Genomic DNA, 121896 nt, shown 5'->3' with positions numbered 1-121896 from the left:
GGGAACAGGCAGGGAGCCAGGGTGTAGCGTCTTGGGGTGCAGCGTGTGGGCTGTGCAGGGGCTGTGGGGCGCAGTGGATATAGGGGTGCGAAGGGCATAGGGGTGCAAGGGGCGTACGGTGCAACTGATGTAGGGCTGGCAGGATGCAAAGGGCACAGGGGTGCAAGGGGTGCAGGAAGTGCAGGTGGAGGGGTACGGGGGACAGGGGGTGCAGGGGGCAGGGGGTGCAGGGGTGCAGGATGCAAGGGGTGCGGGGCCCCGCCCCGGGAGCCCCTGCAGGGCTGTGCCCCGGGCGGCTGCCTCCAGCTGCGGGCGGGGCCGCACATCTGGGCGGGGCGGCCGGGCAGTGACTCCGGCGGGGCCGACGCGGAGCACCCCACAGCCCGTGCGAGCCGCGCCGAGCGAGCTGAGCCGCGCCCAGCCGAGCCGAGCCCAGCCGAGCCGAGCCCAGCCGACACCATGCCCAAGTGCCCCCGCTGCCAGAAGGAGGTCTACTTCGGTAAGGGGTTCCCGCTACCTCCCGGCCGCCTCCACCCCCCGGGACCGCAGGGCTGTCGGGCTGTTTCAGCCGGGGTGCCTCGATGCTGCACCCCGCCGGGCTTCAGGTCTCCGGGCATCCCGGCGCTGCGGGTCTCCGGGGCACCCTAGTGCTTACAGGTCCCTGTGCACCCCGGCGCCGCGGGTCCTGGGAGCCCCGATGTCGTGCGCCCCAGCAATACAAATTCTTGGGGTGCCCCAAAGATGTGCACCCCTGCGCTGTGGGTCCCCGGGGTGCCCCGGGTGAGTGGCCCTGTAAATCCACCCAAGGAGGTGCCTCGCTGTGCGGTGCGAGCAGCGGTGGGTACTCCCAGGCTGCAGACGTGGGAGCTCAGCCCCATTTCCTTCGCAGCATCGGGCGCAGCCCTGCGCCAGCCTGGAGCCCAGAGGCCCGGCCGCTGCAGCCCACTGCTCTGAAAGCCTGGGCAGGTGAGCAAGCACCTTCCCAAGGGCAAATCCCGCCCTCGGGCACATTCCTGTGTCAGTGAGTTGCCCACAGTTGTCTTGTGTGTTTTAGCACAGCGAGGTGACAGCCCTGGGGTGTTATTTTTAAGCCACCGTTGCCACAAGTCTTCTCGGACTGCTGTCTACTGCTGGGCTTCAGGTAGATGTCCTCCCTCTGAGCTGGGGTGCCGGAGCTCCAGGTTCCTGCCCCTTCTGGTGCCATGGTCCTGCTGTCCTGCCCGAGGATATCCGGGGGGTTTCAAGGCTATTGCCCTTCTGGCAGGAGCTGCTGGCACTGGCAGACTCTGGCCCCCCACTTCCCCAGTTTAGCTGAACTTGAGGGAGTTTGCTGGAAGCAGCTTATACACAGTCGCTGCTTTTTAATCTACTAGAGATGAGGGATCCAGGACCTGAGTGTCATCACTGACTTCTGTTGTCTCTGCCTTCTTTCTGCTCTGCTTGTGTATATGCCCCAACTTCTACTTCTGCTCTGCCAAAGAAATCGGAGGCTCAAATACAGGGGCTGCTCTCCCTGCCAAACAGCTGTGTCCGTTAGTGATGCCCACACTGGGGAGGTGTGTTTGGGCTGGTGTGGGTGCTGCCTGGAGGGCTGCTTGGCACGTGGCTCTTGCCATTGGGGAACATCTGCCTAAACTTGAACCCTCTGCTTGCAGCCAGGCTTTGAGGTGGGGTTGACACAACACAGTTCATGGCTCCCCCCTGCAACCAAGGGTCCTGGGCCACCTCATTTACCGATGTGACTTGATACCAGGGGCTTCCAAGGTGCTGGCTCCAGCATCTGCCTTTCCCATGTCCCTGCAGGTCTGTTTTGATGCCAGTCAGGAAGAGCTGGGTTTGCTGTGCCCGCAGGTGTGGCTGCAAGGTGCCAGACAGGGCTGTTTGACCAAGGAGGGGTTTGGCCCTGCACTTATCAGGCTGCTCTTATGAAACAGTCTCTGTTGATGCAAGGGCTGAGGTGGGTTCAAATGCTGCTGGAGGACTGAGCTTGCTGCCTGATTTCTGTCCCTGGTGATAAGCAGTGCTGGCAGAGGAGGCAGAGCAAGCCCCACTTTTGGGGCACCCTGGGGCTCTCAGAGCCTGGCAGTCCCACTTGGGCATGCCTCGGGCTGCTTTCAGCCAAACTGTGTCCGTAGAGAGCAGGGGTGAGGAGGAGATGATGCCAAGAGGAATAGGGATGGGGTTTGCATGGCCACCACCAGATTTCCAGGGAAATCTCCCCTGTGTGGTGGAGAGCTGGGGAGGAACTGCTGCAGCAAGCCTTGGCAGAGCTCTGGCCCAACTGTTGGTGTAAATGTTTGTGAGAGGTGGGAAGACTTAGCTTCTTCCAGAAACCCTGTGATGGGACTGCTCAGCTGAGGGCCAGGCTCAGGCTCCTGGGGCTGCCTAGGGGGAGGACACTGTGGCCCCCACTGGTCTGCAGGCACAGGAGGCTCTTTGTGCTGCTGGGGGATGGCAGAAGGGCTGCCTCATGGCATTTGGGCACTGCCCCCGCTCCCACCTCTGCAGCCGCCAGCTTGCTCCTTGCATAAACTGTTGTGGGCATATTTGGACTCCAAAGAAGAGGTGCTTCAGGCTGCCAAGGACCCCCCCTGGGGCACATGCTGCCAGCAACAGCTCCATCCCATTGCTTGACCTCCTTTTGCAGGCATGGGGAGAGTGCTCAGACCTGGCTCTGACAGGGTTCGTGTGGAAAGCTCTGCTTTATCACTTAATAAATCCCCAGGAGTGCAGCTGCAACTATGAAGAGCACGTGTCTGCAGAAAATACCCTCCTCCCCCACTGTGCCACAATTAAAAGCCACCATGTTCCCCTCTCTCTCTATAACACATCCTGGCTCCAGCAAACAGCAAACAGCATGTTGTGTCCCCCCGCGCAGCCGCCTGAACCCTGGCCAAGCTCCAGCCCCACTCTGGCTTGCCATGGTGTGTGCAGAATCAGAGCTGTGGCCAGGGTGCTGATGGCAGGAGGGGATTGGTTTGTGTTGGCTTTGCCTCCCTGGTCCTCTCCAGCATCCCCCCATTCATCCCTGCCAACTCCAGTGATCGCCTGGGCTCCAGCTGGCTGGGGAGAAATTCCCCCCCTTGCAGGCTGATGTTGGAAGAGGGGAGGTCCCCAAATCTTCGGAAGTTGGTCCGTCTGCATTTATGCAGCGATGTTCACCCTGGGCATGGCACTGTTGTTTGGGATCCAGGTGCCTGGATATGCAGAGCGATGTGTGTGCACCATGAGCGCTTGGGTTTGAAACACGGTGCCCTCAGTCCTGGACAAATAAATAGACTTCAGAAAATTCCCAGAAATGTCCTCCCTAGAGTTGATGACAGGGAGGCCAACCTGCCAAAACCAACTTGTTGTGCCTGTTCAGTGCCTCAACTAACCCATCTCCTTTCCGTGGCAGCCGAGAAGGTGTCTTCTCTGGGGAAGGACTGGCACCGGCCCTGCTTGAGATGTGAGAAGTGTAACAAGACCCTGACATCTGGAGGCCATGCAGAGGTGAGGTTTGCTGCCCAGGAGGTGCCTGTCGACTGCAGCTAGGGCCTGCAGGTGTGGGATGGGCAGACATGGGGCTGAAGGGTGGTCGGGGCTGATGCTATTTCTCTCTCCCTGCAGCATGATGGCAAGCCGTACTGCAACCACCCCTGCTATGCTGCCTTGTTTGGGCCCAAAGGTAAAGTGCTGAGGCTGGGGTTGTGGGAGGGAGGGGAAGGGGGCTCATGGTGCCTGTCTTTGGGCGAGGTGCATCCCTCGGTGTGCTCACCTTCCCACCGCGATGCTGACCCCACTCTCTCTCTTTCAGGGTTTGGCCGGGGAGGAGCCGAGAGCCACACGTTCAAGTAAACCTCAGGTTGGTGCCTGCCCTCAGAGCTCTCCTCCTGCCTGCGGTTCTGTGGGCTGGCTGGGGCTGTCCCCACTAGGCACGCAGGGAAGGCAGGGGCATGGTGGCATGTCTCTGGGCTGGTTGTGACTCCCAGCCCTCATGCCAGTGCTCAGGAGCAACCTGCTGGGTGCCACTCCTCTCCGCCAGCCCCAAGCAACCAGCAGCACCCACTTAGCTCCAGCAGCAGACACCAAAGGCTTTTGCTTTGTAGCCTGTCGACAAAGACAGGGTCTGTCCTGGAGCACCGTTGTCCTTGGGATGTCTCTGCTACCAGCCCAGCCTGATTTCATCCGCCCCTCTCTTCCATCCCTCTCCAGGTCTGACGGCCAGGAGCACAACCTGAAGACAGCACAAACGCACTGCAACAGACATGCATTTTTATTTTTAATTCACTCTATACTAGACTAGCACATTAAGAGCAATAAGTAACCGAGGCTGGTGTGGAGAGGGGCTCCACTCCAGATGGGGCACTGCTGGGGTGGGGGCGTTGGGATGCCCTGCTGGATAGGAAATTTGGCTGGTATTGCTGAAGGCCACCTGGAGAGGAGACCGCACCCTTCCAGCTAAAACTCAGCCCTGCTTCTTGCACCCAGCTCTTGTGGCTGGGCCCACAGTTGTATTCTCAGTCTTTAATAAACCCAGACCAAAAGATGCTTCCCCCATGTAGCAGCTGTGCTCTCTGTAATGGGGGTCATGCGGGACTCGCTTGTGAAGTGTTTGCCACTTGCTTAAGGACCCCACATGGCCTCTGGATTGATCCCCACACTGTATGATGGCTCCGTGTGCTTTTGCTCATGGTGTGGCATGGGGTCCTGCCCTTGGCTGCCCAACCCAGGGGCTGCCTGAGCCTTGCAGGGTGAGAGCAGACCCTGGGTGCTGTGGGCACCGGGGCTGAGCACGCCCCAAGGGAAGGGGTGGTGGGTGTCATGCCAGTGCTTGTCTGGGACTGGGGTCTCCCTGAGCTCGGGAGGAAGGTCCTACCCCACCCATGGCCTCACTGGGCCTGTGCCGTGACATTTGCAGAAGTCTACAGCGTGGTGGTTCCTGCGGTGAGTCATGTCTTGTTGTTTGTGGCTGTCATGGGGTTAAAGCAGAGGCATGCAGTCCTGCTGGACGAGGGTCTGAGGCTGCTGACCTGAGGTCTCAGTAACACTTAGCAGCCTCCTGGCCATGCCCCAGCCCCTGGCAGTGCCTGCTGGAAAGCCATGCCTGTGGCCAGCCCCCAGCTCACTGTTTCTGGATCTGAGATGGACCTCTAGATGAACAGCACTGACAGATGTAAAAGATGTTGACTTGAGGGATGTTTCTAAAAGGGTTTCTTAACCACGTCTTTTCCTAACCTGAACCACCCCATTTACATATCCAGAGATATTTCATAACACACTGGGGTATTTTTGTCTACAGTTTATGAATGCATTTCCTTAGAGACTACTCTGCATCTTACTGTCACGCCAGCCTGCCTGGGACTTGGCCAAACCCCTTAGGGGTCAGAGGTACATGTCCAATGTCAAAATCTTTGGTGTCAAAAGCAGCCCGATCTGATAAGCATCTAAAGACTTCCCATGTGTTTGATGTCAAAAGGCTCTGCACTCACTAGGCACGCTTCAGTGGGACAAACTTGACCAGCCAGCGCTGCCTGGCCTCCCACCCAGTTAGCACAACAAACACGGGTGTCTGTGTCAAAGGCAAACCCTGGCTATCGCTGTCTGGCCACCACCACATCTCCCAGACAGCCAGGGCGCAATCGTAAGGCCCCTTGCCCTCCCACTCCCACCGCTGCCATTGCCAGCAGCCTCCTGGGGGTGCCAGCACCCATGGATCCTGGCCAGCAAGACACGGTCCTGCTCTGCACTGCTGCTGGCACCCAGCCCACCCCTAGGGCACTGGGACATGGCTTTCCTCTTCCAAACCAGCTTCAAAGCAAACTAGTGATATAATCTCGGCAGCCTTGAGCATGCCACTGAGATAGTGTTTACCTTCAGCATTAAAAATAATGGCAACCACAAGCCTTGTCATCCTCTGTATTTGCATAAGAGTGTGCAGCTGGGAAAGGGATCTGTGAATTGGGATCCTGTTTTTTCCCAACAGGGCCCTGCACCAAAACTTTTCAGGAGCAGCTAAACCCAGGTGCAAGGGGCCAGGCCAACAGGGATGAGCAAGGAACCAGTGAGATGTATGGAAAAGCAGGTGCTGCACAGGGAGAGGCTCGAGTGGTCCAGCCCTTAGGATGAAAAACCTTTCTGTGGGCAGTGGCCACAGCTGGGGCAGGAAGCAGCATGTTGCTGTTTGTAGAGTGCTGCCCAGGGCTGCTGTTCGCTTTGGACTAAAGGGAGGGCAGGGTCAAGTGACATTCTAGTGGAGGTCTTTACAGGCCACCTGATCAGGGAGACTGAGTGGATGAGGCCCTCATGAAATTCAACAAGGCCAAGTGCAAGGTCCTGCATGTGGGTCAAGGCAATCCCAAGCACAAATACAGGGTGGGCGAGGAGTGGATTGAGAGCAGCCCTGTGGAGAAGGACTTGGGGGTATCAGTGAATGCAAAACTGACTGAGCCAGCAATGTGCACTCATAGCCCAGAAAGTCAACCGTGTCCTGGGCTGCATCAAGAGAAGTGTGGCCAGCAGGTCAAGGGAGGTCATTCTCCCCCTCTACTTCACTCTCGTGAGATACCCCCTGCAGTGCTGTGTCCAGCTCTGGGGCCCCCAAAATAAGGAGGTCATGGACCTGCTCAAGCAAGTCCAGAGGAGGCCCCAAAGATGATCAGGGGGCTGGAGCACCTCCTTTATGAGAGAGTTCGGGATGTTCAGCCCGGAGAAGCCTCTGGGGCGACCTTATAGCGGCCTTCCAGTGCTTGAAGGGGGCTACAGGAAAGCTGGGGAGGGACTCTTGATCAGGGAGTGTAGGGATAGGATGAGGAATAATGGTTTTAAACTGAAAGAGGGTAGATTTAGATTAGATATGAGGAAGAAATTCTCTTCTCTGGGGGTGGTGAGACACTGGCACAGGCTGACCAGAGCAGCTGTGGCTGCCCCCTCCCTGGCAGTGTTCAAGGCCAGGTTGGACGGGGCTTTGAGCAACCTGGGCTAGTGGAAGGTGTCCCTGCCCGTGGCAGGGGGGGTGGAACTGGATGACCTTTAAGGTCCCTTCCAACCCAAACCATTCTATGATTCTATGATTTGCACTGTAGGTGTGGTGGCTGGTGGGGGGGCTCTTCCTGCCCTGGGTGCGCAGAGGGATGTAGGAACTGAGCTGTGTGAGGTCTGTGCAGCCTCAGGAAACCTGCAAAGAAGCTAAACCTGATACTGCAGCTGCCTTGCTTTACGTTGCATGCGGGGGTGGGTAAAAACTGGGGATCCCTCACACAAGTTCTGGGGATAAGCCCTTGCGTATTGATTCCCAAAAGGCTCCTTCTGGCTGTCCTATTTCTCTGCCGGCCCTGGAACAGGCACTCCTGTTTAGCCCCAGGGCTTGCTGTCAGGACACTCCCCTCCCAGTGCTGTGCTTGTACAAGCAACACTCTGCCTGTTCCAGCCTTGATGCTGTGAGTTTGGGCAGTTCAAGCACAGGTCACATCCACAAGGAGCCTTGGTTAAAGAAAATACATGATAAATTGATTTTTTAAAACTTGCTTCGGTCTTTGGAGAGGAAACAGAAACAGCTGTATTGCATTTGGATAGGAAATCTGCGCCTGAGCCAGGCACTTCCCTCTGATGCGCAGCAAGGCTCAGCAGTGGCCAGCATGCTGGGGACGTGGGCTGTCCGCAGGCACAACCTTTTCTCCATTGAACACTAAATCTTCACAGCCTGGAGTGTGAGCTGCACAGAGAGGCAGCAGTGCAGCTTCCAGCACAGCTCATCTGCGATGGTCTCGGCTCTGAGCCCCGATGGGAGCTGGGGACAGACAGGGACAGCCCCTTCCCTCCCAGTGCAGCGATGCCCTGGCTGTGCTGCTCCTGCAACATGGGAGCTGGTGAGAGCAGGATGCTCAGGGCAAATCCCAGCTTTCTGGGGGAGCAGCCCCAGGATGCTGGTTCGGTGTGCTCTAGCAGCTGCTCCCACCCTCGGGAGGTGGCTGGCAGCCCCCCCCATCCCACCTGGTCACCAGCCCGTAGCCATGGGGATATCGCTGCCATTGCAGATGGGGTCAGGGCATGACCCCAGCCTGGAGGTGCCCATGTGGGACCGCAAAAAGGTGTCGGGTGATCTCCAGCATGGTGATGCCCAGCACAAAGGCCTGCCACTTTGGTGACCTGAAACACCACTGTTGCTGACCCCAGAGGAAGGAGCTATGCTTTTTCTGCTGTTATTTCAGAATCTTGGGCTGAGATCAATGGAGTTTGTAGATTGCAGAGTGATGGTTGCTATAAACACTTGATCACTGTGGCAAAAAAAACAAACATCACCTGTTCCTCTGGCAGCTGGGTGTGGGTGGGCCCTAATGCCCTGGGTAGGGAAGCAGAAGAGGTTTTGGCAAAGGACAGGAAGCAGGATGGGTTCAGAAACTCAACTGCTGCTGTCCCCCGCCCTGGCTCTGCAGCTTTTTGTGCAGAAGAAAAAAGGAAAGTGCAGCAGAAAGGGGGCTGGGAAGTCCTTTAGCCGATCTATAAGAGGTGGGGGTGTTGATTCAGCCCCCAGTGAAGACAGTGTGCAGGCAGGAGGGGACAGTGTGTGTTGCCAGGCCCTGCGTCTTCCTTCCAGCACAGATGGGACAGACCTTAATCCGAAGCAGAGGACAGATGTGTCCCTGAGCCCACAGCTGGCAAGGGGGATGGCTTAGGCTGGAAGCCTCACAGCTCAGGTGCATCACTCCTGAGGGCTGTCCTTAATGAAAGCAGCAACCATGGCATGGGGACAGGGCGGTGTCCTGCCAGCATGGCTGCAGGAGCTGGTGGCAGCTCACATCTGGGCTAACACATGCTGGGGAACCAGGGGGTCTGGTTCAACACTGCCTCACTGAGACACTGGTGGGGCCACTGACTCCCCTTGCCAGCTCTGATGGGGACACTGATGTGACACCTCCTGTGTAGTGATTCTGTGTCTCGTCCTGTGCAGGCTGGCAGCCCCTCAGGGCCATGGCAGCCCTTGTGGCACAGGTGGGGACAGGCATCTGCAATGGGGTGGTGAGCAGTTTGTTTCCCTGCTGGTGTTTCTGCAAGTACAGCTGTGTCCCCTTCAGGGACAGGCAGGGTGCAGGCAGGGCTGGGGGAGTGTGGTACAGGTGCTGTGGCTGCAGTGGTTCCTGCTTTTTGCTGTGCGGGCCTCATGGGGATGAAGCTGGTCTGTAACCGGGTGGTACCCTGCTCACCACTGCTTTGAGTATTTTTAAGGCTGATTTGTATTAAGGTCAAAGAGTTCTGCTATCTTTTAAGTTGAAAAAGTGTCTGCCCATCTCCTAACACCTCACAAATCTTATCTCTTATCCAGGCAGTGGCAAGAGGGACTGTGCAGCTGATGGTGGGCAGCAGGAGCTCTGCAAGCTCCTGTGGTGAGATGGGACTTCCTGGCCCAGCTCTGCAAAGCGGCAAGCTGGGGAAGTCCCGGCCCACCTGCGGAAGCAGCTTTGCAGAGGTGGCAAAGAGGAGGTCAAACCCTGTTCCTGATGGAGAACAACATCCCCAGAAAATACTTGAGGCAGGTGAAGATAGCAAAGGCAGAGGGGCTCTGGGTAAAGGAGACAGCCAGGGCCATATCAAGAAGCAGACAAGACCATGAATCATGGTACTGTAGACTGAGGAGGTCTAATCAGGGAGGAGGAAGGGGAGGGGATGGGCTGTTTCACCATCACACCGTCGCCAGTGCTGATGATCCAATGTTGGAGAGGAGCTGGGTGCAAAGAGTCCCGGGGATGTTCAACAGGCCCTGGGTGGCTTTCTCCAGCAGGGAGCCTGAGAAGAAAAGTTGGCATGAGGCACTAGAGCTGCATTTTACTTTCATGCCTCTTGTGTTATTTCCAAGGAAACAGGGAGAGTTTTGGGGGGTAGGGTGTAAGAGCTTCCTACCAAAGCCTCTTTCTTTGGTGAGTCTTGTGTTAAAGGCCCAGGAGGGAAGAGGGCAGAGGGAGTTTCCCTTCGTGCAGAGGAAGGTCAACTTGGGTATTTAAGTAAAAAGGAAAGGGTGAAACTCCTAAGTTAGAACAGAGAATTGCAAGGTCTCAGATTTTCTTTTTCTAATCCTTCCCAACTCAGTTATCATACTGAAAATGCAGCCCCTGCATCAGAGGTCCTGAAATGCCAACAGCTATCTTAAGCATCCAACTGCCAGGACCTGACCTATGAATTTTGGTGCTACAGCCCACACACAGGCACGTTGCAGACTAATTCACTGTGTCTGGGAAAACCTGCACAAGAGCATTTGTGTGGCTGTTACGGTCCCTATCAAGGACACAGTGATCTGTAACTGTTACATGATATGACTTAGCATGTTAAATGTGTGCTGGTCATGCCAACAGTATCAGCACCCCTTGCACCCACTGGTGAGGACGGTGCCAGGAGGCAGCTCATTGCTCTCTGGCAAGGAGATGCCTGTTTGCAACCTGATGTGGTGGCTCTGAGTGTGCTGATGGCTGGACTTCATCAGCAGAGATCCCAGGGTGGCTGGTCTGGAAGGCATCATCCTCTCCACAGCCAGAGAAGGCTGCTCTGCTCATGGAGACATGAGCCCACAGCTGATCATCATCAGATGCCAGGGCTGCTCCATGCCCGGTGGGAGCTGTGATTGCTGACCCTTGCCCAGGCGGTGGGGGGCTGAGCATCGTTGCAGGCCTGCCCCACTGTGCAGCCCCTGTGCTGCCCTGCTCCTTCCTGCTGGCATGATGTCTGACTTGCTGCCAGGCTGTATCTTTTCCCACCTGGGTTAACCCAGTGTCCCAGTGAGGGGAGAGAGTGCGTGTATAAAAGAGCCAGGAGGGTGTTGGGAAGCAGCTGGAAACGTCTGCAGTAGAAGTGGTGCAGCCTGTCTGATCCGCTCAGTGTGAAATGCTATGGTCACCAGAAGCCTCCCTTGCACAGGTGGGGAGAGCAGTTGCTCTCTGCTCTGATGTCTGCTGTGGGGAGTAGCATGGAGAGGAGCTCTGGCTGCCCCCAGAGTGTGGGAAGCACTGATGCACAGCCTGGGGACCTGGCCAGGAGACAGGCTGGTTCCTGCCCACACCTTCATGGTGATAAAAGGATTAAAAAAAAAAGCGAAGGATTTGTTTTCCTGGGAGGACAACTCACACCTTCCCCTTGGCAGGGCTGGGCTGAGGTGACATCAGGAAGCTGTGCTGCTGCTGGAGCGAGCAGAGATCGCTGTTATCGCATACAATCGGCATGAGGCAATGGGACGTGGCCGTCATCTCTGGCAACGGCCGCAAACAGTGGGGCTGTCTGCGGCGGCGGGTTGCCATGGCGCGGGTGCAAACAGGCGCCCTGGGCCCGGCTGAGTCACCCAGGGCGGAAATGACCCCAGCTGACACACGAGCCGGTAACGGCCGGCTGCGTGGCATCACGAGAGCCCCGGGGCCCCAGAGAGGGCGAAGCCTGGAGACCTCTCTCCCGGAGCAACATCCCTGGCCTCTCAGTACCTGCTTGGACCATCCCTCCACGTCGTGGTCCCCACCTCCATGCTCGCTGCTGGGACAACCCGCGGCTCGGCTCCTCCTGAAACTGACTCGGTGCTGGGCATAGCTGGGGGGCCCAGAGGAGCGGCTGGGCAGGTCGAGTGGATGAGCAAGCTCCTTCCTGCTTCCCCCTGCCATACAGAGGATCCCAGAGGCTTCCGCTGGTCTCCTGTGGCCTCCCACACATGGTGACATCAGAGTGGTGTGCTGATGCCATTGCTTGTCTGCCAGTGCCTGCAGGGCCAGGGCTTTGGGACAGGGGAGGTGAGGGCAGCCTGGATGGAGCGGAGCAGGGGCTCTGCTCCCATGGGGTGGCATCACCATTCCTCCTGGGACAGCACGCCAGGGGCTGTTACACCGTCACCTCCGTCTGTCCACAGCCCAGAGTCCATCTCTGCAGCAGGAAACCATCGCCTTCTCCCACCCTGGGAAAACCGCCCAGGCAGCTGGAGGAGCAGATAAGTGGGGCCTCACATGCTGGGACTGAGCCTCAGCTGCACTGTGCCGTGACAGAGAGGCTGGGATTTGCCGCCTGGCATCCGACTGTGGCTAGGTGCCAACCCTCCACAGCACCAGGCATCTCATGTCAGCTGCGCCCACGGGGCTGCGTGCCGGGGGAGCCATGGTGCCAGGGACCAGGGGCCACTGACTGGGAGGATGGCCAGCCCGGCTTCAGGGTGCCACAGGGCTGGTCCAGCCAGTGGGATGGAGAGGCAGCACAGGGTCTCTCGGTGTGATGGGATGGCGTGCATCCCAGCTGCTGCTCCCGTGATGGGTGATGGTGCTCTGGCCAGGGTCTGGCACCTTGGCTGGCGTACAGGAGCCCAGCGTGGGGGTGACGGGCAGGACCACCCACTGCTGCATGCACGGTGCTGTGGGAGAGCCCTTGTCTCGGCAGCGGCAAAGCAGGCAGCTGCCCTGGGAAGGAAAGGCCTAGACAGAAGAATGTGTGTGGGGACAGGGATGGCTTTGAGCAGGGTTTATGGAATGGTCAGGAAAACACAGGAAATTGGCTCCATCTGAAGGTCCTCCTGCCCAGAGACTGCAGCAGGGACAGGAAAATAGACAAGCGATGTGTCACGGAGGGACCAGACAGAGCCCAATAGCAGCAAGGTATGGAAAACTGAGAAGGATGCCAAAGACAGCAGAGAGTTATCCAGGTCCGATAAGGCTCTGGGCAATAAAGAAGGACATCATGGGCTCTTGGGAACCAAAGGCAAGGAAGCGTATGGAGATGCCAAACCTGTTAGATAGGACAGCAAAGAATTGATAGAGATTGCTGAGCTAGAGCTGAACAAGGGATAAGGAAAATGCTTTCCAGGCCATTAGGAACAAAGGAGGATGTGAGACAACAGCTGCTAGAGAAGATATTTTAAAAATCCTTAAGCTTGGATAACTCACACCCGGGGTGCTTTCAGGGCTGGCTGGAGCAGCAGCCAGGATCCGTGGGACTGGGAGAGCACTAGTGCAGCACTCGGCGTCGGGAAGGGCTGTGCTCCCCGGCACAGGGCTGGGAGGCAGGAGAGGCAGCAATCAGAGGGAAAGAGTGCAAATGCAGTTCATGTTAGGAAGCGAGGCTTTGCTGAAGATCTCATTGGACTGATGTGATTTCTCTTCATTGAGAAACCTTTTGGCTGCAAGAGGTTGTTTCGTAGCTGGAAGGAATTTCACGTATTGTTTCATAGAGTTCAGATGTTGGGAAAAAAAGGCAAAAGCATCATTCTAGATCCATAGATAGCACGTTAAATGAGTTATGAAGTGGGTAATTGGCCAAGAAATCATCAGTGGAGGTTTCAAGCAGATCTTGTATATAGGCACAGGCAGGATCCCTGCTGTGTTGGTGGAGCAGACCAGTTGTGGTCCCTCCCTGGCACACACTGGTTGTGGTCCCTCTATACTGCCCACAGCAGGCATCCATCTCAGGGCCAGGTTTCGGCCATGTAAATCCCAACTAAGAGGTGTGGACTTTCAGTGACTCAGGCTATCTCCCAAGTGGCGGAACCACTTCTCCCCTCCTGCCCCCCCTAAGGATTAATACCTGGGATTGCTCCCATCACGAGCTTGTACGCCCAGGGACCCAAGCTGCCCTGAACCGAGAGGAAAGTGGGAAGCTGGGGACTGGAGCCGATCCACTGCTGCCAAAACTGTGTGCTCTCCCTTCAGCTGAGAAACGATTTCTTGGTCTGACAGCAGCAGAGCTGTATTTTTAGAAAAGCTGAAGTGGGGTTTTGTGGTAACTCAGCCAGGAAGGGTGGGGGAAGCTTGCAGAGCTCGCTCGGGGTTTTTGGCTGGGTGGAAGACGCGGCCGTGGCTCGGGGTGAGCCTGCCTTGCCTCGCGTGGCCGGCAGGAGGTGACCTGCACGGGTACGGCCCCCCGGCCGCTCCCCACTCGGGTCACTTCCCACGGGAGGCAAGCAGGGAGCTCTCTGCCCTCAGGCACAGGGAAGCTCAGTGAGCTCTGAGAGGCCAGGAAACAAGGCCGGGGCCGCTGCCCACGCGTGCTCCCGCCCGCCGCGGCGCAGCCATCCCTCCCGGCCGCCAGGGGGCGCCGCCGCGAGCGGGCTCAGCGGAAGGGCGGCGCGGGCCGTCCCGCCGCACTGCGCCTGCGCGCGCCGCGCCCGGCGGAGGGCGGGAAGCGGTGGCGGCGCGCGATGCGGCGGCGCCGCGAGCGGGAGCCGCAGCGGGGCCGCGCGCTGCCGGGCGCCGTCGGGGCTCTGTGCCGGGCCCTGCCGCCCCGCTCCAGGCCCGCCCCCGACACCCTCCGCCGCGCCAGGTTCGACCGGCCGCAGGCGGTGAGCGCGGCCGCCGCGGGACACCCCGTTGCTTAGCGGCACACACCCCCCTCTTCTGCCGCGGCCCCCCGTCGGGGGCCCAGGGACAGGGGCGACCGCTCGGGAAGGGTCCGGGTGGGGGGACATCTCTGGGTGGGCAGGGGTCCCCGTGCGGGGCCGGGTCCCGGGTGGAGGGGGACAGGGACACTCAAGTGGGACTGGGCCTAGGGACAGGGGCAGCTGTGGGGGGACTCTCTGCTCTTGAAAGGGCTTTATCTTACTGCGGTTTTAACTTAAAGCTTGATACTTCACAGTGGTCAGCAACACCATTCTGGTGTCACCTGAGGTTTGCTTCCCTTTACTGTACACTGGCTTGGGTCTTTCTGCTTTACAGGGTGATGCTCGTGAGGCCTCCAGTTCACGCAGGGTGCCCCACTTGCTCCCTTACTCCCTTAGCTATTTTTAAGCATTTTATGAGTGTTGACTGAAATTCCAACTGTAGGAATCACTGTTTGAGTTTGTTAGCATGCTGTCCTTGTGTGGCCAAGAAATGATTTCCAGTTTCAACTCACTGTGTGCTGCCTCTTGTTTGTGAGTTTTTGATGCTATCATGGTCAGATCTTTTCAGTGTCTTCAAGTGCTTGTTTGGTTGCGGGTGAGTTGTACCATATGTGGTTATATCAGAGCAGTTATTTTGGAAGCCATGCTCCTGTATGCATGTGCTTCAGAGTACAAGTGCTGGGTCTTGCTGTACAGGCATCATTAGTGGCCCTTCTCTTTCTGAGTGCACCTTACTATAAGTAGCGTTCGTAAGACGGCTAGTACGTGAACCTGCCTGATTCAACAGTGTTGGCAGGATTTAGGTGTGCACTTACATGTAACAACTGATGCTCAGATATGGGTTTAATTGCATAATTAAGACAAAATACACAGCACATATTTTGCCTGCTGATCTACCCCCATCCCTCTCTTTTGCAGAGCCTCGATTTCTGGAGGCTGCTCTACGCTCTTCTGAAACAAATCCATGGAGGCAAGTGGACACAGTCTGATGCCATAGGTAACCTAGTCAGTCTGGCTGACTCTGTGATTTCCATCTGTCCCAGGGAAGTACCAGGACTGTTTTTGTAGCACCTTTTCTTTGGTTCCTTGCTCCCTGTCAGGAAAGCTCCATTTTTATTACCCCTGCCACCAAATTACTGTTGCATCATAGCTGTGCAGGCAGGTTTACTCCTCTTTAGATTGCTTTGCCCAGAAAACTGGGATGTTCTTGCGTCTGCTAGGGGTTCTTGCTTCCTTGTGACATACTGCAGGTAAAGCTCTGCAATGATCTTATGCATTCTCAGCATGTGCAGAGTTAATTACAGAAATAGATTTGGTTTTCCTTTTATTCCTTCTGTCACAGTTCTGTACGATGTGTGATTCTGTGGTTAATTTTTTATTGTCATATGTCAGAGCCATGGATTATAGCATACGAACCATAATAAGTGTTTTGGATTGAAGTTTTAGACAAAACAAAAAGTGTGTGTGATTATTTTAGAAGGACCATGAATATCTCCGGACAGAGCCACTAATCCAGAGAGAAGCTGAGTGCAGGCTGGCTTCTCCCAGTGACAGAGCACTATTTACTACTTAAATGTATGTTATTCCAGTACCACTCCACAGACTTCTTTCTTGAGAGATACTTGTCTAGACCCCTTTCATTGTCAGAGGAAGTTTTGAGAATGGGATTGTCTGTGATGGATAAAGGTCTTCTCAGATCAAAACTACTTAAATTCTCCTTTTGCCTTTGAAAGCAAAAAAAAAGCCTAAACAACAGGGTTTAAGCCCCTAAATAGGTGGGAATCTGATGGCTCTATAAATGGAGTTAGAAAAGGCTAAGTGTTGTACAGTGTGGAGAAGAACCCGCATAGTTTTGCTGGTAGCTCAGCGGGAAGTCAGCATGGTCCTGTGTTACTCACAGGACTGCTATTTTTCATTTGGCTATTTTTGCTTTTCCACTCATCCACAATCTGCTGCGTATGGTAAGTCAATTTATTGGCCATCCCCTACAACTTTGTGGAGGTGGTCCTGCACAAGTGCAGCCTCATTGAATCCAGGCTGCTCCTGTGAAAATTGCCTGTAGCATTTGGAGACAGGATTTCCATCTGCATGTGGCAGGTTGCTGACTCTAGAGAGAGCAAACCCAGCCTCTGCTGGTAGATTGAGGTAGGAATGTGTGGTTCTGCTCAGAACTGCTGATCTGATTTTTAAAAAAACTTCTTTAGTCACAGCTAGATGATTAAAGCTGAAATTCAGGTTGGAGAGCTGTACTGCTTTTCAAATTACACTAATTACCTTTGCTTGGCCAAGCGTATGAGTTGTCTGCTGCAAACACTCAATATTTTACTGCCTTTCTTCTCTGTTCCTTCTCTGGAGCACTTGTGGTCTTTCATGTATTTCTTTCATGGAAATGAAGTGGAAGCCTTGGGCATAGGGATTAAATAATTCTCAGGTTTGTACAGGATCCTGTTGCACAACAAAGAATTGAAACAAATTCCTCTAATCCAAGTGTAGTGCTTTAGTGCATGGGTCAGGCTTTCCTTTCTTTGCTGTTTTTTTGCCACCTCTTAATTATCTTAGCTGAAACAAGAAGAGCAGCAGTTACCAAATCCCAGAGGAAGGCTGTGAGGACTTCTTTGGAATAAGCATTACTGTGTGCATAGGAACAGCTTTCTGGAGAAGAGAAGGCATACTCAAATGGTCTTGTACCCTTTCTTTTTGAACTTTGGCCTGTAGTCTCTGTGTGTTGTTGGGGTTACAGTGGTTCTCACTACTCTGTAGAGTCAGACCTACATTTCAGGGACTGCGTGCCAGATGTTGGCCATTTGCAGCTCTGTGCTGCTAGGAGAAAGCAGTGTGTTGCAAGGACAGAATGCTCTTACAGATTTTGCCCATGGAAAAGGACAGATTTTTCCCAGCAGTTTTTCCTCAGTCTGGGAAGTCCTTTTTAAGTTGCACCCCAGTGTGTATTTCTGTTGTGAGTTAGTAGTTTTCACTAGTCAGTTTTTGATCTGATCTTGTTGTATGGGTGAATTTTAGAGGAGATTAAAGTTTGCTTTGAATAGAACAGCTACTAGTCATTCCCTTGTTACGGTCCTGGTGTGATATTGTTTAGAAAAACTTTGGGTCATGTTTTTAAAAGGTTGATGTATTTTATTACCTAGCTAGCAGGAAATAAAATATTTGAAAAATAACATATAAAAAAATCGACACAGTTTGATATTTTAAAATGCAGGAACTATTGCATTCTTGCCAAAAGAAAACAGAAACCCCATTGAAGTCTGCCAGTCAGTGGTTATAAAGTTCTGCAAATGGCTTTTGTTTTCTCATTTTGGGAGAATTTTTTCTTCACACAGTCAAAAGCACTTACTAAACTTTGGTTTACGCTCCAGCACCTTAAACATGTCAGGACAATGGGAGTCTCATGCGTGGAGTGCGCGTCAAAGTAACCTGTGTAATAGTACTCCAGGCATAACCATAGTGATGAAATCATGATCAGTGGTTTTCTTGCCGCTCTTTGCAAAGGCTGAGAGACGATGGTTAACAACTGAACAGCCACACCAGGTAGCGGTGCCATATGCATTTAGATAGTCAGAGGAAATGTTTCTTTTCTGGAGTTGCAATTCAATTTTTGGAGCTGCAATATATTTTTGTTTGTTTGACAAATGAAGCAGAAAATATTCTTCTGCAAAAGTAGTTTCCCGTAATACCACTACCTATGCAGGTGTTTCTTGCCTGAGTGCATGAAGTAATGTATCTGTGTCTGTTCTTGTACTTGATTTAGTTCCATCTTAGCCTGCCAGGCTAATGCATAACCCTTATTTGAATATCATGTTGTAATTCACTGAAAATATTCTTCAGGATACATAAAGCAGAAGAGCACAGTTTGCATATAGTCTTAAGAGAGCTGAACCCTGAGGTTCATCCACAGCTTGCTCTTACTTGCTGAACGTACTTTTATAAATAATGTGCATGCAGAAGGGGATTAATTAGGAGGACTCTGTGGGTCTTTCTCTATAAATTACCTAATCCTAATAAAATGCTGTAAGAACATGTCAAAGAGGAGGTGTTTGAGTGACTGGTATTATCTGCTGTGTGATGGTTTTTCTCTCTCTTGGCTGCACATTTTGAAGGAATGCATCTTGGTCTTGGATACTTATGTAGCCTCTACTGCCATTCATCTGAGCACTGTTTCCTTGTAAGCAGAGCACTGCAGAAATGGGGAAAACTAAGTGACTTCTCTAAGGTCATGGAAAGGCTCTTTTGATCCGCAGTTTTAGATCCATGCTTTGACCACTCGCCTACAGTTCCTTCCTGATACACTAATCACACCTTCTCACGTGAGGGCAATTTGTTGCACAGGGAGAGATGAAATAGGGAGAGAGAAAGAAACAGAGCAACACAGAAATACAGGTGGCGAATTGCCTTGGTGGATTTGGTCTCAAGTGGTATATCAGAGCAGGAAAATGGTGATAGAGGGAAAAACCACCTGGCTTGCTCTCTATTCTTTTTCTTTGATATGTGATTTCTTGGGGAGCTCCCTGAACTGCAGATGGCAGCATGTGATGCTTGTTTGCTTTGAAAAAGGGGGAAAGTATGTACTGATCTTCCCTTTTGGAGTATTTCTGCCATTTACTTGTTATGGCAGTTCCTTTCTTGACAAATGCACAAAGAAAAGGAAAGGGCAACATGAAAACCTAGCTCATGTGAGAATGTTCAAGAGTGATCAAAATAAAATATGAGTGCTCCCCCTGTGTATGAGGGATTGGATTGCATATCTACAAGATTTTTAGCAAACTGTAGGCATTTTGTTGCCCTAGTATCGTGAAGGGAAGCTGCTTGTTTTTACATTCGTAGGTTCTACAGAAAGAGCAAACAAAGTGATTTAGGTGTTTGGGTTTCCTTTTTGTGTCTGTAATGCAGAAACAAGCTAGGTTTAAACCTGTTGTCCAACTGTCATGTGTCTCTTCAGAAGCTCTGCTATGCAAAACACTAGTCCTGCAAAAAATTAGTAACTCTGCATTGTTGTGTCACCTGCTTAATTATGCTCCTGATCTTTTGTTCTTCAGTCATGGTTATTGTCTTTGTCAGAAATTCATTTGCAGCTTTCACATGGCCAATTATGTATTCCTCCTCCTACTGCTGAAGATATGTAGTAATTGTTTAAGTTTCAGCTGTGTATTTGGACTGAGGAACACTCTGAAAGTAGGCATCCCCTTAGGAATCTGCACTCATGTTTCCCTAAATCCTGAAGCTGGTCAAACAGCGCAAGCAATATACCTTTCTTTGGTTTGTCAAGGCGCAGAAAGCTTAGTGACTCTTTTTGGGTACCAGCTGCTTCCAGCCTCAGCAGAGCTGTAGCAGCTACTGCTCCTATAGGGCTACTAGCATAGGTCAGCTTGTAGCTCCTCCTTGTGTCTTGGCTATGTGTTACTTTTGGTGGGATAAAACTTCAACATTTTGCAGATCAAGTTCACTGTGAAAATCTCTTGTAATTAACAAATTCTGTTTGAGAGAAACAGGATTTTTATCTTGTTTCTTGTTTTGAAGTTGGTCATTATGTGGCTTCTGAGATACAGCAGTTAATGCCAGACAAAGAAAGGTTATGGTATGTGTCAATGCTAAGGGAGGTTTTTGCCACAAGTGGGAAGGAGTAGGCAAATGAGTATGTAATGTCATTAATTGTTATGTTAATTAAGGACAGCAGTGATAATCCCTGATTGTGCAAGGTTTGTACTTTCTGTTAGTTTTGTGTACCTTTCTTACAAAACCCTATGGAGATCCTAAAGTATTACACTGGAAAAGGGAAGCTGCTTTCCTTCTTACTTTGTGAGAATGCCTAAACTGGATCAAACGAAAAGTTCCTGTAGCTCCATCCAGCCGTAGCAGCTGTCAAAAATGAATGCCCAGGGGAAAGGACAGAGCAAGTATAGAAGGAAGCTTTCAGGGGGGTGTTCTTTCAGCCTCCATCAATTTACATCTCAGACTTCCCAAACCAGAGAGGATATCTTTATATTTCTTAAGCTTCCATGAAGTCCTGTTCCAAAAATCCAGCTCCTCCTTGAGCCTGTATAACTCTCAGCATCCATTGTGTTCCATGGCTAGAAATTTCAGTTTTGCTCTGTGTGTGAAAAACATTCCTTTGACTTGTTTTGACTCACATGCTAACTTTGGTGGCTCACAGTGCTTGTAGTGAATGTCATGCAAACAAGTTGTTCCCTATTCACCCATTCCACAGCACTCATGGTTTTAAAGTTTTGTTGTATCTATTCTCAGTCATCTTCTTGGCCTACATTGTCAGTTCTTACAATGAAGCTGTCCTGTACTTGTGATTGTACTACTTCTCTTTTTTTCCTGGTCTTCTGTGGCCTTTTTGGTACCGAGGAAATAAAATAACACTGTGAATTTGAGATGTGGGGTCACAGTGGATATAGACAACAGTATAGTGTTATTCCCTGTGTTCTGTTTAGTTTCCTTTCTAGGTTTCTCACATTCAGTTTGCTTTTGGATGCATACGAGAACCAAGTGTGGTACTGTCATGAAAAATCTTACCATCTATGATTGTGTTCCTGAGTCCAGGAGTCATCTCCAAGCCTGTTGCTCTTGTCAGTAAAGTTAGAATTGTTTTTTTCCCTTGTGTGCATCTTTTTTCATTCTTTCTAAAATGAATTTTCTGTCATTTTAAAGCTTGAGCTCATTGGGTTCTGCAGTCCTTCACAATCTGCCTGCATTCCTTACTACTGAGTAAAATCACATCTGCACCAAATTTTCTGTCACTATCGCGTTGTCTGTGTGTCATCTTGAGTTGGTTGGACAGGAACTGTTTAGCACAGAGCCCTCATGTGAAACCACCATTAGTTCCTACCCTCTGGTTCTTGTCTGCTAGACACTTGTCATTGATTCAAGGGCCTTCCCTCTCCCTGCACTGCAGTGCCTTAATTTCTTTATGCTAGTTGAATCCCACTGGGAAGTCTAAAAGCCCTGCACTCATTGAATCTTCCTTAATCTGTTGCTTGTTGCATTTGGAGAACTCCAGTAGCTTTTTGAGCAGGACTTCCTTTTACAACAACTGTTGATGCTTCCCCGATACGTATTGTTTGTCACTGTGCCCCCTTATTATGTTCTTTATTATAGTTTTGACTTAGTACAGACCCTAGGCTTACTGGTCAGAACCTTTTTTAATTATAATTTTCTGTTTCCTCAGTATTTTACAGTTCTGTAGTGCCTGTCTTGTATCTGTCGGGTAACATTTGCTGGTGTGAAGAAATACAGATCAGAGCATTCCTGAGAATTAGATAGTCCATGTGGTCTGGTATGAAGTGTGGTGTACTGTATTATCTCTGCCTGCTCACTGGTGCTCAGAGATTTGCAGCAGGCTGTGAAACTACTATCTCTAAATTCCAGTTTCATTCAGGAGTAAAGTGACTCAGAGTGTTTACTAATTCATACCATGCTTGGTGGCTCATAAAAAACGAACAGGTGAATTGGAGTCCTGATATAGTTGGGATGATTAGTGGGGATGGCTGTTTACCTCTTTTGCTTTTGTTAATCTCCAAGAGGCTATTACTGGTCTTGATCTCGACTTGGAATTTCTTCTTTTTCCTTAGCAGTAGTTCCTGTAGATCAGAATGGGCCAACATAAGCAAGTCTTTTACCCTTTACCTCCTGTCCTTTACCAGTTGTTGATAAAGACTATAGTTTTCATTGTTCTCTCCTAATCTTAGGCTTGATTAAAAATCTTGCTCTCAGAGGAGGCAGTGGTTTCTGGAACTGAATGGGTAAATGCATCGAGTAGTACAGTGTGTTATTCTCAATTATTTTCTTCTTTTCAGATAACCAAATTAGGTTTGTAAAATCAGTGTTGTGGTACCATGGCTATGACAGGCCAGAACTCTATCGACTTCCTTCTGACGGCTCAGCGGGTAGTCGGGAGCTGCTGCTGGCGTTTTCCTGGCTGCTGCACAGACTCAGCCTCTTGGAGCAGCTTTTGGCTCGGAACAGAGTAAAGACTGGGGATCAAACCTCTGTCTGCACGGTGAGCATGTTTGTGACCTTCCACCTTATCTGTCCATAATTAATGTTCTGTGACAGCAGTTGTGTTCATCACTAGTGTGTAAAGTGTGGTAACTCTGTACCTTACAAATAAATGCCTTACCCCAGCTTTAAAAAAAATTAAAGGAGCCCAGCTCCTGGAACCTGTTTTCTTTCCCTTCTCTAAACTTTGTGTGCAGGTGACTTGGGTTCCTTCTCTTTCTTAAACTCTCACCTCTGTCTGAATTCTCTGATTTTTATTTCCACTATTGGTGAGTCCACTATGGAGGAATGCATGTCATTGATCTCTGTGCTTCTGAATTTTGTGCTTCCAGACTGTAGCATGGGTGGTTCTACAGCATAGGCAAAAAGGTTTGCTGTGAATGCTGCGTATGTTGGCATTGGATAGAGCAAGTAATCCTAAAGCAAATAGTACTTTAAAAAAACATCAAGTTCTCAAATGGCAGCCTGTGCTCTTGGGGTAACTAATGACCTTGTAGCCTCCTTGAGAGAGCAGTGAGGTATGTTGTTGTTCCATCAATAAAAAGATGTTAGCACATAGAATGCCTGCTCTGAAGTAAGTGAAGGATAGCCGTTTTGTCTGCTTTAGCTCCAATATATGTATGTGCAATCAAAAAAAAAGGCAAAAAGTCCCACAAAAACACAGTCTAGTGATGTTTGGCAATACAGCTTTTAAAATCTATTCCTTGCATTTAAACCACATGCACATGCTACTGTAGAGACAATTGCTCTGGAGCATAGAATGAGAAGTTCAGGAATGAAGATTGTGTTTTCCATGTTTAGATCTTGTTTGTTGCAAATCAACTGTCCCTGCTCTTAACACAACAGATAACATAGGCTGAATTTAAGCTGATCAATGCAATGTGTTAGTGTGGCCAAGGCCTCTCTAGATGGTTTCAAGTTTGTTCTAAGTTATCTTCATCTGGTCAGACATTAATTGCTTGTTAGTCTGTTTCAAAAGGACAGGCTCACAGTCTAACTTCTGTCAAAGGGCGTTGTAGGTCAGAAATGTTACTTGCTGATATCTCATAATGTCTAAGACCTTGTGGTCATCATGCTTATATATATATGCTCTCCTAGACTGTAGGCTGCCTCGTTTTTTTGGAATCGTTCCAGGGGACAGCAAAGCAGGAAAGTAAGAGTTTGGAAAGCTATGATACAGATACAGTGTCTTCAGAAGAGAAACATTTGTACAAGTGTAAAACAGTTCAAAGGGAAGAGTCACCTATGAACAACGTTCTTGACCGTATTTTGAGAAAACATACCACTTGCTACACTACAGTTTGCGGCACAGAAGAGGGAGCACAGAGAGGCTGTGCTTGGTGCACTGCGTGGGAGTGCTGGTGATGTGAACGGTGCCTTGAGACTTTAGGAAAAATACACGTCTAGAGAACTTTTTACTTTAAATTTCTCGTACCTTATACTTGTGTGGTAGCAGATTATTTTTTGGTGTCCTTAATTTCTATTACAAGAGAGTGATGAGTGCAGTGTAGCAGCAGTATGAGTTCAGGAAATGGGACAGCATCTATGTTATTTTCTCTGAAGGTCTTAAGTTTTGCATTTTCCAGAAAGAGATGGAAGAACTATGTTAATACAATGTTATCTCTTATGGCCATGCAGAGACATACTGAGAAATTTATTGCTGTGCCTTTCACTGCAATTCTAACCTGCTTTACCTGTATCTCTCAAAAAGCATGGAATACATTTTTCATGTTTTTATCCAATAACTGTCTGAAACAGTGTTTGCAAAGGTTTATAGGTCTGGAAAATTATTTATTTCAACAGGCCAGACAAAAATTGTATAGACAGGGAGTTGGAGTTAGCATGTGTATGTAAAGCTCATTGTGTTAATGGCAACATTTCTTGTGTGGTGCTCATCTAGCAAATTTTCATGCTCCAATAAAAATAGATGTTTATGGGGAAAAAAATGATAGAATGTAGTTACAACGTAACTCGTGTGTTTTGTGTTTCTACATTAAGCAAACAATTTTGAGGGAGAGGTATTATCACTTATTTGATCAGCTAGGCATTACAAAACCAAGACATTCAACCAGTAAGACTCAACCAAATTAAGATCTAGGAAGGCACACGTAAGGATATAGGGAGGTAATAGTGGGTGAAAAGGTAGGGGTCACACAGATAATTTTGCTTAGTAAGTCACTTCCTTGTAAACCACTCATGAAAGGCTGTTGTTTGTTGCATGTAAGTGTGATAGTTTTGTTATTGTTATATATTGTTATTTCATAGTTATTTTATAGGGTACTTTTATGTGGCAAAGTCTACTCATTCAGCATTCAACAATATAGCCCCTAAAATCTTAGTAAGAAAGGAAGAAGGTGGGATTGTTGGTTTGATACCTGACATCTTGTGAGTTAAAGTACAAGTTGAACTATTGGACTACTGGAATTTTGACTCTAGGAATGTTAAATACGAGGCATTTGTGATACTTAAGCTGAGGTGTGGGAAGATATGTAACAAAATATAAAGGTGTTGCTAAATATGACAGAGGTGTAGTCGTAACTGTCTTCTATTTAAATAAATTGAAAGAAAAAGGTAAGGGGAGAAGAAAGCTTTGCTAGAGAAAGATCTATCTCAAAAGAAAAAAGGGAAATGCTCTTTAGAACAACTGGAATTCTCAGCTGAGAAATAGCTTGAAAAATCTTCTACTGCATGGAGTCTTTTTAAAAATTATTATAAACAATTGAAAATATTTTCCTGAAAGGAAAATGTTCCAGAACAAAAGTCCATGAAATAGTATTTGGTTCTGTGCATTGCTGAGATCTCTGCCAAAATCAGCAAAGCATGAAAGCCAGTGCTTACTGCCAAAGCACATCTGTTGGTCTACTAGTGAGAATAAATGTGAAGAAAATCCTTACCCTTTGTTTTCATCTAAAAAAATGGAGTCTCAAGGCATAACTGTAGTTCAAACTGATATTCATGTGGTTTGCTTTTAATATTTTGTCTTAAATCTACAGAAGTGGGCAGGGTCTGTTGTATGAAGAAGAGAGAATGTAGCTAATCCCTAAATTAAGGGTGCAATCGTGTTCTGCTTTCAGCCTAAGTTTGAGACAAAGCCTACAGTCTGCTAAATTGCTCATAATATGCCAAATACCCAACACATTAAGGGCCAATTAAATTAATTCCTTTAATTTAATTTCATATTACCACTCTTTGGCATTTTTTTTTCTTTGTAGTCATAGTTTTCTTCCACTGCAAATTGAACCCTTCCATCAGCTCTAAAGGATTTCAGGCCAGTTATTTATAGAGGGACAAAGGTATTCATGACACATGATGGACAATGAGCTCAGCCGCTGCATGGAATTCATAATCTTAAGATCCTGAGCCAGGGAAGGCTTTCACAAGCTTACTTCTGCATGTGCGTACATCTTCAGAATCAAAAGTTAAGTGATTCCTAAAATTATTAACTAAGTGGTGAAAACATGATGAAAGGGTTAAGGTGGTAGGAGGTAGTGCTTAATGTGGCTAATGTAATTTAAAAATATAATCTTGACGTAGTTGTTGGTAAGAACAGGTATGGTTAATAACCTCGAATGATTATATGGGTTGACTGCTTTTGTGTGTTAGCTAAGAAAATTCTTCAGTGCACCTTGTCTCATGGCCTCCAGCTCTTTCTTTTTTTTCTGCAGTCTCTCCTGAGCTAGAGTTCTGTGTGCTGGCTGCAGGATGCCCCATTGAGCAGGACTGAAGGAGTGACTGTCTTTAGCCTTCCACACATCACTCTCTTCCAGTATGTGACGTTTATAAACTGAGCAGGGGGACAGTTAAAAGAGCAGACTGGAACCCATGTTGCTGTGCAGGAGGAACACGAGAGGGAAGAGAGGATGGATGATGCATGTCAAACTCTGGTACCTGGTTGCTGTAGTGCAAGTCTGTTCTCTGAATTTACTGTGCTGATCTGTCAGCAGGTTGGTGACTCCAGAGGCAGAAAGTGAAAGTTCAAATCTTGCATTGGTCAACTCTTTAAAAAAAAAAATCACTAATTCTATTAGATCTGTAAAGACTTAAGTACAATCTGAATTGGAGGTTCACATCAATTTATTTAAGTATCTTCTTGGGAATTCTCGCCTGTTGTTACTGCCTTAATGCACTGGGAAATTAATTGATGGACTTCGAAGGCTTTTTACACCCTGTGTGGATTTCCATCTCAAATACACACTGCCATGATGTCAGTCTTAACATCTGTTGTTGCTTTGGTGATTGTGCACAGGCAGATTATTCTCAAGTGCCATTCATTGATTCCTATTTACAGATGAAAATCCTAGAGTAGGAAATGCATCTGAAAACTTGTAGGTGAAACCCTGAACCTGTATGGCAGACCTGGGGGTTCTCCTATTCTCTCTCTCTGAAAAGCAGATAACTGTTTGATATAAACCTGCCTTTTTAGCTCATTCAGTATTTAACTAAAATTCTTTTTGCCTTGCATTTTAAATATAAGTGATATTACAGCTTTCTCCAAATCTATGATGGCTTGTGCAGATAGCAGTAGTACTCTGTCAGCATGTATTCTTTCTGTTTCCAAGGAGGAATACCGCCTGTACTGGTATTATTTCTACAGCTGAAATTAATCTATGTGTGCCCCATAATTTAATTATGTGTGGAGGCCGTTGAATTTTTTAGGTGGGGGTAGTGATGTTATATCCCTTATTATCACCAGGATATATTATACAAACACTGGTTCTTGGTTCTACTAATTCCCTCTGCCTGCCTCTTGCCCTCTGAGTGAAATTGGATGCCCCTCCCCTCTTGTGAATTTTTAATAATCAACAAATAGAGCTATTGTAGTTGGAATTAATGTGTGTCTCTAGCATGCCAAAGTCAACTCAGTTTACTTCTGGTGGGGAAAAATGAAACTAAACATGTCTTCTGACTCTTAAGTTTGCAATTTGATTAGTCTTTTGTTTGTCACGGTCTAGTTTGGCTCATTGGCTATTTCCTATATAGTGTAAGGCTTATGCTGGTCTAATCTTGTTGAAATTACTTTCTCTTATAGAAATCTTGACTGTCACTGCTGTTCCATAAACCATGTTATGACAGAAAAGTGTTAACGTAGCAGCCAAGCTTGATGTTCTCCCCAGCAGAAAACCAGAAAACCTTTGGCACTGGTGTCAGTAAATATAAATTTTCTGGGTTTTTTTTTCCCCCTCTTCACCTGTTCCAGTGGGGGCAGGGAGGGAATTTTATTAAACTATTGATTCCGACTCAGAAGCATAATTACTTTCCAGATGTTTATGGGCTATATTAGTCTGTCAGCTTTCATTTTTTTGATTTCTCTCCCTTATTCCCTGGGCTTACACTTCTATTCTCTTTGTCCTCTTATCTTCCTAGTAGCTGCCACCATTTATCTTTTTGTCCTTTTTTTGCTACTATTGTTCCTGTATTCCGTAGCTGCTAAGGAACACATTTTTAAAACCTGTCCCTGAAACCTAAACAGAGGGCACAGGGTCCCTAAAGTTTCTCCTGCAGAATTTCCCTTGCCTCATTTTTGTCACTGAGCAGTGTTGCTTTGCCTGTGGCAGCCTGGTGTATTTGGTGTGTGTGCTGCACCCTTCTCCACATCACCTCTGCTGGGGTAGCACCAGGGCCTGTGTAAACTACTGTAAAGGCTTCTACCAGAAACTAGGGGAGGAAGATGCTTAAATCTTGCTTTTCTGCCTTTTGTACTTTTTAAAGTCCCTTCCTGAATAGGTAACTGTTGAACCTTGTTTTTCGTTACTGATACTGCCTTTAAACTTAAACATATTGTGGTCAGAGGTGATTTAATTAGGAATATATTTTTGCCATACAAGAACTGGAGCATATTTCAGTTTGGCCTCTTGAAATACACTTTTTTGTGGTGTTAAAGCACGAGTTACAGGTGAGAGCTGAAATTGTCTCCCTCATTCTGAATGTCCATACGTACATGCTATTTCTTCTGATCTTTTGTGGGGTTCTTTTAATTCCATGCTTCAGACTTGTCGTGGAACCTTTTTCCTGGTGAAAAACAATTTCCTTTGGTGCACTGGAAAATGTGTAGTCAACATTTATTTTTACCTGACACAGTGAATACACTTCTAAGTTGTGGTTTAGTGGTTTTGGGTTTTTTTGACAGCATGTCAAGGTAAAATGCTCTAAAAGAGGAGTCTGAAATGATCAGAAAGTCTTATAATTTATTTAAGCTGCTGTTTCTCTGGCAATGTCTGAATTTCAAATAAATGCAACATTTCTTGAACCTGACGTTACAGCTGATGTGTTTTGGATGGGGTTCTCCCATCAGGCACTGGAGTCACTTGAGCTTTCACGTGAAGAGAGGAAGATGAGGATTGGTGTGCTAATAGTACCAGTATGACCACCACTTTAGTGTGGTCATATTGGTATTCCGTAGTTTTCTGAAATCCTGTGTAGTGAGCTCCTTCCTTGTCTCTTGGAGAAAGCGAGATGTTTTAGTGCCTCTCCTGCCCTCCAGTGACGGGGAGCAGTCAGTACCTTTGGTACCTTCTGATTTAAATGAGAACATCCTCTCCTTTTGGTGTCCCACTTTTAAGTGATCAGGATTTAACTCTCATTGGAGGATCTTTTGAAATAAAGAACTTTTTCCTCAGGAGGACAAAAGGAACATGGAAAGGAGGACATTTCAGGCCTTCTATATATGGCAGAGCTCTGTGTCTCCTCTTGGAGGGCGGTTAGTGTTTCTTCTCCTGTTGGCCTCTTGCTCTAGATTTGCTGCGGATGTAGCATGCTGCATCTTTTTCTCTTCACTGGTTACCCCCTGTCCAGTAGCTTGCCAGAGTGGAGCAAAATGGATGTGGGCAAGCAGGGCTGCAGCTGCAGGCAAAGGAAATGCAGTGCAAAGCATTATCTATGTTGCATGTCTTGAGCCCTGCAAAATGCAGTGCTGTGTGAGTTGAGGTCTACCCTGCCACATGTTTTAGTATATTTGTTTCCATGTTTCAGCTGAATACATCATGCAGTGAGCTTTGGGATTTAAATGTTATTTTAAAACCATGCAGCTTCAAAGATTAGACAGTGCTGCTGTGCTGTTTTAAAGGCACAGTGCTTTTTCTCTATTGCAGAGCTCTTAAGTAACCTCCTGAGTGAGGAGGGATGGGATAAGGGATTGACTTGCTTTAGTGCCTCAGGCCTGTAGCTACTGCCAGACAGGCTTGTTTGAACATGGCAGGAATGGCTAGGAGCTGTGTTCACATCTTCTGTCTTCCCTCAGCACCTTCTCTTTTTCACTCTTTGCCAAGAGTGAGCTCTTGGGAGTGCTGTTGTGAGTAGTAATTTTTACAACAGTCATTGAAATTTAAAAGCTAAAAGGCCTTGTGGAAACACAGGATTTTACTTTTTTTTAATTGCCAAATATGCTTTGAGCATAGCTTCTACATTGTGAACACTTAGGTTCATGGAAAACATACTCTTCTGTGCAAATATCTGGATATTTAATTGGTATGTGCATTATGTGGGAGTGTGTTCTTACACCACCTATTTTTCCAGGCATACATCTAAATCTGTATCCTACCTTGTCTGGGAGGAAATCCAATTAGTGTTGTTGATGGTGCTGTTAATGCAAATAGTGTTGTCCCTTTCACATTCATCTGTTCAAATTGTTCCTTTTCACATTTTCCCCTGCTGTGGATAGATGTATGGCTGTATTAATTAAGGAAGCATGTCTGATACTGTTATTTCTGGCTACGGTGTTTAATTTAAAAAAAATTATGCTCCGTTTAAGGATCTGTAATTACACAGGTTAACATATGTTATGTCACATCAAAACCATTGTCTGAATTATGAGTGGTTCCGAACGAGCACTCAGTAAAAGCTGCAGAAGCACTTTATTGGCTTGATTTATGTGACTGCTTTGCCTTTCCTGAGTCCTGCCACGAGGGATCTAGATATGCTTCTTCCCACCACCATGATACCAGGCTGCGTGCTTAGTGTAGCTAAGATTTGAGTAGTACCTGAGAGTAAATAGTTTCTGTCTAGACCCAGATTTACAAGTAAGGAGTGGGCTGGGGGCACACATTGGAGGTTTCAACTGGCAGTTGTTTTTAATTTTCTCTGTTCCAGGAATAATGTTAGGGAGTTGACTTAATGCATATATCCATGGGCTAAAGGTGTTATCCATGTTCCAGTAGGGTTGCTTCTCCATGCGAAGAGCGGCAAACTGCTTGCTGCCTGTTCAAATATGGAAGCAAAGAGCTGATGTTTGGAGGGATTTGGAAGATGTCTGGGGAAAAGCCACAGCGCACCAGGGACGAGGCGGTGGTGGCTGGGCCGGTCCTGTACCGACAGGTGGCAGCTGGTAGTCAGAAAAGAGCATCTCTCGGAGAACTAGCCCTGCCATCACCTTGTTTTTACAGCAATGCAGGCAGCATAGGCCTTTTCCGTTGTGCATACAGGGCATACTAAATTTATTAAGGTAAAAATTTATACGCATTAAGATACCGATATGAATTGGAAAAATACAGAAAGTGTAGAGGTGTGATGAAGTTGCACAACTAAAGGTTTACTTTGCAGTACTGCTTGTGGCATGTTGCAGGATCTCTGCTGAACCTGCAAGGAATTTTGCTGTAAAACAATTTTTGGAGTTTGTTTAATTCAAAGCATATGAGCAGAGCAAGGTCAACCTGCATACCAGGTCACTAAAATCTTCAAATGGAGCAAGTAGTGGAAAAAATGCTCCCTTCTCACATGTCTGCAAATACATCGATGCTTATGTTGTTCTTCAATAAACTATTTATATGATGAAGTACTTGTTCAGTTTATCTCCATCCACTGTTGGTAGAACTGTTCTCCCATTTCCAATAATGTGGGATTGCTTTATATTTCAAACCAAAAAGAAAATCTTTATTTCTGCTATAAAAGTTGAAACTTCTTAATCTTTAATTTCTCTCTAAGCGTGTTGCATGCAAGTTGTTTGCTCATATGTGTGGAATGTGAATGAAAATTGATGTATCACCATGTCTTTTTTTCACACCCTCCTTTCTCCCACCCCTTATTCTTTTTCTCTAAGTACTTTTTATATCTGGCTTTTTTCAGTTCAGTGTGTTTTGTGAATCTGACTTGTCTGCTCAGAGCATTTCTGCCTTGAGGATTGTGCTGGCTTTTTTTTTGCACTTGCTGCATTGTCTAACCACAAGTCCATTTGTATGTTTTGAGAAAGATCTGGCATCTTTTTTTTTCATAACAACTGGACTTGAAATAGCCTGGGGAGGAATGGTTAGGGCAAAACTTGTGTGGTGTTGAAGTCTGAATTCTAGGTTGCCTTGCAAAGATTTTAAATATGTGCTCTTAGGACATAAACTGTGTTTAGCTCTAAGCCTGAGATGTATTTATGAGCTTGGGGTAAGTTTTGTAGTTTGTGAGCTACCTTAGTTGGGATGGTGATGCCTGGAGTCCTGGAATGTGTGTTTATTATGGCTCTTAGCTGGTTATTTGCCTGGATTTTCTACCACAGGAGTGCTGGGTTTAAGTCTGCCTACATGCAGTCAGGGTGATAGTTCAGGAATTGACTTGAAGATAATTCCTGTAAATTTATGGGTGTCACCTTGATCAGGCTTGTGCTTGCTTTTCTGAGTCTTGACAATAAATGGATATTGAGATCTAACAGCAGCACTTTGAGCTTTTAGGACAGAAAAGCACATTTGGGATGAGTTACAGTACAGGTGGAATTGAGTGGCTTCATTCTAGCTCCTGCTTAAGTTACGCTAATTGCAGGTGATCTGGCGAGTCCATATCATCCAATCTGACAAGACTAGCTCCGATATCACTAGTGTAATGTGGAAAGACTGACACTGCAGTCAGGGTATCAATACAAGTTGCTGTGGCTTTTGTACTGCAAACCTGTGGCACCGTTCTGTAGCTGGAGTCCATGCACCTCCCTTCTCTGAAACAGAATCAAAGAGAAACATTAGTTGCAGCAAACAGTTTGCAAGCAAAAAGCTTTTCTGTTAAGTGGCTATGAAATGATCTCTTCCAGAGCCGGTTTGGAGCATTCCAAGTGCAGGGAGGCCATTGGGAGCACTGAGTAGTTGCCTTAGCTGTTCCGTTTGTGACTTTGACTATATAATATTCATTTCTGTATCTCAGAAGTGAATGTAGGTGTGTACCCATATTGGTGCATAGATTAAATGATAAATTCACAGTGATATTTGAAGCAAAGGCTCTAGCTTGGGCTCATATTTTAGTGATTTTTCTCGCACTGGGAGAGCAGTAAATAGTCTTAGATTGTAAAGATGGGACTAGAAATTGAGGTCACAGTGTAATATGCAAGACCTTTTTTTTACCTTGTTTACTTTATGCCGGACTAAGTATTTCATAGCAAAAGTAAATTTTTTCTGCAGTTTGTGAAATAAATAATAGAGAGATCCTGTTAAAAAATGCATTGGCTGGCTTCCTTATTTTAATATTAATAAGGCAGGTTGCTACAATAAAATTAGCTCTGCATGATTTTGTACTGTACTGCCAGAGCAATCGAGTCTAATGCCATTCCTTCCTGAAATGAATCCACAGGAGAGCAGTATTTATGCCACTCTGAAATCTCTAACCAGGGAAGTTGGAGTTGAACTGTAAATTGTGGAAAAGCAGATTTTTAATCTGGGAATCCCAAGTCTGTCTTTGGCCTTGCGGCTTCCTGGTGGCTTATGTGAAGTGTTTTAGTGTTGCTCATGCATGTGTTTTCTCTGCTGTAGTGACTAATATCCAATTGCTTGGCTCATCATGTTTATGGACTATTTGGTAATCATATGTGTATGGTTTCATAGTCCAGAAACTTCCCCTGGTGGGGGCAAGGCAATCTAAACCATGAAGGGCAAGGCCCTAGGACACAGTGGCATGGGGCTGAAGGTGTCTGAGGACAGAGAGTGACACTGCAGTTGCCACAAAGAAGATTTTTTTTTTTTTTTTTTTCCCCCTTAAAAAGATAGATCTGTGCCTTTAAAAGGAAAAGCCCTTTACCAAGCCTGTGCCCCTGTGATTTATAGCATGCATTTATCTGAGCCACAGAGCAAAGGGAAAAAACCTGTAATCTTGATGAATTTTGTTATGTGACCAGAACAGCATTTTTGTGCTTATAAATAATATGAACACTCGTTGTATTAGAGGCCCTGTCAACTGAGGTGATATTTAGGTTGAAACAAGCATTAGGAGGTTATTTTAGCACAGTTCTAGATACACTTGTGCTGAAATCCGCATTTAAGGCAAGATTAAACTCTTCATTTTACAGTTTGCATTTATAGTTTAGGTTCCAAATTAGAATTGCATTTAAACTTTGCCTGCCAACTGCATCTTTAAGATTTTGCTGAACATGGAAGTCTGTGAAGCAGGGAAACACGCATGTTTAAATACCATCAAGGTCTATGGGTCCAAATATCTGCCGAATTGTGTTCTTGAAAACAGTCATGTTTCAAGTAGTTTTTTAAAATTTCTACCTTAAAGAAATGTCCTGAGAGTCCAACAACTGAGAGACACTTTCTTAGCTGGTGAGCACCTGTTCTGAACAACCAGGCCTTTGCAGTTCTATTTCTACTTCTTATGATTAGTAAAAAATTTGGAATTATGGATCGTGTATATTGTAAGTATAGACTGGATGAAGTTGACAGCTCAGCCTTACTTTTAAGTGGTGTTACTGGCATCAGAAGGAAAACAACCCATGTCTTCCTCCCCTTTTAATTTGCAAACTGCAGAATCTTAGCTGAAAAGAAAGAGAGATCTGTTTGTAAATGTGAGTGATCTCTTTGTGCAAGAGGCTGGGGGAGGTGGAATTGCCCCCCCGTGTTCTTTGGGAAAGAGCTATGACAGAAATGTCTTGCTTGCTTTATGCTATTGGCCAAGCAGAAATTTCATCCAGAAGATGAAGGTGGTGGTGTGTTTTTTGTTTTGTTTTTTTCTGCAGCAGAAGGAATGTGTGACAAGATGAGCAAAAGGAAACTCTTTGCTTCTCCCTTCTTCCTTCCAAAATTACTCTAGAGAATGGCAAAACAAGGCAAGACAGGTGGTGCAACTGTAGCTGGGAGTGCCTCAATGGACTTCTGGCCAATGTCAGCTGGGTGATTATTTTTTTTTCCTCTGTCCTACAAGAAGGGAAATGCTGGATGGCTAAAATACTGGGTAAGCACAGGCCCACAATTTGGTCCCTATATAAGGCATTGATTTATGATGTAGGGTCACTGAATACAGCCTGCAGCACTTTTAGGAAGGCACTGGAGGAGCTAAATCTGGTTTTTATGTTCTTTGACTTGTTAGAATCTAGTCAAAATGGGGTTTTTTGGTGTGTGTTTTGTTGGGGTTTTTTTCCCATCTGGGTAAAGAACAGGCTTGCTGTCTCAGGAACACTGTGTCTTCCTGGGTATGGAAAATGAAAGATGGGAGAGGAGACAGCTCACCACGTCATAGCTGAGAAGCTGATATTTGTTCAGACTTCAGTACTTGTTTAGGCTGTTCCAGTCCTGTATTCTAAAGAATTACAGTTTCTTTCTAATGCTGGAACTTACTTCCTTTTTTTGTTTTTTGCGTTTTTTTTGGTTTGTTTTGGTCTTTTCCCTCCTTGGCCTGTTTGCCTTGTATGTTCTTCACTACTGAATGATTTGAAAGTGTTTAAGCTAACTTGAAACATTTTGGTGGTATTCTGCTTTTAGTGTGAAGATGATCTGCCCAACAGCCAGAAAGGTATAACTGAAATAGCACCTGAATATGGGCTAGAAGACAGAGTAGATGTTCGATACCTTCAGTGGTTAAATGGGAGGCTGAGGTTCCAGTGGCGGAGTTTGCATGCTCAGCATCAAGAACTTTGCAAACTTTTGCACAAGGTAAATGATTCTTTTAACTCACTGTGGCATTGTTTATTATTTAAAGGCCTTATCAGCTAGTGTTAAATGTACAAATTATTCTTGTTTGCTATTCTCCATTTTCTGTAGATAAAAGTGAATTACTTTGAATATAAATACCCTTCCCTAGGGGGGCAGAACCATAAGAAATTGAAGCATGTACAGGGTTTGTAAGGTTATGATTGTTGTGTAAAAGTCGTCTTTTGCAGGTTGTCGTGTTAGTTTTGTAACCATAGGCTGTCTCCATTTTTCTCAGAAAATGCCTGCTAGAAAGCAAGACAGAGAATTCTGGTCCCACAGACAAGAAGCAGTGAAACAGATCTCTTAAGTTCATGGGAAATGTGGATTCAAAATATTGAGCATGGATGTTGAAAGTAATAGCAGCAAAATAAAATGCAGTTTCCCTTTCTGAAGTACTAGGGAACATCAAAGCACAACCCAAAAATCTACCTGCTTTTAAATCAGGTATCAATAGTGGTCACTACACTCCTAGGATTCCATTTATGAATGATGTTTATATGCCTGTCTGAAAAATCACAGACATCTGGGAGCATCATGTCTACCTAGGATGGAAACAGCCTGCAGTTCCAAAGTTGACAGTGATGGTGACTGCAGAGACAAATTTTTAAAAAATTGTTCTAAAGATAGTCCTAAAAGATATTCAGTAAATGTTTCCCCTGGGCCCCCTTTCTCCATTCATATCTCTTCAGGTAACTTATATGGACTCACTTTGGTATTGTACCCAGAAACTTCATAGAAAACCTTTCTGAGACTAGGAGCGGTTCTGAGAAATTGCTCCTCAAAGAACAACATTTATCAGAAAGTTGTCAGAATCGGCACAAGAGGGTTTTGAATGAAGATGCCTTCTCGGTTTTAATGCTGTGTCTGACAGAGCAATGCTGAAAGCTATAATGAGGTTACGTTTTGTTCTTACATGAATTGATTGCTAGGGAAGATGTCTGATTGACAGCCCTAGGAAAAGATCAGGTGCTGTACGTGCAGCATCTAAAATAACCTTTTGCTTCTTATTGCCCACTGTGAATGTGCTTTCTTGATCTGGGAATGAAGATAACAATTCCCCATGAGTGCAGCTGCAGTCCTTGGTTTTTGCACTGAGATTACAGACACTGATGCTATTGGGAGAGGTGGCTTAGTGGTATAAAACTCAAATTAAATGATTGGCATCTTCTCCCCTTGATAAGGTACCTCTATTTAAGGTATGCTGATTTTCACAGTAGGTGGGGCAAATACCTCCATAACTCATCATCAGTGCTCTGATTGATGTAGTGCTTGGCAGTAACAAATTATTAGGCAGCTTCAGTACCTCTGCTTGCAGTTAATGAGAGCAAGGAAGGATTAAGAGCAGGTCGAACCTGGGGCCCCGGGTACACACAGAGATACTCTCTGGTCCAGATCAGGCACTGAAGTGATGAAGAGATGTGCTGATTGGGCAATGTGCTAAGATTATTGACAGGGGAGATGATGACCTCCTATGGGAATTGTACTTTGAAATAAACTTGGACTTTCTTTCCCCTGTGGCTATCTAAGGAAAAATGTTTGCTAAGTTAGGACTGTTATAGTCAGACAAATGTGACAGGTTTGTTATGCTGCAGTTCCCTGGATCACGATTTACAGAATCTAAAAGAATAGGCAGGAGGGGGGTATGTGTCTCTCTTCATCCAGTTTGAAAAAGCTGCTGTTACTGCTTTCTCCAACAGTCATCATGGGACTAAACTGAAAGCAGTAAGTGGTGCTGGTGGTGATTCTTCAGTGAGACTATGTTCTGCAGTGCATGTAGAGGGCTGCCATCATGGCTGTCTGTATACACAGGAGGATAGATTGGAGCTCAGCTCCTCCGTATGTGATCACACACTGATATTATGTGTGCTGAAAAACGTATGTGCAACTGTGGGAGTTCTGTTCAGAGCTGTAATAAAGTGCAGTGCTATGATTTATATTTTAGTCTGAATTAAAAGCAGGAAAATTGAAAGGTAAATGTGTCTTTGGAAGGGACTTCGTTATGGTGCCACATTAATGTTAACATTTACAGTAACACAAAATATAACATACAATTTAACAGCTTCATAAGCAATAATTGCTATTTCCTGACTATAGAGAAATTGTTTGTGCTACTGCATTAATTTTAAAACTTTTAAACTAGTCTGTTTTAGAAGACTTAGCTGACCCAGTGTGACCTCTGTATGAGCTGCTGCTTTTCTCATATAAACCACAAACACAGTATGCAAAAGGCTAATAAGTATTATGTGTTTTAATTATGCTGACAGATTTACAGAGGGCTTTCTCTACAAAATTGTAATTATGGCTTTTACTCGCTCTGTTTAATAACTTAACAGGTTACGTATCTCAGCTCTGGAACAGTCTTATTTACTGCTGATCACGAGCTATAATTTTTTGCCAAGTAGTGGCGACACTTCCACAGATTTTATTCTGTGACTCACACCGGCTCTAAAATACCATATTCTGTATTTGGGGCTTTCTGAGAAAAACACATCACACTTGGAAAATATGTTCTTACTCAGGAGATGACTGCTTTTCCACTCTGTATTTTTTTAGTATGGATACGGCTACTGAAAGTAAGAATTGTACATAGAGGATCCAGCAAGAGGTGACCAAGACAGTCAAGGACTAGCTAAGTTGGGCATAACTTCCAAGAGGAGGCTGAGGGAGAGGTCGTGTAATAGTTGCCTTCAGCTATTTGAGGGGTAGTTACAAGGATGGTCATTACAAAGGTGGATCCATGGTCTTCTCAGCAGTACCAGAAGACAAAGGGGAAGGGGCTGCTAATTATAGCTTGGCAGGTTCATCCATATTAGAAAAAGCTTCTCTGGGATGATGGGCAGTGTTGGAGCAGGTCACCAGAGATGCTGAATGGTCTCCATCTGTGGAGGTTTCCAAGACTTACATACACAAAACCACAAATGGCCATTGATGTTGGCAATAGCCCTTGTTAGAGCAGGAGGTAGGACTACCAAAGGTCTTTTCCGTTTCTATGATTTTGTGAAAAAATCCTGAATTGCTTGGGTGATCAGGGACATGTACTTTCAGGTTAGAAGTGATGACTCATGTCTTAATGAAATAGTACTGTACTGCCTGAAGAAAGGGTAAGAGAGCAGTAGGAGGGAAATATGAGGAGGAAACAAGCAAAAATAAATGACTGTTCTTTCTCTAAAGTACACAAATGACAGAAACTGATTGCAGGGGTGTCTCTACTCTGTCCTGCCTGCAGCCACTTAAGGTTGATGATAACGAAGTTCTGCAGTAACCAGTGTAGGTTGCTGAAGAGAGGGAAGCCTCCCTGGAGCTACAGTGGGTTGTGTGTTGGGAATTGCTTGTTAGATAGACTGACTGGCTGTTCCTCTTTGCTCGTTCTCGTGATGAGCTGCTTTTCAGTGACTTCAGCTCCCAGAAGGCATGTTGAAGCTTACAGGTGCACACATGTCCTGCTGTAGGAGGAAGACTTCCTTGGGGAAATCTTAACCTCTTTGTGGCTGAGGAATTTTGCAGCCTGAGGCTATGAGCTGTTGGATAACATTATAAGGGTTCTCAAGATGGACAGGTTGGCCTGCTTTGAAAGTATAATATAGTAATACCATTATAATTCCCTTGAAATTCTCAGTGGTACATATTTACCAGGTATACCTTCAAATATATGGAAGCATGAAGGATAAATTACTGTGTTAAGGGCCACCTCTTGGTTCTTTCTGTTCTGTTTCTTCCTCTTTCTGTCAAATGCCAGAGGAATATTTATCTGCCTGGTTTTTGATCCCTCTTGAATTCATAGGGGAGAGCAGCTGGTTTTAGTTAGGCTTGAATTACCACTTTGCCTTAAAAAATGTGAATGAGAAGCCTTGCATAGTTTCAGAAAAACAGGTAGGAACCTGTATAGTTTAAAACTGGTGGGTTTTGGATCTGTTAAATGCACTGTGCCACAATCAGCATATGGAAAAAAAAAAAAAAGTGGAGCAAAGAGTTTCTGCAAAACTGATGGGTTTCCTGTGAGTATTTTCTGCTATTGTCCATCCACTAAAAGACTAGGACAGAAATTACATCTGAAATAGGGGAAGGCTAGATCAGGTTCAAAGGTGAATTTTGGTAACCAGGTGAACATCTGATTGTGGACTATGTGTATAAGTTAGTAGGAATAAAATGATGTTAAATGGAATTCTTGGTGATAGAAGAAGAGTTTAACATAATTGGCTTCATCAGATCATGGTAACATGACAATAATGGTTGTAATATGCTTGGAAACTGTAAGAGCAAGAGTTGTAGTCTGTCATGCAGTTCTGAATGCAGAGCAGCACTGGGAAATACCTCCTATGAATGGAGTGGTTTCTTGTGCCTCCTCTAAGATAAGCAGTATAAAATAATATGTATTACAGTGGGTTGGATTGGTTGTATCTATATATCTGGTGTTGTAGTAAAAGAGTAAAGGGACAAGGCCTAAGTTTTGATCTCTGAATACCAGAGGGCGGAGTGGTGCTGTGTGATTACCTCACTGTCAGTAATTTATGAGTGAGCTAAACTGCAATTGTTAGATTCATCTGTATCTCGGCATGAAGAATCTACCATGTTACTCTGTAAATTACTACATTGGTTAATTAATCTGGTTTGTCTTGAGATATTTGGGTTGAAAATATTTGGTTTTTCCTAAAGTGAATTTGCCATTAGTTCTTAATAGCTCATTCTTCAAAGCAGTAGAAGTAAGTGTGTGTGAGCTGTCAACAAGTCCCCTTTTCATCTTCTCTTAGGTGAATTAGAGAAGCTAATCTCCCTGCAGGGTATCTAAGCTCAAGGGCGTTTAGGAATTGGTACTGGAAACTCCCCAGAAGTGGTGCTCAGTGGGGGGGCTGTACCTGTACTCTCATGCAAAGGTTAGTGTAAGGTTAAATCTGACCTGCCTCCACCTCAGTCTACTCCAGTGCCACAAAGCAACTGCTATATATGCTCTGTCTCTCACCTGCTTTTACCTTGGTAGTCTCCCTCTTTAAACCTTGTTTCATCTTCAGTATGTTGTGGTTATCACTAACAGAATGTAAAAATACAAATACCGAATTATTCCAGTATCATCTAGTCTGGTGTCAGGATAACACCTTATTCTTCTGTTGTTACAGCTTTAGAATATTTGTTTTGGGCTTTAGTGAGTGATGCTTTTGCAACATACTTTTGAAGAGGGACTGAAATTCATCCCTGGTGCTGGAGGCCCAAAGGTTTGGCAGCCAGAGTTACGCAAGAATGCAGCAGGGAGAGGAGTGGCAAGTAGAAAGGAAGAACATTGTGTGGGGAGGTGCTCTTTTATTTTTAAACTGGCATAACTCTGCACATGTGACAGATGGTTGTCACCAGAAGTGAGTTTTGGGAAGGGAATGCTAAAATATTCTGAAGTTTCAGGGAAGGGTTGATAATTACCCAGTGCCTGTCAACTTTAAAATAGTTGTCAATACCCAAGTGTATGATAAAGTTCGTATTAGAATAAAGGAAGAAAAGCAGGAAACACTCTCTGTCTTCTGGCAGAAATATTAATGAAATATGAGAGATTGTCTGACAAATGTGCACTGCTATCTTGTTTGGCAGCTGCAGTTATTACAGTAACAAAGGGATCAGCTCTGAATAGGAGGAATTGCTTTTTATTGTTCCCTTGACTAACTTTGGAAGCTTCTTCGTCAAGTAATTGATGATACCATCACCAGCGCAACTGGGACAAGGTCCCAGTAAGCGAAAACCAACAATATATAGCAGCAAAAGAGAAACTTGCTGTAACTAGGTAATGTTTGCAGCTTTAAAGGAAGAAATCAAAAGTTATTCTGAGGGCATCCTTTACCTCTGTTAAGACTTCTGATATCTGTGTAAATGGTTTCTCCTTTCATGCTATGCATAAGTGTGTGTAGTGTGAGGAGAAAGATTTTTAAGACAGGATGAAAAGTCTTTCAGTTTTACTGTGCCAGCAGCAGTAGCACTTCCTGTGTGTGGTTCTGGTAACAATACCAGATGGACCACTTTGTGAGATGATTGTGGTGCACGATCATAGTTTTCCTGCAGGCTGTTGTATTGGTGGTAGTAGCTACATTTGTACTTGTTCACTGGGAGTGGGTTTGCAGCCGCTGGTTCACATCACCATTCCAATCCATGCAGCCGTTAGATGGTAGCTAATGATGCTGTTAATGATCTGGTCTTTGTACTGACAAGTATCTTTTAAATTAATCTATTCCAGATCCATTTATTCACTAGTGGCTCCCATATGGACCAGATCCTTGGACATTTTTCTGTCACAGAAACAGACCTTGTTAGACAACCAGAGAACTACAAGCAGGTAATGCTTCTCCTGTAATTTTTGGATGCTTAGTATGCGTTACATAAACAGTGTTTAGTAGAAGGCTGCACTCCTTGTAACATGTTTTTAACTTGATTTCCAACAGAAATAAAGACTTATATATTGAATTGTAAGTTTCCTTGCTTATAACTTATTCACCAAATGGTTTCTTCCAGTTTTATAGAGCACTGACGCAAAGATATTAGGCTAAGTTTTGTAAAAACTGATAGACAGGGAATGGGGAAGAGACCTGACTGAAAATACCACTGAAGAAAAGGCTTGTAGAATAAAACATTCTAGATCAGTTGGCTGACTGCTGTTATAGCTGCATCAGGGCTAACCAGAGTGTCTGCCTGTGACCTTGCCTGAGCGAGTTGTCAGTGAAAACATGGAGAGATCTGATTTCTCTCCAGGAAAGACAAAGCACATCTGATGCTAGCATTCATTAGTTCCAGAAATTATACAAGTTGATTACCTTTTTGGATGGTAGTAAGGGGCTTTATTTTAGAAGCAGAGAATGGTTGAGCTTGGAAGGGACCTCTGGAGGTCACCCAGTCCTATCCCCTGCTCAAGCAGAGTCACTTAGAGCAGCCTGCCCATGACCATGTCCAGATGGCCATTGAATATCTCCAAGGATGGAGACTCCACGGCTGCCCTGGGTCACCTGCTCCATGCTCAGTCATCCACACAGTAAAAAAAGTGTTTCCTTATTGTTCAGACAGAACCTTCAATGACAACATCATTTTTCCTAGTGTACTGTTTTACCTTTGTATATTTCTGCTGCTCTCAAATACTCAATTATCATAGATGGTTTAGTTTATTAGTTGAAGTAATACAATTCACTTGTTTTAATACAATATATTTGTTTTACAAATCAGTTTGTAAAAGTTTATGTGAAACTAAAACAAGGTTGAAATTTTAAGGTCAACCCTAACAAAATCAGTATTTAGCAATTTTTTGCAGTCTGTCCAAATCTGTTTACTCAAAGGTATTCTTTCTTCTGCTACCCTAAGAACAGAAGTGGGTATTGTAAATACTGTGCGTAAAGAAATTCAGAAAAGTAGATTTGAAAATGGGAGATTGCCTTATGTTCAAACCCCCTAAAGTAAAGTGCACGTTAATCTTTCATTACTGAGCATGCCTTGGATGAACAGTTCACATCTAGCCTCTTGATAAGGTTCACCTGTTTAGAACATTTTCATGGAAAATTACTGTTTTTCTAGAACAAATGCGTAAGCTTGAGAGTCCTTTTTCATTTCTGCTTCACAGTCCCCCTCCTACAGTTTGCTCAGGAGCTCAGAACACACAGCAGCACAGTCCTCTGAAGCCTTTACTTTGTAGTCTTCCAGAGTTTAGCCAATGGCAGGAAAGGTTTGGTGGGCTGGTACTAGAAACTTCCAGGCTGTGTAGAAGGACTTTGCAACTACCTTTTTCCAAAGCCTTACCCTCAATATGTCACTGATCTGTTACAGTAAAGCACAATACTCTAATAAAGCCTATTTGGTTTTGACTGTGCTGCTAATGAATCATTCCAAAAGTTTTCTTTCTTGCATCACTTTCCTGGATGTCTGCTTCAGGTGTGCTGTTCAGTGGAAGCTCAGGATAAAATGGAAATAATATTTTTGTGTTTTAAATATTGTGGTTAGGTAAAGTGCTATAGTCAATAAGGTTTAATCAGCAGCTGTGTTGCTTACTTAAAACCTGTGCAGTCTTCATTCTACTTTTCCCAGTCTTAAACAGCAAATACATAGAACAAGGGACACCCCTTCAAAACAAGGGTGATCACTGAGAGGGACAGAGGCAGGGTGGCAGAAGCTGTTTTGTTCAGATAAACTGCCAGTGGGCACAGTCTCTATCTCCAGTTTCTGGGCTCTAACAGGTGCAATCCCAAACAGGCTCCAGCTCCAACATGTGTGTTGGAAATTCTTTTCTTATTTCACTTACTGCTTGGATTAGTCCAAAACTAGAATTGTCAGCATAATCAGCTGTGAAGTTCTTAACCACTTGAAGTTCTCAAGCCTGTTCAAGAAAAGGGGTTCCTCCAAGCTGTTCTATTGTGCCTGATTCTAAAATAAACAGGAAAAATTGCAGGAAATCTTCACAACAAAGTATTTTCAAAAGACTTAAAATTCTTATTGTCATCATTTGAGCAATCTGTGTAGATGTTGTCTCCCCTTAACCTTATTTCCCAAAAGCAGCTTCCAGAAGTCATATGCTCAGTATGTATGAAGAGCCCAATATAACAAGGTGATATGGACTTGAAAAGGCAAGGCTGTTCCAAGTGTCAGTTTTCCAGATGGATATAATACTCGATATGCAAAGTGATGCTTCTGTGGAAAATGTAATAAAAAGCCTCTAATTTTCAAATATCTTAATAAGATTAAGTAAATTATGCATATTTGGATAGCTTGGTTTTCAAATATTAGTGCAGATGGCAGCATTCTGCCAATTGTTTTTTCTAAAAACTGTGAAATAATTTCTTCTCTTTAAGTAATGGGACATTTCTGTTAATGTTACCTCAAATAACAACCTGTTGCGTGGATCAGTAAAAAGAGCAAGCATGTCAATGTGTGTTACTGTAATGCACTCCTGTTGGTGGATGGTGTTATGAATTCCTTCTCATGTTAGGCATCCTTCAAAGGATAGAAACGCAAAGTGGATCAAAGTGTTAAAAATTTGCTATCACAGAAGGGACACTGGGCTGTTTTTATTGAAGCCCAGAGTTCATTTTCATCAAAAATAATCCTGTGAAATAAGTTGCTCTGACCTGTAATCAAACAAGAGACATTTAGTCTCACAGGAAAAGTGTGATAGGTTACAGATAGCTGTGAAGTTAAACTTCAGTTTATGAAATGGAAAACTCATTCTACTCCTTTTCTATAGAAAAAAACTTTAACATTAACTCGTTTAAAGTGTTCTTCCCTTGGATTTCTGACTATAAAACTCTTTTAGTGCTTTTATGTACAGGGATTTTACTGGACATTATTATTCCTTTATCATCATAAATGTCTTTGTCAGATTCATAGAGCTGGAAGTTTTCCAAGTGTAATAGTTTTAACTGTGTTTTTCCCTAGTGAGGCACAATCAGAATTCCAACTTTTCCTGTGGCTTGGCGTGGCTGTGGTTATATACCTGTGTGTGGCTGTGAGTTGCAGGTCACCACCGTGTTTAGTTCCTGTGCTGGCCTGGCATGTCAGTGAATGGGAGGTGATGTTATTTCAGCTGGTGTTCAATTTCCAGTTGAAGTACATGTACATGCTCATGTTAGCTCTTGACCTCTACATATATTTCCTTTCTTTCCCAAGATGCTGTCATGTCTGTTTGAGCAGTCCCTGGCTTGCAGAGTGTTGCATGAGAACTATGCTGGTGGTCATTCTCCCAGCAGAAGCACCTCAGTCAGGGGTGTTTGTTATGGAGCTGTTGGCCTGCGAGGCTGTGCTGGAGCATGCAGGTCAGGGACAATTACAGCGTGGCCGTGTGCAACAGCCTGTGCATTGCTAGGGAGCTTGGATGTTCATTGTGTCTTTTCTCTACAAGAGGATACAAACCTCTTGCATGTATTGCTTAGAGTGTGCTAGAACACAAGTCTAGAGCATCTTGAATGTCTTGTGTTTTAGTATATTTTCCAAGCTATATCAGTACTGCTCACTTTTAAACAGTTCCCCTAGTCAGCTGGTGTGGGGTTGCTATTACTTGCCAGCCTGAAATATCTCGGGGCAGAAATGGAGTTCTGGTTTGTGGCACTGCGGCGAAAATAATTTGGAAGAGTACTGGGGAGAGCACACAGAGGATGTGGCTGAGACTAAGCAACATCTGCACCAAACTTTCTAGGACAGTATGGCCTGTCTCTGAGGATGCGGTCACATTCCTCTTGTGACTGTGAGGAGAATGGTTCTGGTGTGACCAATTGGGTTTTCATCATTGTGAGCATAATGTAATCCCATTCTTGTCTATGAAGCCCATTTACCTTAATTCTGCATTGCAGTGTCACCAGTTCTGATGTTTTACCTTGAGTTTGAAAAAATGTATGTGGCACTTAAGAGTCATTAAATAAACTTTCTCATCAAATTCTTACTGTATAGAGATCAATGAACTTTGAAGCAAAACAGCCTAGTTCTTTGGTTTCTTCTGTCTCTTCATATACTGCTTTATATGTGAAATTCAATCGTGCAGTTTTTGTGATTAGCAGAGATTAAAAGTTGTAATCAGAACTCAGGTCATTGGTACAATGCTGGCAGTGCTGGAGTGATCACTGAAATTGTAGTGAGTAAAGATGACACCTTTAAATGCTAGTAGATCAATTTATTGACTGTGACAGCAAATAAATAATGCAGCTGTCTGCCAGATGGACATGTGAAGAAATTCATGGAACTTAGATGTGAATAGCTAATAATTCTGTTTCAGAATTTTATGAAAGATGCTTATACTTGTTGATCATTAACATGCTTTAAAGAGAATTTATTTGTGTTAAGGAACTAAGGTCCTTGGTAGCAAGTAAACAGAAGCAAACAAATAGTCTGTCTGACTTTGCATACATAATGTATTGTCAATTCCATGTCCATAAAAAAATTCAGGTGAGTTTTAGCTCTCCAAGCAGCAGGAACTGGGTGGGATAGTTTAGAATGGTATGGGCATAGCATTGATCTGCTTTCTGAACTGTTCGTGTATCAGGGAAGGAAGCCAATGTACAGTATGTGTATTGCTTCCTTCAGACAGATGGGACTTCATAATTTCTTACTGGGACATTAAGGGGTAAATGATCAAGTTGTAAGATAAGTTGATTGTAGATCCTAAATCTTGTGGCAGTTTCCATTTAAAACATCTATCCCAGATGGCTGTTACAGATGGGTGACACAACAGGCTTATTCTCTGTGAGTAATAGCCCATGGTTTGAATTCATGCAAAGCACTAACGACCTTCTGCTCTTTTCAGACTGGGAGCATTAGGAACTGGTGGGTTTTGAATTTTCAGAAATGTTGAACATGCTTTTACTAGTTAGTTTGCGTGAAATTTGAGTCTTCAATTTGTCATGTGCATGCACATGTGGGCTTGTGCACTTCTTGCATGAAGTCCTCCTGATCTGGTGAAGTATGTTATCTCCATAGGTGTGTTAAACATTAAGATCAACCAGTGTGCAAACACCATGTGAGTTTTTGGTCCATTTCCGTCTGAGTGTCAGCACTACCTCCTGAAATGTATATGAAGGTAGAGCAGCAAAAGTGAAGTCTGTTAACTAATGCAAGTTATTTGGCTGGTTAATGAATAATTGATGTGGTATTGCATTATCTCCAGAAATGGATCCTAAGTTGCTGACCATCTTGGATGAAAATGGAATCACTATGGCAGGATAATTCCAGCTGCTGTGTGCCAGGCTATATTTGGTGTCCTTGTGCTGGTTGTTTGGGACTTCATGGAACATTCCCGTGGTGACAGAGGCTGCGAGCAGGTGCTAAATGAAAATAAACAGTTACAACCCTGCTGCTAAGCTTGACACTTTGTCACGTTACTGATTTGACACAGACCTGTGCTGGTACGTAGTATTTCTGTAATCAACCCTGTTATGGTCTTATATGGTAGGGGTGAAGAGTATGTAACCTTATTTGAATTTCGAAGAGGCTGGTAGGGGACCATCTGATATTTTATGATGTCCTTCCATCTGTTGTACAAGAAGCAGTTGAACCAACACATTTCTCAGAGTGTAGATATCAGTGGAAAAAAATCCCATTCATGCTATGGTCCATGATGCTGCTGTGTAGAAGATTAATTCAGGAAGTGAAGGCTTGTACTGCATGCAGATTCCAGAAGAAACATTTGTTCTTTTCTGAAAAGTTTACCTTGAGCTTCAAGGACAAGCTGCCTTCATTGGCATAAATTGTCATAGATTCATTAACTTCTGTGATGCTCTGGCAACTAATTCTGTTTGTGGCCCTCAGCTTTTTATATGTTCAATGCTTCATTTTCTTTGTAAAAGCCATAGTTCTGTCATTTCTGTCTTGGAACAGGGTCAGTATTTCATGTTGTAACTACTGTTCTAATTAGGGACAGCTTTGACTATTTGCCTATATTGTGTTTCAGTTTCTTGAAAGGAAAAAAATACTTGAAATTTCTCAAGTGGACCATGCATAAAAAAAATAAGAGCATAAAGTTCGAGAGTAATTATGCTGGGGCTTGTGAGTATTTGTGAAAGTGTGGGGTTTTTTATTCTTTTTTTTTTTTTCTGTACATATTCTGTCTGAAATCCCTCCTTGGCTAGTCTTTCCTCCACAGAAGTCTTCATGGAGATTCATTTTACTAGGTGTTATGGGAGGCTCTGTGTTAGCTCTTCATAGAAAGATTGTAGCATGAACCAATTTTCAAGGTGGGGAGAGACCATGTTGCTGTGAATGGGATTGGAAAGGTGGAGAAAAATCTTCCCTAAAGGAATACAGATGTCTGTTACACAATTGCAATTGGAGCAATAGGGCAGAAGAGACAGCCAAGCCCCAAATGTTCTAAACACGATGAGATTTTAGATTTACTTTACACACTACCACAGTAAACTTAGTTTAAATCAGTAGTGACTCCTGACCATTTATGAAATCTGCTTAAAGGGCTTCAGATGAAGCTTTGGATTCTGGCGTTGCTGAATTTTTAGAACACCAAGTAAGCTGATAGATTCTGCAGCAAGAACAAGTTTTTTCTTTTTATTTTACAGACCTTTTTAATGATACACATTTTTCTAACCTGTTTGAAAATTGTTACCTGTTTTTAAGCAAGATTGTTTTTCATTGTGATTACTGCTGGGTACATCTTAAATAAGTTCTTTTAATGATGAAATGAGAAGAAGTTCTAGAACTGCTGACCTTTTAATAAATTTCAGGGTTCACCAATGAATTGCATGTTAGACCCACAGACATACATGTATTGAAAAGGTCAATTATGACAAGCTTTTTGAATTTGCATAATTATGCTCGTGACAGCACTTTGAATAAAAATAACAAATGCTTTGCCCTTTTAAAGTATTCAGGTTTTCTTCTCTTCCTGTCTTTAACTTGCTTTTACTAAACCATTCTAACATTATTCACTGAAGAACATAGGGAACATGGACTGATTATGTTAGGAGCTGCAGGCTGGGAGCAGAAGTAGGGCTCTGGACAGGCAGAGGAAAGGGACAGGATGGACAGTGAAGAGCCTCTTTACTCTGTCTCTTGTTCAATGCAGTCAGGATCTGGAGGAGACCGCTGGACAGGAGGCCTGCTGCATGAGGGCATTGGGGAGGCAGGGTGGCTCAGATGATGTGACAGATTTCAGACTGGGTGAAAAGAGACAGAGGCACTGAAGAGAGGCTATGATAGGAAGGGCAAGACAGGAGAAGACAGTTAGGATGGAGCTGTGAATGGGGAAGAGTTGTCTGTCTGAAGACTTGAATCACTGTCTTGTTCCTTGTGGGATTCTGAGAAATACCCTACTTGCAGGAAAATGTTATCCCCCTCCACTGATAGTCCAAGTAGATAGCCTACTATTGCTGCTAGCTGGTCTATTGACTCAAGGGTCTGTAGCATATCTAGTGTCTCTAGAGGTTATGATTCCTTCAAATAGGCAATGGGTATCTCTGGTGATACAGGAGGAATTTTCAGAGATATCTTTCTAAAACCACCAGAGATATTAATAGTCTGAATTGGAGTATGATGCTGCAGTGTAATGTATGTTTATTAGGATATTTTAATCCCAGAACCATTGTATCATTCAGAGAGCAGAGTGCCTTGTTTCTTAGTCAGAGCTGTGGTGAAGAAAGCAGTTGATGAAGGTGAAGAAGTAGTACTGAGCGTGGGAGAGTTACTGGATGAGGAAGGAAACCTTAATAACTGAAGCAGTAGAGCTTTGTCCTGGAGAGCTGCAATACTTCTTTGCCTTTGGGTTCTCAGGTTCCCCACGGCAAGTTACTTAAACTAGACTTTACGTGGTAGGCTGCCAGTGGGCTCTTCACATTTTTTGTGTGCCCATTTTGATCATCAGAGATCTGATTTTTGAAAGTGTTGAGTGTTCCTAGCTGCTACTGAACTTTGTGGGACCTCTGCTTGGGAGCCCCTCAAGAGTTTCAGCAGTGCAGGCAGTATCACCTAGTAATGTCAGATATAACCCCAGATGGTGTAATAGGTCCTTGCAGCACACTGCTCTGTTGAAGTATTAGGCTGGATCCTAGAGTCAGTAGAGTGATGTGTGTAAATGCAACCTGGGCCAGCTGCCTGGTTTCTTCCACTAGAGCTGATCAACTGAGGCAGCATGGCATGTCTGTGTTGGCTCAGGAACTAACTCAGTGAAAATTACCTGAAGCATCTCTGCAAGTTGTTGAGTTGCACTGGGTAGATGTAACTGTGAAGAGCTCTAATAGTAATTTTAAAATTCTCTGAAAATCGGGTCTTGGAAGTCTCAGTTAAGGCATCCCAAAGAAATGGAGGCATTTTACTTTCCTCTCTTTGCTTTCATTTCCCATTTGTAAAACAACAATAATACTGTCGTCTCATCTCACATGGGTCATTAGGAAAGATAACTTGTTTATGTGGAAGATAAAAATTCTGTGTTCAAAATGGGATTTGAATGACGTATGGGAAATAAGTCCATGGCTTCCCTCTGAAGAATAGACAGAATAATGTGCAATTTAAAAGGAAAAGGAATAGCTTGTGGAGTGAGCACTGGCCATTTTGTGCCCTTGGTGAGACTGATTATGAAGGGAAATATTTTGGTCATGTAATTCTAGACCTTATACATATGGGATGGTCAAATTAGTGTTGTTTAGGCAGCTTGAATTCTGGCACTTTTAAACTTTGCTTCAGTTTCCAACCTTAGCAGTTATCTTGCTGGATTGTGCATTAAAAGTGTAAAACGTACTTACTGCCATGTGCTCTAAACAACACTGCAAGTCAAAGCCAGTGCTTTTTTTCCCCCTATTAAATTAGTTAATATTTTGTGTTGTTGTTCCAACCACAGTTACTTTAGACATTTTACATGCTTGGTAGTCAGATTGGTGAGAACTAACATGAGCACTGACATTAATATTGCAGAAGAGAGCAGATCTGATAACATATTGAATTATATATGGGTTTCCAGCACCTAAATGCAGGAGGCCTGGAGGCTCACACAAGAAAGCTCAAGGGAGCTGAATGATCCAGAGTACTTGATTTTTGGTGGGGGTTGTTCAGCTAAGAAAGAGTGGAGGCTGTAAGGATGGATTTAATATGAAGGTCACCTGCAGACTCAAATGAAATATAGCCTCTATGCTGCTGTATGATGAGCAGGGTCAGGAGTATGTCAGTGATGCTTGGCTGGTCTGAGCTGGCTTTCTGACCCTGAGTGTCCTGCCCTGTCCTTGACTATGGCTTTCTCCTTGGTGCCCTGATATTGGTAAACTGAATGATGGAGCAGGAACATGGGTAAACTCCCATGTTTTATGTTGGTTGAAAGATTTATTTTTTCTCTCTAGGTATCTCTAGTTTGATCTTTTGGTGGTGTAATGTCAGGAGCAGAGTAGAGTGCCTGCCACGGTGCTGTGCACAGTGAAGTCTGCTGCACTGAGATGGGTACAGTTTTGGAGCCTGCAGGGAGGATGAGCTGTACTAGGAATTTTCCGTGTTTGTGAGGATGTTCAGCACAATACATTAAAGTGTTTTGGTCCTTTTAGAAGGACTGCCTAGATCACTTTTAAAATCCAGAATGCTACTACTTGTTATGTCTGGTAGAAGACTGCTAGTTTGAAGCTTGGTACATTGAAGGTTGTTGGAACTGGAAAAAGCTGTTGTATTTTGTTTCTTCTGGCTCTGTACATGGGAACCCCTCCTTACAATTACTGGAGCAGCATTGGATGCTGTCTTACAAATGGGGTGATTTGGTGGTTGTTATGTATTTTCTGTAGAGTAGGAGAGTGGCTACTGAGAAAACAATTTAAAAATTAAATCAAAAAACTCTCAGTGATTCAGATATTTTTCTTCTCGCGTTTCATTGCAAGGAAAGAATAAGCACTAAGAAAGCAAAGAAACTGTCAGTGACAGCATGTACTGCCCACCCCGTGCTGCGTGGCAAGAACAAAGAATTTTATTCCTGCCTTTTTTTAATGATTCACTCTACAGAAGGAGGGGGTAGGCTGCCATGTCATTTTCCTTCCAAAATACCATAGGCAATTGGTTTTCAGTTCATTTGCTGACATTTATCACATAAAACATGGTTTTCTATAGTAGTTATTAAAACCGGTTGGAAACATTGGATCAGGTACTCATTTGCAAAAATGAGACAGAACAGATGCAACCCTTGTCATCTGTGTAAAATCAGGAAGAATTACTGAGGTCAAATGGCTTCAAAGCTGCTTTTAGCAGCTGTAGCTGAGTTCCTGATCCTTCTTAAGAATGTGAAAGGCTCGGGCCAGCTGTGCACTGTAGAAGCAAGAGTAATCAAATTGTGCAAGATAATGTATATTGGTATTTCTAAGGCAGATTCAAGTCAACTTTAGAAGGGATGATTCTGAAAAAAAGTTAAATATAAATGACTTGCCTTTGAATGCTTTGTGTGGTCTCCTGTTGGGGCAGACAGAGGACCAGTTGTCTTGGGCAAGGAATTCCTCTCCTTACCTCCCTCGGTATCCCTGCTGTGCTGCTGCTGGAGGTTTAACCCCCCATAGAAGCAGTGGGGCTTGGTTTCCAGATCCTGTCTGGAAAATGGACAAGGATCTCCAGAGCCAAGAAGCAGCTGGAGGTGAGGGTGGAAAGTTTGGGGTTGATGACAGGAGAAGGGATGAATAGGTACCTGTGGGAGAGTTAATTTTAAGGAGGTTGGAGAGGCTAGAAATACATGGAGTGACTCTTCCTCATGCTGTAGAAAGAAAGAAGCAAGCCTCTGCAGGAGCTAAACTGTTTTGATCGTATTCATTCTTTGAGATTTAAAGCAATCTCCTCTGTTTCTCCTTCCCTGCAACTGCCTGTGGCGTCAGATCTTTTCCTACTCATCTGATGCCTGCTGTTACCAGCTGGTTTGGTTCCGCCTGCTCTGGGACAGGCACTTTCCACCTCCGCAGTCCCCTCAGATCCTGCTGGTGGCTCCCTTTCAAAGCAGTGTGGAGTATCCCATCCCAGAAGGAGGCAGAGACATGTAGTTAAAGAGCTTTGAGAAAGACAGACAAGCACAGAATGTGCCTATGTTTATGTATCACTAGAGGAAAATCCTTACATCCTTACAACCAAGTTGGTTAGAGATGGACTAGGTGAGTGGTAGTGTGAGTCGAAAATTGTTTGGGCCACCAAACTCAAATTGGTGTCTGGTTGTAAGTGGCGTCCCTCTGGGATCAGCTTTTGGGCCAGTACTGTTTAACATCTTATTCATGGCTTGAATGATGGGATGGAGCGCACCACCAGTAAGTGAGTGGACAATGCCAAATTGAGCATAATGGTGAATACACTGGAGGGCAGCACTGCTGTTCAGGGGGATTGAGATGGGCTGGAAAAGTGAGCTGAGAGAAGCTTCAGGAAGCTCAGTAAAAGCTAGTGCAAAGGTCTGTGTCTGGGATGGAATAACCCCTTGCAGTGGAACAGGGTGGGAGCTGACTGCTTAATAAGCAGCTTTGTAAAAAAGGAAAAAAAAACCCAACCCCAAACAAAAAGTCAAAATCAACCAAACAAAACCACCACAACCCAAACCTAATACCTGGGGGTCTGGGTGCACAAGAAGTTACCCAGGAGCCAAGGCAGCAACAGCTGTGTCCTGGGCTGTGTTAGCTGGAACACAGCTGGCAGGGAAAGGGAGGGATCATGTCCTTTTGCCCAGCTCATGTCAGAGTGAGTGCTGGGTGTCTGATTTGGGCTCCCCAGCACAAGGACAGTGGCATAAAAGGACACTGAGGTAGCTGGGGCTGGACCACAGACCAGACTCTTCTCAGAGGTGCACTGGGACGGGAGAAGGGGCAACAGACACAAGTTGGAGCATGAGAAATTCTGGCCAGGTACAAGGGAAAAACATTAGCATGAGCATGGTAAAACTCAGGAACCAAATCCTGCAGAAGGGATGACATCTCTGTTGATGTTCAGGGCTTGCTGGACAGAACCCTGAGCACCTTGCTTTCAGCAGGAGATTGGATTAGAGACCTCCAGAGGTCCCTTTCCCTTCTCACCTATGTGGTTCTGCTCAGCAGCTGATGGTGTTAGCATGAGACCAGCTGTTTCAGGTGACAAGCACTGGCTTGTCATCCAGCCATGAATCATTTAGTTGTTGAACTCTACCTGCTTTCACTTTCCCAGTGCCCCTTCTTGGGAAGGATTCTTTATTTTTTTTATTACTCCAGACAGTTTTAGTGCTAAAATATTTCTTTAGATATTTTTTAAGCAGGGTGGCCTCTGGCTGCAATTAGTGTCCCATTGGAAGAACTGGCAGCATTATATAGCAACGCTAAAGCAAATCATTTTACCTCATGGCATTATTACCTTGATCTGAAAATTTCCCCAGGCTGCAATTTGTCACAAATATTGCCTTCAGCTAAACTTATCCATACAAAAAAAAGAGGAGTTAATAGAGCTGCAGTTCTGCAGTTGCCATCGCCATTTTTTGGGGATGAGTTATTACTTAGTACATTTTATTGACCAAGCATGTAGAGTTCTTGGTCCTTGAAAAACGATACAGTGGTTCATCACAGAGTTCATAAATTGTTGGACTATGTAGCAGTAATATCTTAGTCTCCTACACCATAAGAAAGGTATCTCAGAAATACAGTAGATACATCCTGCACTGAAGTAGGAACTGCACTATGTGGCTTGACTGGTATGAACACTTGGTTGTGATTGCCAGTGACAGAATAGGATGATCCTGAGTTTCACTGCTGCTTTTGTGCTTTTGTTTGTTTTATGCCGTACTTAACATAATTTGAATGCTGTGATGGTGACAGTGATGGTGATATACTATAATATAATTTCACCCGAGACAGTGCAGCTGGAATTAATAAGCTGGAGAGACAAGGCTGAGGTGCTTTGTCATCAGTTGGCATTGGATAATTTTTTTGGTGGAAGTGCTAACAAACCCAGTGGTGGGAGTGAGCTGCTCTGGCTCAGGTGATGCTTTGGGCCAGCACAGGTCAGCCAGGTAGGCTCTGTGGTCCCAGACAACACTATGGAAAAGGTTGTACCAGCATCATATCTGGTGTCTGTAAGCTGATGAAATTCCCATTTATCAGTTAGGTCAGCTGAGGCGGTTGTGCAGGGGCATATGTGGTGTGAGAGGTGTCTTGTCTCTGTATTTGTATCTCAGTACCCTGGTCATGCTGCCTCTTAACCTTCCCTGGTAGGAGAGGAGAGTGAGAGTTTCTTACTTGCTGTCATTCTTCAGTAACAGAGTCTGAAAGGGTCTCATTGGTCCAGCCTAGTGGATTTTAACAGGGGTGTTGGGCCCTGAAGGAACAGATTAAATCTCGGGGAAAAAAATGTTAAGGTGATGAGCTTTAAAAATCATAACCCATCTCTTGAATTGTGCCTTGAAGCTAACAGTAGCCACTAGAGAGTGCAGAGTGTCTTTGCTTGTGGAGTCTTTACTGCTGGTGTTTTTATCCAAAAGATAAATCAGTTATCAGCTTCTAACAGAAAAGGGACTTCAGGCTTGTCACTGTTGTGCCAAAATATTGACAAAGGCTGATCCTCAAGTGCCCCAGAGCTATGATGATCTTGTGATCCCTTGCTGGGACCTCTGTCATGCTGCATGCACTGTTGCATCAAAAAGACACTTAACCCATCCAGAAAGTCAAGCAAAACAGGATGACTGCGTTCTCCAGCCTCATGGTAGTTAAAGAAGCAAACTACAGTTAAATTCATATATGGCAGTGGCTTTGGTCATAACTGAACTGTTGCTGGAAAGCTGAACTGAACTGAACTCTGTCTTTTAGAGGTGAGAATGCAGCTCAAATTGGGAGGAGACTGGTAGAGCTTTTTTTTATAGCCTTGTAAAATTAAACTTTGTGTGCAATTGGCCCATAATGTTAACTCAGCTCTACTGGCAGGTATTTTTGTATTTTTAAATAGCCAAGGAAATAGAGTTATAAAATCAGCTGTTACTCATGCTTTGCAAGTGGTTTCGCATTTGTGGTTCTTTTTAAACGTTTGTCGCTTCATTTAAAGGACTGTGTTAAGAGACTAGCAGGATAGATTAATTGACATAAGGAAGACAGTAGCAGACTTTAAATTAGTAGCTTCTCTAGTCAACAATGCATATTTTAAAATGTGTGAAAATACCTGCATGCATGATAGGCTATGACAGATTGTCAAAGAAGAGCTAGGCTGGGAGAAACTGTATTAATATCAAGTTGGCAAGCTTAGACTAATCCACATATCAAATAACTTTTAAAATTCATTATTTAACTAACATGAACATCTGTGATTATTCTGTGTGCTATTGGGTCTCCAATGATGGATGCCATTCCTCTTTATGTTTCTTTTTCTGTCTTTGGGTGAGAGCTAAATTCTATTTAACATTTATATTTGTTAGTGCTTAGAGGTTGGGTTTCTGTTGTTGTGGATGCTATACAAGCCAGACCTAGTCATGATGTACATCAGATGGTGCCCTGGGAGTGCAGGTGAAGCCATGCAGCTCTGTCTTTGGTGAGCTGTCCCTTGAAGCAGAACTGGGGAAGCCATGGATGTCACTGCTCCTCCAGCCCTAGGTTCAGGGCCACCCAGTCCTTACAGGCCAGGAGGCAAGGGAGCTGGCAGGCACCTGCAGGAAGGTCTGCACCAGGAAGACACTTCACCTGTGCCTCCAAGCCCCTGCTCTTGCAGGGAGCAGACAGGGAGGGAAAAGGAGGCTTGGGAACCTTACATGGCTGGCCTTGGGGACTGGCAGTGTGTGTTGTACTCAGCTGAGCAAGATGAACCCATACAGAAAAGCCTCCACAGGAGTTAGACATCACTCATGCACAACTTGTACTACATAGCTCTTTATTTTGAAGACAAAGCACTAAAGCTTGCTGTTTGCAATACATGCGGATTTAAAAAACCAAACCATTTATTTGCCTTTGTATAAGGATAGTGGTTTTGTCTGTTCACTGCCACATGCAGGGTAAGGATGTCAAGGAAAGACACAGTAGGTGGATATAAACTAGTGGCAAGGATGGATAGGTTAATAAAGGGAGGAGGGTAAAACCTGAAGGATTAGTTCCCCTGCTGAAGTTAGTGGCCATAACATACACATGCACAAGGGAAGGGAAATGCTCCTCCTGTGACTAGCACTTCATGGTGCAGTAACATCCAGTGTGGAAACATCCAGAAATCAGGATATTGGTACTGTTCAGAAGTGTAGCATCAATTCTGAATTCAGATGAGTTTAAAAAGCAAATTAGAAATTGCTTGTTCCTGTTGATTTCTATGTGCATTTTTGTGGTCTGTTAAAGTACAGGAAAATGGGAAAGTACGGGGGGAGGTGGAGTGGAAGAGAAAAATACGAGTATGGATAATCGTTTGTTCTGGGTACAGAAACAGTCTGAATAAAAGCAGATGAATAATGGTCTCTTTTTGACATCAGCTACATGGGGGTTCTGGTTAGCAGTACAATATGAAGAGCTGTCAGGCAATTCTGTGATACAATTTGGTGCTTTCCTTTGAAATCCTTTGGCCAAGATTTCTCTAAAGTAAAGTGTGATTTTTGGTACCTACTTGGATGTGCTTTAGCTGAGTACGTACATATTCAGCTAAAGGTACTTAGTGCTGCCTGAAAATTTGGCTCTTCAGCTATGCCAAGTTAGACACCCAAAATCAGTGGCACCTTTGGGGAAGAAATGTGTACCTCTTCCATTCTCATACATCTTGATCTTGGCAGTTAAAGTATAAAACTCTTATTTCAGTCTTTTTTCCTGATCTTTTTTCACTGATTAAATATGTGCTGTTTCCACGGGGAAAAATGCAAAGTGGTCTATTCATTGACCTGTTCCTTTACAAATGAACGTCATTGTTAGCGCATCCCAGTTCATTGGCTATCAATGTGAAAGCTGTAGTACAATTGTTATGTGCCAAATGCCTCATTTTGTTTGCTTTAAATTCCATTTTATTTCAGTTTCATTTTAAACAGCTGTTTTCTAAATCCCTCCACAAATAGCAATTATGTTTTATAATGATGATCTTTGTCACTTAAGTTTTTAACTAGTGGTTTGATTCCCTGCTCTCAGCAGTGTGAAACTGAGATAGCTCAGTTGAAGTTCGAGCTGTGGTGGTATAAAACTGGTGGTGTGAGTGGAAAAGTCACATATTTTGTTTTAGGTGTTGGAGGTTCTACACACATCCAAACACCTGGAATTATACTCCTCCACCCAAAGCTGATGTGTTTTGTATTTTATGTATGTTTGTTACCGTTTGGAAAAGATGCAAATCCTGTTTTCCCTTGAAGTCTGCACCACAAAAAACTCCATTACAATTCCAAAAGAGATGATGGTCAGCAGACACAGAGAAACCTGCTTCTGGAGTCACAGGGGGCCTTCCCCCATCCCTGCTAGTTTTTTGGTCAAGGTCCCTATGGGGCCCATAGCTGGCAGTGGGAGAAGTTCTCATCCACTTTTGATCCACCTGCCTTGTGATGGTTGGGCTACAGTGTTTCTCTTGCTCTGTCTCAACCCTCAGCTGTATTTCACAAGTAGAGAAATTACTTGAGTAGATCTTTATTTGCCTTGTGGCTAGAGGCTGCTTATTGGTCTGTTGGTTTTTGTTCCAGTTGCTAGTACTTCACACTACTCCAGTGTGATTCTAATTTTCAGGCCTATTCAGCCTTCAAGGGATATATGGTCTTAAAGCAGCTCTGCTTCTGAAGAAATCACAATGTGGAACTGAATCTTGGAGCACTGAGTGTGTCCACCTACAGTGTTGGTTTTTTGTCCCAGCCTGAGATGTTTATGATATCAGTATTTCCTCTTGTTTTTTGGTGAAGGGATCTTGAAACTAAGCCCTACTAAAGTGCAATCTGGGCAGTATGTGCTATTCTAAACCAGATGTCATCTACCTAACAGCCTGTCTGCCAAGAGGCTATTTGTCAAGGTTTGCTTGGGTTTTTTTGGTAAGGGAGTTTCATATTGATAGTGCTGTGTTGTAACTTGTTTATTTCATCTGATGTTTGGTTAGGTCTCTAAAGCCTTAATCCCAGTTATGGTTTACTTCTGGTAATGTAAACTGTGTAACTTTTTCAGGAATGTTTACCCTTTTCTTTGCATTTTTTGGATGGAACTTCTCTACTTGTCTTCTTTCCTGCAATTGTTGGATATTCAGATTACCAAAATTCAAGTTGAATAAAGCAATTTCCTGTTAAACAAAAGTATGAAATAGTCTCTTGCTAATTTCCCTGTATAATCTTTCATACTAAGCCAAGCCTGTCTTGAGCCTTGAGTCATACTTCAGAGATGTTGGCATTTGGTGTGAGGTTTGCAGTGATCTGGAGTCCAGTGCAAATTTTCTATCCACAGTCATGTGAAATAGGTGATGAATCACTAGTATTTTGTCTCTGAGCCAAGAAACATATTTTATTGCTGAAAGACCATTTTTTGTCTAACAATAGAATGATTTTCTGAATATTTAGGCAGAGCAATTCTTGATTAAAAATACTTTTTCCAGTGATATCGTAGTTGAATTATGATCTATGGGCACTAGAGATTAAATACTTGTTGCAGGGAGTTCTCTGGAACTGAGCCTATGAAAAGGGTGCATAATGCTGCAAATTATTAAATATTGATTTCTGTAACAGTCTACAAGACATCAATGAATTTAGCAATATGCTAGTAAATAATATGAAAAAGACTAATATATCAACAGAAAAAAGTAATTACAAGTATGTTTAATGATAAGTTAAGGTGCGAATTAGATTTGTGGGTACCAAAGAGGATTCAACTTTGGCCTCCTGTTGAGTATCCAAAAGCACCTAGAAGACATTATCACCTAGGACTTTTGCAGCTGAAGTTCTCAAAGTTTCCTGAGATCCATGAGCTGCGTTGGATGCTGGATGTTTGGCTTTATTGATCACAGGCACATGTCAGAGGAAGCGAGGTATGTGTTTTGCAGAGTTCGCAGTGTCTGAGCTTTCTGGGCAGCCTGCTCTGAGACAGCTCAGTTAAGCACAGTTTAGCCTCTATAGCAAAGCAGTTGCTTGGAAGTAATTTACACCAGTGATGGTTTCTTTACAATGGTTTAGAGAAGTTGTTACTGCAAAGTGTTTGCTCTCAGCATTCATTACAAAATTACTTCTCCATAGAGATTAGCAATTTGAATTTGTCATTACTTTTTCTCTTGGTGTAAGTATTTTAGAGCAATAACTTCCTCCGGAAGAAAGAAGAAAGTGGATTTTGTTGCCTTAATTTTGTGTGGAGGGAAAGACAATTTTCATGCGTTATCCATAAACATCACTTAGATATCCACATGAGGCACATTTTTTACTTGCTGCTTCACTTTGTTCATGAGACAAAAGTAATGCTCTTCTGCAGATGCTAGTCTTTAAATTTCATTAGGAGGCATGACAACATCTGGTTCCTTAGGTCACTGAAAATGAGCAGGCAGTCTTAGTTGCAGCTTGCAAATTTGTCTTACAATTTTGAGAGGTTTATGTAGCAGCAGAAGTGGAACTGCTCATCGCATATAAAGGCATCTCTGTGCGACCTGTTTTTGGAAGTAAATGAATAAGAGAAAAGGTACTTACTGTATTTGGGGAAAATGCATAGGGACAGTTTGGGCTTTGGTTTCCACAACCGCAAATACAGCTGAAATACCAGCTGTGGTGTGACTGCAAGGAATGACCTAAGAAAATGTACACCGTTAACCTCAAAGTCACAAGATGAATAGTTTAGTTAAAGAACAATAAATGCTCATAAGAAGCTTGAGTAAAGGATGAGGTTGGAGGAAGTAAGCTGGCTGTTCATTTGCTAAGTGCAGGAATGTCTGAGTGAAAGCCTGCCACCCCCAGGTCATGTGGAGACTGTCCTACTGTCCTGTGACCAAATGCATGACATGCAGACATACAATCGGTTGTTCCATCCCTGCCTCAAACGTTGATTTGTTTCTATGGTTTTTGCTAAGGTATCTCAAGGATATTTGTAGTACATTAGTTTTTATTGTGTTCTTCTTTATTCTCTGTGCTGCAATAACATTAGAGTCTTGCAAGGCCCATATAAAGGATGGCAGAGGATACTGGCATCCAGGAACAGTACCTTCAGTCCCTCGGGGCAGAAACTCAAATGTTGGCTATTGCAGGCTGCCCAACGCTATTACGGTGCTTTCCAGCTAGGTTGAAAACTGTCCTCCTAGGATAGGTGGTGCAGTCATCCCATTACTGATTTATGGCTGAAACTGTCTAGGATGCAGTTGCTGGCTGTATGTTTCTGAGGGTGGTAATACCTTAGCAAAAGGTGAGGATGCTGTAAGTAGGTCAGATGAATGCTTTCAAATGAGCTGTTCAGGTTTGTATAACTAATGGAGCAGCTTAAAAAAAAAAAAAAAAAAAGGCAACAAAAAAAACCCAAAATGCAGAAGATCCTGACAGGCTTGAGATTAGGAGACTGCTCAGAAAACTTTGACTGTTAAAGGTCAGTTAACTCCAACAGATCATTTACAGGTTTGGTGAAGTTTCAGAACTATATCCTTTCAGTTGTGGTATGAAAGCAAGTGGCATATGGCTTTTTTAACATTCAGGAGCTCCTCTAGTGAGTCTGAAACCAAAGAAGATGACTATGCTTTTACTAAGGTTTGGGGTTTTTTTTTGAAGGCTTAAAATGAAAAGCTTCCATTCCAGCTTCCATTCCAGCTTTCAGCCCTCTTTAACTGTCACAAGACATATTCATACTGCAGTCACACGAAGCTCATGACTACATTACAAAGCTACTTTAAAATCAACTAACTTAGCTGTTGCCTGAATACTTAATCAACTTTTTGTGTTGGGTTTTATTGCCAGCATCAGATCCCATAACGTAACCTGTTTGTGCTGTAGATATGCCTATGAAAAAAAAGGAGGAAAGAAAAAAGGAGGAAAGAAAAAAGTATGCCTTTCATACACCATCTGAGCTTGAAACTAGTTGAGTCTTCAAGCATAATGCCAAGTGTCAGTTGTGCAAACAAATGTGTAATAATTGTATTTTGGATCCAGCAGTATTTTAGAGCAAACTGCTCATCATTTTCAGCAGTTACTCTTGCAAAGTGTGTTCTTTTCTTTGATTTTTTTATCTTCAAACTTCATCTGCAGAATAAAATTGCAAAGTCAACCTCATGCTATGCAATTACTTAAATTGGATGTTATGTAGTAACTAAACCAAACAAAGCTAGCAGAAGATAGTTGTCTAAATAAGGTGATTTTAGCTGGTACTGATCTGGTCCTTGTCATTCTCTTTGAGACCCTATACTCTTTGTGCATCTTTTTAAAAAGTTGTTTTTGGCATCAGATTGGTGTTAAAATTGGCCAGTACTAAAATTGCTAAAGCTGGTAAGCTCTGATTTATACCTAATTTGTTCATCTATCATTCTTCCAAGAACTTTTGTTTTGCTGATATATAAATATTTAGTCTTGGACTGTCTCTTCATATACATATGTGTACATGTGTGTTAAGTATATATTTATGAAAAATTTGTATAGCTAGAACAGAACCTCTCCTTCAAGTGCTGTCAGGTAGAAGGAGGGATTCCTCATGCTGCAGATCAGACAATTTATAAAATACATAACATTTTCAAAGAACGTTCTTCTATACTATTTCAGAGCATCAGAGATCATCCTAGTTTGAGTGATCTGAATATGGGATGAAAGGTTTTGGGGGAGGAGGCAGAGAGGACTGGAGATACTGGAATTCTGAGTTTTCTACAGGTGTGGGAGCAGCATGGGAAGGAGATACATTGAACTAGTGGAGGTACCTGTATATCACAGTTGGGGTTATTACTACTGAATATGAGGAGATGCAGTCAAAGAACAATTGTATAAATTTTAGCTGAGAGAAGGCTGTACATGGTCTGGAAGAGAAGAAAGTGTTTAGACCTTACAGCCTTGATAAATGTGAGTGGATGGATGGATGGATGAAAAAAATACTCTTGGAGAAACATGGGGAGATGTGAAGATCGTCAGGCATCTAGGCCTTAATATTTCAGAATTATGGCTCTTTGATCCCTCAAAACAGTATGGAAATTCATTTATATATGTAAAAGCTGATGGTATTTCTATATTTAGAGTGAGGAATAAATCAGTAATGTGGGGTAAAGTTTCATGTCATGTTCCACAGCTGGTTTTACAATGTTCTTGTAAAGTAACCCAGTGTTGTCCTGTGTACCTCTGATACTCCTTTTGTACTTCGCCTAAAACACACATTTAATTTAGTTCACAAGTGACCAATGTTACCTGATTTTTTTTTTCCCCTTTGTTTCCTTTCCTCTAGCTATTACAGCTTCTGGAGTCTGAAACCATGCAACTAGAAGCCTTTCTGGAGTGGAAGCAACTGGAACCAGTTTACTGGCAGTGGATGGTAATGAATCAAACTGATTTTGACAGGTGCAGCTTTCTTGACTCTAATATAGCTGACCACTTCCAAAGGCCTCTTCCCACAAAAATAAGTGCTGCAAACCAACTGTTCAACAGCACTTGGAAAAAAGGGGAAAAAACCTTTGGTAAAGTAAGGAATGTTTTATTAGTTCTCCTTCATCTCTCTTTTTCTGCAGTAAGACTTGCCCAGCTAAGCTGAGAAATTGCAGGGCAGAGTTTCAGAATTTCATACAGTTAATACAAATGAAAATGTCTGATCTTCATCTCTTTAATGTTTTTTAAACATAGCAATTGTACATTTTCTTAAAATTAAATGGCTTTTCAGAAGAGGACCTCTAAGCTTTATTGCAGACTTGAGAGCAACTAAATTTGCAAGCAGCTGATATTGAAAACAACTTCATTTTTCCTAGCCAAATAGTGTGTTGAAATTGCCAATTTCCCCTTGAACTGTGTTGAATGATCATAAGAAAATCAATAAGCCTTTCTCTGTGCATCTTACGATTTTTCAAGCGAGTGTAACCGGTACCATCCATCTCACTTTTCTCTCTACAACTTTTGCCCATTCACAGTTGCTGAAAAGAATTCTTTAGAGCACCATGCTAGCTGTATGAGTTTACAAAATGTTGAGAATCAGCGAGCTGACTGTTAATTGTCCATATGCCTTGTTCTACACTAAAAGCAAAGCAAAGAAATATAAAATTACCTCACCTGTCTTGAAGAGTACTTTACATGCAGAGCCATTCAAATTGCTGTTAGTTCTATAATGGCTTTTGCTTTACACGTCTACCATCTTATGGCTGTTTGGAAAGCAGCAACACTCGCATAAGCTTGGCTCCAAACAGGCAAAATATAGCTGCAAGTGTTACGTCAGTGTATCCACCAAAATATTTGCCTCTCACATGTTGAACGGTGTGGGGAATATTGTGAGCCTTAGTGTGCTTCCTGGAGTTAAGTCCTAAATAGATACTTGCAAAAAACCTGACCAGCACATCTTTTAAAATTATTCAGTAGGCTGGATGGCGAATATGCCTTTTTCTTTTGGTTTGCTGATGATGGTTGCTGATCCTGGATGCTGTAGGATGTATGGGAATGAGATGTGCTTTGAGGATACAGTAGTTTTCTCTTTCCGCTTAACCCGTGGTTTGCATTGCTGATCTGATGGATGGGATGATTCTTGCATAGCTACTGCCAGGGCTTCCTGATGGTTGTGGGCAGGAGCATGACAGAGCCGTGACATAACTACAGCAACTGGAATGACTGCAGTAATATTACTTTAAGTTCTGTCATTTAATGAATTCCAAATTAAAAAACAAAATACACACACACACACCCCCAAACCCCAACAAAACTGAAAAAGTTTTGTTTTGTTTCCATGCAGTTTTTTAGCCTGTTGGTGCCAAAAGATACCAGTGTTGTCGTGAGCTGGGCCTTTGGTCAGCATGAGCTGCTGGCTTCAGTGCTGCTTTGTGCCAGTTTACAGTACCGACGCTTGCTAAGAAAGGAGGTTTTGTAGGGTGTCTTTTGCCATTCTTAGCTGTCTAGTTTTTATCTTGTATGAGCCTAAAAATCTCTTGCTGTGAATTAAGCCAGAGTTTTCAACCTACCTACAGAGAAGAGAGAGAAAGGGGGAGGGGGGAATATTCCATCCTTTTTATAGCATTCTTTTATATATTAATGACTGTTGGCATGTCAGTGCCTTCCCAGTCCCTGTTTCTTGGCTAAACAAAACTGGTTCTCTTAATGTGTCCTTGCAAGCCATTCAGTCAAACTTCTGATGGTTGTTGCTGCTCTCATATGGGACTCTCCCTCTCATTTATCTGTGTTTAACTTCAGGTGCCTCACCTGTATTTCAGTGTTACACTCGGCACTCTTCTGTCATGGAGACTTGTGTTTATATTTTCAAAAATGGTACTTGACTTTAACAGCATGATATTGGTGACTTCTGACATCTCTTCCAACAGTGTTGCTGCTGAGCCAGTAATTATGCATTTGGTTTTTCCTGACCCATGTGTAGACCATGCTGCTCAACTACTGAATTTCCTCTCACTGCTTTCAAATTACTTCTCCAATTTCTAAAGATAATTTTGAATGCAAATTATGTCCTTAAAAGAGGTTATGACTTCTCCTATTTAATGTCTTCTTCATAACAATATGGAAATAAATATTTAATACACTTTGAGTGAGGAGGTCTGGATCCTTTAGTTATACTGTGCTACACGGGCTTGAAAACTCTGTGTTTCTACATAATCTGTACACCATGGTGTATAGGTACATGCATTTCAAGGATTCTGAAATTATTTGGTATTTTTTGAAGTATTTCAAGTAATGGTTGCTGTCTCCGAAGGCAGTTGCAGAATTAATTATAGAACCAGCTAGGTGGTTGTGGTCATGCAGAGCTGACAGAGCTCCCGACCAGTTTGATGCAGGGATCTTTTGAGGTTCCTTAAGTTGTAGAGTTTTACACAGGCACAAGTGATCCCGTGGGTGTTACAACTTATGTGCCACATAGCAGATAGGGCTCTCCTGAACAGTGTAAGCCCGTATCTCCTTCCTGGTCATCACTTTGTTACAAAAAGCCATAGAAGTACATCCAACTTCAGAGTTTGAGGGGAAGGAGCTTGTCTAGAGCTTCTCTGTCCCATGAATGTTACTTTCTGCTTCAGTGCAGTGGAGGGTGTGCTCACAGTATGCAGTGCTTTCTAAAATAAGCTAGGTTAGCAACATAAGTTTTCTGTTAACTTAGAAATATGTTACAGTGAACTGAGGAGGTTATATCTTAAAATAACTCTGAAATTGTGGAGCAACTGTATATTGAGATGGCAGCAGTGAATTCCTAGTTATGAATTGCCAGGAAGACATTGGGGGAGGGGAAGCCATTTTAGTTCCTGCTGAAAAGTAACTTTTATTGTTTTTCCTTTAGGAAACTGTGTTAGATAATATGGCCAAAGAGGGAAATACGTGTGAGTCCCAGGATGCTCGTGTAGAGAAGAGCAGGCTGCCAAAGGCGACCTCATGCTGCTCTTGGGCTGATAGTCTGACTGGGCAAATTGACAGATTATCCAGAGATCTAATGACCCTCCATTACCAACTGCATAAGCTTGTAACTCACCGAAAGGCTGTGTGGTGTGAGAAGGTAAGACTTTGGGTGATGTTCTTGATCATTAGTGGCTTTTAAGATCATGTGTTTTTCAGCTCTCTTGCTATGGCCCATCCTAGGGCAGCCTCCCTGTTGCTGCTCTGTGTCAACCTTCCTGCAGTCTTGATGTTATATCTACGCTTGTCTGTTTATGCCCACGGCATGCCAGGTGCTCTTTCAAACACAAAGTAGGCACCTGTCCTGGAGAGGCAGTGTGCTGAAACAAAGTAAGTGTTCTTTTGGAAGGGAAGGCATCAAAGAATAGGGGTTGCAATGGAGAGTAGGGAAGAGGAGGAAATCATGGCATCCCCCGGAGAAGATAGAGACAGCAGGTTGAAAGCATCAGTAATGGTTATAGTGAGAAAAATAAAGATAGGTATTCACAAAAGAAGGAGGATGGGAGAGTCCAGAGCTTGTCATCTTTCACTGAGTTACTAGTCTTTGAAATATCTGATGGGTGAAGGAACATAAGAAGGATGTGAAACCTGTGAAGCGAGAGAAGGGACTAAGCACAAGATTTGGTGGAAGAACAGACTGGCAGTGGGAGGCTGGCAGTGGAGGAAAGCAGGTGATATGAAGGAAGTGTACATGGTATTCTCTGATACAGGGATGGGGAGACACTGGGAAGCACCCAGAGGGGGCGGTGGGGCATAAGTAAAGGAGCTGTTAACGTAGACGTAGAAGGTGAATCTGAATATTAACATGCTGACACAAGGATAAGATATGATGAAGATGCAGGCATAAAAACTAGTCATTTTTTTCAGGCATCAGGATAAAAGAGAGATACCAGAGAATCTATGAAACCTGTGGATGGAGAAACAGTCAAAGAAACAGTAGGGGCAGATAGAGTAGTGCCAAAACCACTTTATCATTATTTTGTGTCTGTATTAACTCAGGAGAGGTTTTGTTCTTGGGGTTTTTTGTTTGGTTGCTTTGGGTTTGGGTTTTTTTTCAGCTGACAAAGAAAAGTGACAGGTTCTCAGATCAAGAGGCATTTTCCCAAGAGTTCAAAAGGGTCTGGTATGGAAAATGTGTGTGGAGAACTAATCACTCACTACTGTTTTAAGGATAAAGAACTAATTAAGATCAGTTGGATAGGGACAGGCACAAGGAGCTTCTGTTTCACACAGAGTATGGAACTTCTTCCCACAGTGCACTGGATATAAGCAGTGTACATGAATTCGAAATCTGTTGGACACGTTCTTGGAATATTAAATCCATCAAAGATTTTCAAATATACAGATATAAATTACAAATTTAAGAAGTTGCGGAAGTACAAATCATTGCAGGCTGGGGGAATATTCTGAGGAAGTATCTCCATATATTTGTCTTTGTCTTATAGTCTTTAGGCACTTGTTGTCGATCACTGTTGGTGATGGGGTACTGCACTAGGCAGGCCTCTAGCATCATCAGATTTAGTTGCTTTTATGGCAAAACGGACATGACTGCTGCAGGACAACTCAGACCTTGAATTCTAAAAACAAAATTTCCAATGCATGATTTCCAAAGCAAGATATGCTCTGAGTCTTATATATAACAATATATATGCTGTTAAATATTATATAATAATCACACTGAAATTGTTTTATGCTTAAATTTGGAAATGAATTCCAGAAAGATAATGAATTCCTCGTTGTATTTTGAAATATATGCACTGAATGGATTTGAATGATGGTCGGTCTAGTTCCAGTGTTTGAGATTCAGTGAATGTCACATGAGTTTATGACTGTGGGTAACAAATGTAGTGCATCTTAAGTGTGTTGTTAAAAGGATGGTTTATCACAAATGCCTCCTCTTCTACATGCCCTGGAACAGAATTGTTTTGTAACGCTATACAACAGCAATTTTTGGAATGCTGGGAGTCAGATGACTCTCCATCAATCCTCTTTATATCAACCCTTCCTTTGAATAGTGTTGCTGCTTATGTGATGCTTTCTGCCTGTAGTTTGTCTTTTTTCCCCACAGTCAGGATGCTTGCTGAATGCAGGCTCTATCAATTGTATGTTTCTGTCCTCTTCACTCTTTTTGCCTAGAGAAATAAGCTTATCAAATCTTTCCTTCTATATTATTTTTTTAGTCAAACAAAGAGAAGATATAGTGGTAGCTAAAGTGGTCATTATCTCTAACTTTGTATCTTGCAATACTGAGACATCTGGAAATTATTTTGGCTCTCACAAGCATGCCTGGCTGAAGGACAGTACAGTTTATTATAGCTCTTGTGCCTGCTACCTTGTACTTAACAAAAAAACGTGATAATCCACAGAGTAATTATGTCTGTTGTTACCAGTAGGCCTGATCTCTGTGCCAGGCAACTGAGTAGAAACTGTTCTGAAGAACAGAATTGAGGGCATGTGATCAAACGTGATATACTGGGGAAGAGACAGCACAGCTTTTGCAGAGGGGAATCATGAACCTAAAATCTGTTGAAGTTATTGGAAAGGACCGGTGAGCATGTGAGCAAGGGGGTTTGAATTGACGTTGTTTAATTGTATTTACAAATGGCATTTGATAAAGTCCCTGAAAAGCTTCTCAACAAAAATAAACTGGCCACGTGGCTGTCTTTCCTCTTACCCTTGAGCAAACAGCAGAGCAGGAAGCAGAGAGGAGGCGGCTGTGATGGGTTTGCGGAGGCAGTCACCAGTGGAGCCTCGCGGGCCCGTTGCTGCTCAGCGTGTGTACGACTGCTCTGGGAAAGGAGGTGCAGAGCGAGGTGCCCAGATTGGGAGATGAGACTAAATCCCTGAGAGCACATGAAGGACAACAGCAAAGGAGTGTTGAGGGTCCTTGTACTGAGCAGTGAAGTGGTAAAACATCAGATAAAATTGCATGGATGAAAATCTAACAAAATGCATCTGAAGGGAGAATTGTAATTTTACATGTGGTTCTTTTGATCTGACTGTCATGGCATGTGCATAAGATCTTGGGGTTATAATGAGGGTTCTGTGGAAATGTCAGCGGTCAGAAATAGTAAACTGAATCCTAGGAATTGTTAGGAAAGCAGGAGGAAAGCAAAACTTAAAATATTCCCATCTGTTCCTGGAATGCTGTGTGCAGTTCTGGTCCCAGTCATAACTCAAAACCCAAAAAAACAGTGATTGAGGTGAAAAGCCACAGGGAAGGGAAGTGATGATGACCCAAGTTGTGAAAGGCTTTCTCTGTGAGGAAAATTACCTAGGCTAGGGCTTTTTGCACTAGAAGAGGAGAGAGTAAAGAGGGATATCATACTGGAGCAGGAGAAAACATTTTTTTACTGTTTTTCTAATGCTCCTTGGTTTTTCATTATGGGTGAACCTAGAGGGAATTACTGGACAAAATAATGACCAAAAAAATCATTGTTAAGCAAGAAATATGGAAAGTATTTTCTGGTCAGGAAAGTCCTTCAACTGCAAACTACCAGAGTTTAGGAAGTTGTATCTTCCAGTAAGGTATTGTTATGTATTTGTCTAGGCCTAAACTTACTCCCTAGCTATTTGCTATTGAAGGCTATTGGAGACAGTGCTGGGTTAAACGGAACTTTGAAATAACAAGGTACTTACTGTTCCTCTTTCTTTACATCCAGTTTTGAGTATCACAATTCAGGAGGGAAACTGGGGAGAATCCAGAAGAGAAAAATGAAAAACACTAAGTGTGGAACATAAGGTCTTTGAGGGCCTTTCTGTTAAAAAGGGAAAGACTAAGGTGAGGTGTGTGATTCTTTGAATATGAAGAAGTTACCTGTGGGGGAAAGATTTTTCTTTCTGTTTTTTGTTTTTTTTTTTTCTTTCTTGTATGTACTCAGTCAGTGGGACAAGACTGTGTGTAAATTGCAACGCAGAGATTCTAATCAGATACTAAGGGAAAAAATTCCTAATGCCCAGGGCAGAGAAGTGTTGGAAGGTTGTCTGGTGAGCTGTGAAGTCTCCATTCATGGACCTTGCACCAAACAGGTTATGCAAATATCTGTCAGGGATGGCTGAAGAGGAGAGGGACCTGCTCTAAGACTGTGGATTGGGCTTGAAAACTTGGAGTCTTTGACACTTACACAAGTCTGTGATTGACTCATTTATTCTGGACCGTGTAGAGGTATTTCATGTGTGTTAAAGTCATTGCTATACCGTGATTACTGGTTTGCAGTACTAAACACAACTGGTTATTATTCAGGATGTGGTTTCAGGGGCGATGTGTTTGTTGCATGTTTGATCATTTGCACACTGATTCTGGTAGTTAAAATCATTAATTTTAAATATTTTAAAATGAAGGAACTTATCTTCCTTTGTTTCTGCCTGCCCTCAGCAATTTCTTTGGTGATGTGCTTGGAATGACCCTGAAACCTTTCAGAGACATTCACTAGAAGATATTCTGAATGTTGCCATGGGATTTGGGTGATTTGTGAAACCCTGATTAATATGACATTTTAACTGATACCCATCTCTAGGCAGCAATGTGTTCTGTATCTTGTAAGAGAAAAGGCATATGACAGAGGTGTGATCTGAATATGGGGCTTTGTTATTGTTAGCTTTGTTCTTTTCCATGCAGTACTGGGCAAATAACTGTCATTTCTTTGGTGACATTTTGGGGATTAGTAAATGATCAGAAAGTTGAGGGAAATGGTTAAGCTTTACAAATGCTTCTCTTAGAAACACACTTAACTGTAAAAGATGAAATCTCCTAATTCCAGAAGAGAACTTGTTTGTTTGTTTGCTTTTTCCTTTCTGAATATTTCATGTTATCTACTCCTCTATTTGAGAGGGGAATTTGATTTCAGTCTGTGTTAAATATTTGGCATCCACAAGCTGAAATGCAGAGTATTTGATTCCAAATGATGATCACTTCAGTTTTCATCACATAAATGCTCACACCATACTAAGCTTTTGTTGAAACTTGGAATATTGTATCTTGGGATCCTCTGTGTTCGCTAGCATTTAAAAGCAAGCCAGACTCCTTTGAGATGGTGATATGATGGGATGGAGCTTGCTCATGCATACATCTCTGAAGCATAGCCCAGAAAGACTTAGAGCCAATAATCTGAGTTTGAACATGCTCTTTGCACATTAGAGTCCTCTCCAGAAATAGTGGTGGCTGTGCTTTGCATGCTTGGCTTATGTTGTGCCTGAGAACCCAGAGTTGAGACTTTAAGAGGTTGTAATCCCTGGTGCACATCAGACCTCCTTCATGACAGTGGAAGAACTCACTGAAACCTATGTTTTCTCTCTGTTTCTGTATTTTCCTCCTGATTGGTTGCCTCCAGTTCCATTCAGTAACCATAACCTTCCCAAACTGTTGCACCCACAGCCTTGATAGGAATGGCAGGATGCAGGGTTGCCCATTTCAGAAGAGATGCCCTTTGGGTTCGTAGTGTGTTGGGGAGGGGCTGTATGGGACAGGGATATTTTGTTGTCTCTTGCTGAGGAGAGGGGAGATGCAGGGGTGGTCAGTGGTCATGGTGGCCTGTGACACCCCATCAAGTGGGTGAAACAGAGAGCCTTTCACTCCACCCTGAGTCCCGTGATTCACTGAAACTTTTTGCTACTGCCAGCTCATCACAGCACACTGCTGGAGACGCTGTAGAGTCTAATAAAAGGAGATTTTTTTTTTTCTAAGGATCTTGCATTTATAAAAGACTGAATGATTTTTGATGCACTTTAAGACTGCACTTTTTGAAGTAGGATAGCAACTCTAGAGGCTGATGCTGAAACATAGTCCTACATCCTTTTGGTTTTGGTTGGGTTTTTTTAATCTACTCAAACAAGTGCACTTCCAAAGTTTTTCTACAGATATGCTTCACAATGAATTGGAGCTGTAGGTACCCGAGTATCTACTGCTAGTGCTTGGTGGCTGTGCTGTGTGTATGGCTGACCTGCATGAAAATAAAGGCATGTGCAGTTTATGTATGCAGGTGAGGGAAATGCAATGGCTCATGATTTTCTCCACTCTCTGAATGGCGAGGAGCGCTGGTGGGGGTTGTTCTGGCTGCTGGTGTGCTGTGTTCCCTCCTGCACAGGTGTGGGGCCAGGTTTTGTTTCTGCTGCCTTAAAGCCAGGACTTGTGGCAGAGAGACAGTTGAGCTCCCACTGAAGAACACTCTGAAGGCTTGTCAAAAGCTCTTTTTTTTTCTTTAAAAAAAAAAAAAACAACAAAAAACAAAAACATGAACTGTTCACACTGCATCTTTACTATTTCTGCTGTTTGTTCTAGTTCTCTGGGCTTTCAGCTAATATGAAGATGTTAGTGTAGTGAGTAGTTAATTATCCAGGCTGTCTGGGGTGCAGGAAGTGGAGGAGTGGTAGAGAATGGTTCAGTGCCAGCATATTTCCTCAGTCAGCACATTCCCTTCCCCTGCCCTTTCCCCGGTCCCAGAGCATTTCAGTGTTCCACTTTGTATTTGCAAACCTCCATGTGGAGCCAAGCAGCTGTCAATGGAGCTTTTCACGCAGAAGAAATTGAAGAACTAGCAAGGCCACAAGAGCAGCTTTTGGAAATACATGGTTGGCTGGGCCCAGTTGCCTGTGTAGGGGGAGGAAACCCAGAGAGATCAACTGAAGCATCCATCAAAGAGAGCAGTGAAGGACATGGACAGGAGGATGGCAAGGAGGGACAAAGCTAATGGATTTTATGTTATTTAGTTAAATGTAGGATTAAATTTGCTGCTGATGGAATTGCCATGGTATTAGCAGATTTAGGTTATTAGAAAGCATGGATCTGCTGTAAACAGTAGGAAGTAAGAGTCTAATGTTTATATTCATATGTTGCTCATGTATTTTCTTGCATTGGTTTATTTGTCACTCATCAATAGTTCTAGCAGGAGATCTGAGTCCACTTGCTTCTGGTAAGTGCCTGTGGAAATTGTGGTGGAGATCCAAGTGATTGTTCCTGGAGGAGGGCAGTGTGCTCTTCCTTGTGTTGGAAGGAGGAAAGAAGCCATCTCCATGCATTGGTTCTCCTCTTCGCAGCAGGATCTAACATTTGCGTTAGACCTGAAGCCCCTAGTTAGCCTGGTTTAAGGTTGGTGTGCATGTGGGAAGTTACTGCAGATAAGCAGAACTGGGAGATTTTTGAAAGAATCTTGCTCGCTTCTGAGAACTCTGTGCAGGTTGGTCAGACTTGAATAGTCAATGTTGTTAAGCTTGCAGCACACAGAGATGAAAAAGACAAGTATTCTTCATTTGCAGATGCAACTTGCTGTGCAGATTGCTGAATGAGTGCTGAACTGTGAGAGAGACAGAGACTCTATACCAGTTGCTAAATCAGCAAACCAACTTCAAACACACAAAAACTGAAATGGAAAATAAATTACCCAGCCTGACATTCCTCATGGGGCTTGTATATTCTAAAAGACTCCAGCTCCTTAGGGAAGAGAGAAACATTAAAAATTTGATTGCTGTCTCCTGTTTTGTGTGAAGAACTCTGGGATTTGAAGTAAGCATGGGTGAAAGTTTTTCTTGCTTCCCAAAAGGTGCTGTTTTCCCTTCCTTTGCCAAAATGCAGGATGTTTACTCAGGTGACAGGATCAGTTAAAGTATAATCAATAACCAGTTAATATTTTACTCTCATTGTTTGACAAGATGTTGGATACCAACCAAGGCAATGAAACATGTAGTAAATGTAGCTGAAGAATTATATTCCAATAAATTTTAGATGAGCTTTATTTAACAATAAACTGTAAAAAAGCCAATTCCAATGAGAGAATGTGTTTTGTAGGCACTGTAAATGTTTCAGTGCCTTTTTAAGAGATAAGTGTAGTACTTATGTTCTCACAGCTAAAACACACAATAAAATGTGGCTGAAGACTAGGAACACCTGTAGGGCTCAGATGTACAAGGTGTGTAAGATAGCAGGTCCCAGCACCACCTTTATCTCTTGAATGTGAAAAGCTTGGAGGCTAATGGGTGGGATGTAAGGTACTTGTGATCACAAGGTTGCTAGATTTCAAGACTTCTTGCAAGTGGTGAGCCACTGCAACAAATGTTGTCTTCCACAAGGGCAGGATCTTGGGGACATCATAGCTAATTCTGGCTGACAGAGGCCATATTAATACCATAGCCAGTGGCTGTATTTCAGAGCAGTTCTACCTGAAACACTATTAGTGTGTTTTACTGAACCTTCCAGAGTATGTTTTGGGGATGGTAACTTCCAGGAGGTACCTGGCTTGCTTTACAGCTCCGGGCAGACTGTTGGGATGGGTTCCTCCTCCTCCATCAGCAGCAGTTACAAGGTTTGTGTACTTTGTAGTACTGATTAGTTTTTAGGTGAGATGCTTTTAGAAGGACTATTTGCATTCCTGCATTCAAAACTTAACTTTGTTTCCTTCTTTTCTTAAAACCTTGGCCCTGTTCTCTCAGTTTTCTGCCCTGAAAACAATAATACTTGATCATAAGAGGAAAAAAGTATCCAACTCATTTCAGTGTCTTTGTCCCTTCTGCTTGTAGAAGAGCTAACATAAATCTGCAATTTAATATTGTCACATCGCTTCTTCCCAGCCAGAAATGCATCTAAATAAAGCTTTAGTACACTTCCAAGCTCAGAACTCACTCCTCCTAACTCTTCATCTTATCAGCTCTCTCAAAACCCTGAGAGCTGTTTGATTATTTTTTTTTTTTTTCCCCCCCCCTCTGCAGGCTACCTGTAGGGCCTGGCCTTTGACTGCTGCGAGTCATGATGGCCATTCAAGCAGCTTCACATCCACCTAGAGCTGCTACTCACCATCAAAACTTAAAATGCTGAATGCATTTTAAGAGTAGTGTCCTTAGAAAATGTCTGCTTTTTCACTGAAATTCTGAAAATGTTTTGTGTAGACAAAACTCCCCACCTGGGAGTTAAAAGTTGATTTGTGTTGTCATAGTTGTGGATAGGCTGGGTTGCTGGAGTGACCTTTGCTGCTCTGGATGCACTGCTCCAGCCTCCCCCAAAAGCAGAGAGGATTGCTGCAGGGCGGAGTGCTGGCGGAGGTTCTGCAGCAGTCATGCAAAGCCACTGGAGGGGACAAGGGAGTATTTTCTAACTGAAAACCAAACTGAGAAGAAACTCCCTAGAAGTAGGGGGGGGGGGGGGGGGGGGGGGGGCAGGACTGGTTATTTAGGGGTTGGTTGGTTTGTTTGTTCCATTTTCCTTGTAATTTTTACATAAGAAAGACCCTTTTCTGAAAATTTGTGTGACTAGGTGGTAATACCTTCCTCTCATCTGTGTATTTTAGGAATATGTATAAACATTCCTTCTTTTGGCTGCTTATGCAGGGACTACCTTGCTTGAATTTGTTTCATATTCAGGATAATATAGAGAAGTGCAAGTCAAAAGCAGCACTCCGTTTCTAAAGTGGCTACTTTCATTTTGCACAGTGATAAAGCTCTGCTTAAAACAAAGTGGGGCCCTCCAAGCCTCTGTTAAGTCACTTAGATCTGAGATGATATCTCATATCATCAGTGTTTGTCTCTGCTGCCCAAGATAAAAGTTTGGAAGAACAAATTGAAAAATAAGTGAGCAATTTATTATATGAAGCAATACTTGTCTGTTGCCTTCCTTTGTAATTTGTAGTTGTCAGGGTCTTTTTCAAAGTAGCACTGCAGCCTTTTTGCAAGTGTCTAAATCACTTACACTGACATACTCTGGTTTTAATATCATACATTTTCAGTATGTGCCTATTACTACATTAATTTGTGTGATCTTCTAATTGAATTCAAGGATTTTGAAAAGTCTAGAGATAAAACTGATTAAAAAGAAATGCATTATAAAAGGATGGGCTGTTAGAATTGAATTTTTTTATTCCATCCAATGCTGAAGATTTATAATTTGGAGAAGGAAATACATGTTTATCTCTTATTCGCTGCGGTGAGCATTCAGAATTCTGTGGCATGTGGGACTTCCACAAGTCTGAACTGTGTCTGCTTTTAGTCAATGGTAAAGAACAAGAAAGTTTGACAAAGCTTCTGTCTGGATCTGTCCCACCTTCCTGGGAGCAGCAGGACCGTACAGGAACCTACAGGCTGGCAAGGCTTGTGTATCTTCTCGGGAAGTAGCTGAAGAGGTTTAGGTGAGCTCCTGGCTCCAGAGCACAGTGATTCTGGCTGTCTTATATGCTCTTGCTGATGCTTCATGTCTGCTGTTTTTGTGCTGGCACCACTGTCATCTTCTTGAGATGAACAGAGGTGATGCAGAAATTGCTGATTTCTTTGAAGACCATTTGTTATTTTAAGATTTGTCCCTGGCTGGTTCTGCCCACAGATTTGCTGCAATAGAAAAATCACATCACATTTCTGACTCCCATCTATTTTTTCTTCGAGTTCAGTTGTTCTCCTCAAAAGTTAACTACTGGAAAAGCAAATTGCTCATGCCAAAAACTCAGGAACAGAGAGCTCAGAAAATAACCATACAACAGGAAACTTTTTTGTAGCTTTGTGGAAGAGGGATGTATCTTATGAGACTTTCAGCATAGCTGACTTCCTTCTGGGCTGTTTGCCTCAGGTACGTCCTTCAGCAATCCAACCCAAAGGCTGTCCTTGAAGCAACTGCCTCTTTATGCATCTCTTCAAGGGTAGGATCCTGTGCAGCTCTGTCTCAGTAGAGCTGGGTGAAGCCCTTACTGTAAGCAAGTCTGCTCACACAGGCTCACAGCACAGCAGTCACAGAGTTCAGTTGCTTTTAGGCCTAAGAGGATTAATTTCCCTTTTGTTTTGCCTGTATGATAGATATTTGTAGACTCAACAAACAAGCAGTGCTTTTACTAGTCATGTGCTTTTGTGTTTTGTATTGATATTTGGAGGTGTACTTTGCATTTTTCTGGTAAAGACCCTTAAATACCTTAATACTGTTCTTTTTCCTGTTTTCTTAATCCTATATTCTTTCCCTTTATCTTAAGATGAACTGATTTCTGACTCCTATCAGTGTAGTATTTAGACACATAAATCTAAATACAGACCCATTTTCTTATCTTAAACCCAAAAGCAACCAACCAACCAAACTAAAACCTCCCAAACCATGCCAAACGAAACCAACAGAAGTATTATACATTCAGACAAGATCAGGTCACTCCTCTTATGAAATCATCTCATTCAAAAGCTTTAATTAACTTCTAACTTTCCATTACTGTGCTTTCTCCCCAGCTAAAAGCTTTCCATTGAAGACCAGTGTGGATGTAATTCTGAAGGCTTACAAAGTGCTTTGCAGTATTCAGTTTATTAATAAAAGGAAGCACAGAGCAGCAGTGCCCTGCCAGACCGTGGTAACTGTTCTCATCATACACAGCTGTGTGTTCCTGGTGTTAAAACTATATTTTTAGTTTTCCCTCAGAGGACTCCTCCCCCAGTTAAAAAAATGGCCTGTTCCTAGATAAAATAGGTAGGATGCCTTGCTGTGGCTTCCCTGTCAGTTTGTTTCAGAATGACAATAGGTACGCCTGGGAGCTAGCATTTGAATAGTGAATGTCTTGCTTAAAATGCATAAGATGGAGATGTATACATTCCTCTCTAATTGCAGGAAATTGCAAATCTGGGCAAAATTTGGAATGCAGCTGCTTGTATAATTACATCTTCTGCCAGTTGCTATAGCTCAGCTTTACAACCTTTCTAAAATGTCTTCATAGTTTATGGTACAAATAATGTCCCCATTAATGCTACTTTGGGAACACCCCTTTCGTTTATTTGCCAGCAGTTTCAAAGGCCTAAGATTTTTACTCTCGCTGAACTAATAATAAGTATTAGAAATTAGTAATTATATTAAGGTGAATTTTTACTTTAGCTGTTATAATTATTATAAAGCCACAATAAATTATTTGAGTTTCTTACTGTTGGTGGAGTTTGGGTTTAGTAAGGAATACCTGTGCATGTACCTCAAACTAGTTTGATCTGCCTACAAGCATCAGGTTTTGAATATGTGCAAATGTTTCCATTTCATGGCCTTATGAAATAGAAGGTAATGGTAGTGGGTCCTGGAAAAGTTTTTTAGGTTATTGGCAATGAAGTTTTTCTGTCTGCTACTGGTCATTAAATGCTAAGATATAGATTAAAATTCAGAGATTAATGAAATGTGTTGGCCCTACTTATACCACCATCACAGTTGTAATATGGTTGAAATTTTGAAAAGGATTAAAGAAGAGGTAGTAAAGGAATATTCGTTCGGGTCTGTATGAGAGGTGAGAAAAGTGTAATTTAACCAAGGCAAAGTTTTAGCTGGATCATGTTCTACAAGTTCTTGGAAGTGGAGTTTTGAGAGTGTAAGACTAGATGAAAGATGGTATAAAACAATACAGTGACTGAGGCAAAACTCCCTGAAAAGGTGCATATTTTTAATCATAAATGTATTTCACTGCTGAGATAACTCAGTGATAAGGTAGTTTCTTTATCTGCTGGAGGCTATGTTTAAAAAAACAGAAGTATGTTTCTAGAAGAGACCCTGTAGCCTTCCAAAATGTAGTAGAACATTGCAGAAATTACTAGGTGAGATACTGTAGCCTGTGCTTTGTGGTAGGTTAGACTAATCAGTTTATTATGACTTTAAATCCATAAATGCATGAACATTGGTATTAAGTGTGCTATTTCAGAAGAACATCAAGTCTCTTTGTGTACAATCAAGGATCTCACAAGAAGAAAGAAATCTCATTTAGGCAAGACAGTGTGGGAAATGTTCAGCTATTAAAATAGAAAATCATGGTTTCTAGCTTTTTTAACTGGTTGCTCTTCAGTGTGTAGAAATTGCTGCAGAAAATTAAAAACCTTGAAAGCTTACAGCAAAGCAACTTGATTCAATGAGACAAGTTTTATAGAGCTGCAGTACTAACTCTGTAACTTTCTTAGAGATTTGAATTACATTTAGACAAGTTACTATAAGACATGAATTTGAAATTAGACTAAGGTATTTTTTTTTTATAGTGAAACACCTGCTTACTCAGTGTTGTAGTGTTTCCAGAACAGCTGATTGCAGATACTGCTTTTGCTTTAACTCATGTTTTTGTTTGTATAAGCAGCAAATGCTTTTAGATGTTTTTCTGAAGTTTGGGGTCTGATTTATTTTCCTGGAAGTCACTATTCAGCAAATGCTTGAACTTCATAGGCTCTGCAAGGTCTTGTGTCCCCACCTCACTCCCACCTTGCTCCATAGTTTTTCCCAGAAGTAGGAGCTGCAGGACTTGATTTTCCATCACTTATGCATTCACAGCATCCCTTGAAATGGTTCCTTTCTCTGCTTTGCTAAGGCTGAATGGGTCACGGTCTATAGCTAAGGAAGGAAAGCATTTGTCATACACTTAACCATGATTGTTCAAAAAAAAAAGCAACTGTTTTTGTTAAAAGAAACTGTCCCTCTATCCAAATTATTATAATATTTGTTTATTGTTAAAGAAGTGTAAAGCCCTCACCCTACTTATGTGTGAAAAGGGTTTTATTTTTCTGCCTTTGGGGACACACAAGCACACAGAACACTTGGGTTATTCATAACTGTTCTGTTCTGTACAGAAAACAGTGACAAACACGGAGAGCAACGGTCTTGGCTTGTTCAGTTCTTTATATCTCTAATCATGTTTGAGACAAACTCTGCTTGGGCATCTTCTTTCACAGACAGACCATGGTGTGTGTTTTACAGTACTGCTCTGTGTGCAACAAGGTGCAGAACGTGTATTGTATGGCCAGGAAATTCTTGTATAAGAGCACAAAGAGATTGTGGATGGGAATTGTGGGATCTCTCTGACTATTTTTATTGTATTCCACTTCTATTTAATACTTACAGGTCTTTCTGCTATGCTTATAGTGGACTCTGCTCTTCCCCTTCCAAAAGTATTGATACTTTGGCTTATTATTTCCTTTTGCTCTTTTCTTTTGTACTTGGTACTGTTTATTCAGTGCTGACAAGGAGGGCTTTCTTATAAGTAGTCTGCAAATCCTTCTGTATCCTGTTTTCTGTATCCCAGATAGACTGTCAGCTGGGATTGCAGTTCTGCAAGGTTTTTCTTGGTGAGTTGGAGGGGGTGGTGGTGGAATAAATGCTAGATATAAACTCTTAAGACAGCAAAAAGTATAAATAATCATCACTTATAAAGTGTTCAGTTGTGTACTGATTGAAGACAAGTGTTTGCAAGGTTCAGCCCTTAGACTGATCTGGATTCCAGTCTGGAAACTGAAAAGTCCTAAACTAGCCTTAATTTGCAGTGCCTGGTTTCCAGCACTCAGCTGTCAGGATTTCTGTGAAGCATCCATGCTGGCTGGCTGTGAACGATACCAATATCTCCATGATTATTCCACTTCTGGTTTTTACTTATAGATCGTTATAATCTACACTTGTATGTTGAACAGGAGTCTGCTCAGTATACATGGAGACTGAGAGCTCTGTGCAGCTCCTCTAACTGGGGGAACATCTCTCAGTGCCTGTGCATGGGATATTGCAATGGGCTGGGGGACTGTTCAGAGCCAGGCAGGTGAGTGCACTGTGGCTGACCTGTCAGGTCTTTTCTATTTCTGCAGTCTGGTGCCTCATTAATCATATGTTTCCAAGCGTGTAATATTTCACTTCACCTTTTTCAACGCCTCAGGTACGGGGGGCCATCTTAGACGTGACAGCTTTAAGATAAAGCTCGGAAATGAGCTTCCTTTAGGAAAAAAAAATTGTGCAAGTCAAATGCTGTTTGGTGTTTTCAGAGGAGCTAGATGAGCTTATAGAAGGTGTTGGGTGATTATGCCCTGATAGCAAAGGAAGTATGACTTGGTGGCTTGAATATTGCATCCATTTATATTTCCTAATTTCCTAATCTCCTTTCACTCTCCAACCTGAAAAGACATGATCTGAGATTTTTCTGTTTGTTCCTTGTGAGTTGGAACACAAAGGAGCAGGTTGCACTGTGTCTTCCAGCAAAGACAGGCATTGCTGTTTGTAGTATATGGACAGAACGGCAAGAAAAATTTGTATTTCATGCTGTATGTATAGGGGGTCTTCTCCCTATTCATAAGAGAAATACAAGAGAGAATGAGCAGACAGATAGGACTGGAGGCAAAAAAGTGCCATTTCTAAGCTTGTGCATTTTGTTTTTCTGAACAATACCATTATTATAACCATTTCTGCAAAACTCCTAGAATAATTTGAGGAGATTATGATTTTAAAATAGTGACATGATTCAGGTCTTTATCATCCACTTCAAAAGGAGCTCCAACAATTTGGTTTGCTGCTCCCTCCTCAAAGCTGGCAACAACATGATCATAAAATGGAAATACTCTTATGCCTGCGCCCCCCCTTCCCCTTCCTCCAAATAGACGTTTGGACCTTTCATTGCTGCTGCATTTTAAACTTTATCTCTAGCCAGTGGCTTCGTTCAAGTATGTAACTGAGAGGCAGCATTCATTTGCTTTCTGAGGCTTTCAGATTGCCATATGAAGTTTTAACAAGTTGAAATGTTGACTTCCAGCATTTGGAAGATTGTCACTTTTGTTAGGTCGTTACTGAAAATGATTTAAATAACATGATGTCATTATCTAGATATCTTAGCATCTCTTTAGGATGTCTTGTATGTTGGTAAAATTCTCCAAGTAATTTCACATCCAGCTTGCTTTTTAGCAGAAAAAGAACCATTTTGTGCATCATTTTTATTGCACTTTTCATTAGTGAGCTGTTAAAACTCAGAGAGATCAGCCTCTTGGGGGTGTTTCTGAGCCATGCGGAATGAGATATGAAGCTCATTACCAGCATGGTGCAGGCAAATGTGAGGGAGCTGAGGAAACCACAGCAGTAATTGGGAAGGGCTGGAAGGTCTTCTCTTCGAGGACAGATCAAATATGCTGAATGTGTAGGTTATCCAGCAGTTGATAGAAGTAGACCTCTATAGGATGGGCAACTGAGAGTCTGGGACTGTCTACATGACAAATTGGAACACATCCAGAGGAGGTGAATCTGGGTATTACTGTTCTGGCATCAGAACAGTGAAACATGTGAAGAAACTGGAAGGCAGCTTGTTTAAAATGTGTGACACATTACCTTTCCCATGATTTGCCCACTGAACTCATCCCAATAAAATTTATTCAAAGCAAGAAGATTCCCAGGACTGAAAACAGCTGAGATAGCTGTCTGGATAAAAAGGACAACTGGTAGTATCTTAGGTTAGAAGAGATTTCAGAGAAGGAAGGGGAAGGATGTGCTGGGGAAGTTAATTGTGTGGAGGTGTTTGCAGGCTTGAGATCTCTCCTGTGCATCACTGCTTCAGTTAATCTTCCACAGTGGGGACTGAGTTGAGCTGCCTGCTCAGCCTGTTTCTTGGATGTGCCTCACCTCACTGACCCTTTCCCTGTGCATATGGCAGCCTCCTGGACTGGGCCCGCCCTTTTCTACTTTGACTTGGCCATTTTCCTCAGTCAGACCTCAGCCTGAAAGTTTTCGGAAATGCAGTATCAGTGATGGTGCTGTCCCTGGGGGGATAGGAAGTCCTTTCCACCTTAGATGGATATTCTGCCTGGCTTAATTCTGCAGCATCAGGAATTAGAGGCTGCCTGTCTCTGCCCATCCTCCAGCTGATGTTGAAGAGATCACTTTTATTCTGGTGCTTCTCCCTTTGCCTATTTGTGCATATGAATTGCCAGCACAGTCTGTGATCTAAGATGCAATACTCCTATCTGCAACTACACAGTTATTAATACCTTTTGAAAACCTACAGTGGTCTCATGGAAGACTTAAGTTATTTTAAAGGAAACTGTCTGGGAGCACTTGGGGCAGTTTGGCCACTATCCTGTCCTAAGCAGTGGTCGGTGACATGGTGAGGCAAAGAGCTAGAAGGAACCCAGCAAGAGTGCTTGCCTCAGTGTACACTCATGACATCCGTCTATCTGCAGTCCTTGTAGGGCTGGTGTGGACACACACTGCCATGGGAGGTTCCTCCTAGTTTATCATGGTCTTGGGAGTGTGAAACCTATTAGGGCATGTTTGACTGTGAAGTGTGCAGAGGGACAGCATGCTTTCAAGACTCAGTTACAGTGTCTGTGAGTGACTGCTCTGTTGTGCTGTTATGAACAGCTAACCAGATCGGTACTCACTGCAGAGCAGGACATGTGTCAGTTTGAAGATGCTGGTTCCTCATCAGCTGATTCCATCTATGTTTGGCATGGCTTTTCTCAAAATCCCTTTGGGATGAGGTTGGTTCTGTAAAAGTGGAAACGATGATTATCGTGTTGTTGTGTTTATTTGGAGAGGATGTGCAGCAGTTGTCAGACAGCACTATGTACCTAATTGGGAATTCAACTTCCAGCTGGTAGATTGAGACTGAAAGGCAGAGCTGTGGGATGGAGACAGGCAGGCACAAAATGCTGAGGCTCCTAATCTTTTACAATATGTTTGTTTAATACAAAGTGGTCTGCTGAGATTGTAGAATAATCATTGTGTGCAGACTAATGGGAGCCAGCAAGCTGTTAAAGAGCATCAATTAACCATACAGGAGGAGGTTATTGAGTGTTTTCACAAGCGTTGAGGATGTGAAGAGTAAAGAATATTACTCGAAGGTAACCCTCAGAGATTTTTAGCTATTGAAGTCTACAAACTGCAGCAAGAGTATTTGTGGATATGGTTGCAGAGTTTACCAGGAAGAACAGTGAAAAAAACTCATGCTAGCTTTTCAACTCCAGATTGTGCTGATACAAAATAGTGCTTTGCTAAACTTATTCTCTTATTTCATATTCATTATTTTGAAAATTTTGCCTGTTAAATTTATCTAATGTTGTCCCAGGAAATACTGGTCTTTTTTACAGAAGAGAACATGTGCAGTGACCTTCTGATACTCAGATGTCAGAATTTGTTCTGCTTCCCTGAATGCCTAACTGTAAGGCTGTTGTCCTTGTCCTTACATCTGCTCCTACTTCAGTGTAGTAATTCCTATTCCCGCTATTGCTGTGAGTTAAAACTCAGTGCACTTAGTGCTGAGAAGAGCGTGTGCGCTTCCATCATGTACCTTGCACAATGGATAATAAAATTCTCCAGTTTTGGCTGGTGGAGAGTATGAAAACGTATGTTTCATTAGGAATACTTTTATACAGCCCTACTAGTATTCTGCCTGAGTTTAATGCAAAAAATAAATAATGTTTTGCAGGCTCTGTTTGCTCAGTGATTTTGTTCTTTGTAAGTAATGGGAAATTTTTCCCATCCTGGATTCCAGTGTTAAATCCACTTTGTGTAAACATCATTTTTCATTTATTCATTGGCAGTGGAGAGACCAGATAACACTGAATTTATTTTTTCTGTTTCTTCTAAAGTGGTGTTAGAGAACTGAAACTCAGATATTCTTTTAGCCAACAGCAAGACATGTCCTGGGTTTACTTGGGCATTATTATAAAGAGGGACCCTTGGTTCTCAGACAAGGGCAAAGATAGGCTTCTCTCAGCTCTATTCAAATGCCTTAATCAACAGAGGTCTCCTTTAACAGATGGTTCTACGTTGATAAAGCCTTTAACGTGTTAGGAAGAATTCAGAGGCATTTACTCCTTTTCTGATTTTATTGATTTTCCTAATCTTTTTTGAGCGGGGAGAAGGGGGAGAATAACGCATCAGAAGACTATGGAGAGGATTAATTTCTTGGCTGCGAAGCTTATGAAGATATTCTGGTGAACAACTTGGGATAAATGAGTGAAGTCCTGGTGAAGTTGGTGTCAGCGGGGAAATTTAACTGCGACTGCAGCCCTCCTGCCTACAGTGTTTCTTACTGTAAATGAAACCTTGACCCCCTCTCTGTCAAAAGCTTCTGAATTTGTTTCAGTAATGAAACCCACCCTACTGATCTGTGGAAAAAATCCTTTTTTCTCCAGATATGGCAGCTGGTTTAACCCTGTGTACTTGTAGCTTGGCAGTGGCAAAGGCAAGGGCGCTTTGCTACCTCAAGACTCTTACCCTTGCAGCTAGTGCTGCTTTAGGCTCTGACTGATCTCTGGGGCTTCAGGGAAATTCCCTGACTTTACAGGGAATTTGACAAAGCCCTAATATGTGAGATATCAATATCTTAATGCAGATCTGCAGATTTAAAACCCCAAGGAGTTGTTCAGCTTCACCCATGGCCAGGGAAGGGGAGGGGTTGCAGAGCAGTTTCAAGGCTGGAAGGGGGTATCATTAGCACTGAGCTTGACCTGAGCTGAGTTTGGCCAAAGATTCATCCCTGGAGCTGCAATGAAGCATTTCATGGTTCATTATCCTCACAGTAGGAAACAATATCTTATTCTGAAGCTGAATATCTAACTCAAATTTTCATCCATTTGATCAACTTACAGCTTTGTCAGCAAAGTCTGGTCTCTCACCACTTTCTTTTCCACTTTCTTTTAGGATCTAAACCAAATTATATATCTGTCTCCATGAATGGAATAGTCTGAGCTCTAGAAGTTTCATACTATAACGCTTGTCTGTGAGTCATTGGGTGACCTGCCTTTGAATCCTACTCTGTTTCCCCGTGGGTTTTTTTGAAGCGTGGACTTCAGAACTGTGCACCAGTTCCAGGAGAGCTCTGGGGTTTGAGCAGATTGCAGAGGCAGCGTTGTTTTTCTGAAACTTTGCTGCTTTTTGGCCTGAGTTGATTTGGCAGCTTGTTGCTATAGCAGAAACAGAAAATGCCATTGGACCACAAACTGTTTCCCTGAAGGCCTTAGCAAGGTACCTCTTCTTATGGATGTTTCTCCACCAACAACTAAATTTTGAGATGAGTCACTGAATTTATGTTTAATCTACTAGTAAAATTGTCAAGGCAATTACCATCTTGCAAGTTCTTCATATCAAATTGTTAGAGAACATTAAATCTTTAAACATTAAAGCTTTTGAGAAATCCTGGTATATACAATTGCTTTTATCATTCAGTCTGTGATTCTGTCACAAGAAAAGCTTTGTTTTATTTGGCCTATCTTCAGTGAAAGTGTGCTGCCTGGTACTCCTTTTGGTCTTAGCCTCCACTTCTTTGTCTCTACTCCATTATTTTCCTTTTCCTATTTGTTACCCCATAATGAGAATTGAGAATTAAGGAATTTCAAGTTTACAGGTGTCATCCCTACTTTTTAGCATTGCCAAGTACAGAAAGCATTTGCAAACTGAAATAATACTGTTAGTCACGAGGCAATTAATCTGTTATGACAACGTAGTTGCTTAAAGCACAATGGTGATGAAGGTCACTCTGCTGGGTCTCCCTTTTTGCTTTGTGTGTTTTGCTCTGAAGTCAAACCACCCACTCCTCAGTAAGACAGAAGTGTGCAGAGCCCTTGTGTATTAGTCACCAGTGGAGGGGCTGCTAGACTGTGAATCTGCAAACAAATGATTGCAGACAGCTTTTTGGTCACTGAGGCTGCTACCTCTGATAGAAAGCACGTTAGCTTAATTCAGTTTTCTCTGCCATGCACTTCGGTTTACACTTAGAGCTGGCTCTGTTCTCTAGGTACATCCTAGTCCAAACATCACATTTTGTGTTGTTTCTTGGCAGGAGAATTTTTTTACAGACATATACCATACTCTCTTTTCTTTTCTTTTCTTTTCCTTTTTTTTTTTTGGTTCTCTCTACAGGTGAAAACAGGAGGGGAAGAACTGCAGAAGGAGGGGTTCTCTGTTTCCGCTAGAAAGATACAGGAAAGTGTTGAACTAAAACTGCTAGATCTTACATACCTTTGTGCTCAAAAAAAAAAAAAAATGCATGGTTCGTGCAGGCTGGTGTTCAGAAGCAAACATCCTGCCAGCAAAACGGGCTTTGGGAGGTCTATATTCAAGGAGCATGTTTCAGCTGTCAGTGCTACAGAGGTGATCAGAGAACTACAGATGAGAGAGGCCAGCCTGGATAGAGAGCTGAAGCAGCTGCGGGAAGAGTGCAGGCAGAGGCTGGATGAAATTGCAGAAGGGTTGGATGGAGTGATTTGTATCTCCCCTTGAAGAGATAAAGTTGGACTGAGAAGAGCAAAGGAATAGACTGACTTGATCAGAACACATTGTGCATCTTGGCATGGGGGAGTGCAAGGTGAGGAACCAAATGTAATTTCTAATTTTTAAGCCTGGGAATCATAACTTTTGACTGCTATGTGACTTGCACAGGGGCCATAACCTTGGTGGTTCTCTCTGCAGCCCCTTTATTGCTAACCTTGCCAATTGAATTCTGCAGCAGGCCTTGGTGGGAGTGTGTGTATATCTCCCTTTTATCTTTCAAATTTCTAATTCTTCTGCCAAGCATTGGGCTCTTCTACAGTGCTCAGCTGCTAGGCACGGCATATACTAAGGCTGTGCTTTGAAGTACTAATTGCATTCAATATTTTCCAGCAAATGGAAGAGTTCATTAGTCAGAAAAATCCAGGTATAGGAGAACGTGCAAAGTACCAAGGCTTAGAGAGATTGGAAATGTTCAAGAAAGTGTGCTGGTTTAATTCAGCTGGTTTGCATATTTGTGGCAGCTATAATGTAGTCACCATAAGGGAAAAACAAAACCCTAATAATAAATAAAGCAGCACACCGATTTCATTTACTGGTGTGATGCACTTGAAGTAATTGGGTTCTCAAAGAGAACAAACTAGAAACCCGTTCCACCGAGTTATGACTCACAATGAGATAACGTATGGATCTGCTGTAGGAAGTTTCTGTAGAACAGAAATACGACCCTGACTTCCAAGCTTGAGGAGTCTCCAGGCTCTGTCTTCAGAGGCTTTTTCTGCTGGAATATGTAAATGTTTTTCACTTGGCCTTCATTTCCTACCATTTTCTGTTTTGCTTTCACAAGGAGTATTTTTACATTCTAGTTGTACACTTTCAGAAATAAATACATTTAAAAAAAAAAAAACAGTTTGCTTTTCATTTGTGAATTCTATGAGCAATGGGTTTTCCTCTGTCTGGATTTCTGTCTACTATGCCAGCTCGGTGTCGCTGATTACCAGCTGCTCTTGGCTCACTCAGCAGCCACATGTGAGGAACCTGAAGGCCCTCTTTCCAGGCGTCAGTATGATTGCTGCTCTGCAGGAGACCATGTGCAGGTGGGAACAGGTGGATGGGTCTCCGGGCTCCTGATTTCTGCTGCACTAAGTAAACTTCAGATGCTTCCAGACCCTGCTCATCTCCAGCACCCTTGTTGGTTCTCCTGCAGTTTTTGCAGGAGTGGCAATGCAGATGTCAGTGGAGAGCCACAGCGGGAGGGATGCTTTGTCCTGGTTTCACCCAGTGGAATGCAGTATTGCTGGTAGGCCAGGAGTATACAAGCTCAGGTTAAGATAGGCCAAGTTTCAGACAGAATTTCCTCTGCATGGACCTGGTGGCTTGTCCAAGGCCCAAGTTGGAGCAAGGCTGGTGGGAAGTGCAGTTCCCAGCTAGAGCCCTCAACTCCAGTCAACCCTACACCGATGGGCCAGCGCCGGGAGCAGCGGGTTTGTGTGCAGTGACCCAGGCAGTCAGTCACAACCAGTGTGCCTGCTGTCAGTGGGCACCAAGGTGACACAGTTCTGGAGCAGAAAACCCCAGTGGGCCAGTGAGATCCAGCCATCTCTGGGGCAGGTGGCTGGCCCCAGGCCGCTCCTCCTTGAAGCTCTGGCTTTAAAAAGCCAATCCACATTGCTCTGCTTTTCAAACCATCTCAGTAGGGGCCAGGAACTCAACTGTTTCAAGCTGGTACAACTTCAGAAGGGTGTTGGCTCTGGGGCTGCTGACACTCAGTGTACAAGAGGACTTAGTCTGACACAGGTTTCACAGAAAACTATTCATGAATGGGGAAACAAACAGTATATCCTAGAACTAACAAGAGTGGCAGCACCAGTCTTTCTCTCCCTGAGCATTTTATATCCTCCTTCAGCTTTTATACAAAGGTACTTTCACACTGCTTCATATTTAGGTTTAAAACACTGCCCTCAGAAGATCTTTTGTCCTCCTGAGACTTTCAGCAGAGAAGAGTGAGCAAATATTCTTGAGCAAGGTGAGAGCACTCAGATTCAAGTGCGGGTCTAGCTCATGCCTTGCTGTGGTTTATCGGGGTTGGCTTAATGCCGAATGCCACAGTGTATTATTCTGCCATCCACATAAACTGACAATAGTCACTCATGGGATGAGTTACTTCCTAGCATCAAATATTTGTCACCTCACAGCACATAGTGCAGCATGCTTCAGTGTGCAGCCAAGGATCCCATTTCAGCAGAGACCACAACTGGCAGCGCCTTTCCCCTGCTTGACCCTCAGGAATTATTTTTCTCTCTAGTGGAATGTAAAAATGACAGCGCTCGGTATGTCAGTGAGTGTGATATGTACGGGAGTGCTACAGTGGATTGCAAACAGCTGCATTTACCACACAGCACAAATCACTGTACTGGGTGGCCCTATGGGAAGCTGTCAGGAGAGCCAATGGGGGTTGGAGCTGGAACTGCTCGTCCTGGCATGTACATCAAGAGGGGCTACAGCTGAAAGCAGCTTAAAAGAAGATCACCATCCCACCCGTGGTGCTGCGCTGGCGTTGTGCGCTTCAGACACCTTGTGCAAAGAGCATAGGCAAGTATAGTTTTTATTTTCTGGCACCGATTTCCTGCTGCCTTTTGTTTCAGGTACCACTTAGCATTTTAAACCAGAGCGGATCATCTGTGACCCCTGTTGAAGATCAGTGGGTTGTTCTGAGCTGGCAGTGGTTTTAAAGCCAATACCTGCAGCCCCCTCTTTCCTCTGCCCCTCTTCTCAGCTCCAGCATGGAGAGCATAAAGCAGGAGGTATTTCAAGTGCTTGGCACTCTTGGGCGCCAGATTTTGAAAGGTGATTTTCCTATGAAGGCTGCCTTTTAAAAATCACAGCACCTCTGCAGGCGTTGGACACAAAGGGACTGAGCTATTGTCATGCCTCAGTGACTGGTCACAACTTGTGATTGCTTTTGAGGCATATTGATGCATCTGAAATACAGATGCTTTCCAGTCCTCATGAGCTTGGTGAGGCATCAGCTGTCTCTTCAGTACTGCTGGGAGATGCTGTGTGATAAACACCACTGAAAAACCTGAGAAAATCATCCCTGGATTAACACCAGCTGCAATGAGAGCAGGAAAGTGAGCTGGGTGACTTGCAGTCACACTTAATGGGATATAACCTAGGAACAAATAGATGTTTGTCATCTCATACCATTACCCTGGCATTTGAAGTGCTTTCCTTTCTCTGTTTAGGCTGACTTCTCTCACCCACCATCATAGCCTACTGGTTTTAAAGGCTACTTCTTGGTCACCGGGGCTTGGCCCTGTGTCAGCAGTGGAAGATGCTGTACAAGGGGGAATGGCTGCCCTGGGAGACGTGTGGCAACCAGCAACCAAATGACTAGTTGGTCTCTGGCAGATGCTGTGACAGGCAGAAGATGACTCAAGTGGTACATTTCATCCATGGGCTCAAGCATGCTTGGAAAATGTTAAGTATTACTTCACAGAGATTGGAGAGTGTTGTAAACAACCCCCTACAGACTGAAAAGCAAAGATACAAGCTGTTAAGTGGTTTGTCCTTTGCGGTATTACCACGCTGGTTGTACATTTCCTTGTGAAAGCAGGAATCTGCCCTAAAATTGTTGATGGAATTGAACAGAGAAGAGTGGGTATAGGCTGGAGAAGCTGGTAAAGAGTGGGTTGCACATTGTGAGCAACTGGTTGCTGAACTCAAGTGGTGAGGGAAGGCTGGCGGTGATGCTACCCTAATATCTGGACAAGGCAGCAAGGTTTCTTTTGGTTTGGGTTTTGGCTTTTGGAAGAGGCTGCAGCAGAAGTTCTCCCTGTTGGTCCATCCTAGAGGGAGTTAGTTTAGTCTGGGTTTGGATCCAGGCTTTCTAAGTAACCTCAGGAAGTGAGGAGCATATTAGAGGCAATGGCCCATGCTGGAAAAGCAGGAAACCAGGGTTAAATCAGCACCTGCCAGAGATGCTCCATGTGGTTGTGGGCTACACTTGACAAACGTTAGGCAGTAAAGAGCTGTCCCAGATGTTTGCCTGGTGATATCTCAGAACACAGCCTGTCCACAGGAAGTCCCTGTGGCAGCCAACCCTCCTTGGGGGGCTGGGGGTGCATGGCCTTTTGCTTTGTGCTCTGGCAATGCTTCACTGAAGACAGGCAGAGTTACTGCTGCAGTGTTTAAACCACACTCTCTGGTGACAGATTGCTTCCAAGCATAGCCTTAAGTCTTACAGGACTTCTGCATGTATAGTTTCCGGTAGGCCAGCATGAATGTGTTAATAGAAGAGCATAGTTTAACCCATTTCTCTGATGTAACTGGTGCTTGTTTTCCAAACATCTTGCTAGGAAAGTGGAATTGGCCATAAATACTTAATTGGCTGATAACTCTGGCTCACACTGTGTAGCTAGAAATATTCCTCCCCAAATAACTGAGCATCAATCAGCATGCAGTCAAAACAGGAGGTTTGCTTTGCAGAAGGCAAGTGAGGCATCTGCAGTCACTGCTCCTGACAACATTGCGCCTGCTGGTAAATAAGGGCTGCAACCTATGTTTAAAAATAAGAGCTGCTGGGAGTAGTGATTTCTAGCCTAGAGTGTTTTGGGTTCCCTGTGGGATTCCTCCACCAGCTCCTGCAGGAGGATGAGCTGTTAGCAGTTGGTGTGAGCGTGTGTGTGTGTGTGTGTGGTGGCATGGTGCACTCTCAGTGGCAGTAAACACATGCCTGATGGTCGAGCTCTGTCTCCTCTGGCCCTCAGCCACTTGCAGCGAGCCCTGGGTCTTTCACCCTCGCCCTTTACCCCCTGACAGCTTGTGTGAAGCAGTCTGACGGTGCCACTGCTCCTCGACTGACAGCCCAAGCCCTTGTGGCTGCTGTCCTGTAGCCTCTAGGCTGGGAAGCCTCTCGTCCTGTGTTTTAGCTCCTGGGCCATGGCCAGTTCCCTATCCCAAGGAATTTGTTCCACAGCTGCTCTAAAATGAGCGACAAGGAAAATGGAGGTGTGCAGCCCGCGGGGACTGCACAAGCATCCAGTCTTGTGTAGTGCAAGCTCCTGTCCTGGGCTGGGGTGCCTGTCCCAACCCCGGCTTCTGGGGCCCATGGGCTTTGTGCATATGAACGACTCTGTGTCATCACACAGCAATAAGGCAGCCATGACCCGCTAAAGCCATGGAGCTGTAGCAGTCAGGTATCCTCAGTGTTAACTGTGCCACTTTATTTCCCAGCATGAATCTCAGGGTCTGCATCCAGCCCTTCTGGTTTGCTTTCTTCTGCAGGGCTGGAGAGCCCTTTTACTCATCAAGGAATACTGCTTGTGCAGGTCCATCTAGAAACTGAACATGAATAAAGGGAGTGCAAGCACTTCGCAAGCCTGTAAGTGAGGCAAGTTACCCCAAGTTTGAGCATTCCTTGCCCCTTAGCTCTCGTGTTTCACCCTTTCAAAGTGGGAGGCAGAGGGTTGATCTCCCTTCAGTGCTGCAGGACCCCTGGGTAGATGTCTGTGCCTTGGGCAGCTCTCCGCAGCTGGGAAAGCAACCCCCTCCAGCTCCCAGGGCTGAAACAGGCCCCAGGGAAGGGGGGCAGAGGTACAGCCCCAGACGCCAGTGGGCAGCTGGGCTGGGAGGGAGCCATGCTCTCTTGGTAGCTCATGCTGTGATTTAGCATTAAGTACAGCTAAGAAATGTTTGAGCGTTGGCTTTCTAGTGTGGCTGACTGCCTCAAAGACAAGCAAACAAGGAATTCGCTAGGGTAGCTGTCAGAGCAGGCTCTCAGCCCCTACTAATGCTTTCCTTCTCCCATCTGACCTTATTAACACAGCCTGGTTGTTTTGCAAGAAACCTCCTTTGCCTTTCAGCAGCCCACAGCTACTCTGGAGGGAGCAGAGCTGTGAAACCTCTGGAAGGACTGCATGGCTCAGTGGAGCACGACCGGAGTGCCGGGAGGGAGCAGGATGCGGGGGCTGAGCCCGTGTGACAGGACGATGCCTGCCCTTGGGTTTGTCTTGCAAGGTCCACCCTTTATGTTACAAATATAAATCCAAGGTAAAAAGCTGGTATTTGCTGCAATTCTGACTGCTCAGCTGGCAAAATCTTCTCCAGCACTTGGGGAGCAAGTAAAGGATTTGACTTACTCATACCTGCCTCTTGTCTTCCATGTGGGATTTGCAGCTTCCCTGAGCCATATGCTGATGGATGCTGGGGCTGCGCTAACTGCCAGGTACCAGGAGGACACAGGGCATGAGGGGTCTGGCCATGGAAAGGGGGCAGCCAGAGTTTTTCTCAGGATGCTTTTACATGGTAAGTCGCTGTTGAACCGGGTTGGCTATGGAACATAGTGGGGGAGCTGGTGGGTCCCCCAGCCCCCTGTTCTCCTGCTGCTGCAGCCCCTTTGCATCCCTTGCCAGGGAGCAATGAAAAGCAGGTAAAAGCTTGTGCATTTTGTGTAAGCACAGAAATCACTGCCTGTCACACTGGCCCCAGCCCCATCACTCGGCAGCGTCAGGCCCCTGTAATGACTTGGTTTCTCCAGGTTATACTGTTAATACCATAAAACGCCCACTCCTGCCGTGGGCTCAGCAGAGAGCTGGAAGAAGTCTCAGCCTGACAGTGAGCTCTGCAGCACAGTTCATCCCATGTTTGGCATGAGACAGTTTGTGGCTCCTGGAACAGGATTAGCCCCTGATCCAAGCTGGAAGGAGAGCATCCTTGCCTCAGGTGTGGGAAGAGCCTGGACGTGTGATGTGTGGACAAGCCACAAGCCTGGGGGAAGTTCACTCTGTGCAAATGCTTCACGGCTCTGAGACGTGATAGTAATCCATTCTAGTGCTCTAAGTAAATGAGCTTTCTAATTAGCTTTTTCTTGCTTATGCTGATTAATACTAAAAATGCTAATATGTATTTTATAATGCTAACCACCCGCAAGGAGACCATGCTATCACCCTTGATTAATGCCAGCTTTCATGGTGCTGACAGCGTCTTCTCTCTTTACAAACTCCTTTTTAAAACGAAAATACACTGTAAAGCCCACAGCTGAGGATCTGGGCTGCCTGCAGGACTGGGGGAGACATCCTGGCCAAGACTGCGTGCCCGTCCTCCTGCCTGCTGAGTACCACTGTGGGGGACAAGCCAGCCTGGCCAGGCTGTTCTGTGCATGCTGACGTCCCCTATTAATCCCTGGCTCCCCACAGTTTCAGGGCATGCATTTATTTCAGGCTCTTACAGGTTTACATTTGTATTCTCTCTTTTTCATTGCCACCCTCTCGAGGCCAAGACCAGCAACAAAAGGCATCATAACAATAAAGCTCAATTGCAAGTTATTTACTTGGCATCGTTGCATCTGCCAAACAACGATATTAATTTTGTCTCTCAATGAAGGAAATATTCTGCTGATTAGCCATGGGGGCAGCATTTGTTCTAGAAAGCAGCCTTTAATAGGCCTTTATATCATACTGTAATTCATATCACTAAGTCAAGAAGAGCATATAATTGATGCGCTCAGGGTATGCACCTCTGTTGCATGGCCGTGGCCAGGCAGAGGGATGGTGGCTCATGGTATGGGAAGGGCACAAACCCGCATTGCTGCGGGAAGTCCAACAGATGTGATTTGGGCTGCAAGTGCTGTGGGGAAGGATTTGGGCTGGAAGTGCAGGATGGGAGGGACAGGGCTGCAGCGGGGAGGGACGGCATCACCCCAGCCTGCCATCCCCACAAAGGTGCTGTGGGGATGTGCCACTGTGGCCAGCCCAGCCGCAGGGGTGCACAGTTCTGCTGCTCCCCTGGAGCTGCAGTGGGGACAGGCTCACAGGGCTGTGAAACTTCCCAGGGAGAAAAGTGCAGAGCTCAGGGAGTTGGAGAGCACTCTTTCTGCAAGAGCGTGCCTCTGCCCACCAGCCACGGCCATGCTCCAGCCTCTGTGGCCAGCAGGCATAGGGAAGGGAGTGATTTATGGTCTCACTGCTCAACAGGGATTCTTTGCTTGCTTGTGTTTAATTTTGTTTGGAGATGATGGTGCATTTTTTTAAAAAAATTATCTTTGGTACACTTCAAGACAAAACCTGGGGCTTAAGGTTTCCAGTGCTGCCCTGACAGTGCTTAGCACAGTCGTGCCATGAGAAGTTAATGTGGGGCGCACTGAGCCTGCGCCAAGGAGCTGGTGGGGACGTTCCCTCCTATTTCAGCTACAGCTCAGCATTACTGCCTATGTTGCTGCCACTAGCTGTGCACTTGGCCCTGGGCTGCATCGTTAAGGGCAGCATTGGTGGGTCTGGAGCCACACACACCCCCTGGCAGCTCCCTGCCACCCAGCTGCCCCACCCGCCAGCAGTGCTGCACGTTGCTCCCCTCCCTTGGCACCATTTCACCATGCACAGCAATGTAGCACTTGGCTTTGAGCTCTGTTTTTCTGGTGGGGACCCTATGGAGCACCATGGGCCTGTGGTGGAGAGCCCCCAGGAACACTCTGCAGCTGCAGCCCCGGGCTCCCAGCAGGGGTGGGTAGGAGCTCGCTTTCCTCCACTGGCTGCACAGGGGGAGATGAATGTCCTGGGCAATGCTGAGGGAGCAGATGGGATTGAATTTCTAAAGGGAAAGATGCTTTCTAAAATATTTTTCTGCATCAATTGCTCAGAAACTCTTCATCTCAAAAGAAAAGGGTTAGAACAGAGGAAGAAACAGGGATTTTGCTGTTTTGGCTGCAGGGACTCTGTATGCTAATAATTTTCAAATGGGCCTGAGTCCCCCTGAGTCCTGCTGTAAGAGATGCTCTGTCTGATGCTCCTCCCCTCTATTGCCACCTGTAGCTGTGGGGACAGAATCACAGAATCATTCAGGTTGGAAAAGACCCTTGGGATCATCAAGTCCAACCATCAGCCCTACTCTCTACAAAGTTCTCCCCTACAACATAACCCCCAACACCTCATCTAAACGACCCTTAAACACCGCCAGGGATGGTGACTCCACCACGTCCCTGGGCAGCCTATTCCATTCTCTGACCACTCTTTCTGTGAAGATTTTTTTCCTAATGTCCAGTCTAACCCTCCCCTGTTGGAGTTTAAAGCCATTCCCTCTTGTTCTGTCACTAATTAACTGTGAGAAGAGACCAGCCAACCCCTCTACAATGTCCTTGCAGCTAGTTGTAGAGAGTGATGAGGTCTCCCTTCAGCCTTCCATGTTTCCCCATATCAAGTAGCAACCCCAGTGAGAAAAAGCAAGGAGGACATCACCAGGTTGTATCATCTCTTCTCTTTTCACATGTTGCTTGGGGATGGAAACCAAGGTGTGTGCTGCTGTCCTGGACTGAGGGCAATGAGATGTCCTTGAACAAGGTGAAGCCGGGCAGACGTGGAGGCTCTGGCCATGGGGCTCTGTGGCCATGGTACAGTGTGCTCTAGGGCTGTATCTACCTGTTTCATGACCTACCAGCCTGACCCAACAAGGACCAATGTGCCGCCCAGCTGCAACCAGCTCATCCCCCCTCTCCTGCCAGGGAGCACCCAGCAGTGACCCTCTGGGGTGAGCTCAAGGAGGTTTTAGTGCCAGCGCATGGGATGGAAGGCTTGCTAGCACATGGGACTGCTGCCTCATAGCCCTCAGACACCCAGGGAGAAGGTTACTTACAGGTAGGATCTTGCTAAACCTGTGCTTGAAATATTTCAGCTTTGTTCAGAGGGAGCATTGCATAGACTCGTCGTAGAATGGTTGGGGTTGGAAGGGACCTTAAAGCTCATCCAGTCCCAACCCCCCCCTGCCATGGGCAGGGACACCTTCCACTAGCCCAGGTTGCTCAAAGCCCCGTCCAACCTGGCCTTGAACACTGCCAGGGAGGGGGCAGCCACAGCTGCTCTGGGCAACCTCATCCAGTGTCTCGCCACCCCCACAGTAAAGAACTTCCTCGTATCTGATCTAAATCTACCATTTCTCAGTTTAAAACTGTTATCCCTCGTCCTATCCCTACACCCGTGATCAAGAGTCCCTCCCCAGACTTCCTGTACCCCCTTTCAGTACTGGAAGGCCGCTATAAGGTCTCCCCAGAGCCTTCTCTTCTCCAGGCTGGACAACCCAAACTCTCTCAGCCTGTCCTCACAGGGGAGGTGATCCAGCCCCCTGATCATCTCTGTGGCCCCCTCTGGACCTGCTCGAGCAGGTCCATGTCCTTCTGATATTGGTGCCCCCAGAGCTGGACACAGGACTGCAGGTGGGGTCTCATGACAGTGGAGTAGAGGGGGAGAATGACCTCCCTTGACCTGCTGGCCACACTTCTCTTGATGCAGCCTGCGGTATAGTTGTCTTTCTGGGCTGAGAGCGCACATTGCTGGCTCATAGTCAGTTTTTCATCCACTAACACCCCTCAAGTCCTTCTCCACAGGGCTGCTTTCAATCCACTCCTCACCCAGCCTGTATTTGTGCTTGGGATTGCCCCGACCCATGTGCAGGACCTTGCTCTTGGCCTTGTTGAACTTCATGAGGTTCGCACAGACCCACCTCTCCAGCCTGTCCAGGTCCCTCTGGATGGCACATCCCTTCCCTCCAGTGTGTCAATCGCACCACACAGCTTGGTGTTGTCAGTGAACTTGCTGAGGGTGCACTCAATCCCACTGTCCATGTCTCCAACAAAGACATTAAACAGTGCCGATCCCAACACCGACTCCTGAGGAACGCCACTCATCACTGCTCTCCACTTGGACTTCGAGCTTTTGACTGCAACTCTTTGAGTGTGACCATCCAGCCAATTCCTTATCCACTGAGTGGTTCATCCATCAAATCCATGTCTCTCACATTTAGAGACAAGGATGTCATGCAGGACAGTGTGAAATACTTTGCTCAAGTCCAGGTAGATGACATGGTTACTCTTCCCTTATCCACCAATGCTGTAACCTCATTGTAGAAGGCCATCAAATTCATCAGACCTTAGTGAATCCATGTTGGCTGTCACCAATCACCTCCTTGTTTTCCATGTGCCCTTTAGAGTTTCCAGGAGGATTTGCTCCATGATCTTGCCAGGCACAGAGGTGAGACTGACTGGCCCTTCCCTGGGTCTCCTTTATTTCCCTTTTTCAAAATGGGGGTTGTGTTTCCCCTTTTCCGGTCAGTCACCAGACTGCCACAGCTTCTCAAATATGATGGATAATGGCTGAACCACTTCACACCAGTTCCCTCTGGACCCACAGATGCATCTCATCAGGTCCCATGGACTTGTGTACATTCAAGTTCCTTAGATGGTCTCAAACCTGATCTTCTCCTACAGTGGGTGGTTCTTCCTTCTCCCAGTCCCTGCCTTTGCCCTCTGGGTCTTAGACAGTGTGGCTGCAGCAGTTGCTGGTGAAGACTAAGGCAAAAAAGTTGTTGAGTACCTCAGCCTTCTCCTCTCCATATTCCAGGTAATCAGGTCTCCTGTTTCCATCCAAGAGAGGGCCCACATTTTCCCTAATCACCAACATACCAGTAAAAGCTTTTTTTGTTGCCCTTGATGTCCCTGACCAGATTTAATTCTTGTCTGATAGAATTAGGCTTTACCCTGATCCCTGGCTGCTCGGACAGTTTCTTTGTATCCCTCCCAGGCTATCCATCCTTGCTTCCACCTTCTGTAGGCTTTCTCTTTGTGTTTGAACTTGTCCAGGAGCTCCTCAGTCATCCATGCAGGCCTCCTGGTGGTATTACCTGACGTTCTCTTTGTTAGGATGCATTGCTCCTGAGTTTGGAGGAGGTGATCCTTGAATATCAACCAGTTTTCTTGGACTTTTCTTCCCTCCAGGGGTTTATCCCATGCTACTCTGGCAATCAGATTCCTGAAGATGCCAAAGTCTGCTCTCCTAAAGTCCCAGGTAGAGAGCTTGCTGTGCACCCTCCTTGTTGCCCTAAGGATCTTGAACTCCACCATTTCATGGTCACTGCAGCCCAGGCTGCCTTTGGGCTTCACACTCCCCACCAGCCCCTTCTTGTTGATGAGAACAAGGTCCAGCACAGCACCTCTCCTCGTTGGCTCCTCTGTCACTTGGAGAAGGAAGTTATCATCAGCGCATTCCAGGAATCTCCTGGTTTGCTTATGCCCTGCTGTGTTGTCCCTTCAACAGATGTCAGGGTGATTGAAGTCCCCCATGAGGACCAGAGCTTGTGAACGTGAGGCTTGCTCCCATCTGTCTATAGAAGGCCTCATCCACTCAGTCTGCCTGGTCGGGTGGGCTGTAGCAGACCCCCCTCCCCCCATAACATCTCTTGTCCCTGCTCTCCCTTTAATCCATAAACTCTCAGGCCGCTCCTCATCAATCTCCAGGCAGAGCATGGATCCACGCACTCCAGCTCGTCATTGACATAGAGGGTGACACCCCCACCTTGTCTCCCCTGCCTGTCCTTGCCAAGGATCCAGTATGCTTCCATTCCAGCACTCCAGTCTTAAGAGCCATCCCACCACATCTCCATGACTCCAGTAAGATCGCAGCCCTGCAGGTATGCACATGTCTCTAGCTCCTCTTGTTTATTCCCCATGCTACGTGTGTTTGCATGGAGGCATTTAAATTGGGCCCCCGGTTTCAGTGAGATACAGGTATTTTCCCCAGCTATTTCTGAAGAACTGCCATGACCTAGTCCTTGAGATGAATATTATATTCACAAAATTATTATTTCATGAAATACTTCTTTAATAGTATGAAGGCTTAATGCAGTTTCATGTGTGTTTCTGTGCAGGAGGTCCACATCTTTAGGAATGCTTATTTGATAACTTAAGACCTTTCCTCATGCACAAAATCCCCATGGTCATGTACAGTTCCCAGGTGGAGTCACGCATCATCATGTTCATTTGTTTTGAAGAGGTGATACAGAATCTGTACTGAAAATTAAGTGGTGTCAGCCTATCTGCCTAATGCATTGGTGCAAGTTTATCTTGCTGGTTTATCAGCCTCCTGAACACTCTGTATTTAATTCCACATCCTGTCTCTCTGTGGGCCTTTGAGACCATCTCACGTGGCTCCCAATCAAAGGAAGAAAGAGATCAGAAATTATTTCAGATGGGGCTCAAGTATTTAATCATTTCAGTCTCCAAAATATTCAGTGGAGGGTTTTCTAAATAACATCCCCAAAATACAATCCAGTAATATGTAATCATATAATCGGGTGGCCTATTTTAATATTGCTGCTGTCTGTGCATCCCTTCCGGTCTTACACTCTGCACGTGACACACACACGAAGGGAAAATCCACGGCACCTCTGCCAGAGCTACACATCACCAGTGCCCTTTGCCTTTAGCAATAAACTAATAAAAAATAAAGGGAATTATGTGTCTAATGAAAAGGATTATTTTTCCACAGGACAGGCCATGTGCCTTCGTCCCATTACACAGAGCATCTCTGAGCCTTGCTAAGTGTCAAATGAAATGGGCTAATGAAATGGATTAGGATCTTAATAGCACATTTGATTAGTGAAGCTCTCACCTCCGGGCACGCTCTCATGTGTGTTAATGGGCGCTGTGGGGGACGGCTGCCTAAATGAGTCTATTAATGGGGAAGAGCTGATGCAGGCTCCCCGCCACTGCCGGCTGCAGCCCGAGTCCCCAGCAGCCTGTGGGGAAACACGTGTTCCTGTTCAGCATGGGAAAGTGCACTTTTGTGTGGAAAAGAATAAACAAAAAAAGGAGTAATAATAAATTTTTCATTTGTTGATGAAAAAAATGACCACTCCCTCCTTAACTTAAAAAACATCACTCTAGGAGGGACTAACATTCTGTGATGGATGGGAATTTATGAGTAGGGCTGCTGTGCTAAATGTATTCATGGAATCCTATAAGAAGGTACCATGATAACTTGTAAATACTGGGGCACTACCCATCCTCCCCAGTGGCTGGACGTCACCAAGGTCTCAGGCACAGGGAGAAATGCCTCTGCGTTAGTGGTGCCTTCTGCTGTAATTAATGCTTCCTAGAGTGGCGCAAGGGTGAAATCAGTGTCTTCAATTAATTAACATGATTACGCACAGACAGTGCCTCTCCCGCTGTCCTCGAGGGCCTGGAGGATGATGTGGCAGGAGCATGGGGACTGCGGGGAGGAAGGGACCACTACTGCCCTGCCTGCATGTTGGGCAGTGGAGGGTTAAATACATTAGAGGGATGTGAACACTGGTGCCTTTCAGACTGCATCAGGGGTGCCCAAATAATTCCTTAACATCTTTTCATAACGTTTCTTATTTCAGTGTCAGGCAGTAAATAATACAGAGCTGTAAACAGCTAGGATGCTGTAGGGAGCCAGGAGTTATAAATTGCTGATGTGATAAGCTATCATGTTATCTTAAGGAAGGGATTTAAAATTATAAACGAATAACCAGACAGAGCTGGCCTGTTTTTTTTCAGATGGCTCCAGGAACCAGCAGATTACCAAGAAAAGGAGTCCGCAAGCAGTCAGCTCTGCACACCGCTGCTGTCTGCTGAGAGCAAGAGTTTCATCATCCTGTCCCATGAGTTGCCTCTGACTGTGGCGTTTATTATGGTGTTTGTCATTTAAAAACAAAATAGTTGAATAGCTAACCCCCTGACTGCCTTTCACATCATCTTTTGTGGCAAAGTGCCTTCTTCCCAGAGTCTTTCCTTGTTCTGAAGTCTGAGGAATTTTTGAAATGATATACTGAGGGAATAAGGAGCATCGTCTGACCCAGACACTCACTGTGCTGTAGGATGGCTCTGGGTACAGTGCTTCTCTCCACTGCAGCAACAGGGTAGAAGGTGCCCAGGCTGACCTTAAAGGTTTTGGGGAAATAACTAGATTTAGCAAAGGGGGGGGGGGAATAAAGAAGCCTGTCTCTGTTTTTGCAGAGGCAGGTGCTACTGGTCTATGGTCACCCTCTGGGTGGCTGGGCTCCCATCCTGGCTGTGCAGTGTCTGTTCCTGGACACCATGCAGTGATGGCGCCACCAGCTCCACTGCAGCAAGATGCCAGCGAGAGCAGTCCTTGAGGCACTACCCAGGCAGATTAACAGGGACAAAACAGCTCTCAGAAAATTAGAATTCAACATAGAAGTGGGCTGGAGCCCAAACAATCCTTTTGTGCCCCACATCCAAGCCTGGGTGAGGGTCCCCAGCTGTCCTCCTCCAGCCCTACCTGGCATACCTGCATGTGAAGGACACGTTTTGGCATCTGCCTGGGATGTGAGCTACAGATGTCTGGGGCCTGGGAATTGTTTCAGGAATTTGGCTCGTCGTTCGTAATGCAATTAGTCATTGGAGTAACGTTAGCAGTGCTTGATGTCACTGCCGTTTCCATGGCAATGGGCAGATTCCCGAGGCAGACAGGAGTGTATGTGTGTGTACGTGTGTGAGAGTGTGTGTGTGTGCGCGCACTGGAGCTGTGGCATGGGGACCTCGGGAGAGCAACCAGCCCTGAGCCAGAGCCTGGAGGTTTCCGAGCCATCACACCAGCAGTGCCGAGCCAGCCGGTGCTGCAGCCCTTGTGCCCCAGCACTCTCCTTTGCACAGCTCTGCCACAGCAAAGGGTGGTGAGGAGGCAGCATTCCCGCTCCATCTCCGGTGGTGCCATCCCTGGAAAAACTGTGAGTCCCTCTGGTTGTTGCCCTGGACGTGGTGGCACAGGGCCTTCCCAAAGCAGAAGGGTCCTGGTCCCTTTGGTCCTGTGTCCCTTTCTGGCTGCTAAATGTTGCATGGGAAAATTATGGCAGGAGAGGGAATAAACCCAGAACAGTGACATTGCCCATGGAAGGGGAGCATCTCCCAGGTGTAAATGTCTGCAGAAGGGACACCCTGTGCTCTGCAGCGGCAGCCCAAGACCAGAGGGGAGTGACATGTTGCTTATAAATGACAAATATCATTAGAAATGATGTGAAATACAAGGTCAGGTGAGTTATGACCTAACTTGTATCATATTTAATAGTGCCAGCTCTATAAGCTATTTATTCTGCTTTTCGCCCTAAGTGCTAGGTTAGCACAGAAATGCCACCTTGCTGTCTGGAGCTTGCAAGACTCCAAGTATCCCCAGCGTACCTGGAAACCTGCTGGAATGGGAGCAGAGCCAGGATGAGCCTCAGGATGCAGAAACAGCACCAAGAGCTCTGGTTAGGAGCTGAGAGTGAGCAAAGAAGGATGGCTGCATGACTGTTTCACAGAGAAGGTCTGCCTGGTCTCTGTCTTTCCTAAATTAACCTCTCTGGTGAAGCTGGAAAAGATCTTCGCTTAGCCTGGTCAGTTCCTGGTCCCCTGCTGCCAGCCTGCACTGGGGGTTTGGGAAACCTGTGAGAACCTGCTTTCATCCCAGCCAGGTATGACGGGCAGGGCGGCTACTGTTCCACCACCTGAGCATTGAGATCTAATTCATGTTGAGGGCAAACTTAGTGAGCTGGTGGAGAGCGTCTGTTGGGAAGGTACAATGAAGGGAGGGAGTGTAATGCAATTGCTTCATTTGAAGCAATTAGAGCAGAGCAAAAACATGTTTTTATAAGCCGACTCGATATTGGTAAGTGATGCACGGCTGCTTTTTGTTAACACAGAGTCGAAAAGCAATTTTCCTCTGCGTTAGGGGCAGTGCAGAGGTCTAACTCGTTTGTGGTGTGGGCCTCAGTGGGAATTTCCAGTCTGCATTGGAATGAGCTGCTCCATTTCCCGGTGAATTTAGAAACAGGCTGCAGGCAGGGAGCGGGGACAGCGGTCAGCTCCCAGTGATTGCCAGGCTCTTGATGGCACTTGACATGGCTCGGGTCACAGCAATCCTGCCTCCGCAACATTTGTGCCATTGTGTTTCGGACCATCCTGTCCTCCTGGGGAATCTTCTGGACTGGAAACTGCTGCCAAGGAAGGATGTGAGGGACACTGGTGCATGCTGGGGTGCAGCATGAGCTGCATGTTATTTAAGTCAGCTCTTGGGAGAAAGGTTGTAAGGGAAGCTGGAAGTTAATCCTATTAATCCAGCCTCGGGATCAAGGCTAGGAAAAGACAGTGTGATGTATTCAATCTGCAGATCAGGAGATAGCAACAAGAACAAAACAGCATGAAAGTGCTGCTGTTTCTTCTGGCACTGAGAGATGGGGCCAAGGAAATGGATACCCTGCTGAGGCCTTTTGCATGGCAAAGATTACATGTAGGAATCAGGGAGGATTTAAGCTGTTGCCTCAACAGCACCTGATAGCCTGAGGTGTTTTTATACCTGTAGAGAAGATAATAATAATAATAATAATAAAATGAGGAACAAGGTAATTAATGCTTTATAATGGACTGCAAGGCTGATACTATTATTTGTGTGAGAAGCGCAGGGATGGTTTGTACCTGCTAAGGTCACAGACGCGTCCAGCTGCCTGCAAAGCTGTCACCGCTCCCCTCTGCTCACACCATCCTAAAGCATGGCAGACATGGTGCCAGGCACAGTGGTGTGAGCTGCGCCCCTAAATCTATGCTGGGGGGCAGATATGTGACGGAGACCTGGCCTTGGAGACCTGCAGCTGCCAGTGGCTTGGTGGGCTCATTTGGTGGAGCTGAGCTGCATGGGGGTGGCTGCCCTTTCACAAGGACATGCAGAGTTATTTTGCAAGGAGCATTTCCGTTTGCAGCCAACAGAGGACTGGGGTAGAGCTCACCCTGCACAGATTGCTCAGGCACGGGCTTCTCCATGGTGAAAACAAGAGGTGAATGTCTGGAGAGCATCAGCTGCAAATGAGGGAGGCAATTGCACAGTGAGATCATTAGCTGGAAAGGAAAATGGGAAGCAAAGTGTTTCCTTTTTCAGGGCCTTTTCTGTGCTGGTTGCTGGATGTGGGCATCCTGCGTGGAACAGCAGCTTTGACTGACCGCGCTGGTGACTCTGTGACACGGCATGGCTCGGCTTGGCTCAGCTCTCTGCCAGTGGTGCAGCGGCTTGGTGGGTGCACTGTGCCGGGCAAGTTCGGAGTTGATTTGGGTCAGGGACACTGGTGCCACTCCCATCAGCCATGTCCATGCCAGCTGTGCACAAAGGGACATGGATGGGGAGCCGAGCTCAGGGCAGCCCATGGATACCCAGGCAGTTACACCATCCTCGGGGCTGGTGGGCAGACCTGGTCATGGTGCAGGGCACCGGGAGAGGCCTGATGTCTCTGGGACAGCAGCATCTTGGGATATTTATCCAGCCTCTCTTGCTCTCATCCCAGAGCACCTACACTGACAGCCCTGGTTTAAAAGTCACGGGCTGTGAGATTAATTGGGCTGTCAATTCTTTTTCCAGCAAATGAACTATCCAGAGAGTCTTTTCCAAGGCTCTATTTTCAGTGGGCAGAAATGTCATTTCAATATTTGGGGAGAAATATAGATGGGAGCTTTGTAAAACAGAATTTATATCTTTGTTTTAAAGCTGAAGCTAATTGAAGCAAACCTTAATGGCCAAGGAGGTGATGTGTCTGATTGATTTGAATTACTTCATAGCTGTAGGGTGACCTGAGCCCTAACTGATGCATGAGTTTTCCTTGGGGATGGAGGAAAGAGCAAACCTTCCACCTAGAAGGAGAAGTGGGCTCTTTGGTGTCTAATATACTTTAAATTCAGGTCAAAACTTTTCTTGCCTCTGGGGTCTAAATATACCAGTCAACCTTCCTTAATACCTGCTTTCATGAGCTGCCTGTTGTTCACTCCATAATGTACTTGCTGTTCACCCAAGACCTCAGCAGCATTTGAGGGGGTGAGTGGTCTGGTGGGAGTCCATGCTGAAAGGAGGGCTTTGGCTCCCCTCCTTTCCCATCATCGACACAGCAGCTTCCTGCCTTCATCAGTACCTGAGCCCAGAGCCAGCGTGGCTCACCACATTCAGTCTGTTAATACCTAACTAGAAATTAAGCTTTATTATCCTAAATGCAGTTGCATTTTCAACAGCCCTCTTGAATCTTTTCTTATGTCTTAAAAACCCACTTTCAGTGTAAGACTGTCAGATTTAATCCTTTTTAAATATCCTTCTCCCTGGTGAGGCAGCAAGATTTCCCAGGCAGCCCTGAAACTTGCAGATAAAATTTTACTGGAAGAAGACATTCAGATGAAATGAAATCTCTATTTAAAGCAGCCTTTGGGGGGTATCCCACTTTGTTGATGTTTGTCTATAACTTTTAGGCATCTGTCTTCTCACAGGAAAGCTCATTTAAACTTGGCTGGACAAAACTAAAAAGCTCTTTCTGCTTCACAGCTGAAAGTCCTGAACTGTGGCCATAAGGTGGGTTGGGAAGCCGGTGGGGTTCTGGCAGCCCTCCATCTTCATGGCTGCCACACAGCTCCAAAGGGCTCTGCTGGGATGTCCTGGGCTTTTCTTTGCTGATGAAAACCACAAGGAGCTAGAGGAAGGGACTTGCAGCACAGTCATACCATCAGCCTCTGTTGGCGAATGAGCCCGTGATGGTCACCATCATCTTCTTCCCCAGGCCCACCAGGTGAGCCAAGCTGGTTCTCCTTTTTTATCACCATGCAACACATCCTGTTACTATTAAGGTCTGGAGCACATGTTCATCCTGAGCTCTAGGACTGATAATTGCTGTGAGCATCTGTGAGCATCCATGAGCAAGTTTGAGGCACCACACACAGCATGATGGGACAGTTAGGTGAAGTCACTGTCACAAGCACAAGAAGGGGGTCAGGTTAGGCTGGTCTGCGCTAATTAGAGGGAGCAGAGCACCATACACCGACGGGCTTTTCTGTCTCACCTGCATACCCCTGTACACCCTGTAGTGTGGCTCTGGTCCCAGGTTGGAGCCAGGCCTTGGCTTCAGTGGGAGGAAAGGGGCCAAGCCAGTGGGGTGGGGGGTCTCTGTCCCATGTGGGCTCAGGTGACAGGACCTCGGCAGCAGAAAACCAGGCAGAGGCAGCCAGCCACAAATAGCTCTCATGGTCAGTGGAACTGCGAGCTGGGGGGTTATTTTTCAAAGCTGGATAGGTTTGCTTTTGTGTGGGGTTTTTATTTTTTTATTTTAATGAATTTTATGGCCAAATAAGTGTGTAACTACCTGCTTCTGGTTTACTAAAAGTAGCTGTAAACACAATGCTAAACAAGCAGTGAGCAGATATGTGAACGTATGCCTGTATTTCAGGGACAGCATCGCCATTTAGAGATACAAACCGTGGTTAGATTAAAGGCTTAATGGCTGCAATTAAACTTCCTGCAGGAGTGTTTTCCTTGCTGAGCTTTACCCAGCAGCAAACTCTGCCATGCCAGCATTTCCATAGCAGTAAGGAGGTGCAAAGGCAAAGCCCAGCACAAGCCCAGCCAGAGGTGCAACCTCTTGCCTCTTGGCCAGCTGGCAGGATTAAACAGAGACTGTTTGCAGCTATTTCAGTGGGCATTTCTGGCGTGTCTCAGGACTTGCTCAGATACTTTTCTCTGCAGAAAGGGTGTAAGGCAGGTGTGAGAAGAAACAGTGTGTAGGTGGCAGGGTGCCATTGGGAAGTGCTCAGCTTGAGAAAAAACCACCCACTTTCAGCAGCGCTTAGGAAAACCACTCGTTTAAAATGAGCACATGGTTCAGCTCAGAATCAGAGATAAAGTGCTGATAGCCAAGGGGCAGGCAGCAGGCAGACAGGCATTCTGTGTTGGTGCTTTGCAGGCACCACACACCCTGGTGCAGCTGCCTAGCCAAGCCTGAGGTGAGGAGGGATTGAGTGCACCCTCAGTCAGTTTGCAGATGACACCAGGTTGGGTGGGAGTGTTGATCTGCTCGAGGGCAGGGAGGCTCTGCAGAGAGACCTGGACAGGCTGGAGCCATGGGCTGAGGCCAACTGGAGGAGTTTCAATAAGGCCAAATGCCGGGGGCTGCCCTTGGGCCACAACAACCCCCAGCAGCGCTACAGGCTTGGGGAGGAGTGGCTGGAGAGCTGCCAGTCAGAGAGGGACCTGGGGATGCTGATTGACAGCCGGCTGAACAGGAGCCAGCAGTGTGCCCAGGTGGCCAAGGAGGCCAATGGCATCCTGGCTTGTGTCAGCAATAGCGTGGCCAGCAGGGACAGGGAAGGGATCTGACCCCTGTACTTGGCACTGGTGAGGCCGCACCTCGATTCCTGTGTTCAGCTTTGGGCCCCTCACTACAAAAAGGACATTGAGTTACTCGAGCGTCTCCAGAGAAGGGCAACGAAGCTGGTGCAGGGTCTGGAGCACATGTCATATGGGGAGCGGCTGAGGGAACTGGGGGTGTTTAGTCTGGAGAAGAGGAGGCTGAGGGGAGACCTCATCGCCCTCTACAGCTACCTGAAAGGAGGTTGCAGAGATCTGGGGATGAGTCTCTTTAACCAAGTAACAAGCAATAGGACAAGAGTTAATGGCCTCAAGTTGGACCAGGGAAGGTTTACACTACATATTAGGAAGCATTTCTTTCCAGAAGGGGTTGTTAGGCGCTGGAATGGGCTGCCCAGGGAGGTGGTGGAGTCCCCATCCCTGGAGGTGTTTAAGAGTTGGGTCAACATAGCGCTGAGGGATATGGTGTAGTTGGGAACTGTTAATGTTGGGTTGATGGTTGGACTGGATGATCTTCAAGGTCTTTTCCAACCTAGACAATTCTGTGATTCAGTGATCTACATGCAGAAGTAGGAGCCAGTGGGCAGCACTGCAGGTCTGTGTCCTGCCTGGGTTTCCCCAGGCATCAGAACTCTGAAGGCACCTGCATTTTGCAGCCTGAGTTTCTGGGGTGAAGAGCGGTCACTCCTGGGGCAATTAAGACCTCCCAGCAGTGGCTCCTTTAACTCATCCTGTGCAGCAATTCTTTTATCCCAATTAGTCCTCATCCCCAGGGACAAAAAGACAAGAAATAGGGTCTCCAGAACTATTAATATGAGACACAAAGGTTTATTTAACAAACCACATTCACCTACAGAGATGAAACATTCTGGAGTGTTGCATGGGGACCTGCAGCAAGGCCCCACAGCACCCCATAAAACAAAGTCCTAGTGAAGAGAAAGTTGCTGTTTTGACTTATTTCAGCCCCCCTTGGGGGGGGTGGCACTTCCCCTTTCAATACAGGGAGAGCTGTTTTGCCTTTGGACATGACAGGATCTGAGGGATGCCCAACCTGGGGGTGAAGCCAGTCTCGGGTATCCATGCAGGTTCCTGGTACTTGCTCTTGCAGGATGCATCTTCTTTATGCATAGAACTGTTCTGATGAGTTTGGGGACATTCAGGATGTGTTTGTGCCATCACCTGGGTTTGTCCTGTCCTGGGCCAAGGTTTGGCTCAGACCACTCCATGGGGCTCAGCTCCCCGGGTATGCCCACATGACTGGGGACCAGGAGATATGGGACATGTTTTTGTGGGGTAGCAAGACCTTGGCTCCAGCCAGCCACCTCTGCAGCACAAGGACAAGCCAACAGGGCACAAAAGCCAAACAGCTGCATTTACCCCCACTCAAACTAAAGCTAACTCTCTATATTAATGGGAAGACAAAAAAGTAAAAGAGGATTCAGCTAATCAGGAAAGAGCAAACCTCTTCTTGTCCTCAGTACCGGATCCTGTGGGGCAGTCGCTGTGAATGTCTTTGCTCAGTCAGGAGGGCACAAGCATGTCCTGGGGGAGCAGGAGAGCTGGCATGTCTCAGATTAACAAGCTGGTTTTGGGTACAAGAACACAGTAAAGGAAGTAAAAAACATATTTCTGCTCACCTTTGAAAACAGGGCTGCTGACAGTGAATTTGGCTGTAAAGCACTTTGCTGGCCAAGGATGAAAATTGCTAGATGAAAGCTTTGTGTATTATTTTTGCTTCAAGTACAACTGTTATCATTTAAAGTGATCTTTAGTGCCTGATTTTGACATCTTCTTTTCAACCTTGCAGACTTATTTTCATTGGCCTGAAGAGTAAATCTGGCCATTTCCGAGCCGAAACAATTTTCTGGCAGAAATTGCGGCAAGGTCAAAGTTAAGGCTAATAAAATATTGTTTGCAACTGTTATACGAAAATGGTCTTCAGATGAAAACAAACATAACAAGGGCCCCAGAAAACAGCCAGAAAGTTACAGCCCCAAACCACTGTATTTTTTCATTACAACAGTGCTCCCTTTGGGCTGGCCATAAATTTAGAAGTCTTTAACAAGAGGAAGCAAGAACAAGACAAAAAAAAAAAAAAAATCAATAAAAACAAGGGAATGAAAAGCAGCAAGATTGGGCTTGTGTGTAGGTGAACGTCCAGCTCTTGATAATTACACCTTCACCTCTGTGGCACTGGCAGGGTTCAGAAAAAGAAATGCCACTCATTAACTCCCAACTGCTCTCCTTGGGATCAAAATGGAAAATTTAAACCAAAAGTAAAATGTGATCAAGTAGTTTTGGTCTGACAGCAGAGCAGGCAGTCCAAGAGGTGACTCTGCTCTGCAGTTAGGTAGCGATGTCTTCTGCCGTGCCGGCAGCTCTCCAAATTGCACTCCAGCTAGACAGCAGATCTGTGTTTTGATGCTTAGATGAACCTGAAAATCAGGGCAGAGGGTGTCTGTGGTGCATTCTTCTAGAAAACTTCCATGGGGGAAAGGGCAGTGAAATACTGAGCAGTCACTTACCAGAACAGTGTCTTCCCTCCAATGAGCAAAACTGCCTGGAGAAGGGTGGGTGAGCAGCAATGCTCCTGAAACAGCCTGTCCACAGCAGGTCCTGCCTCTCCGGCAGGGATGCTGCTGCTCAGCTGAACCAGCTGGCCTTTCCCCCAGGACACATTGCCTATTGCACTTGGCATCGCTGGGTTGCAATAGACCTGAAAGCCTTCTTCATTTACCCTTGAAGCAGAAGTTGAGTCCAGCAAGCCAATATCTAGGCCATACCTGACACCTAAGAGCTGGCATGCTGAGGCTGGTATGGTCTTCTCAGCTCCCAGCTGGACACATTGCTCTTGGTCCCTTCTTGCCCATTCTGCAGGCACAGGGGAGCGGTGGGCACACAGCTGCTCTCACCACTACCATGGGAGATCAGCACTGCAAAAGACATGGGGAGCAGGGGCAGGAGGGTGGTGGCAGCACAGTGGCTCAGACACAGTCCCCATCACCATCCATCCCTGCACAGTGTCTGCAGACCCACAGTTCCCATCCATTTTCACATGCTCTAGACAGAGGAAGGTGGCTCTGGTCTGGTTCAGCCCCTAACCATGGGGCAGGAGTTGCCCAGACAATGCTGCAGGCTCTGGAGAGGCAGCTAGGTAGGTCAGTCAATTTTAAAATATGCCTCTTTAGTGAAAATAGGAGAGCATCCATCATCTTCAGCTGGTATAAACGCATGCCCTCCTTCTTTCAATCACACCTGCTTGCCCCTTCCGAATTGTGAGCCTTTCCTGCCCACAGGAGGATCTGCTTTCTCTTTTCTAACTCTTTTTAAATTCTGCTCCTTGGAACCGTGGCATCTATACCAGTACTGAACATTTTCTTATTACTTTACTTCTCACCCCAATTTCCTGTTCTTCTCATAGCATCTTCTTCCCTCCTTGTTTTCCTCTCATTTTCTTATTTTTAACAGCTGTCAGGCTAAACTTCTGGCAAAATAGTTGCCATCACTGTTTCTTAAACAATCCTTAAAGAGCTCTTTAACTTTCCATTCACAATCATTTAATAATTGCTTTTTCCACCTAGTCAGTTTTGCTGGTAATTTCCCCTGATTTATTTTAGCCCTTTTGAAACATCTAGTAGCTGTATTACTGGCTGGGGCTGTCCTCTGTTTGCTCCTACCGACTATAATCAGATCGTTGTCACTACTCCCTAAGCAATTACCACTTCTTTAGCAATTAAATCATTGCAGCAATACAGTATCTTCTTGTATCTGGCTTAACAGTTTTATGTCAGGAAATGACCGTCTCCTGACACTCACCCTGGTCACCCACATCCCCTGTGGAGGTTTCCCCATGGCATCATGCAGGAGGGAGGTTGCTGGGACCTGGCACCAATCTCTGCTTTAACTCAGCAGACTTTTTTCCCCCTCTTTCTTCTTATTTGCAAAAAATAAAATCCTAAATTGCCTGATGATGCCACGTGAATGAATGATCAAAAGGTTTTTATTACAACACCCTTGTCCCAGGGTGCCCCAGCAGTCCTGGGGCTTTCAGGCACAACTAATGCCAATTGCACCATTTTCATGACAAGCCTGTAACATAGCAGGGACAAGAAATATTTCCCAGCTGCTGTATAATTCTCCTACAACTATAAAATAAGTGGCTGGGCCCTGTTTGCCCTAGACCAGCTGCAATCCCCAACACAGGCTCCTGCACTGATATTGCACAGAATGGCTGGCTGTTAAGTATCTTTGCTGCAAGACTGCAAGAAGAATGATTTATAGCTCAGGGAGTTAGTGACATCTTTTTCTTGTTAAATCATCTCTTTCTCACCCAAGGTGTAGGACTTGGTGTCTTTCTGACAAGAAAAAATACTCTCTTTTTGTCTTTCTTTTTTCCAATAGCATCTTACAAGGCTCTTTTTCTGTTGCATCTTCAGCACAGACTTCTGCTGTGCTGAGCAGCCCAGGAGGACCTGCTCCTCAGGGCAGAGGGGGAAAGACAAGTCTGGTCCCTTTAGACTCCTTTTCCCTGCCAACATGTTCAGATCCCTTTAAGGCTGGGGATGGGGCAGGGGGGAAGGACACAAATGACCTTGTTTTTTTACAGCGTTTCTTCTTTCACAGTGGCTGCTCTGGACAGAGCCACCAGCTCACATTGAAACACATGGCAGCATCAGGACATGGCTGCTGGTCCACCTGCGACTCATCCACAGCACCTTGAGAGGTGAGGTAAAGCCTCACTGTCCCAGCTCTGCTTTGGGCAAACCCCTCAGGCAGAGGGAACCCCAGCCCCTGCCCCACTCCCTTTATAGCTGGAGATGGCTCAGCTAGCCTTGGGGATGCTCCCCTGATGCATAAGGAGCTGAGCCTGTGGTCAGCCTCTGCAGCATTTTCCTGCTCCTTCCCTGAAAAAAAAAAAAAAGGTTGGCACACAAAACAAGGCTTTGCAGAAGAAAATAATAAAACAAAGCCTGCTTTGCCTTTCTGTCCTGATTCCAAGCATCCTTTAGTGCCAAGAGCAATATTGTATTTTTTTCCTGAGAAAGGCTTTCTGCCTTGCCCTGGTACCAGTCCCAGGCTGGATGGTTTCAGCCCCAAACCTTTGCCATGGTTCCCTTTGTCCTGTCACCTATACATGCCCTTGGAGGTCTCACGGGCCCAGCACGTGGGAGAGGCTTTACAATTTGCAAGGGTGTAGGGGGGGGTGGTTATTGCCACTTCTCTCTGAACTGTGATGGCCAGGAGGATTGCTGTCACACAGCTCAGTCTGTATTTGCTGGGTTTTGTGCTATATATTTTCATTACTGGAAAGAGCTGAGGACTTAGGATACTTAAACTGTAATAAATACATAAATTGTTGCTGAAGACTCCCAAACACTGTGATGGAGGTCTGGGGAAGACACAATTACCTTACAGTGTAATTGAAGCTCTTGGAGAGGTCACTTTATTTCATAGCCCTTAATTTTTTATGAAGAATGGTTCCTAATATGTGCCTGACAAAGATGCTCGTATAGTGTTGCTAAGTGAGGATATGAGAAAAGGGAGGGAATATGATTATGGTGCTGCAGAGAGTGACACTCCATCTTTCATGGCACCACTGCTGATGCCCCCCATGCCAAATGTACACTGGGGCCAAAACGGGCAAGGGGCAGGCTGGCTATGGGGAGCCAGAGTCCCCTCTGTGCAAAAGGATGCTGGCAGCATGACTGTACCTTGTACACCCAACTTTGGGGACCCTGAATCTTCCCTCCTGGCCTGTCGGGGCCGTAAGAAGGAGTGGGTGGTCCCGCTGAGTTGGGCAGGTGCCCCCCCAGCCCCCGTGGGACATCAGTGGGCAGTGGGTGCCCTGGGTGGCTGTGGGGCAGCTGCCAGGCAGTGGTGAGGAGGCAGCCTGCCAGAGCCACTTCCTGGCGGTGGCATATGCTCACCCAAATGGTCCCTTGAAATCTTCCAAACAACTAATTAGTACAACCTGGAATGTGTTTGTCGCTAATTTGTGAACAGAGAGAGGGAGGGGAAGAGGAAAAGAGATCAAGTGAGTGACAGCCCAGCTAGGGGCCGAACATGTGACCGAGGCTCACGGACAAATGCAGTGTTGTTCCACGGGGCCAAGTGATGGTACCTTCTGTTTTGGCAGGGGGAAAGCTGCTGGCGGAGGTTTGCACCTTTGGTAGGTGGGCAGGGAGCCTGTGCCCTGGGGGAGAGGGATGCTCCAGAGACTCCCGTGCACCAAAGCACCTGCCCAGCACATCCTGGCAGGCATGGGGTAGGTCAAAAGAAATCTTGTCCTTTGTCAAGGCAAAAGCTGCTTTGGTGGTGATATTTTATCTGCTGCATTAACTCTTTGTGACTGCAAGTTATTTAGCTTTGAAATGGACCTGGGCATCTGGACGGAAGGGAGTGACAGCTCAATTTTTCAGAAATTTATTATCTCTGATTAATTATATGACCCACTTTGGCTTCAGGCTTTTATCTTTGCCTGCTACTCATTTTGCTGTAAATCTCTGTCCGGGAGTTTTGACTCACAGGGTACCATATAATTTTGTTCTGTATATTCATTAGTGCTTTCTGATATCACAGTAAAACCTTTTTGCATAAAAGTGGCTATTCATTTTCTTGTAGTAAGCGTAAAAGACAACGAATATTATCCATAAAAATAGAAGTTTATTTCAGCAGCAAGTGTCTCCATGGGAAGCAAAAGCATCATTGCGAGGCCAGCTGCCTGGCATGCTTAGAAAGTGCCCTCTTACAAGAAAAAGACAAAGTCCTGAGTGGGTATTGCTCTGTCCTTGTGCAAAGGGGACGGCTGGTGTAGGCTGTGAGAGCACCCTGGGGACCCTCCAGCCCCTGTCCCTGGGGACCCTGGTGGCCCGAGGCCCAGCGCTGAAGGAGCAGCATTGTGTTGGGATGCGAAAACGCAGAAGCTCCTCTCAAACCAGCGTGAAAGGACATATTTTGTTTGGTTTTCCTCTTCTCAGCCTGAATAAATACAATACAGTGTATCTTCAAGCTTTTCTTTGCATTGTTTGTTGTCGCCTCCCCCACCATAACAAGCACTTTATGACAGACTCTATTACTGGGCTCATTACCGAGACGACTGGCTGATACTCTCTGCTGTGGACCGATGCTGTGCTCCTCCTTAGGCAGCACCATGGATGCTGCCAGTACGGGGTCCCGGCAGCTCCTGGGATGCGGGCAGCCTCCCTGCTCCCCAGCCGCAATTAGGCATTCAGAGAGGGTTCATATCAGAGGATGTAATTCCATTCCCACACATTCCCCGGAGAAATGAGAGTTAAACAATGAAAAGATTGATTTTCCAATGAATGCCAATTTGTTTTCTAACCGGAATATCAAATTACAGAGGGCTGGGAGGAGGGGAGCATGGCACAGTGCAAGAGGGGACTTGTTTTAAATGGGCAAACAATTAATTCCCAGATTCATTACAACAATTGTAAGCGAGGGTACATGAAACAGTAAAGACATTTAATTTGGAGCCTAGTATTTCCCCTGATGAGACTGGGAGCTTCAATATGCTCTTGCTATTGGTGAAGCTTCCCTTCCCCTGCAAAATTTAATTACCTCTTCATTACTTCAGGAAATTGATGGGAGACTGACGTGAGGCTGGAAGCTTCACACAATGCTCCCCAAATTGCCTCCCCCACCCTGCTCCAAGGGCTGTTGAAAGGGGACTGGATGGGACCTCGTAACCCCCCCACTCATCTCTCTGTCTGCAGGGAGAAGCGTACCCTCACACTTCTGGGTTTCCATGGCAGCTCTGTGGGGATGGAGACCCTGGCCAGACCTGGGCAGGATGCCCCAGGCTGCTGGCACGGCAGCAGCATGCTGGCTCCCGAGCTTGCCTTGATGTGGCAGTGGGCAGTCGGGGTGCATAGGATGGGGAGTCACAGTGGTAACAGCAGCAGCTGGAGCACAGGACAGGACCTGTACACAGATGCTACCCTGAAAATGGACACAGAGAGGGTGGTTTTGCCCATCCTGGCACTGGTCTCTGCTCTACCAGAGCAGCCTGGTGTCTCCTGATGCAGCTCCTGAGGACACTGGCCACTTGCATCACTGCTTGGGAGAAGCTCTTCATGGCTTGTGGGCCTTGGAGAAATCAGCAGGATGGGCATACAATAAATAAATTCAACCAGGCAAATCCAAGTGGCTTTCCAGGTAATTACCTAATGACTAGCTGAGAGGAGCACAGCAGACACCACAGTCTCCAGAAGGGTATCTCCTGAACCCTTGCACATCCCAGGTGTGGCAAGAAGATCAGGTATGAACATGGCAGGTTTGGACCTGGCTGATGAGACAGGCCCAGAGAGTGATGCTGAGCAGGGAAGCTGTCATCATTGTGGCACCAGCTACCCCCAGACACATAACCCCACTGACCGGTGGTAAGGATCCAGTGGCCAGACACTGCTGTCCAGAAGGGAGAGGCAGGTCCTGCTCCTAGAGCAGGCAGCACCCCAAGGGGACACACTGACCCCCTTGGCACCTGTCAGCAGGGACTGGATTCATCCCAGCAAGGGTAAGGAAAGCAGGTCCCGGGGCTCAGGTGCTGATTAATGGGTTTTGGGGTGGGCAAGTGCATGTGGCTGCTGTATCCTTCCTACAAAGCCCCAGCACTGCCTCCAGCACTCATGAGGTGCTTCCCCTGAAAAGTCAGCTCCAGACAGAGCTGTCAGCAGTGCCAATGCGATAACAGATTTTGTTGGCAGTGCTGGTAAACAAGTGCCTTGGAAACCTCAGCTGAAAATAGAGTTGTGGCTGTCTCCTGTTCTCCCAAGGAGAATGGAGCAGCCCCCTCGCTCAGGCACTTTTTCTGAAAAGTCCCCAGATAGCTCAGTCTGCTGGTGAAAATGCATCATTGATGTGATCTGGATGGGGCCAATGGCTTGGAGCCTCCCCCCAGGTCCTCCAACAGGCACCAGTATGCAAGGCAGATCTCAGCCGAGCTTGCAATTACCTGCCCACGTCTTTTAAGACAGATGATCCATTTTATGGGCTGCCATAAAAGCACAAGGAAACTCACACAAATCAGGCAAAACTGCTGTTTCCCCAGAATGATCCTTTCTTCTCTCAGCAACAGGGACCTGCGTGGAACCCATTAGCAGCGTTCCTTGGCGACTCCAGTGATGCTGGGGAAGCTGCCAAAGCACACAGCCCACCACGGGGAGCTGCCTGGAGAGGTCCCAGCGCAGTGGCTGTCCTGGCAAACACAGCTCCCCTGGCCTGATGAAGCATCCCAGACAGTCTTGCTGCTCCGCAGGAGTACCTGGGCACAAGACCTTTTGGATAAGGTTTGGTTGTCTACAAACCAGACCCTTATCCTGCAGACTGCCCCTCTGGCTTCCACACCGATCCTCCTGTTAAAATATATTTTAGTTGTATACAGTAAGAGGAAAGAAGCATAGTGATTCAGGGGTTGGAAATTGCCCGGGGAAAAGGGAAAGGGGATTTTCAAAATTATTTATTTTGAGGCAAAGCAAATGGTGAAATTGCCCCTAAAGTGCTTGCCCTAGCTCCCCCCAGCTTTGCTTTTATCTTCCAAACTCACAGGCTTGTTGAAACCCTCAAATTTGAGACCAGCAAGATATGATTCAGCAAGAATATTACAGCACCTTTTAGGTATAAAATTAACGGTGTGTAATTAGAATGGCAATAATGAGAAGTTATTAAATAATTCATTTCTTCTTATGAATTATTCGGTGTGCGCTGATGTGTTATTTAGCAGAGAACAACCCCAGAGCCCTCTCGGTGCATCCTCTGGGTGCTGCTCCTGACAAACCCCGCTCCCTGTCAGCTCCCTGAGGGCCAAAGGGGCAGCACCGAGGAGCTCTGCGTTGGTTTTAGGGTTCTCCAAGTGCAAGCCCCAATGCAAATCATTTAAAACATGGAAAATTTCATTTCAGGCAACATTGCAGCCACAAGAGACTTCTGCTTCTGCAGAGTGAGGAGAGACCTGTCATCCACATGCCCATGTTTATGGTTTGAGCCTCCATTTGCTCTTGTTAACTATAAGTTACTAAATTTACAAGGAAGCTAGTAAATCAGCCTTGGCCCTTCACAGAGGCACAAGATGTTATCTGCAGGCTGGATTATTCTCACACAGGGTCTGAGCTCAGCTCTCAGAATAAATGAGTTTTGGCTGGAGTCATGGAGCCATCTGTCCTGCCATGCTCAAAACCCAGGGGAAACGTGTTCCTCGTGCCTTGTGGGCACTGCTTGCCAATGCCAGCCATGGTCCTGCCTGCAGCCCGGGCATGTCTGTCTTCCCTGCCCAGCCCTGCAAGGTGCCTGAGGGTCTACCGGACACCAGAATGGCCTGGGCTTTCTAAGCCTCTCAGCCCTATTCCTTTTGACACTGACTTCCCGGTGAGATGCTGACACTAGCAGGACCACCTCTGACTGCATTTTCCATTTTGCCTGGCCTGGTTAGAAACCCATGTCAAGGCTCATCTTCTTTGAAGTGGAGCAGCTTCTCCTGCAGGGCTCAGCACACTGTTAAAATCATCACCAGTTACCGACACAGCAACACCAGACCTATTTCTATGGCAAGCTCTGGCTGACCACATCCGCTTCCCCCATCAACTATATAGTTAGCTCAAAAGATTTTGCTTCCATTAGAAACCTGGAGGTCCGGGGTGCTGCAGGCAGTTACTGCTTTGCACCCGCAGCTCCAGCATCCTTTGCTGGAGGCCACCATGCCAGGCAGCACAGGCAGGCTTCCCTCAGCCCATGTACTTTTTCCCATTTGCACTGTACACACAGCCTTTCTGTGCAGGCTGAACCTCAAATTCAGGCTTTTGGCACCTTGGCATGGTTCAAGCCACTGAGACTTCGAAGGTAAGTCACTGACATGTGTCAATGGCCACCTGAGCATGGGTTTTACTCCATTGACACCGTCATCCTCATCACAGTTTCCGTTTCATGTCTTATGGCTGCTCATCTAGTTGTAGAGTCACACCTTCCTACTGAACATAGCTGTAGCTTTCGGAGGATATTTATAATGCTTGCTGGCTCCTTCCCTCTCCCTGGCCCTGGCTCCATGGTCATTCCTCCCCACTGCCCTCCGTGGTGAGGGAAGGACACTACTTGCACATGACTTAAACTGCTTGGTTACCATGAGGCTCATCCTCAGTCAGCCCATGAAAACCTCAGGGTCTCCAGCCCCATCCTTTAATTCAGCCCCTCCAGGACCTGGCCACAGCTCCACAGAGGTATTCTTGGTGGCTGGAGCATTTTCTGTCCTCACATCCCTCTCCCCTACATGCATTATCTGACAGGGTTTTCAGCACACAACCCTGTGCTTAATTCTGATGTACTGAGGCCTGGCTCTGCTGAGGTTTTGGAAGCTGCTCTAGACACGTCCCTCCTGCAGGACCCTTCTCATCCCTGGCCTTTGCTACTGCTGAAGTAGTGAGGGAGTGTGTCCGTCACAGTTGTACATGCCTGAAAATCCAGCCTGGCAGAAGGAGCCCAATGCTTCAATCACAACTTTAAACTCATAGCTTTTTTTTCTCCCCTACATGTGTGTCATTGAGCAAAACCCCCACAGTTTTTCATAGCATAAGTTTGTTGGCACAAAGTTTGTTGGGTCCTTGTCCTGCCTGGTTGGACCCTGTAGAGAAGATGAGATTGGAACATGGAAATGCTCTTCTGGACCCAGTGGGATGGCCAGCACAGCACAGCGTACATGTGTTGGAACAGCACAACTATGAATTCCCCATGACGGCCTGGCCAGCTTTCATCTCTCACACAGACATGACTCACCTGAAAAGCACACCAAAATTGGCCCAATATATTCCTGGGGTTCCCTCATTCAGGTGTCTCTCCATTTTTGGAGCTTTTATAGGGGCTGCAGGGGGACCATTCACCTCCATCCTTGCAAAGTGAGATGTGTTGGACATTTACCCTAGGATATCATTATTTCTGACCAATATATTTTCTTTTTTGGCCATGTTTTAAATGAATGTACCTTTCATTTTGTCTTCTTTGGCTGATCAAGAACAACACTGAGAATCAAGATAAACCCAATAGAAAAAGGTCATTTGTAAAGAAATAATTTTATTTTTTCCTCTTCTTTCCCACTGGCAAGGATTCAAGCAACCACCCACAGGCTGGTTTCAGTTTGAATTTAACGAAATGCCGGTGAAATGCCTCCTCCTCCTGCTGAAGGACTGCTCTTGCTGTTCTAGCAGGCGTCCGTGCAATAATAAGCACATTGCTGCCAAAGTGGGATGCTGCTTCTGGGTGAGGCACATGGTCCCAGGTGGGCACCTTGGAGCCACAGCCATAAACCTCAATACTTGCCTTATTTTGCTCTATTATCTGATGCAATACTGACATGTTCTACCTGGGAGTAATTCTCTAAATACCAACAGAAGCATTGATTTTCAATATTCAGAAGTACATCTCTCGATCTCTCTCTGAGGGAGTGCAAAGGGCAATGCATCTCACAAGAGCAAAGGCAGTGGCTAAACCTACTCCATGTATAATTAGCTCTTCTCCTGTTAGCCCTTTCTCAGCACTCACTGCTGTGCTGTGCCTGTCCTGCCACTCTGTTTTCTGCTCTGCCATCCAATTTCTTTTCTTCAGGACTGCCTCCCAGCAGCATCTTTGCAAATGACTCTCCAGGCAGGTGTGGCTTCTCAACAGCGTTACATTACAATAAGCTTTTCTAAGCTACTACAAGGAAAGGGTTTTCTCCTTTTCTTTTCTTCTTTTCTTTCTTTTCTTTTCTTTTCTTTTCTTTTCTTTTCTTTTCTTTTCTTTTCTTTTCTTTTCTTTTCTTTTCTTTTCTTTTCTTTTCTTTTCTTTTCTTTTCTTTTCTTTTCTTTTCTTTTCTTTTCTTTTCTTTTCTTTCTTTTCTTTTTTTCTTTTCTTTTCTTTTTCTGTTTTTCTTTTTCCTCTGCCTTATGAAAGCCTTTTCTTGCAGCATCCTGTTGTGCCATTCCTCCTGAATTTATGTCTCAGTGACTGTAATAAATTGCAATGGAAATATTGCTCTGTATTTCCAGGAACTAATCAAGTGTGATTGTGTGGCAGCAAAAAGCCAGGACAGCTGCTCAGAGGAGTAAATCTTGAGGGAGGACCGAGACGTGCTGCCTAGAGCTGGCCAGTGCCCATGCCTGCCCTGCCCAGCCAGGAGAGTGGGGCGGATGGAGGGGGAATGCTGTCTCGCCCGCATTTTTAAGCATTGGGTATTGAGAAAAAGGCTGCCTCTCATTTTACCCAGATTTTAGACATTTATTTGTTGGAGCTGGCTGCAGTCCAAGCTTGGCGTATGTAGGAGAAGCTGTCCCATGAAAAGTCTCTGAGCAAAGTTTGTGACCAGGGAGCTAATATCAGTAACAAGATGAAGCGGTTTGGTGAGTTATGTACATTGCTGTCAATCATGTTTCCCTTTGGTGCTTCTCTCCCTGCAGAGAGGTGCAATAAATCATGTGCGTTTTCTGAGAGCAATCCTGTGCTGCTTGGCCTTGGCAGCAGAATACGAAGCCTGAGCATCACGTGGGTGGGAAAACGCAGGTAATCCTATGAACATTAAGGAACACACTCATCTGCAGCTGGTGTAAGCCAGCAAACCCAGCCATGCCTGATCTGACCCAAGATCCCACACAGTCAAAAAGCGGCTTTGAAATGTCCTGGGGAAGGAGTGATTCAGCTTGCTATGTCTAAAACGGGGATAATGTATTATGTATTTCTCACCAGAGTTTGCATGAGATCAATGCGATTGCATCCATCGACAGCCTGCTCTGTGATGAACACAGCGGTGAAGCCTGAGCACAACGGCTGTGGCTGGTGGTGGGGGTGCAGGTTGGGGCAGGCCACAGCCTAAGGGCAGAACAAGCAGGGGGAGAGGAGGAGGAACTACCCCAAAGCTCTGAGTAGGTGCTTCTGCGAATTCATCCCATCCTGGACGTGGGGATGCTTCCCTGGGTTAAGGCACAGAGCTGACTTCTGAATTCTTCGCTCTTACTTATACACTCCTCCCTACATATTGTTATTTATACACACAAATAAAAGCTAGGCAGTGACCCACT

The 121896-nt window shown here is 45.1% G+C and overlaps 2 protein-coding genes across 3 annotated transcripts; both read left to right on the top strand.

The window, feature by feature from the left end:
- Nucleotides 1-346: 346 nt before the first annotated feature.
- Nucleotides 347-4539, top strand: CRIP1 (cysteine rich protein 1). The gene is made up of 5 exons (XM_074906809.1): nucleotides 347-499; nucleotides 3398-3492; nucleotides 3610-3667; nucleotides 3797-3844; nucleotides 4195-4539. The coding sequence occupies exons 1-4, from the start codon at nucleotides 460-462 to the stop codon at nucleotides 3835-3837; spliced, it is 234 nt and encodes a 77-aa protein (XP_074762910.1). The 5' UTR covers nucleotides 347-459; the 3' UTR covers nucleotides 3838-3844; nucleotides 4195-4539.
- A 9568-nt stretch (nucleotides 4540-14107) lies between these two features.
- TEDC1 (tubulin epsilon and delta complex 1) lies at nucleotides 14108-87791 on the top strand. 2 transcript variants are annotated; one of them, XM_074908242.1, is made up of 8 exons: nucleotides 14108-14266; nucleotides 15224-15302; nucleotides 22117-22319; nucleotides 34972-35142; nucleotides 41390-41488; nucleotides 62859-62945; nucleotides 65883-66095; nucleotides 86553-87791. In XM_074908242.1, the coding sequence occupies exons 1-8, from the start codon at nucleotides 14126-14128 to the stop codon at nucleotides 86910-86912; spliced, it is 1353 nt and encodes a 450-aa protein (XP_074764343.1). In that variant the 5' UTR covers nucleotides 14108-14125; the 3' UTR covers nucleotides 86913-87791. The 2 variants fall into 2 exon arrangements, with proteins under 2 accessions (XP_074764343.1, XP_074764345.1); XM_074908244.1 differs by lacking the exon at nucleotides 34972-35142.
- The last annotated feature ends 34105 nt before the right edge of the window (nucleotides 87792-121896 follow it).

This window comes from Athene noctua, chromosome 5 (assembly GCF_965140245.1).
Source record: "Athene noctua chromosome 5, bAthNoc1.hap1.1, whole genome shotgun sequence".
Classification (NCBI taxonomy): domain Eukaryota; kingdom Metazoa; phylum Chordata; class Aves; order Strigiformes; family Strigidae; genus Athene; species Athene noctua.
Note: the sequence above shows the minus strand (reverse complement) of the source record. Positions and strands in the feature narration are given on the sequence as shown.

Bases quoted from the DNA above. Each gene is read 5' to 3' on its own strand.
- CRIP1 (XM_074906809.1), top strand. From the start codon at position 460: ATGCCCAAGTGCCCCCGCTGCCAGAAGGAGGTCTACTTCG. The intron at 500-3,397 runs GTAAGGGGTTCC...TTTCCGTGGCAG, and splicing joins CCAGAAGGAGGTCTACTTCG to CCGAGAAGGTGTCTTCTCTG. The intron at 3,493-3,609 runs GTGAGGTTTGCT...CTCTCCCTGCAG, and splicing joins CATCTGGAGGCCATGCAGAG to CATGATGGCAAGCCGTACTG.
- TEDC1 (XM_074908242.1), top strand. From the start codon at position 14,126: ATGCGGCGGCGCCGCGAGCGGGAGCCGCAGCGGGGCCGCGCGCTGCCG. The intron at 22,320-34,971 runs GTGAGCATGTTT...TTCTGCTTTTAG, and splicing joins ATCAAACCTCTGTCTGCACG to TGTGAAGATGATCTGCCCAA. The intron at 66,096-86,552 runs GTAAGACTTTGG...TTCTCTCTACAG, and splicing joins AGGCTGTGTGGTGTGAGAAG to GTGAAAACAGGAGGGGAAGA.